Source organism: Patagioenas fasciata, chromosome 13 (genome assembly GCF_037038585.1).
Source record: "Patagioenas fasciata isolate bPatFas1 chromosome 13, bPatFas1.hap1, whole genome shotgun sequence".
Taxonomy (NCBI): Eukaryota; Metazoa; Chordata; class Aves; order Columbiformes; family Columbidae; genus Patagioenas; species Patagioenas fasciata.
In genome coordinates this window covers 12,055,800-12,177,695 of record NC_092532.1, presented here as the reverse complement: position 1 = coordinate 12,177,695, position 121,896 = coordinate 12,055,800, and the positions used below count along the sequence as shown (strand labels likewise).

At 38.4% G+C, this 121,896-nt stretch overlaps 1 long non-coding RNA gene across 2 annotated transcripts; it reads right to left on the bottom strand.

Moving 5' to 3' along the window:
- Window positions 1-407: 407 nt before the first annotated feature.
- Window positions 408-72,441, bottom strand: LOC139829055 (uncharacterized). Of its 2 annotated transcripts, none has more exons than XR_011741275.1 (6): window positions 72,316-72,441; window positions 22,054-22,126; window positions 14,047-14,151; window positions 9,272-9,391; window positions 4,932-5,170; window positions 408-3,177 (listed from the first exon to the last, which is right to left on the bottom strand). It is a non-coding gene; the product is annotated as an uncharacterized lncRNA (long non-coding RNA). The 2 variants fall into 2 exon arrangements; XR_011741274.1 differs by having other exon boundaries at window positions 408-1,554.
- Between the last annotated feature and the right edge of the window lie 49,455 nt (window positions 72,442-121,896).

Below are 121,896 nucleotides of genomic sequence, written 5' to 3'. Positions count from 1 at the left end.
TTTTTAGTTGGCTGTCATCATTTACAAAACTTGTGGGCTGCAGTACTTTTTCCACAATCTTAATTTCTGCTCCTCAGCACTGTGTAGTTTGTTCTTTAGCAAATGAGCAACAATTACCTGAAGTGAATGAAAACGTGTGCTGTACACAACTCTGTCTGCTGGGTTTGAGTGGATGCAGCCCAAGGCTCACTTAATTCAGTTCATTCTTTCTTCAGTTTTAAACAAAAGCCCTCTTGCTATTGCAGCTTTTCTTCATCTCTTGTCCTGCTTAGGCTAAACAAGAGAGGGAAGCAGTATGTGCATTTAAATGCCATTATTTAGTGAAGGTGTAAATCAAAACAAAGACAGATTCACAGATGTAATGCATTTATTGTTCAAATCAAAGTATTAATATATGTGTGTATATCGATAAATATAAGCAGCTAAGGTGATGAGTTTCATTATCCCCCTCCACAAAATAATAGGTTATTTTTATAATTAGTTATTAAAGAGTGAATAGTCATTAAAAGCTCAGTTCACTGAGAAAAAAATAGTACAATGCAATTAAACTGCACTACAGACTAATTAATATGGGAATTGGGGCAATTCAAATACCTTTAAAGAGACAGAAGAGGGGACAGTAGGCAGCACAGACCTGTACCAGTCATCTTCATTAGCCTAGCAAATGAATTTTCTGCTACTTTAGGGTTTTACTGAGTGTTCTATTTTTTGGTTTTAGTTTCAAAGGAAATCTGGTGAGTGAAATGTTTTCTAATGTGGGTCTTCACAAAGTCTGGAAAAACACTCTTTAAAAAAAAAAAAGATAATAGATTCATATATTATTTACCCCCATAACACAGTCAACTCTCACTTCCTTTCTGTAGAGACTTTGGGCACTTTGCATCTTTCCTTTAGGCAAATAAATTCGAAATACCATTAGACTTAAGAATATAAAATTCTCAGCCTGCTTAGCTCTTCAGTCATGTATCATGTTTTCCCTATGGGAGATCCTTGTTAGTTTGTTCTTCCCAAGGGCCTCTGTGTCATGAACCGTTCTTGCAAGTTGTCCAGTTTCTTATGAGGCAGGCATTTACCAGTTATAAACTAGACTTCCATGAAAAACATTTTGCTGCCTTTCTTATACTAGAGATGAAGGAAGGGTATCAAATCTCTAAGGAAACACCACTGAAGGAGCCTGTTAGCCTCCTTTTTTTCTTTTCTTTTTTTTCAAAGTGTTCAATCCAAAACTTAACCTGTCTAGAAATAGGATTTCAAATGAGTCAAAAGTGTGAAAACTTGACACTCACTTTTGATAATACAAGCATTACACAAACAGTTAAGTAACAGAAGGCCCAGTTGCAGAGATTTGCTAGAAAGTTGTTCATACCCAAACCCAGGATGGGTTTCAGACTAAAAGCCAGAGAAAATTTTGATGATATCATTGGTGCTTATGAGCTGTTTCCCTGGAGTCTGAGTCTTGTCTTACACATTTGGGTGGGAATTTCACCAGCCAGCGTACTCCAATTTCTGCCCTTTGGAGGTCAGCCTTTCATTTCATAACACGATGTTACTATTCTGGTCAGACATAAAGCATGGGTTAAAGACATTTTGAGGATCTGATATTTGACTGACCAAAGATTTTGGGAGTCTAGTTGGCTGACTATCGCTTTACACCTTCTATGCATTTATACAACTGGTGCATATATACCAAAGTATTAGAGTATAAATCAGATTAGCTTCGATTTACTAATATTTTCATCCCAGTTTGGAGAGTTGTAAATTACTCTGCAGGATGACAAACACTGATCTGACTGTTCGATCATCGTGTTATATAGCTGTGTTATTGAACCAAAAGTCATTCACTTCAGAGCAAAACTCATTCATTAGAGACAGATGTCACTAGTCTACCACAATGCGCTTCTTTCGAGCCCTCCATTCTATTTCATTATTTCTCTGTTAACAAAAAAATAAAAATCTCCATTTGTTTATGGATGTAAGAGATTAAAGGACTTTTTTTTTTTAAGTCAATGTTGTGTAGCACTGATGGAGTCTGGTAACAGTCGAATCCTGGCTCAGACTTCTGTTCTGTTTTCCTGCTTAACATTTTGCTTGCCTGGCCATGCCAAAGTCTCCTGGACATTTTTGAACTCTGTGAATAGTTGCAAATATTGCAACGTCCAAGTGTGAAATGAACCGCATGGAAACTCCTGGGAACCTGTTAACCTCAAGTTCACAGGAAATAACAGGTACCTGTTAATTAGGGAACATGTTCTTAAATTGACACTCAATTATCACTGTGTATTTTAGAATCACTTTTACACCTTATCCAAGAACTACCACGAGCCTTGAAAGCCTGTTTACTAATTTAAAACTAGTCTTCACAGCCCAAGACAAAAATGAAAATATGAAGAACTGGAGTATACAAATAACTTGGCATTTTAAAAGAATTCTAGAAAAACCTCGACTATTTGATGAAATTCTGGTTTAGTTAAATGTGAATTGAGATGACACTTTTATATAAACCAGGTGCTTAATCTTAATAATTGCCTCTAAAGTATTATAATCATGTAAGAAAGATAACCTTAAAAAAAAAAAAAAAAGAAAATAAAGAAAAAAGAAATTAGGCTGAACAAAGAAAATGCTAACCAGTACTCCAGAAAACCTTTCTTGCAGGAGTGGAATACCTTACACATTTAATAATTATAGTCAACATTTTTAGACTGGGAAGTTAAATCTTAATGTCTAAAAGTATATTAGAAGTGTTACATGTTTTAAACCACTATCTGCATTATAAATAAACCTGTATTATCAGTAGCCTACTATAAAATTCAGAGACATCTATACTCATTTATTTGCCCAAGAATGATGTGCAGCCCTAAAAAAAAACCAAAATCCCAGTTCTTACTTATATATGGGAACTCTGAAGGAACACATTTTCTGGGTTGCATTAATACGGAACAACTCTCTTTCCCGCTCTGGAGAAGCTTAACGTGCCTATCGTGGCCACTTTAGGTTCACCTTCACAACATGTGCGCAGCCCTGCAGTCCCCTGCAAGGCAGCGTATTTGCCCATAAGAAGCTGTTCTTACAGAGGAGAAGGAATCTGCTGAAATTCAGTGGCCTCTCCATCCTGCTGCCACATGGACAGACCCAAGTCTGTGAGTGAGCGACTCCCAGGAGACCAGCAGAGCACTGTGCCTGTGGACAAGTCTGAACTGCTTATAACGTCTGAGTAAATCAATCAGCCAGAGAGTGGTTCATTCATTATAGTCCATGGGTCTGTCACTTCTGCAAGTCTTATCCAGCTACAGTTTAGTGTTTTTCTTTCTGTCCACTTGATAGCTTTGTCACCCAAACTCAGCTGGCTTTTTCAGAGCTCATTTATACTTTTTATAGTTCCTCCACCCTAAGCCAAACTGTCTTTGAATAATGGTTGATGATTAATATCCTATTAACCATGAGCTTACTCCTGACTATTTAACTACTTTGACATAGCATGGTGTATTTTCATTTTATGATCATACTAGACAAATTTAACTTCTGACTTGTATCTAGAAGCTTCAATATTGACTTGTCTTTCTAGACACAAGGAGCTCTACTTAATCTTAAGTCCTATCATTCACATGCTTCAGGACAGAGACACAAAATTGTTTCAAGTAACAAGCATTCCTAAAGATGGGCAGGTGAGAGAGATCATTTGCTACCACATGACTGAGTGAACAATGTTGAATACCTGATAGCTAAATTATTGTCTCTTGTATGCTACACAGAATAATCTTTGTCTGAAAATATTTTCCGCTTTTATAGAGATTGCTCAAATAACAACTGAGTGGTATGCATACACACACCATATATAAATGTATATACACCATATATGTATGATTTATTCCAAGTTAAGCTTCTAAGAAAAAAGCAGAAAAGCCAGATAATAGGTCCAGGTAATTTCCCTCATAAACAGGCAGGTAAGATTATAAATATATGCTGTTCTTTATCACGCCCCAAAATATTATTGAAAATAACATCTGGGTTGTTACTCAGGGTGTTTTCTCCTATCCCAGCAAAAACCTGTACTAGTGTATTAACAATGCAAGAAATGTTGAAACTGCACTTCAAATAAAGTCTTTCCTTCATCACAGCTCGGAACAGTCGCTAACAGGGAGCTCCTATGGCTATCGAACACTGGGATAATCTGGAAGAATTCTCCTCTGCTAATGTTAGGCCTTCGGCACAGGTATTGCATGTACAAATGTACATGTTCACGTATGAGAGAGAAGAAATCTGTTTTCCTTTGCTTCTGAGAGGAAGACACTTTAATAAATACTGCTTCACCTCTGTCAACTTATACTTACCCACAGGTAACAGTGAATGTTTGCAAATGCCACATTCTGTATAACATGAGAAATTCTGGCTTACAGATATAATAAACCAGGAATAGTTTTTAGGACATGATTTTCACCTTTTAAGAGACGTAAGGGGTTGTATTTGGGAGTGCAATTAGTCCTACAACAAAGACATCTTTCATTCAATAACGACTATCAAGGTATTATTTGGAATTTACAAGATAAAAATATATAGTGCTTGGCCTCTAGAGTTGCATTCATCAGGGACTTTTATTCCGCTGGGCACAGGAAAGATCTAGAAACACATATACCAACAGACTGCACATTTTGCCTGATAAATTCCTCTTTGATTTTTCTTTCCCTAATCTTCTTGGACTTCCCCCTCTCCCCTCGCAAGTGATGCTCTGATAATTTTTTTCTGCTTTCTTGTTAGCATTTTGGAACCATATTCCCTCCTGAATCTGCATTCAAGCAAGTCACACTGACACCAACACCAGATTTATGAGGGGAAAATGTGTTCACGTTACTGCTAATTACCATTAGTTGCCATTGTTTCCAGTGTTAAATAATTTGCATTATCATCCCTGCCTTGCTTCATGCTTGATCTCTTACCTCTGTTACTCATCCTCTTGTTAACTTCCATCTCCACCACATTTCTGGGTTATGTCTTTGATGGACCAGGTGATTATTTTTCAGTCAATGATCCAATTTACACATAAAATATCTCCAAAATCATTCACAATTGCCTTCATTTCAAATAGCTTAATCTGTCAATTCTGGTTAGTGTTTTCTAATGGAGCATCTCATTTTCTCCTTTCTTCTCACTTCTTTGCAGTCACACCAGTTGTAACCTAACAATAAACGAGATAGATTGATTAAATGGTTGAGTTATGCATGAAACAGCTCCAACTAGGAAAACATTTAATGGTGGTTAAATATTATACTGTTGTATATACTACCCAAAAAACGAGTATGACTAACACAGCAGTCAGAGCCCTTTGAAAATGCCTTTCCGGGCAAAATTGTGCCCGTTTACTGACATGTTTCCTAATGCCGCTTTTAATTACACCTATCTGATTACTGCTTTTACAAGGATTCCAGGTTGAGCACATAAATTCTTGAGGATATTATCTGCTGTAGGTGTATAAATGTCCTGTATAATCGTAGGGAGGAAAGGTCTGTAGTGAAACTTAATAGTTTTTATTACACCATGTGACATAATTGGGAAAACGGACAAGCTTTTGAACACATAGGAACTTTGTTAGGTATCAGTGAAGAAAGATTTCATAGTATGTCCAAAAGAACGACCATTTCTTACTCACCTGTGTCAGCTGGTCAGATAATACTATAAACCTTTCCTGTCTCATATCCTTCTACTTTTGAAACCATTATAAACCTTTCCTGCCTCGTAACCTTATATTTTTGAAACCGTTATAAAACTTTCCCGCCTCACGTCCTTCTATGTTTGAAACCATTGCTACATCTGAAGCATAACCAATGCAGAAAAGTAGATATCTGACAAACAGACTTCACTTGGGTTGTGTCTGTTTATGTCAAACTCAAAAGGAACTAAAGGAATTTAAACAGCTTCTACTCATGTATCATCTTGCCCTGGAAAATCTTCAATTCTTTTCTGCAGAATAGAACAGCTCTGGCAAGTGATGTTTCCCCCAAAATTGCCATAAATTGGTGATGAAGGCACACCGTTGCGAAATGCGAGACACCAGGTGCTTATATACTGCCAGAAACAGAAAGAAATGCAGTGTTTATTTTCTCCCTTTGAAGGACCCTGCCCTTCATCCACTGGGCATCTTTTATACTGTTTTTCTACAGGTAGGCTCTGAGGACATCTGCAATTCAGCTCTTGCTCAGCCTTGCCAAGAACGAAGGCCTTTCAGATGTGTCTTAAAAACAACCAAATAAAATAACCTGTGGGTACTTGAGGAATTTTACCCTAGAAAGAGGTGGAAGCTACAGGCTGAGAAGTAACTGTCTTTACTGCAAGTTTGGAATCAGGTGTATAATTAGCATGAAAATTTGACATCACTTTCCACAGATCTGCACAAGATCACAGAAAATTATCCTCTATGGAACTCTCCTTCTAAGTGCAAGTGGTATTGAGTTTGAGGTATGAATTATCAAGAATAAGCTCATTATCTTTTACTTGCTATTTCTCACAGTAATGCTGCCACCATCCTTCCTTGTGCATTTCACCGAGTCTAGAATTTTGATTTGCATTTATTTGATCAGTTGAAGTGGTTGAACCATGGATAAAGAAGAGAACTTAATGTGAGAAATCTGGGGAGGAGGAACCAAGGTCCAAGATAAATTCCACTTTGCAAATTCACATGCTGATTGAAACTGGGGGAAAAGGCCATATTCTTATTCTCAAGGGTTCAATTGGGAACAAGATTGGGGTGCAGGTAGAATTTAATTACTATGTGGCTTTAAATGGTTATTGCTTGAAAGGCTGGTGCCAGAATCACAGTTAGGTTCCTACTTTACATTAAAAAGAAAAAAAAGCCGAACAAAAACCACCACCAAAAAAACCAAACCACACGCAAAAAAAAGAAACAACACACAAAGGATTACAGTAATTTCTGTAAAGTGCGTACATTTAGTAGCAAAAAGCTTTTGTTGTACATAGTTACTATAATTTAGTCTGTGTCATTACTTGAATGTAGCCATCGCAGCTGTTTTTGCTGTGGCCTTGGCTTTTCTCATTTAAATACCTTTGTTGGAAATTTCATTTGTCAGGGTAAAAATAGAATATTTGCAAAATACACAGTATTCTGATCAAACTGATAACAAAGCCAAAGCTTTCCAAGTTCCAATCATACTCAGCATTTGTGTTTTAAGTGTAGAAACATAATGAAATAATTCTATAACATAAAGCTTGACGAAAGTGGCAATTAAAAAGGAATCGATCTGATACATCCTGTTCTTCAAATTACCATGCTCTGTAAAATGTATATCTCCATTCCCAATGCTAAAGCTTTCATTTCCCATCTTGATTAGGCAAATATTGAAAACAATAATCATTTTTCACTAAAGTGAGCCTTTAATATGGAGTAGAAAGAGTGCACTATGGATATTACATTTTCCACAGAAGACTGGCTTTCACATTAGTGTTTGCTATTAGCGTATTTCATGTCACTCCATCATACTGTCTTTCACTCAAATCCTACATTTGTTGGAGCAGATGGAAAGTTAGTTTAAATTAATTGAAAGCATGCTGTGCACAGCTTGTGGTACCAAGAACACACGAAGAAGAAAAGGAGATACATCAATTTCCTTTCAAACATACCTATAACTGTGAGAAGAGATCTCTTAAGAAACCATCGAGATATTATGCTGCTTTTTTTCTTTTTTTTCTTTTTTCTTTTTTTTTTTTTTTTACTTGCGAAAGCTATATCGCTTTGATTTTAACAAGAGGAGGAGGTAGTGAAATCGGCTGGATACACATCATTTGAAAAATAAATTCTGCCTGGGATGGATCATAAGAAAATGACACAGACAAAGCCAGTACTTACTGCTTTGTTTCTGTGGTCTTATCTACAGTTCTTAGAAATATTGACAAGTCTGAAGGCTAATTACCTCCTCACCTAATTAATACTGCTTCCTGTATCTGGATTCTCAGCTTTTCTTCTGTCATGACTGAAAAGACAATTGTCTTCTCTGTTCTGGGAACCGACAGTCAAAAATACAATTAATGCCTACATTGTTTGATTACCTGAAACTGACATGCACAAACTCAGTACCTTTACAGTTAAAACCAGCTTCAAAACTATCACAGTATAAATAGTTTAATGAACAGTGGCTTTTTGATGAAGCAAAAATGGGAAGTTTTATTAATTTATTAATTCTGTCCTTTAAAAAAAATATAAAAAAATTTAAAAAATACTCCAAGTATTTGTTTCACAGTGGTGTAAAAGCAAGAGTGGGAAGGAGCAGGAATCGGGAGGGGAAATGTTCAAAGATGGATGGTATCTGTTTGACATTGTGTTCTGCTAAGAAGGCTCCAGTGGGGCAGATGGGAGGAAGGTTTGTATTTAAATGTCTGGCCCAGGCCAAGGTGAGACCCTCTGGCACAAACAGGAGTTGTTACTTCTCGTAACACAACTGAACGTGCAGAAATCAATGAGGAAAAAACAGATTCTGGAGTACAAGGGTGGGAAAATCAGGCAGAAAACAAGAAATCTGCAACATGTCGGTTGGTCTTGATAGGGAGCAGATGCAGAGTCAAGCCTTAGAAGTGATGGAAAGAAAGAGCCATGTCCCAAAGGGACTGAAAGTAAAACTTGCTGCAAATAAGAAATGTGCTGAAATTTGCTGGACTGAGAAAGACCTCAAGGGTCCTGCACGAAAATAGCAGAAAGGTGAGAGATCTGTCATTTTAATCTGTCTTGCTGAGTTTTCTCTGTTTCAAGTATTGCTCTGTTCTGGTTTGCATTCAGATAAAAGCTGGCTTTTCAGGTTTAGATCCCTTTCGCTAACCTTGGTGTCTCTTTCTCTTTGGTGTCTCAACACTGGCCACAGTTTTCTTTGCTTCTCAAGAAAGGTCAAAAGGGAAGAAGAGAGGGGAAAACATTTTTTGCATTTGCTTTTTCTGTCTTGAAGAATTCCAGTGTTGAAGTGGACCAAAATTAATACATTTTGGTTGTAGAAAAGTCAAAAATTTCTCTGGAAAAGTTCAAAGAAACCAAATGTATCCCATATTTTTGCCCAAATTAGTAAGGTTATTTTACATTTACCTTTGGGGAAAACGTTATTTTATATTAAGGCATTTTTCCCTCTCCATTCTGACTCTAACTGTTGAACCTGGGTTGTTGAGGGCCTTATTTCTTTAGTCAGTGAACACATTTGACCATCTCTACTGCTTGCAGATCAAACACAACTCTGGCAACTACAAGTGAAAAAGATAAAATAGTGTAAACCTTTCCCAATCCTACCTGTCTGGCTTCATCTTCCTTCTTTCCAGAGAGTCTTCAGACATGGTAGCTGAGTCTGTCTTCCTTTTTCATGATCTGGTGACATCACATAACCTCCCCAAATGTTTACTTCTTGTATCCCTGAAATTCAAGTGTAAGACTTTACAACTGGTTTTGCCTCATTTACTTTAGTTCTTCCACAACTCTCTCTATACCTACACTTGCTCTTCCCAAGACTTTTATTTAAATTCTTTCATTATTTTTATCCACTTTCAATTTTGTCCTTTAAACTGTGGTGCCTGCAGAATTATCTTTTCACTTTTTTCAACATCGAACAGATTTTTTTTGTGGCCACCGGAGACACCATTTCTTCCTCTGCTCTTAAAAGGCCTCATCCCAACCTGTATCACAAGTCTTTCCTTGTCCTATTTAATTCACAGCAAAATAATCCTTCTTCCTGCATGCCAGGCTCCTTGATTCATAAGCAAGTTGCATAAGCAGAGTGCGAGGAAAAATTTGGCTCTGAGATTATAACTTGTCTTGAGCACATGACAGGTGTCCTAATTCATATTAAGAAAGCTCTTTGGAAATTCAGAGGATTGTGCAGGTAATCATTGTTTGATTAATAATTTACGATACCAACAGGACAGAAATGAAAATGTGAGAATGACAATCTCAAAGCAGCTGTATGCCTGTCAAATATGTAAATTTTTTACCATTCCTCCTCTGTTGGGACATCGCTTAACCCCATACTAAGTTGCCTTTCTAGAACATAACCCCTACAACATTCATGAATAATTAGATAGTCATAAAGAAACAAGGAACGAGTGAGAATTAACTTCCCACCTCCTAGCGTCACTTGAAGATTAATTTGCCTGGAAACTAATTAGCTGATGCACAAAACCACAAATGAAATTTAAAATAAAATAAAATAAAAACCCCAAACCTTTAACCAGAATTTTCCATTTCTGAATCTACACAAGCTTAGTGCCTCTGAAAAAAGCTACAAGATTAAATCCCCAAAGCATTTTTTTCTTCTAAAGAGTAAATGAAACCATGATGCAGCTAGGATTAAATCCTTCAGCCCTTTCACTGACATCTGCAAGAAAAGTAAACGTTGTTACACGAAACTGCTTTCTGAAGATAAAAGTATGATCTAGTTTTGAGATGACAGGGGCTGAGATGGCTGCAGGCATGTGGAGCCGTGTCACTGGGTTTGCCACTTCGTGTCAGCCACAGTTTCACAGCAACCAAGTCATTAGTTAGTGCCAGTTATTGAGAAAAATAAACAAAATCAGCAGTTATAGTGCAGAGCCAATGACGTCATTAGCACCTCAGTTTGGAGGCAATTCTTTCCCCACCAGGGAAGAGAAAATGAGGCAATTGGGAAGTTCCCTGCATAGGATTTTTTCCTAGGGCTATGAGCAGTGCTGGGCACAGGTGCCAAATTTGATGAAAGTTGAAAGGAAAAAGAGGATGAGTAGAATCCAACACAATAATTAGGAGAATAAGAGTTTTATGGCTGGCTGAGGGTTTTAATAATAATTGGGGGGTAAGCCAAGACTAACAATCTGAGATAGACTCTAGTTGAGCAGTGGTGAATGATTCTGACATGTCTCACATCTCACCCAGGACACTCAGAGCTCAGCTGAAGGTTCAGAATCTGCTTCCCAGTACAGGAGCCACTTAAAGGAATCAAAGAGAACGCAGGCCCTTTACAAGTTCAGGGATGTGTAAAAAAAACTTGGACATTTCAATTTTTTTCAATGAACTCTTCCATATCAGCCTCATAAAATTATACAAAACACTCTAAAGCAGGCAAGTCAACTGTACGAAAATATTATGGTGACGTTGAGTATTAACTGGGAATATTTTTTTTTTCCAGAGGAAGAGTGAGATACATTTTCATCCAAGGTTTTAAATATAAATTCATCATAAGATCACCGCCAGATCTTTTTATAAGAAAATCCCTGTAATATCACTCCTGTATTGATGCAAATAACTAATGTCAACTACCCACGAAAAAGGAAATTCTGTCTTTCCTTGAACAGTTCAAGAATACAAGGAATCCAGGGCTTCCCTGTGCAGTGTTTGTCTAATGGTTAAAAATCCTTATTTTACTCCTAATTTCTCTATGTTTAACTAGCAGTTAGTTCATGTTATCTCTTTTGTTAGCAAAAGCATGTTTTCATACCTGCTGTGCTTTTCCCCTACTGAAATATTTCTACATGGTAACTGAATTTGTTGTCAGTCATCTTTACATGCTACTTATCAACTTTATTTCTCTCCAGTCCTCAAAAATCATTTTAGGGCCTCTTTGTTCTGCTGTCTCTAAAATTGCCATAAACCTAAAGAAACAACACAGACAGCAGAACTAAACTGGGTTCTTCGGTATTAATCTCAACAATGCTGAATTCCAGGGAAAATCCAGCTCCATCAAAGGTAGAAATGCCCACTTTTAATTTTACAACAAAAATATGTGTCTATGGAAATATGACTTTATTGTGGTCAAGTGCAGCCAAGCCTTGAAATTCAACAAAATTGAGAGTATGGAAAACCTATGAGCAAACAAGCTTGGTATTAGTATTTTATATGTTCGCTGTTGGTTTTATTTTTCCTCTGGAGTTATTAGGAGAACATTTAATGTGTTTAATTGCCTTTTGGTGAAATGTTAACAGCTAGAAACACAGGGAGGGAACCACCATTTTGCAGCCAGTTGGCAGCTGACAATTCACCAACAGTGCATGGAGTGAAATTTTGGAACCGCTATTCTGTACAACTGCTGCAATGTATTAGCTCCATAGTCATATGAGGTCTTTTCAGCAGAGGAGAGGCTATTGATGAAATTCAACATCACAACTATGGTAAGGTGAATGAGGTAGATTCATAAATGCTTCTACCTCATCCAAAGAGATCTGAGGTTTCAAGTCTTGTAAAATTTTGCAGTTGCCAGGGTAACAGGTTTGCATTTCTAATTGCTCCTGAGAACCCGGGAGATGGTACAATATGCAATCCTCTTCCACTGCCTCCATAAACCATCTACTTCTACATACATATGACTGTGAAATCAGTGGTACTTCATGCCATATATAGTAAGAATTTTCACATTAAATGTCCCTGAGTAAAGTCAAGAGCAAATATTCAGTTAGGTTGTCCTTCTCTGTTTTGATGCCAGCTCTGCACAAATGATTCACCTTTCCCTTAAAAAAAAAAAAAAACTCCAGAAGTTTAGCATGTATTCCCTGGTGTGTGGGGGGTTCAAACATTATGAGCTTTGTCTGCATATTATGTTAATTGAATCTACCTCATCTTTATGAAATGTACCACGCACATCCACAGATAGGTGCAATTAGCAATTTAAAATTTGCTTTTTAAAAAGAGGAAAATATAACAACATAAAGGAGGAAAGACTGCTGTGAAACTGTTACTAATGAAACAAAGGTGAGACAACTAGAACAGGAAAATATCATACAACTATATTTACCTACTTCTTTGAAGGCAGTTACCTTCCCATTTTTCCTCAGGAAAATTACAGCAAGTTACTATCAATGAGTTTGTTACATCTGAACAAGCTGAAAAATTTTCTCTTTTTTGCAGATGAAGGTTTTTTTCTCTTTTTAATTTTTTAAATTGTTTGTTTTCCTACTCCTACATATCATTGAATTCCTGCAAACGTAGTGCATTCTTGAGGACTTTAACAAATATTCTCCATAGACATTTTCTCTCTTTGAACCTCACAATTATGTTCCTTTAAACAGGCAGCTGAGAATTACAAAAATCATCATAAACAAAGGATCATATTAAAAAAAAAATCATCTCACTTTTTTTCTGTCAGCCTAAAAAAGTACAAATAATAAAAAGCAGACGACTGTCAGAGCAATGGGCACTTCAGCATGTTGGTATTAACTAAATTTCATCTTCAAGCTGAAAAGTAAAGGGTACAAACCATGAGGTCCTATGAATTACCTCTAGCCATTTTGGAAGCGGAAAATAACAACAGGTGATTGAGCATCCAGTCAAAATTTCTTGAAGCCTATAAGAGCTCACTCATAAATTACCTACAAAACAAAACTTCACAGCAAAACATAGTAGCTAATAGTTTGAGTATTTAAAGTACCTAATCAGACTAAGGTCTGTCTTTGGACCTGCCACCTCTAACTAACTTATGTATTAAACATTATTCTAGTTTTGTTATTAAATAGTAGCTTTTTTTCTTAAAAAAAATCTCAAGCAATTCATGCACAGAGGGAGGGAGAGGGGAAATAAAATTGTTTAATATATTATTCATTAGAAATTATTCTAGCAGCTTTATATTCAGCCTAGTAGCATCTTTGCTTCAGGCAGAGTTAACCTTCACCATGTCTTTCCAAATTAGGTGTGATAGAATAACTTTTCTAATATTTTCAATACAGTCTTGTACAGTAAATGCAAACAAAAATGGTGCAGTGCTGCACAAGGAACTATATAAAAAGTCAACATAAGGAAACAAGACTCAAGCACTTATCTTCCAGGAACAGAGACTAATCTTTGAAGGAATTAGCTCAGGCCATTGCTGTCAGGGTGCTCTGCTGCTGAGTTACATCAGTAACAATAACTCACTTTTTAATGGCTGGAAACCTACATTGTAATTCTGCACTAAAGTCTATCCTAAAATTTATTAAGGAAGTTTCAGTATGTTGGAGCTATATATCTGGATGAGATCTCATCTTCATTAGATCTCAGGAGGTATAGCTGCAGGAGAGCATGGACGCTAAACCCTCAGAGCTCTGGTAGACTCACTACACATGTTTGCTTACCTTACCCAGGGTCCTGGTCCTGCCACACATGTTGGTGTTTAATTTCAGACCTCAGATGCTCAGTGCATGTGTTCAGGCCTTACAGGAATAAGGTCTATCCCACCCCTGTTAAAAGACAGTTCATGTTTACAAATAAACGTTTAAAAAAACTAAACCAAACCAAAACCACTTCTCTTTACTGAGGTGCTCAGAAAAGGATCACAAACCCTAAGTACTTCCAGGTGAGACGGTGCAAGCTTATTGAAAAGAGACGGTACATGTTTGCAGAAGCAGGAGACATCAAAGGACTCAGGAAGGCTCTTCTAGTTGTTACATTCAAAAACCTGCTATGGGCAAAAAAGGAAAACCACAAAAATGCAATAATTTATTGCTACTCCAATTGAAACCAAGCAAAAGACGTTACTAGCCCAGTTAAAATGTTACCTGCACAACAATACAAGTTATTTGATTAAAGGAGAAAGGAGGATGCAATTAAAATCATAACACGTAGAGCATGCTATTTCACATCTGTCCCTGCTGTTCGAGGTTTCTGCCCCTCGGGAGTCACCAGCCATACATGCCTCGGGGAGAGTTTTGTGTTGAGGTGTGATCTTAGCACCCCACAATCCTGCCAGGAGATCAGTGTCAGTGCTGCCTCACCTCTGGGTTATGATAATTTTGATTTTGTTGCCTGTCAACATTTTTCCCGCCTGACAATCAGCAATTTTACATTATATTTCAATTTTTCATTATGCTTCAATTTTTCATGCACTGGAGGTGCTTGCTACGCTTTTACCACGTGTATCACCCAACATTACCAGATATGCTGAAGATACATATTAAATCACAGAATTCAATGGAACAAGACCAAGTAACTACAAGGATGAAGGTTAACTAAACAAGACCCATCATTAAGCAATAAACATGTAACCTTTATTTTTTGCTACTAGACTTCAATCACACAACTGCTCTGCAGCTAAGGCAAGTGAGAGGAGTCAACAAAATTCCTTGGGCTCAAATGAAGCAACATGGCATACAGTCTGTCACTACTGGTGGTAACACCATATATAACAGGCTACAAGGATTCACAGGGTGGTACTACCAGCCTCTTTGGTTCAATTTGTCTGTCTATATCTTAGACTACAAGGCCCAGGGTCCCCCTCCCTGGCTGCCCTGTGCATGGATTTGGCCTCAGCAACAGGCCTGTAAAAGACTGAAGGTCGGGGGCGTCTGCCACTACAGACTCTGACCGACAACAGCAAACCGCAGTTTGCAAATGGCCTAGCCCACCTAATTTTCCATAGTCTCTGATTCTAGGCATGCTAATGACAAAACATTCCTTCCAATTTTAATAATGCTATTTTGACATTCATACCTGACTTGGGTAGAGGAAGCCTGAGGATAACTTTATCACAAAGCAACAGATGGCAGTTAGTGATGGAGATCAGACTCTGGGTTCAGGGTGAATAAAATGTGGTGTTTCCTAACAGTGATTAATGAGGTAAAATGCATCTAATTTGCAGATGCTGCAAACAGAGTGGCTAACATCCTAGCCTGACAGAGGGTAAGCACCACCGCAAGCAGCCTGGTCTCTACCTCCAACCATAGTATCTAGAGGGATTAAGAGGATGATTTACTTATTTCTGCATTTAGTCTGATAACTTGCTATGCATGTCCACTGCAGTTACAGAGTTTACTCATGTTGGTACATGCATTAGTCTGCTTTAGTTTATTGAAGGATGTATAACTGCGGGCAGAAATGGTATTTTCAGCATCTACCTGCCAGCACTTAAACACTTAAGCCACAGAATCTCACGACTTGCTCAACATGTTAGCACTGCTTTCCAGTGAACATGGATAATCAGAGAGCTGTTGTTAGAAGCTTTTCTATGCCTCTATTCCCTTTCATAAGAGTATCTGAGAGGCATTCAGCCCAGCTTAACTTCAGACAACCAAAAACCAAGAATCAAATCTAAGCTAATTATCTAGCCTTCCTTTGCAGTCAGTGTGAGTCACTTCATATAATTTATTTTAGAAGAGGACAAACTACCCTTTTGAGTGGCCAATTTCCTTCTGTTGACTATGTTAGACCTGCTGCCCAGCTTATTGATGGCTATAGTAGAATTATTTCCAGAAGAATTACACCTACCACTGCAAAATGTTAGATCATTGCTCTCTGCATCCCTTACCACCTGCTGCAGCACAGGAAATCTCTTTTGCATTGTATATATACTTTGTGGACAGACTTCTATGTATCATTTAAGCTCTCATGTTAATGTTGGCAACCAAGTACTATACACTTAATGATACTAATCAGAATATTTTCTGCCTAACTGGGAATCACAAGTGAACCAGACCCCAATTCTGCTGCTGTAAATATTGGCTGCCCTGACACTCAGCCGGTGGGGAAGATAGAAAGGCAGGAAAAACTGAGCTTTATCACAGCCAAACTATACCCAATTACAGACCAAGTACCAAAATAATCATAGCTAAGCACAATTCAAGACATGGAACTAACAAACATCAATGCCGTAAAACTAGATTGAAAAACATCTGAAATATATGTAGCTCTTGAGTTCCTTGAATATCTTGAGAGGCCTCATGACAGTTACATCACCTAATCTCATCTATCCAACAATATGTTTGCCATCAAACCCCCTCACTGGTCTGTTTGTCTCTTTCGTGGGGGTAAAGAAAAAAAAAAAATCACTAAGTTTTACTGCTTTTTTATCAAAGAGTAGTGCAATCTCTTATGTTTGGGTGAGATTATCAGGCAGATGATGCTTTTTGAAAGACTCATTTTTCAGAATAGCATTCTGGGGTAAAGTTTCTCTGGTGTCTTCCTAAAGCAGCAAAGGGTTACCTCAAGCAGGGCTGAGCCCAGAGTTTATCTATCACAGCCCACTGAATAACCTTGTTGGGCCCTGCACTAACAGCAGTTTGGATAATCCACACCAATAGCTCACACATGGAAAACTGTCCCCCACCAGATTTATTTTTATTACATCACTGTGTACAATTTTGGTGGAAAAGCATCCTCTTTCCATTATTAAGCATTTATGCATATTTACAGATGTATATTTTTAAAAAAGATAACAGCTGTGTCCTGTGTTTACTTTCTTGAAAGCTTCCAGACAAAATTCTCTGTGCCAATCTTTCTGGTTTGAAACTGGAGATGGCCAAGAAACGCCCCCTGCTCCAAAGCCTTGCTCAGTCTCTCAGTACCAATGCCTGCAGTTGGTGATGATACGGAGCTCATATGCTCCAGTTTCTTCAGAACTCACAATTATTTTGCTATCAGAGGGTTCCAAAGCTGGAGAACTGATGTCTTCATTTTATTCATCTGTTTTTTGCAAGATCAATACTGCTTTTGCTCCTCTCAATATGATACGATGCAACTGTTAAATACATTTAAAAACCTGCAATGTTTCTTTGAATCCTCTTCCAGAAGCTGTGTTTTCTGTATGTTTATCCTGATTTCTTTAGAGGATACTTGTTATGCATGACTGATTAATAGGCCCCAAGCTATACTCAACCTGCTACCCACAGTAAATTGTTCTTTCTGTTGTCTGTGTCATTTTCTTTAAAATATCAAGCTGTTTTATAATTAACGAGTCCTTTGAAGGTCTTGTTTCAGTAAACAATCATTTCTTCCACTGTGTGAAGTTCTTTGCTAATAAACAATTTAACAGCATATATTATTTTTCTTGTCTCCAGAACTAACCTTTTATGAAAGACCCACAAAGGCAAAACTTGCTATGTGATCCTGACAATTTGTACAGATTCAAAACTTCAGCATGAGTTGAGTAGCTCAGTGTTAGATCTGTTCTTAATCTGCATATTGTGTGAGTTATAGAAGATTAATTGCTCACAGTAGTGTTTAGATGCTTTCATATGTCACTCAGAAGATGGCTGAAGAGTTACTTATCTCCAGCAGCTTTATCCTTAATTACCTTTCTCTCTGATAATTCCAAATTTGAGATTCAATGCACAGTGAAAATCTCCTGTATTAATTAGAGATTGTAACTTTGTTATACAATGTGTTTTCTACGATAAATGGCTTTTCTTTGAATACCGAATATTTTGTGAAAATAGCAATATCTTTGATAGTTTTGCAATTCTGTCAGAAACTTTTTCCAGATTTTCAACATTGCAGAATATAGTACAGTAACACTGGGGCTTATTCATGACTACATGTGTATTTTATTTCGGTCACTGAGAGCACTGATTATAACTTCATTTTTCTATAAAAAAAGGGGAATTAAGGGGCTTTTTGTTACATTTTAAATGCACTTTTATTAAAGTGTCAGCTTAAAATAATCAAAAATAACAAAAAAATTGTGCAAAATTAGGAAATCAGATCAATTTCAAATCCTACAACAGTGTCCATCAAACAGTTTTTTAATCACTGTTTTAATGAGCTATATTTTGGCACCAAGTTTAAATTTTAAATATTTGATTATAAGAGTTCTTTGATTTTGTTGAGTTTGAATACCAGGATGTCTTGTCTTTTTTTTATTTTTAGATGCTACTTTCAGGACTAGTTTAGACAAATTCTTTAGCTGATATAGGATGTCATAGTTCTTCTGAATTACTGGAGGTATAGCAATTTATGTTAGATACAAATTCGCCCCAAAGACATCATTTTTTTTTCACATTTACGAGTTTTCGTTAAGAAAAACATACTAGATATTGCAATCCTCACATCAGTATTTTTTCAAATTACTTTGGATACTTACCTGTCTTCATCTATCACTGCCACATGCTTCGTGTATTTTCTAGCAGTGACTATACCCTTTGTTGATGTAATTCCGTTATAAAATTTGGCACTTGCTACATTTTGACTTTCTTCTATTACATTAAGCACCTACAAATCTGTGGCCTACTTCAATGTAAACATACACATGACAAATAATTGAATTCCAGGTATATGTTTTCCAGATTCAAAGAGATAACACAGAACTATGTTTATATTACTCAGTGTTCAAAAATATCCTTCTAAGACCACACATGAACGCTCCATCACCTGCAAAATTATTTTGTTCAGTTCATCCTCCTCTGCCTTCACAACTCTGATTTCTACGGTGATGTGCCGGATTTTCATTCACCCAGCATCCTTCAGTTTGTTATAGTTAGATAGACAGGTGGTTTTTATAAACTGTCGATTCCACTTCAGACTTGCCTGTTAGCAATGCCTGTGGAGCATCCTCATCCCTCATATCAGGATTCACTACTTTAAAGAACCCTGCCATCCCTGGTTCAAGTTCCTAATAAAGTAAAAACGTTCCCACAAACAGCCTGAAGGCTTTCTGCAATGTCTTTGAGATGAGAATTAAGAGGGTGATGAGAATTAATTTGCCCAAAGCCCCCTGATAATGTTGCCTAGTGACACAGGTACTGTGCAGAGCATAACCGTGTAAAAAAGCTGAATGGGTCTTGATGCTGCCAAATCCTGCCCCTGCTCCAGATTTCAGTTACTTTATTTTATTCTCCCATCATTCCAAACTCATTACATGGATATGAAGATAAATTTGCACCTAATTTCCTTAAAAGCTTATCCACTCAGTTCTCTGGCCTTTTTTATTACAGCTTCTTTTTGTTGAAAATACAGTAGCCTTTTCATAAATTCCCTAGTCTATAACCAGCATCTGAAAGCATATGCAATACTATAGTATACTCATCTCTGATCATCTGGTATATATTTTAGCACCTGTTTAACACATCCAATAGGACAATGGGGTTTTGTTTTCTCCCTGCCAGGAGTTTCATACTGATATTCCTCCTCTCCATACCTTCAATGACACCCAGTTTTTCACTGCATTCCTGTGTAACATGTACCTCTTTTTTTTTTTTTGTGAACCAGATCACATTAGAGTTTTTATCCACTTTCTGTCTCCACCAGAAGATGCTACAGCAGTTGCCCCCAAGGGTACCAGTTGCTCCAGCTACATGAAAGTCCTTGTTACTCTCCCATTATTCAGTAACCAGACCTCATTCCTTCAGGTATTTTTGCCTTTACAGCCATAACCTCACAATTCATATCTGTGCCCATAGTGTGACATTCTGTCATCAATCCTTAATCATTTCCTTTTTGATGTGCAGGTTGGTTCCCTGCCTTGTTTTTCACCAGAGGGATTTAGTAGAATTCGACATGTACAAAGAAGGGCACTGAGTACAGAGGTGCAGATCATCATCTGTGCTGATAACGATCAAGAAAGGTGGGGCTTCTCAGTTTAGTGATACAGGATGTCTGACAGTACACAGAAATGCAGATGGTTCAGAGAAGCTCAATGGAAATCAGTTGCTCCTTCTGGAACCTCAAGAAGCAGAGAGAACCCAAGCAACCAAGCTGCTCAGGCCAGAAATGTCACCTTGCCCTGGACAGCAGGTCCCCACCACTGGGGACGGGCCACTTACTGTGTGGCTGTGCAGGCAGAGCACAGCTTTGAGGAGACACCATGGTCCTTCAGCCCAGCAGCACCTCCAGCCTCTCCCTTTGGCCTGGCCAGGTGACACCCTGCCACCTTCACACTGTTTACTTCACATTCCTGCTCTCCCTAGAAAGGAACAGCTCTACTCACAAACTCCAGCACAAATCCACAGTGGGAAGATGATGCTTGAGGTTTCATCTCTGCGACTTGTGACCTGCACTCAACTCTGCTCAGTGTCCTATTCCACCCACCATACAACAGCCTATTCCTAAACACACAGACTTTTGCCACGACATCTTCCCTGCCTGTGCTCATCCCAGATCAACCACCTTTCCTGAAAACCCACCATAACCACTCTTGATCTTTCAGTGGGGTTCATCCCTGCCAGCCACAAAAAGGCACGTTATTAGCATGATAAAAATGTCCCTGCAAATAAGCCAGAAGCATCATGCAAATGCAAGAGCCGAGTTCAGGCGATGTGGGCCTCCCAAAGCTGTTTGAGCATCTCTTGTTAGAAGACGTATGATGCATATTTCAAAAGTGAATTTGGGCTAATGCTACTAGATGGTCCTCTACACTGCTTACAGTAAAACCATGTGTGATGTGTAAGCAGAACAGAAACACTTGGCATAACTAAATTAACCCCTTCTGCATTCAAACAAAAATCAATAGGATACCATGGATGAGAGACTAAGTGGGTAATTTCTGTACATTACTCTTCTCTTCCAAAACCTTTTGAAGGTTATTCCCCTCCACCCCCCGCCTTTTTTTTTTAAATAGGCATTTCTGAAGATACACAGCATAGTCACTCTAAGCCTCAGTGAGCAAGTGGCCTTTAACTGACAAATGTAGTGTACTGTAAGTGACAAAAAGAAAAATAGCAAAGATCTAAGAATCCTTCATAACTATTAAAAAAACCCAATCAACCAAGAGAAAAAAAAGAAAACCAAACATCAGCAGCTATGTTTTAGAAGACTGTCTACTGCACCTACATGAAACAGTTTGGAAAACAGAAAGCAGCTTTTTACTTCACCTTGCTTAGAAAATGGGTCATTAAACAAAAAAGAAAAATCAAACCAAACCCCATCCAAATCAATAGTTTAGTGTTCTTACTGTAAGAACAAAGCACAATTTCAGTGGTCAATTCACTAGAATGTATTTGAGTTGCAAATACACCAGTTACAGAATGAGTTTATTTCTCTGAAGCATGGAGAGCCAAATCCCTTATCACAGAGTGTTATATCACATAAGAGATGAGGACTTAAAAGTGTCTGTGCTCTGATGCTGAGTTCGTTGGCAGCCGTCTTCCAACCAGAACATTAGAGGAGATCTGTAACAACATCCTGCCAAAGAAGGGTTGCACCAGCTGTCCAGTGCTAAGCTGCACTGAATTTGTCTTTCAGTGACTAAACTACAATTCAGGAAGACTGGGATCCCATGTGTGGTCACTGCCATGAGCTACAGCCAGTATCCCAAGTAAAATCTATTCCTACATCAGTTAGTGTCTTAGCACTGTCATAAGCAACTATTAATTTTAGTATCTGTATATACATATTTATTTATAAAATACACATATATACAGGCATATGCATCATACCTTGATGTTCTGGCAGAAGGAATTCCCAATGTTAGTATTTTTTAGCAACTTCATGCAGTAAAACTTCCTTTTTCTGTTTAAGACAAAAAAAGAGGGAGAGACAGTAAGACTATAAACTAAAAATGACCTAAAAACATACCAGTGATTTAAATCAAAAGATCCACTTCTTATTACTCTTTGACACTTTAGGTCTTTTTTCTTTTGCACCCCTCTCCCTTTTATTTTTCACCTTTGTTCTCAGTTTCTTTGTTCTCTTTTAATTATAATCCTGCAAAGCCTGGGCATCTCTGTCTATTCTGCTCCAGTCATTCCTTGAATACTAACTAAGCGAGGAGAGGAAGCAGTTTTTCCATATGCTCTCAAATGCTAATATCAGAAGTGCTGAATCAAATGCCAGTCATGCCACAGCAGTCACTCTGAGCCAAAATAGGATGATTAACTCAGATCCCATAAGCAGACTCGCTTTCAAAGAAGAGGGAAGGCCACAGAAGAATAAGAAGGGCAAATACCATACCTAACTCCACAAAGAAGTGAAGAGGAAGATACAGACAACTGCAGATGAGCTAGTTTAACTTCAGTGCCCAGAAAAATACTAGAACAAATTATTAGAGAATTAATTTATCAGTGACAAAAAAATGGCTGGCATTTTTCAAGAATCTATCCTGTCAAACTTGTCTGGTTTCCACCTCCGGCAAGGTAACTTGCCGAGTGGATAAAGCAGTATATGTCATATGTCTTAAATTTAGTAAGGCTTCTGATCAATAATTCCTGCACAGCAGCATAGATTATTGAACGGGTTGTTGAAGGGTTTATGCTGCAGATTCTGCTTGATGTGTTCCTGGACGTGCCGCTGTCTGGCATTCCAGGTGCCACCTTCACTGGGCTGATCTTCAGCAGGTGCCTACAGGTAGAGAAAGCTCCTCAGGGAAGAGAGCTGCAGGGGGATTACATTACAATCACTGCATGCAGCTCTTCTGGGGCCAGGGACAGCCCAGCTGTGTGTTCCCATCCAGCATCCTGGTACTGTAAGGAGGGAGGACATGAGCTGAATAAACCCGCTCCAAGAGCTCTCATATGTTAAGTGGGCCAGAAAGGGCTTGTCTGGGCATAAGCTGTAAAAACTATGCAGAGTTAGAAAGGTACCTAAGAAGCACTTTGGAAAAAAAGGTTATCAGTAAGCTAATAACAGAGAAAAATACTCCAAAGTTTATAAAATCTGTTAAAAAGACAAATGCAAATAGCTTCATTTTGGAAGGAAAATTCAAACACGCAAATTCAACATTAGGAGAAGTTGAGTAAGTGGGATAAATTCAGGAAAGGATGACGGGGTCACAAACAGAACAATTCCATATTGTGTTGTAGTTTTCAATTCTCAGGTCAATGTTCCGATGGGATCTGGAACCACGTTCTTTACCTGCACACCCCCAGTCCTCCAGCCCGGGATCACAACTTCTATTTATGGATCATTTACTAACGAAAATGTAACTGCAGGCTGCCAGGATGCCGTCACAGATGAACAGTAGTTTGGAGAATCTGGAGTTTTGGACTTTCTTTTCTGAAGGAGCGATAATGGGGAATTCAGCACTTTAGCCCTCAGTTGTCCCTATTTAATGAAACACTTCTCCCATAATCCCAGGAAAAAGGTGTTTTTCTTCTGTGATGAGTGAAATATCTATTATAGAGGCTATGGGGGGATTGATTAAAAATTAATAAATGCTTGGTTAGGTATACCATGTTGAAAATTATGCCACAAGAACAACCTCAGTGCTTCATCATCAGGTTTCAACTGTTGTTTTATAGTTGATTATAAACTATTCGAGGCAGGGACCAATTAATCATCTGATGTCCCTATGTCTATCACTGTGGAACACTGCCCATGACTAGCACATTAAGTTGTTACTCCAATACAAACAACAAAATAACTATAATAATTTGTCTACCAAAATGCTCTCAGCTATTAGAGAGAAAAGCTGATACAATACAACACTGATGAAACTAAATGAGGTATTTCTGTAATCACCTTGCTTCTATAACTCTTACAGATTAAGCTCACTACTCCATATTTAATTCCCAACATTGAAAGGAAAAACTAAGATCCCTAATATTGATGTCATTGTAACAAAACAAATCGCTCACTCAATCTTATTAAAGTTCTTCAGACTGTGCCCAAAGTTAAACTGAGTAGGGCTGTTGTGCTGAGAGAGGAATTTGACCTGCAGCACGGGATGATGCCAGCACATTTATACATTCATTTCCAGAGTGGAGCAGGTTTTGTGATTTGTAAGCTTTTTATTCCCCATAAAGATGCAACTTAATGTGCCTCTGTAATGCTTTTCACTTAACATATACTGAGATAGCTTGGAGTGTATCTAAAATATTACCTAATCATTTCCAAGTTCTTATTCCACTCCCTCCTCTTGGCATTTAGCAAATGGTATTTTTGTTCATGTAAGTCACATTCTTCCCAACTACTGAGTCTTTTTACAAAACTCAAATGAATCTTATACAAAAATCAGATTCTTAGTATGAATATGTCCAATTTGATTGAAATTTTTTATCACTTTAGGCTGATATGGCAAGCCACTGAAATACAACTGAAATGTCAATTGAAATGTATGGTAAAGTGATTAGGAAGAAACTTTTAGCATTTGGTACAGATTAATATGTTAATTACAGCACGTACTTTTGAAAAAGATGAAGTATCACCAGAGTAAATTTATTTTTAACCAGCTTTATCCCTCACACTTCATAAATTAACCAGCAGAATACATAATGGAGAAGAATTCAGACACTGAGATTGCTAGAAATTATGCAAAACTCCAAAGCATACAAGGTTGCAATACAGATAATGTTTTTGCTTTAAAATAAGCACTTCATCAAAGAGAATTATGCTTCCTCTGAAATATCTATTTTTATAGACTACTTGCAGGTATCTCTAAAATACTTTGCCACAATGGCAATGCCAAAACTGGTCGATATTTTAAACTCTGATTTTGTCATGTAACATATTTAAGAAGAGTAAATGTTGACGCTAAGCATAACAATGCAAACATCCATCTGACATTAAAAAATTGCTGTGAGAAATTGCTGCACTTGTAAAAATAACAAAAGCCTACAATGTAACGCAATGCTGAATCTTTAAACAGAACAGTGCTTGTCGTGAGATGTTGATGGCTGCGTGAATTCTCATTCATTCTGGAATTTGTATCTATATGCAAGTTGAAAAAAAACCTTCAGAAACAAAGTCTGAAACAATAGCCATAATGAGGACTGGGAGTTTTGCCATGGGTTTCAGAAAAAGTGTGAGCTATTTACAGAAAGTTATATGGATTCAATGGCCACTAAAGCCAGCAGAAGTTTTTCCCTTCATTTCAGTGGGTTTGGAGATAGGCTCTTGCAGAACACGGGATGGGAACCATTTGCAGCCCAAAGCCTGATCCTCTTCAAAAGCCCAGATTTTGCATATCTCTGTATAGTTTGTCTACAGCACCATCAAAACACAATCTTGATGCTGACATTCTCCTTGGGATAAACCAGTAGAGATATAGGTGTATGGGGATATAGCAGAAGATTTGGCGAGGAGGTTAGTTAAATGTAAATACGCTCAAGTGACTTGCACCTGTCTGTAGAAAAAGCACACACATCACACTAATTGTCTTACTGACCTTGTGTGCTTGATGAGTAGAACCTCTGTGTTAGATAACACAGGCCTGTGAGAAACTCTGGGCACCTTATCACTGTGTCTGAGATTCCTGCTCTGTTGTGAGAAAGAGTGGGAGGCTGCGCCTGCCTGAAGCCTTGAAATACAGGCAAGCTCAGCAGGCCCAGCGATCTTCCAGCAGGGCTGAACTGACCAGCGCCTGCATCCCTGCTTGTGTCACCTCTGCCTGGGAGCTCAGGTGTGGCTTCGGAGATCCCCCAGTAGAGAGGTAACTAAAATAAAACTTGCTCTTTGCAAATGCATCCGTGGCCTCTAGCTCTTCTTGCGATGTGCCTGCGTATGTGCACACAATAGGAAATACCAACCACTGTGTAATTTATAGAGCAACTAACGTAATTTACATTAAACCTGATGTTGTATGGTGTTTGGTTAACTCATGTTCTGGGCAACTTTCCAAATATTTTGAGTATGACAAATAATTTCCTTCTGGTATAAGTCATTATTTTTATAATTAAAAAAAAAAAAAAGTGAAATGCTAAAGTACAGGTCCACCTGTCAAGAAAAATCCTATCTCGATTGATATGTATGAGCATTCCAGTTAACAAAATAACAGCAAATTCCAAATTCAATCCTGTGATTGCAATTGCTCTAGTAAAGAATGATGCCTCTACCATTTTGAGGACTTAGAAGACTGTTTGTAACCTTTTTGTGGAAAGCCCTGTACTAGACTCCCTGTAAAAGATTAATTCTACTTTGTTTTGGGAACAAACCTATAATCAAAACTTACAGGTTTGATATCTGAAGAAATGCCAAGATGATGAGACCAGGCAGGAATATAATTTTACTCCTGTTCAGGGATCTGTTCCCCAGCAAAACACCAGAGCAATCAAAATCAGTAATCTAAGATACCAGCAGGCCATCCCTCTCTCTCAATAAGGCCTTCCTTATGTGAAGGGTGTATATTGTCAGTAATTTTTTTAAATTCTGTTGACTGTTTGTTAGACCTCTGGTCTGAATTAGGATCCCTTTGCCCTCTGTGTTGTTTTTGAACATATAACAACATGTCACAAATTAACAAAACAGAAGAATTTTTCTCCATTTTGCAAAATAAGGAGAAAAGAAAGCCCGAGAGAAATTCTGCCTCACCTTGGCTGTTTCTGTTAAAGATGTAGGAAGATGTCTCATGTTGGTGATAAATTCATGTTATTGTGATCACAATTCAAGAGGTGCAATTACAATTCATTAGAGCATTGCTAGACCATCATGAAAGAGAGATGACATCTGGCTTAATATTCATTAAATTAACAGGAAAGAGTCTCAGAAACTTTAAAAACTTTGGTTCAGGCTTACAGGAGTCCTACCAATGGCACTCCCTTTGGTACATCTCCCTATTGCTTCACTTTTCTTCAAATAGCCAATTTGTAACACGCTGCTCTCACAAATGATCTATATCCTCATTGGACCTCTGCAAGGCTGACAAGCAAATCTGTTCTTGGCCGCTTCAGCTGCAGCCTCTGGGGTTTCAAATTGCTGAATAACTCTCAACATATCTGGAAAACCATTGAAGATCAATCCCCTTAGCTTATTGCAAGCGTATCAGGAGGTATTCATTCTTAAAGTCTATAAACCTAATGGTTTTCTCAGACATCCAGGTAGTCTCTACTGTGCCTGTAGGAATTGAGACGTATGTTGGTCATTCCCAACAGTTGGCCCTTTCATAAAGTGTTATGAGAAAATCCAAGTCTCTCTGTGTGGAACTAAGTGAGGCCAGGCAGGTTGTTAAGAAGTAGGACTGCCAAATGCAGTTGGAAGAGAAACTGTTATATCTTCATTAAAACATATTTTCAGCTTTCATTTCCAACTCAGTCATGTGTTCAAGGAGCCTTTGACTGATTCTTAACTTCCACTGAAAGCAGGCAAAACTAACAAACAACTTCCATGAGTTGCTTATATCCTCATAGATTTTTAATTGAAATGCAACTCCCACGGCACCTCATTAGTTCATCGAATGTTGTATTAGTTTAATTTACTGAACGGTTTTTTTTTACACCTGCCTCACAAATTTACCCCATTAAGCATGTGTAGATTATCAGATAACTGCTCAATTAAACTAAACTATTCTTCAAATTGAGTATTTCATTATATTAACAAGGTAAAAAGCTACTTCCATGTATTAGCAAACAAGGCTTGTTTCACTAGAACATATTTCCACATTAAATTGTGGCACTGAGGTGCTTCAGCCTGTTAAAGTCAATAGAAAACACTCCAATCAGCTCCAATAGCCTTTGGATAAATTTTTAAATTAGGTGACGTTTCTTTAAGGTTATGTCTCTAAGAGAAGCTTATTGAAGAATAGATTTGCATTAACTTGGTAACCTTTGTCTTTGCCTGGTTTCCTATACCCAAAGCTCCTTAGATGCACTCAAAATTCAAAGTACAACTTATCAAAACTGAAGAGTTTTGCCCTTTTTCATTCCTTGGGTTTTTTTTGAAACTTGGCCTCACTTTGTAGACTTTAATGAACCTTTTGGTTCAAAGGCAAACTCAGGCTGACTCATACATTACACACTTCAGCTGGAATATCTCAAAGTGCGCTATTCTTGGCAACAAGGAAAGCTCATTTTCCTGCAGAAAAGTGGGAAAGTGGTAGGGAGTACAATTTAAATTATGGTAGATTTTTTTTTTAATTCTCTGATGGTTAAACTCTGTCATCCTCATTCACACTGAACAGTGGCTTAATTTGAACTTAGCCAAGTGATTCAACAGGGAAGCATTTGCAAGTAAAATATTATTCTATACAATTACTGTATTGCAGCAAGTTCAAGAAGCCTCATCATAAACAGCTCCCCACTACACTAATTTCAGTCCTACAGAGTTTTAGAAAAAGACAATAGCTGAACAAAGAGATTAGATGTTTGCATTGTCATTGCACAACACACAAGCCCACTCTGCTCCTCTTCTGTGTTAAACTAAGCTCACTCGCCTTGACAACAATTCCATCAGATATCATGTCGTTATCTTACAGCTGAGTTGAAGCAAAAGCAGACAGTGCTGTTCAGCGTGATGTGCAGCCATCTCTGCACATCAGATGTTGACTTTCTGTAGAGACTGGGAGGACATCTGTCCTTGTGAGCATCATTTCCTCAGTGCTGCCTCAATCCTGGTTGGGCTGTAAGGCTGGACTATATTTAATCACCACTTAATAGTACATCTGAAACCCTGCACCCTCCTTATGCAACTCTTACTTAAGCTGATGTGGTTTAATCAGCTGCCTTATTTTAAAAGGCACTTCTCTAAATCACTGCGAAAATTTTGTGTAGCCTGCTACAGTTTCATGAAGTACCACACAGCAATTACGAAACAGGAACATCCTCTTCACTGATTACCCTATATAATTCAGCTCTTCCAGGGAATGTAAGATACAAGGAAATATAGTAACCCACCCTTGCTGTAGTTTCATTTAACTTCTCAACAAAGCAAACCTGCACTCCAGTCTTTTAATTTTCAGATACTCTTGTTCTACCCAACACAAACCATAGTTGTGTAGAAACAGAAATAAAATGGCTAGTGAGTTCACTCTAAAGAAACAAATCTTTGATAAAGCAAACAAGAAATCAGTATTGCAATTAAATATTAAATCTGAAAAGACACAAAATATACATAAGACCTTCATCCAGCATCATACACTGAGTCTGACTAGTTCTTAGGAAAAACCAAAAGAGAATTCACTCGTCTGTAGAAAGGACCCTTGAGCTGCCACTCCCACTGCTGCAGCGCTTTCTGTCACACTATTTGTTCCTGTTGCCAGGTGACCAGCATCACCAGCCAGCTTACAGCAACAGATCTCAGATCTTCTCGATTCAACAGTTTTGCTGGATTGCTGAAAATTACTTACTAGAAGTACCATGTAAATTAAATATCTCAAAACAAGTTTGCCAGTAAAATGAAAGAGAAACTGTAAAGTACTGTACTACTGTAGTTAACTAAATAGAAAAAGGCTTGAATAGCTCTTGCTACCTTTCCTTTGGTGAAACAAAAAAATTTCCAGAATATTATCAACAGATAGTGTCTAGTTAAAGATAAGGAGGCTACCGGCATGGACAAAATTAGCAGGAATTGTCTCCCAAAAGACAGGCTGATTAAATAGCTCTCCATCAAGGGACAGCAATGTAGAATTTTATCCACCTACCAGCAGGCCTCTGAATGGGCATAACTAGTTAGTGGGTTTACATAATTGAACACAGTAATGTGCTACTTACAAAAAAGCCTCTCTTCTGCACTAACCGAACAAAACCTACAAAGAACTTCTTCATTCAAGCATCACGACTAGATTCTCTCCTTGACTGAATCCTTACACATCTTGTCCACAGATCTGCAACAATTCAAGTGCCTTTGAGGTTACATACGTGGCAGCTTGAGGAGCTGTCCCCGAGGTAACTGCATCCCCAAACCTCTGTGGCTGAATACATTTGTTTAATGTACTGCAAGTCCAAAATTATTACACAGTCATTGTAGTTTCTCTTAGCCTCTGAATCTAAAGAATCTAAATTAGAATTTATATTCCTGGCAGTCAATTTCAGTCCGAGTTGACAGAGGACGTGTTGCAGTGCTCAAAATAATAAAAAAAAAAAATAAAATATACAGTCATTGCGAGTGAGCTAGTCGAAAATCCCTAACTGAATTTTTGAGGGTAGCATTGTTGTAACTTCTACAAAAATCCCTGTTCCGACTGCTAAAAAACAAAGATGAAAAAAGAGTTTCAGCAATGCTAAAATGCAATTGTTACTCTGTCTGTCCATGTTACCATTCTTCACCTTAGCCTTCCTCTCTATTAATCTACCTCTTCTAATCATTTTTACACTGCAAAGTCTCCAATTACGCTTATCATGTATTTGTCCAGAACACAACAGCGTGAAGGCCAGATCTGTGTGTCTTCTTCTAGTAATGCAATGCAGACAATAGAAGTGAAAAGGAAGAGAATTTAATCAGGAGTGACTGCAGTACAGAACTAGTGACATAGCAACATCTCCCTCTGTACAAAAGTTACTGAAAGTACCACAGATAACATAGAAACCACCAGTGAATATTATTGCTGGAGATATTTTTTGTATATAAAGAGAATAACACCAAGGTTTTACCCTTGCCATTCAAATAAAGATATGTTTTAACCCTGATAATATTAAGCATTGATTCAGTCACAGCTCTGATGCAAGCTTGTAAGTTTTTTTGGTTTTTGTTTGGTTTTTTTGTTTGTTTGTTTGGTTGGGGTTTTTTTGTGTGTGTGTTTTTTTGTGTGTGTGTTTTCTTTTTTTTTTTTACTTAAAAAAAAAAGCTTTACTTAAAAAAAAAAAAAGCTTCTTTTAAAAAATGCAAGATATTATTGCAGGTCACCAAAGAGAATAACATATTGAAATTCATGTACCCAAAATATATTCAAATAGTGATAGAAAAGCATTAACATAGAATCCTCCTAAGTCAAGTCATTCTTTTTTACCTTGAAATGACATTTTTTCTTTGAACCCTGATTATTCCCACTGACTTAGTCAGTGGGTCTTGTGGGAAAAAAGGATGAAGCCATGGTCAAGAGCCCTTCAGATTTAGAAAGAATAAAAACAGAAGAACTAGAATGTATCATTTTAAAGCTAAAGATACTTGACAGTCAAACAGCCCTTTCTTCGCAAAAAGAAACTGAGAGTTTTAAACTGATGACAACCAAGAAGAGCTTGAAAACTTACTCCCCTTGCTGCAGTTCAGCTGGCATCACAAGAATTACAGGACAGAGGGAACCAGGTCCCAGTTTCTACAGCTCAAAGGAAGAATGACCTTGATTTCACTGCAGTCAAACCTAGACACGAATGTGCAAGCAGCTTCTTGCTTTCTTTTCAAAGTAACCGTAATACATGGATTTTGATGAAATCTAGGAGTTTATCCATTAAGCGCTTCCTTCAGTATTCACTCACATAGCTCCTATATTATTTCTGTGCTCTAATATCTGTTATGTTTTAGGGATTTGGGTCCCAAAATGCATTTTGCAGCCTACAGTGCAAAGGCTGCCTCTAGAATCAGGTCCCCGACAAGCAAGGCCACAGAAATTCCCAAATGCAAAGCCAGATCAGTTTCATATTTACACATAATTAATGTCTTTTACAGTTCTAGGGTTGTTTGGAGTTTCACCACACATAATATAATCTGTTAACTGCTAATTCATGGGGGGAAGGGTGTTTGGTTTATGATTGTTTGTTTTTCTTAAAGCAAAACGTTTGAGCTTTAGCATGAAGTTTTTAAGGTTAATGGATCCCAGCAAAGTATTTTTCAAAACATTTAAGAAAACAAGCTGTTCTAAAGGTTTTGGGGATGTCAGTGTCCCAAAATCTCCATTTGCATGCACTTGCTTTAAAATACTCTCACAGCCTGTGGCTCCTCAACTTGGATCACTGTTTTCCTTTTTCCTTAACTATCTAACTTCGCTAACCTGAAGCCTAATATTAAATTTAAACAACTATTTTGGAATTCAGTGAACAGAAAAGCCTTGAAAGACAAATGCTACTTTCAAATGTTTACAGTTTCTTTGGAGAATATTTTCTCCCACTGTCTCAAGAATGTGCATGTGTCCAACTCCCACAGAAAAATATTGCACGAGGTTCAGTATCTTCATGATGAGACAAAGATATTTATGTACTTTCTTAAAAGGATGTTCCTTTGTAACTCTTAAAGACTTTTACTACCTAGTCAATTCCTCTACACACCACCAGGAAAAAGGGTGGTGGCAAAGAGCAAAAAGTCAGAATCAGCACAAAAAAGTCAGCTGTGTAAGACTAGGAATTTCACAGAGAATTGATGGGAAGAAACAGAAAGCAACTAAATTAACAACACATTTATATTACAGTATGTTGTAAGAATGCTAGCTAGGATTTGTTTTTTGTTCCACCTAAATTTATAGAGACAGCAGGAGAAAATCACAGTCTCTGCTCTGGTCTGCGTTGAGTTATAGAACTGGACCTAAAAGATGAAAAGTCTTGCAACCAGAAGGAAGAATGGACATTTTATTGCTGTTACTGAGACATAAAAGGCAATGCCTGTTCACCTCTCTACATACTTTTCTATCATCTCTTCCCAGCTGGAGTCAGAAAATGAAGGGCCACGTTTCTTGGAGACCAAACATTTCTGTCCATTTTAGTTCTTTCTAGTGTGCCACTCATCTTTACCACCGAGGCCTTTCCAGAAGCACATCTGGCCCAAAGCAGGTAATAGTGAAAATCTCATAAGAAAGCTGGGAGCTTCTTACAAGTTTTCCAGCCCAGTCTGGCACATGCAAGAGTTTCTGATAATCATCAAAACAGTCGGGTGCTTTCTGAAGCTTATCTGAGCCAAACAGAACCTCAGGCCCTTCTGAGGTTTGCCCTGCATTGGTTTGAATAGGCTTCAGACAGTCATTGTATTGGATTTTGAAAGTGATTTTATTTGTTGTGCTCACAGCAGTAGCCAACAGAGTAAGGAGGCTGCACTTCTGTGCCATATCACCCATGCTCATATGTTTGCTTTTTCAGACTCTGCTGTTTGATCCTCCACAATGGATTCTATACAGATACAAAAATTACATATGACACTGGGGAATATATTCAAATGAAACAGAGGCTACTAGCAAAATTATTAAAAGAGTACCAGGGATGAGATTTCTCCACTAAAGGCTAAATAATGTTAATTTCCTAGAAACTAGTCCAACCTTTATACTCGGTGGCTCAGCACTGCAGGCAGCACATCTGTTTGCTGCGTGAAGGACCCGGGTTTGGGAAGGACTTGGCATTTTTCCTTGTGTGGTCAGCAGGGTGTCTAGAAACTGATGCTTCGCTTGATGCGGCAAACTACAGGGTTCCAAGAATAATGATGTCTAAAACATTATCCAGAGAATAAACAAATAAATTTAGCCCTTCTTCCCCCTTATGAAAAAGCCTAATTTGTTTAATTTAGGGTGGCTTTTTTATTATTTATATATTTTAGCCTGGCATCTTATCCAGGGAATAAGAAATACGAGTGTGTGTACAACTTTGTCTCTCTTCCACCAAACAGCTTTTAAACCTGTCCATCAAGTTTCAATCAAATTTGAGGGGGGAAAGGTCTTAAAGACACAAAATTCCCGCAAGCTTTATGAAAACAGATAGCGCACAGAGAAGAGAGGGGTTATATAGGTTATCCACTGAGAAAAACGTTGCACTGTGAGTCGCACCTTTATTGGACAATAGGTCATTCCCTCTTAAGCCTTTCCTCACCTCCAATGAGCTAAAAACCTTGACAGTGCCATTTAAAGCACCCCAAGAATTTGCTCCAAGGGGGCTCTGATTCAACCTTTAAAGAAAGAAAGAAAAAAAAAGTCTTCTAGATCAACGAACCATAAACCCAAATGGAGGGAAAAGCAGGCTTCATTAACTTCTCTACCCACAGGGCTACATATTAAAGTTATTTGGACCAAACTTTTTTTCAAACAGCAATTTGAGCAATAAAGTGTGAAACGTTGACTTTTCAGCCCCTGCCAACTCATCACTTCCCAGAGTTTCTCATTCTTGCTTCTTGTCTATTTACTGAAAACAGCATTGAAGTGACTGTGCCAATGGATTGAGAAGTGAATGAACTCCCGTTTCTCAAAGGATGGTATCTTGGACAAAGTTTTAATCTTATGAACCTTCACTACACACCTGCAAGTCACCAATCCCTCACAAGCTCTCTTAGACACTTATATATTGCCCAGAAAAGTTCAGATCGATCTTTCATTATGTCTGTTCTGTCCTACAGCTACACTCTTGCTCCATCTCAAGGTATAAATATTGAAAAATTTACATAAAAGTATAAGTTCAACAGAAAGAGGATGAGTTGTGCTGTGACAGCTAGTAGTATGCAGCTGGCAGCAGCCACCAGTAACCAGCAACGTGTGGCATGACTAGATGTTGCTCGTAGCTCTGGACCTTGGGCATTCTGGCTATATGTTGTAGCTTACGCTATAGGCATAGGTAAGGCTGATAGGATTCAGCCTAACTGGTAACCTGCCCTCTTTCTCCTGTATTCCTGCTTGAATCCAGCCCTCTTTCTTTCCTGCCTTGTACAAAAACAACCCCCTAGTCACACTAAGGAAATATTTGGTATTTCTTGGAGCAAACTACTCTGTGCCATATAGCCAGAAAGCAGCAGAGCAGCATCAGACCTGCTAATTTTAGCTGGCAAGCTAAAAAATGCTTTTTTGGCATGCCTGTCCTCATTCTTAAATCAGACCTTCTAAAGGAATAATTAGAATATGGCCTTGGTGTCCAAGAAGCAGTGCACGAACTGACGCAAAGGCTGGCTGGCTATTTTGAAACTCCTCTGAGCTGCCTTGAGCACAGAGACCTCAATCAACAAGCTTTCTCTTGAAAATGAACCAAATAATACTGCAGTGATACAGCAGCCTCTCTTCAGTTTTTATCAGCCAAAATAAATGAGAGGTAGAGGAGTTACATCATGGTGAATAAAAATGGATATTGCTTTTTTTTTTATCCTTGTTCTTCATTCATGTGGGAGGCTGGAGCCAAAGTTCAGAGGACAAAGCTACAATCCCTTATACTCTTTAGGGAATGCAGTTGGAAGAATAAATATAACAGAGAATATGTATTCCCAGTCTGGAGCTGGTGTGGGTTCAGCTCTGTCTGCTCAGCAGGGTGGCTGCTAATGCTTGGATAGGAGCACTTATCGGCTGAAGGAAACCAATTGTCACAGTTACTGACCCTCACTTAAGCAAGATGGCGCAAAATCCAGCCCTCACTCCATTTGAGCTCTGTCCTCCTCTAGTTGAGAGATGGGTTGTCAGCATAAACGGCTGTGTACATCTTGAGAGGAAGTTCATAGTACAAGAGCCCAGAAGGCTAAGAAGCAGCAGGCTAGATGAAGCTCAGCACCCAACCAGCAGGTCAATGCTACCCACCACCCCATTCCAGAGCTACATTGGATCACATGGAAGGATTGGATATTGAAAACTTGAGGTGGGATGTGATGGGACAGGAACTGAGTAGCAGTTTGCTTGAGAAGTCTGTCTGCATAAGTATGCATAGCACACTATATATACTGACATCCCCAGCATCTTCTATTGAGAAGTGGTTACAAGGACAGTGGTGATCGTATCTCTAAAAAGCACAGGACTTATCAGCTCTCAGTGTAGTAATTGCTATTGCTCCTCCACATATCAGGTTGTGGTCACCACTTACACCAGAAGTGCATGAAATGGAAACCAGGATGTAACAGGCTCTGCAGTTCACTATCCACTCCCAAAGACCAGACAATGAAAAATAATTTTATTTTTACACTACTCTGATGCCCAGTTCTCTAGCATGGCACATGCATTAATCTAGCAAGAAGCTGATAGGAAATTTGTACACTGGTGCATGAAATGGAAATGAAACAAGGCTGAAATTAATCCAGCAAAACAGGAGTCAACTCAAGGGCTTGTCGGATACATGTGAAGATGGATTTAGTGCCTTGACTCATAGAGAAACACAGATCACATGTAATTAAAATCCACACAAGTGAGTTTATGCCTTTCAACCCCCAAAGTATCAGTGTCACTAGATTCTTCACCTCTCTGAAGAGAACAAAAGGTTCACTTTGACTATGACGTACCTGGAGCTGTGGCTGTTGTGTTGTAAAGCTTGTATAACATCAACTGCTATAAAGCACATAATTGCTTTTAAAGGTATTTAGTTTGGGTATTTTTATATGACAGTATAAGCACAACCATGTTCAGCTTCTCTTTGTTATTGTCACCGAGAACACTAAGATTAGAGATCATAAGTAGATGAAAGGAATTTGTAAAGTCTTGGCAGAAGTTTTTGATACCCTGTAAGGACCCGCTAGGTAACTGTTTCTGGCTGTACAGGGAACAAAAATTGCTTTTCAGGACTGAAATGGGCCCTTCAGCAGAGAGGCCCTGGAGAAGAGTCCAAGCGGTACTCCTAGCAGCAGTTAATAGCAGGTGCTATATACAAATGGAGCTCTCAGAAGAGTTTGTTGGCATGAAAGAAAAGTTCACTTCAGACTGATACTCAACCATTTATTTGTTGTGCTTTTAAAATTCCATCACTTTGATTTTCATAATGTATTAAGTGTGCTTTGACTTTTCACCTCTACTTCATTTGCTCTGGTTTTGGGTACCTGAACAGTCAGGGTTATCAAAAGTGGCTTTAGAAAGGGTCACATTCAGAAACAAAATTACAAAAAGTTTTGGAGAATGATAGGCTTTACCACCTCTATGCCATCACCACACAGCAATTTATCCATCTTCCTGTCTTATCGTAGCTCCTGAAATACATGAAGCACAGCCTAGAATTGCATTTTAGCAGCAGGTTAGAATAATAGATGCTTCAAGGAACAGTGACATTCCTGATGCGTGATGTGCTGTGCACCACAGGGAGTTGAAATCTCACTTTGTATGCCTTATAGCAAGCCATAAATTCCTAGGTTTATGTGCTGATGTAAAAACCTGTTTAACAAATCCATTGGAGCAGACTGCCTGGATCAATGTTATGACAGGCACATAGAATCCCAATAGCACTCCTACAAGAAAATATCAAAACGTCTTGATTCAGAGGTATATTTTAATTTAATATGTTCATGAGAACATGTATTAGAATGAAGGAATTTCTGTTTCCATCTCCAGTGAGTCAGTATTGTTGTAGCCACAAAGAAGCTGAACATACACTGTTTCCATTACAGCTGCCCTGAACATAGTTTGTGGGCAGCTAGTGACATGTAACAGGACTTTCCTCAAAATCATAATGTTCTATATAATGTTATTTCTTGTGTTGCCAGATAACAGCATATTTAAGAGTGGAATTCATCACTGTTCTTGGATGCTTAGAGATACAAGAAGGAAATATAGATAAAATATATTAATAGTTTTGAGAAACAACTAAGCAGGAATCATCCTGAATCATAACTAAATAGTGCACTAGAATTTTACCAAACATACAAAGAAATAGTAGAAAAATAATCTCATTATGGTGAATACAAATATATGCATCACTGCATGCACCAAAGAGGGTCTTTGACATAAAGGTCCTCAGAAACACCGAGAAAATAGGAGGAACATACACATAACAACAGCTGTACATACTGAAAACGTACATTATTGTATCACTTGGTGGAGGAAATTCTTAAAATGTAGTTAGCAACAGCCCAAGTATTCAGGTCTCAGACCATAAATTTCACAACTGCTTTGTGTGCATAAACTTTAACTGACAGTTGATAATCTAAAGCACTCAGAGATACTACAAAAATCATCTTTAAGTTATTCAGAGGAAACGTACATAGTATTAACTATTAATCACTCAACAACCAGCCCACAGAAACATGTTGCTTACAGAAGAACAAAAACTACTCAGATTAACTCAGTATTACAGTGGTTGCAGAAAAGTGATGGTAGTTGCAGGACAGTCCCAAACATACGCAGACCATCTGTGAATTAAATACATGTGCCTTTTTGCAGTTACTGCAATGAAAAACTAATGATCTTTATCTGAGTGCTCAACATTTCTCAGCTTAGACAAATCTTGAAAGCCCCGGTTTTATGGTGGATTTAGCTCTCAGGAAAGAGGCCTAGAGAGAACTTTCATCTTCATTGCAAATCCTACAAAGATGTGACCTTACCATTTATAGAGCCACGGAGCACATTAGAAGAACTACCATTCCTGCAGAAGAGGCTATGAATGCGTAATGGAACAAGCTTCACGAGGGTTAGAGTGCATGAGGTAAGAGTATTTCCTCAGAATAAATCATCTTGACCAAAAGCAATCCGAAGTTAAAAGGCACGACTTTTCTCAACCACGTGAAAGTCAGGTAGGTTTTTCTGCCTGAGAGAGCGCGCACATTATTCGAACAACTTTCAGATGTATTGCATTTACTACTAGGAGATTATCCATCTATGCAAGCAGTTCCTTGTTTCAGACGTCATTTGGTTCACCACATAAAACATTAAGTGAGGCCAAGACTCAACACAGAAATTAATGTACAATCCAGAGATAATTGTGTGCTGACGGCTTGCAATGAAATCTGCTGCTAATAGAGAAATTGGTATTGTCAATGAAACAAAATGCTCTCCCCAACAACATTTAACTGTTCTCCCCAACACCAACCAAGCTTGGCCTTTGCCTGACAAGAATTAAAGTCTTAAATTAATTGTCACAACATTAATCCAACTCTTTGCTCAATTACACTGTTGCTTGAATCATTAGGGTTCTGATGGACTGGAAAACTACACTGTGCAAGCCCAAAATTTCCCAACTGCAGGTTCTCAAACAGCCCAACAGGAGAGGAAAGAAAAAAAAGACATAAAAGGATTATGTATTGCAGTAATATAAGGCATTGCAGTTGGGAGGCTTTTAGCCAGCAGATCCTCTTCAGAAACAAGGACAGACAGTTACAATACACCAATTTCTCTCCTGCTTTGCTGTCTTCAGGTACAGGAGGCAAATCCACTTCTACAATCCGCTTAAACATTTCTGCCAATCGACCAAACAGAACAGCCAACTTCCACTGCTTTTATTTTGTGCTAATGTATTCTCATTTCCTTTGCAAAGCAATTTATTCAGCATGAACAATTTGTAATAATATACAGTACATGTTCTGTGCTACATAAGCCTTTTCATATATAATTAATATTTTATTAAATTTTTAACATTAAATTACTTCTCTTATGAAATAAAATATTCTATTTTCCAGTCCATGGATGCAAATCTACATATAAATAATGTAAGCAATGTTAAAATATAAACAGATATCAGTTTACTACAAAATAAATTACTTACTTCCCTAGAGAATGCTTAATCTCAATTATTGCTCATGGAAAGCACACACCACTGACAAGAAAGCCAAGAACAGTCTCCTTTCCAAACAGCCAAACTACCACCAACATATTTTGATAATTAAACTGCACTATATACTCAGTAACTTCACCCCAGTGCTATGCCTAGGAATAGAGAATTCTCAAAGCTAGTCAGTTTCTTATTTAAACTTCTTCTAGGTTGTCCAAAACAAAGACAGGCACCTTAGTAAGCCTCCAAGTGAATGTTGCATATCTTGTACTTTTAGCCATTCTCAGAGCTTACAAACATCACACTTTGTTTGACACCCAATTTCTCAACTGCAAGATTTCACAGGCTCCTGTAACATGATTGCAGATGATTCAAAACTCAAAAATGGGCAGGATAAGCTCAGACTGAGCTGACAGCTACTGCATTCACTTCTCCACATAGGCTGGTAGAAGCATCAGACAATTTTTGGACACCTACCTTACAGGAAAATCACTCTCAAAAAAGGGATATGTGGTTCTATGCCTTCCTTACCCCAATGGGATTGAATCCCGCAGGCCTACAGCCTGGAAGAGTTCTGGAACCATTTGACTAAACAGGTTGTTTTCATCTTCTTTTATGTGCTAGAAATGCAGAAAGTGGTGCAAAATCTGATCAGTATTTTGGCAGAGTGTCTCACACACCCAAACATAAAAAACGCTCTGACACTGTAGCATTCTGTCCAGCTGGCCAACCGAGGTTGAGGGCAACTCCAACCAAGGCACGGCCCAGATCTCCTGGTACAATAGGTGCTCCACAGCTCCACAGCTTATTGCAGAAGTGATAAGACAACTTAACACTTCAGGGTTGTGGTGGAATGAATCTGGCCTGACAGATTCTTATGGCATTGGTTGCTTTATAGTACATGCTCAATAGGATAGAAAAAGAGAGTGTTGCCTGTCACCAAAAGAGAAAATTAGTGCAAATTCAGAACAAGTGCCAGGTCTAGGATGACTGCACACAGATGTTACCAGAGTAAACTTGAGGAAAATATGACAAAGGCTGAACAATCAGCCATCTCCCATTGGGTGAAAATATTCTGAGTAGCTGGTTGAGTGGGAACATGTGCAAAATGAATGAATTGTGCATGGACCCCAGATGCATGAGAACATCTGTGATGATGATGCTGGCAATGAGAACAGCTTACATATTCATGCAATCATTATCATTCTTGCTTCTGTGCATTTTCTTGTAGAAGAGCTACAACTCTCATATCTAGAGTCAACAGCTCCAAGATCATCTGGATAGCCAATTAACAGCAGCATCCGCAGCTTTGTTCAGAACAAAATAAATTGCAACACAAGTAGTCAACATACTTAGCAATTCCAGCACCGCCACTTCACAAACCTCTTGGCGGCCACCTTAGCTACCATTTGTAATCATATTTCATTCACACTACAGTAGAAAACATTGGCCTTTAGAAGCTCCATAAGCTGTCACTATCTACATTTCTCCAAGGGTAAGACTTTGTATATTGGCTTAGCATGTTGTACAAGGTCATTTGTACTCACGTTCCAAGCTCCTCTGTGCTTCCAGAGTAGTGTTAAAGCTGTCTATGCATAAGCAAAGCAAAGTCTTTATCTTTGCAGTGGCAGCAAGTCAACTGAATTAGACTGAGAGTAAGTATCTACAGGAGGCTGGAGACATTCAGTGCTACACAAGCTCAGGCCCCTTAGCTATGAGCTCCAGGGAATGGGCATCATGCCCTAATGGCCATTTAAACCTGCACCACATATCAGTGCAACCAGTTAGAAAAAGAACAACAAACCACTATGTGATATGGAGAAATGGCAGATCATTAAAACAATTGTGGAGCTTGCCCAAAAATAAACTCATCATCTCTCATATTCTAATTATAGATGTAGTTATTGCTTCTCTAAAGTTTCTTGCCTTCTGCTGCTTACTAGGACTTGTGCAGGTTGTTTAGAGCAGTGTTATTTGAGTGAGATAACAGAATTAACTCCATTCTTACTGTGTGTGCCTCTGCTACGTTTGCACTTTCTAATGTAAGCTGACAGATGGTAATGAAGGTGGGGAGGGTTTCTGTCTCCACCAGGTTGAAAAAACATACCACATCACCAGCTTTTCTATGATACATATGTCCTACAAGTATCCCCCAGCCACTGCTGTCCTGTGCTGTCTCTGACCAGCATCATAGTAACTGCTTCATCTTTCACACACTCCTGTGCTCTGAAAATTATCTTATGAACTTCCGACCAGTGAGCTCAACAGTGCCGCAGCAGCTACTGCACCTCCTAAATTAACCTTTATTTGCTCTGGCCATAACATTTTGACATATGTAACACAAAGAGGCAGCCAAGGGGACATGCTAACAAACTGGAAAGGAAATTAAGAACTAAATGTAACCTTTCAGAGAGTAAATAATCTATATAAAAGCAGAGGTATGATCCTGTCTGATATAGAAGAATGAGTTACTAAACAAAATCTGTGATGGAGAACTGAATGCAGATTTACTAATTTTTCTTTTTAATAACCTTTTTTCCTCCAAAACTCAATAATTGAAAACATGTGTTATGCAATTGTTTCCTTTTCCTTAAAACTAATCTATGAGAATACATAGTCACTGTATATATGAAAACGTGCATAAAAGTTTGATTTGTTATGCTGGGGTATAAACTGGAGTATAAGTAAAACCACATCAGGTAGATAATACAGGCATTAATGCAACATAAGTTGATTTATGTAGTTCAGACTTTTCTATATTTGACATCACTACAGCCAGATCAAAACAGAAGTGTAGCACAACCAGCCATTCTCTGGCCTTTCCTTTCTGTAATGCCTCAGACAGTTTGAAGGTACCTGAGCAGCCACACGCTGATACCACTGTCCATCAGACTAACCACTGTGCCTGTATGATGTGTTGTTTATTCTCTTATATTCAGGCTACAAACTTTTGAGGCCAGAGATCTTTGCTCACAACCCCCACCTGCCCCAGCCACTGCATGAGTGAAGTTCCTAATTTGCTCACAAAACAACTATATTGTCATTCTAGTAGCTTGAAGAGCCCTAATTTTAAAAGCTTCATTTAAACAAGGGACACCTTTACAGTAATTCCTGCAATATAAACCTAGACATTGTTAAGTGACACCTTAAAATATTTCCCTGAATATTGTAAATCCATTACTAATATTGTGAATTGCTTAATACTGATGCTTTTCTGCCTACAAAACCAGTACTGTAATATCTGTTTATGCCTGGGTTCCTGCAGGAAGTTTTTCCTCTTCTAACATAAAGGTTGTTCTTTTATTTTTTGTCATCAGGACCTTAGTTAATGGAACTGTTGCATACCTAAACACAGAGGATATCCAACCTCAAAATGGTAAAGGAGCAGCACTGCGGGACCCCTTCCTACACTATCAGCTTTATCAGTACCCATGTTGTATAGCTGAATTTTGCCAGGTGCTAGATCATAATTCCTGGGATCTATTGCTGCCTAAGAAAAAATTCACATTGTGTCAAGGTGCAGGCAGACCTGACAAATTGGAGGCTCCAAAGGCTTTTTTACCCCCACTTGTTCATTTCCTTGCTCCTGCACCTTGACGCAGAGAGAGCTCCAAGCTGCCCTCATTGGCATGAGCAAACAATATTGTCCAGGAGCCGCGCCGTTAGCTGGTGCGGTCTGTGCTGATCCTCAGGCAGGCACCATTCTCTTCAGGTACTTTCTCATGTCAGTGGGTTATGTATGGGGAAAGAGTATAGCTTAGTAAACATTAGTGTGTTGGGATTCAAAATAAACAGACTCTATACGTAACACTGCCACCTCTCTCCCAGTGGCTTCGGGAAAGTCACTTGGCTTCTTAGTGTTTCTCCTTAAGTGGTGAGAGTGAGGCCAGATCCACTGATGGAAAAACATGAAGAATTATTTGGTTTGGCACCAAATTCTAATGTCTGTGTTCTGTTGGACTAATGTCATCTGTGCATGTGCACAGAAAGGAGAAAGAAAAAAGCACCAAAGCAAACATGCAATGCCTGATCAAACTAAGCTGCTCCTAATTTGTTCCAATACATCTCTCAAGCTATAGCTTGTCAGAGTCACCTGAATAATCCTGGTATAATTCCGATCCATATTTCTACCTGAAAAAATTGAAAATCTTTAGCATGCAATTAATATAGCTGGCAATGACACAGCACATCCATCTGCCCTCTTGCACCAGACAAGGTTTAATAACCAATACGCCCAATGGGCTCAGATAATTTAGAGCCCATATTTGTTCTCAGGAGTGGCTTTTTCTGGCTAAAGGTTTCACCACTTACTCATAAATTTAAAGACTGAACAGGTAGGGGAGGGAGGGGGTGCCCAGAAGAAGAGGTTTGTGGGAGAAATTCTGTGTATGTGGGTGACAGTTCATAAAGAGAGCTTCTCATAAAGAGAAGTTGCTTTTGTGCAGTCATTTTGATAACTCCTTAATCACCGTGGTTTAATGAGATAAAGGCAGCAGGTGAAGGGGAAATCCATCATGTCAGTTCAAGTACCTGGCTCTCTTCCTGCTGTGAACATTTAACATGACACAGGAGCCTAAAACTCCCCTTTTGCAGCTGCAGCTCAGAGAAGGGATTTTGTAGTCTTCCAAGAACGTTTGATTTCCCTGAAGGAACCTCTTTATGCGATCAAAAGTCATCCTTCACTTTCCAAGGAAGAAAAAAAAAGTGCTGTTCAAAAAAGTGCAAACAACGTGCCTGGATTTCAATGTAACCTTTTTCATTTTAAAATTAGCCAAGACAGATCATTTTATCCTGTGGAAGTTTTTGTTGCATGTGTCACTGCAGACTGGTGTTTGATGCAGTGCTCAGTTTTTAATTCACACTTAACAAACATTAGCTAATAAAAATCAAAGTCCCTAGTGATACTTGTGGTCTCTCAGATATTACTATTTTTATTATGTTGTTCTGTTTTATCCCACAGAATCTCCAAACAAACGATCAAATTGCTTCCTGGAGATGGATGAGTAGCCAACATTCATAGATCCTATGATCCTTTCTGAAATCACAGGTACACCATTACTCATGCAGGTAAAGCACATTGCTCATGAGTTGGAGGGTTCCAGGCCCACAGCAAGCAAGGGAATAAAGCGATAACTTATTTTACAGCAGGTCACAGAAATGACTGGGCTGTTTCAGCAAACATACTTGTGTAAGCCAGAAATGCTGCCACATTCCTGGTGTGACCACAGCAAAAGCCGCTGCTTTCCTTCGCAGAAGGATGTTGCTTGGTTGTTTCTGTTCACACTGGAGTTCAAGAAGCTTATTCCATGTGAAAAGCTTCCTCTCAGGATGATATTTGAACAGTTACAGCTTGTACCTTTTGCCAGCACCAAATTCCTTCCCAGCGAACGTGGATCTGGACACAGTCTTTGCCATTGGGAAAGTGTGTTCTTGGAGATCGTGTCCACACAGACAAAAATCTTCAGCCAGTTCACACCACCTGCCCCTTCTGTCAGTGTCTCAATTCTTCATTTATTCTTTCTATATTGGATTGCCCCAAAAATAATTTTCTGTGATCCAAGACGCAGAAAAGGTATAATTTTATTATTTTTTTTTTTTTGAAGTGAATAGTTACCTTCCCCTTTGTCCTGTCACGTAGGATGATAGCAGCGTGACAAACATAAATCACAACATGACCAGATCTTTCCACCACTCAGGGAAACAAAATTAAATTTTGGGTTTCACAGTTTTCACCATCTAATAATTCTTAACCTGTTCTGTTACTAATAAACCTTTGAAAAACTGGTACATATTTATAAGAACAGAGAGATAAATATCATGACAGTTGAATTATAATTTTAGGACTACTGCTATAGAAAAAAAAAAAATCACTTTCAGAATGATGTTCTGCAAAACAAAAATTGGAGAAATGGCACACCAATTTCCTTTTACATCTTGAAAAACTCAGGAATCTGACAGTGTGTTTTTCCTTTCTTCTTCCCCAGCTCCCTCTTTCTTCTTCTAACTGCCTATAAATCCCTAGTATCATGAGTGACTGACACTGGTTGAATGGATATAATTCAGCTTAAGAAGCTGTTAGAAGTGTAACTTGAATCATCTGACCAGCAGCTTCCCTCACTTGGAACAAACATTGTGATTTTTCAGAGGCAAAAATCTTTATTGTTCTATCTCAACCATTCAAAAGCAAACATTCCTCCATTCAAAGTCAAATTTCCAAAGCCATTCTAACTGCAGAAATTGTCACCCTTTTCCTGGGTTAAATTTGTATTGTTTCTCATTTTTTTCTCTTTTGACACTAGCAGAAAAATTCAGCTTCCTTCTCTTTATATGCAAAACTCCACAAACAATATCTCTAAAACCAATTAGAAGTCAGACTCGTCATTTTCAATCCAGTAACAGAAAAAGAAAGCAAGTAAGCAACACCACAGAGTAACGATGCTTATTTAAACAGTGATGACTTCTTTTTGTGGAGAGAGGTTGAAGTGCCATTTAGCATACATATGCTCGCTTGCCTTTATTTTGCACGGAATTGGTTTTAAAATAGATAAAGCCTCTTGGGTTCTCAGAAAAGAATTATTCTCTTTCTTCCCCCCTTCACATAAATCGCAGCCAGGTCGGTATTGTTTTTCTGTGAAGTTCTGCTTGAAAACAACAATCCTTTCTATCTTGCCTGCTCTTGAGACCACCTTTCTCCTCCTTTTATGTATTTCTCAAAATTATTGGTCCCTTACACAATCTTTCACCTTTATGCCCCTTCACAAATTGATTCCAGGCTTTCTAAAAACCTTTCTGGCTCCCGTTTCAAAGATTCAGATCAACAGAAAGGTACTGAGACAGGATATCTCTTTATTCAACTTTCCACCATTGTGAATTATGGCAGAAATATAAGCATCCCTAATTCCCTTCTCCTCTACATAAACTCCAGTCTTCATCAGTGTCTGAGTTCACACCTGTATTTTGGTCATTCCTCTCCTCCTCACCCCAAAGACTTTCAGGAGAAACTGTAAGGTAGCGCTGTCTTCCAAACAAACTATAACCATCCCATGAGCCACCTGTCTCCCAGAGATTATTACAGTCAAAAACAATCCCCAGCGAGAAATAAAAATGTCACTTTACTTTAGAACCTTCTTTCTTGAGTGGTTTTATGGAAGATGGCTCTATACTGGATAATATTAAGCTCAAAACTTCCCCACAGGGCATGGTCTCCTGATGTCAGTGCTGCATGGACACCAATACAACACTTACCAGAAGCAATATGAACAGGCCATGAATACTGGAGGGTCTTGCATTGTTTAAAACACGTGTAAGATGATGAAATTTCCTTCTAGCTTCTATTTTCCCTCATTTTGTCTGCTTAGAGATATCAGGGTTTAAAGTTTTTGGCTTCTGCTTCTTATCAGAAGTGCACATTTGCTGTTGATAGCTTTTACTAAAAAGTTATTATTAGGCAACTTTTCACTTTTATCTCTTATCACTTTCCACCCCAGAAAACCTTATCACTTCTTTCACTAAGTGTATGATAATTGGAGCTTTGCAATTACAGGTACAACACACACAGATTTAATGGACCAATCTGACAAGCTAAAAGAATTCTAGTTCCCTTATCTATTGAGCATTTTAATAGTGCTGCTTCATAATTAGCCTGTAGTTATAGTTACCAAAGCAATTGTCAATGACTATAACCATAAATAACGCAGATCTGTCAGAGCTATCCTGATCTTACACTGGATCAGGACCTTTTCAGAGGAATGAGTAAATTCACTACAGGGTTTGAGTTGGAGCCAAACATCTCCTGAGGTGTGAAAATAAGAGCTGGTTAAATAAACAACTCCCAAGAAAGACCAGTGAGAAAAATCAGATGCCTATTTCCAGTGACTTTCAAGTAATAGATCAGGAAGGTACCACAAAGACACATACACCTTTCAATGACTGCATCCAGGGAAATCTGCTGAGAAATCGATAACCTGGTTAAGTGTCTTTTGTTGCCCAACCTAGAGACATAGGATCCTTTGAGAATATATGACAGATTCTGGCCTATTCCAAATGAAAATTCATAAATATTAAAACACAGCTTAAGTAGCTGTGGCTTTCTAGACACTGAACCAAACAGTTCTCTCCTGACCAACACTGGAGACATTTGAAAGAAGTCAGGTTTTTTATGTATCATTTTGTACACCCATTTGTGCCTGAAGCCCAATGCCATGGTTTAAGTCTCTACATACGAGTTCTCATAAGAGCCTGGGAAATGTCATTGTGTTTTATGATAGAGGTAGCTGTTGGTTAGCAAAGATTAGAAAGGTAACATAAGAAACAATGGGAAAAGAAACCACAAGGAAACATTGAGGTGTTTATCCTACCCTTTGAAGTTTGACTTAATGGTGTAAAAAAAAAAAAAAAAAAAAAGCAGCAATTCCTTCTTGGTATATAAGAAACATTTGTTCTGTTGTCCTTAAAGATTTAAACCTACAATCAATTACAAATAAAGACAGGACACACTTTTTTTTCATCCTTCACAAGACATTTTTGTTCTCAAAGGGGATGAATCAGTAGAATTAGGCTGTAAAATATTAGTAAAAACTGTAAACTCAGGACAGGTGAACAAATGGGCAGTTCTTTATATATAGTTGCATATTCCATTTTTTAAGTTTCTCCTTTTTTTTTTTTATGCCTGTGAAAATATTATTTCAAGAAAGTAAAAGCAGTTCAATGAACAGAAGTTAACAACCAAGGGGAAAAAAAGAACACAAGAGGTGAGGAGGTGGAAAACTTAACACTATAGGTACATGTGTACGTGTCCTAATCAAACATTCTCAAGAAGCTTGATTTAATAAACCATGGGCTGACAGGCAGAGTTTCTGTTTCCATGGGGCAGAATAGCAATTAGCTCTAATTGGTTCAAGTCCCAGTTTGCAGCCCTCTGGGGAAAAAAAAAAAAAAAAAAGAAAAAAGTGCCAGCTTCTGATTCAATACTAAGTGAACTAATGTGTTTCCTTGGAGCGGACAATATCTCAGGTAAGGCAAGTGATGGGGCACCTCACAAACTTGCAGGATTAGAAGCATTCTTCACAAGCCTCAATTGTTGGCACAAAAGCAGAAATATTTTGCTAACAATGCAGAATCCAGATGCCACAGTCACAGATTTATTTGGCCAACACTTCTTACTCAAGGGCAGTCAGACGCATACTTCACCTGACCAGATACTGCCCTTGCCCCATCCTTGGGTTCATTTCTCTGAAGTGGGTGCTGTAAGAGGATCATGCATCTCCCAGGTAAACCTTTAGCCTTCTTCCTGTTCTTCAACCTTTGCAAATTACCCAATTCTAATCACGACCTCACTGAATACATTCAACTATACACAATTATTTGGATATTACTTATGTGAATAATTTCCAAGTGATTTCAATTGCAAATGCTACAGGATGTGTAACTTGTTCCATAGCACAGGCAGTGAACTTTAACCAGACCGCCACAAACTTTGGTATAATTTGTTACTGCTTCTGCTGTACTGTCAAATACAATATCCAAATCAGAAACCAGAAACACAATCATGTCATTCAAACCCAGCACTTCATCTCAAGTACTGAACGCAGCCCCTGCCATCCTACACTGAGAGTAAAGATTTGAAAATTCAGTCTAAAAATGTCATCTCTCTCATATGAGAAAAACTTCCTATTTGTACACAGATTATCAAAAAGATTCCCCTCCATTGCTATGAAAGTAGAGATAGTGAATCCTGACCATTTTTTTTTCTTCAGCATTTTCTTAAAAGAAGGCCAGTTCTAAACAGAGGGCAGTGGGGGGGAGTGAAGCTGTGCTAAAATACAGAAAAATGCCAGGTTTTTGAGCATTCTAGCTTTGAAAATATTTTTCCAAATACTTTTTTTTTTTTTTTCCCCCGTTTTAAATAAGAGTGCAAAGAAAAGCTTGTCAACCAGCTTCATGCAGACATTCATGGCAGGGACCTTGTGCACTTGGCTTGCAGTCCCTACAAGGCTGAATATTTAGCAAGATTTGCCACTAGTTTTTGCTTCCTGTACAAAGACCAGCAAGAACTTTCCAAAAACATACAACACACTGCTCAGCTCTGCAATCTGATTCAACTTCCTAGTAAGATTTTGTTGCCTCCGTACCTACACAGAACCTTGCCCACTATTTTTCTGTATCTACTTTACTGCCTACTTCTATCAGAGGAATTTTCTGGCAAAACTGGGAAGTCACATACTTTTCAATATTTTTTTCTGAAGACGAAATGTCCAGTGATCAGCAGCAATAGCAGGTATTAGTTCTTTCTACCTTACTGCTCTAAAAAACGCAGTTTTGTCCTTATTTACTTCATAAAATTTGGGCAGATCTGGGTGTTTGAAACACAAAGATTTAAAAAGTCAAGCACTGAATGTACACTTAAATCACACAAAACTAAACAAGCAAATTAATGCATGCCAGTCTAAATTTGTAATTCTCAAGCAATAAGAATCTCTCTTCAACTTCAATGAAAATTTGCTTGCATACGGCTTATGAAACCGTGCATAGAAGAGTATAATTAACACCAACTGAGAATCTACAGAGTGATTGAAATCCTGACTAAATACTGAATCATCCATTTGTCCCTCTGCTGCAAAGACTATTCTCCTCAATGAAATCTTTTTCCATCTAGGATTGCAGACTTGAAAGTCTTAGATTTTGCATATGGAAATCAAATTTTTTAATCATTGAAGCTTTAGACTTCAGTAAAGAAACAGAAATTTCCTGTGAACATCCTTACCTTCTAATGTTACAGATATTTAATGAACACGAGTTTAAGGATGGCATGAAAAGAATAAACCTTTCTGTTCATATTACATGTATACATTATTTGCATTTCTGTGTAGCTTTGGGCCAGTTAGAGTCTATCCAGACACAAAAGAAAAAGATGGCCCATGCCAAGAATCCAGCACATGAGAAAACAGATGAATTTAAACAGATTAACAGAAATTGAACAGATTGAACAGAAATAAACAGCAAGACCGTGCTAAATACACATCATATGCCAATAGCCTGTCTCCACAGCAGCAAACCACTCAGGAGTTTTGAAATCATTGTAACAAAAGAGTTTAAGAAAATAATTTTTTTTAAAAGAAGAATTGCAAAGAGAACCAGGATGTGGCTTTGCTGTGAGCATGGAAATATTTTCCAATGGTGAGGGAGATGAAGGAGAAGCACAAAGGTGTTTGCTCATAATATTTAACAGCGGGGATATAGGAGCTGGCATCTGCAGCTGATCAAGTATGGGAGCTGACTTCAGATACCAGCCTGGAGATAAGGCTTGAGGTAAAGAGGGGCTGCAAACAGCCTTAAAACTGAGCCGAAGAGATTTGATGTGATAAAGAAACAGGCAAACAAGGAATGTAAAGAGAGCAGTGACATGGTCCAAGGGGCAGATAAGGAAAAAGATCTTTGCAAAAGAATGGATTCAAGCACGAGCACCAAGGGAAAAAGAAAATGACGGTGCTGCAGCTTCTATACAAACCTCCCTGAGAGCGTTAGCTGCAATGGTGGATAAGAAAGGCTGTGTATTCCAGAGACATTATAGAGAAAGAATGTGAGCATTCAAGCTAAGTATAAATATAAGAATTTATGAAAAACATGGAGAAAAAAAAAAGCCATACAACTTTTTTTTTTTTTTAAACCAGCACAATAAGTTTCTCTTACAATTTACACAATCTTTCTCTCCCTTTTCCATCAAGTTATAGTTAAATCTGAATCTGTAACTGTTGCCTTTGGACAGAGTATTGTGTTCACACAAATGAAATTTCTTAAAGTTGTCTTTTCATTTCAGTTTGAAGAATAATTTTGCCTACAGCACAAGTGAGGCACAACAAACTCTAGGGAAAGAAGAACATGAGCAGATAAAAATAGTTTTTTCTGTCTGATGAATATTTCTTTACTGCATTCATCAAGGAAGAAAGAAGCTAGTAGCTATGTTTGCATTCATCTCCAAAGGAGATTCCTATTTGAAAAATGAGAAATTCCTTATTGATGTTAAGTAGGTAGTAAGCAATGTTGCCACACACGAAATAGTAGCCCATGTGCACCAGAGAGAAGGGAGAAGATTTTATTAACATAATTCAGACAACCCAGCCAAGTCATCTGCTGGGCACCTGGCCACCAATGGCATGGCAAGGACACCACCTTGTGCTCCTGGGGCTTCGGTTTTCCAATCCCCCCATGCTCTCTCTCACAGCTGCAAAAGAAACAGCAACAGCAAGGCTTGGCAAGGATTCTTCTGACATCGAAGTTCTGCATCACCCTTTGGCAGAATAAAGCAAGGACAAGAAAGCAACTTACAGATGTTGCTGTATGTAGTGCTTCGGTAGTACCGTGTTCCCCCTGCAGCCACTAATTATTACTGTGATGAGAATGCAAAGACGGTTTTTCCAGGGGAAGTGTTAAAATCATTAGTATGGTTTATCCACATGAAGCCATGTATAGCAAGACTTCCTCCAATGACCACCTCTCCAGGGAAAGAGCTTCCATAGGCTTCGCTCAAATCACCTTTGTCATGCAAGAGGTATTTTTTGTAAAACAAGCACCAACAAAACACAGACAAAGCACTCCAGGGCCTCTGCTGCAGTTGGCATCTCAATGAAGCCAAAACCAAAGCATAAAAATAAGTAAATAAAAAGCTAGAATTCAGCTGGAAAAAAAATGATAGAAATATTTCATGGAATCATAGAATGATTTGGGTTGGACCTTAGGGATCATCTAGTTCCAATTCCCCTGACATGGGCAGGGACACCTTCCACTAGACCAGATTGCTCAAAGTCCTGTTCAATCTGGCCTTGAACACTTCCAGGATGGAGCATCCACAATCCAAAAATAGTCTGTTCCAGCATCTCACTACCCTAATGTCCTTATATCTAATCTAAATCTACTCTCTTTTGGTTTAAAGCCATTATCCCTTGTCCTATTGCAACAGGCCCTGCTAATAAGACACTCTCTAGCTTTCTTGTAGGTCCCCCTTTAGGTGCTTGAGGCTGCTATAAGGTCTCCCCAGAGCCTTCTCTTCTTCAGGCTGAACAACCCCAACTCTCTCAGCATGTCCTTCCAGCCCTCTGATCACCTTTGTGTCCCTTCTCTGGACTTGCTCCAACAGGTCCATGTCCCTCTTACGTTGGAGACCCCAGATCTGGCCTCAACACTCCAGGTGAGTTCTCACAAAAGTGGAGTAGATGGGCAGAATCACCTCCCACAACCTGCTCGTCATGCTTCTTTTGATGTGGTTTAGGCTACCATTGGTTTTATATTTCAATTCCCCAGAAAAAACACATTCTCCATGTTGTCTGCTAAACAAATTCATACTTGAAGGAACACTAGGTAACTTCACAATTGTTTCCAGGCATGGTAGAGTTTAAAAGGAGTTTTAAAAGCCTTTCAAGGACTGGAAAATTATTTTTTCCTCCATGCAAAAATTTCCTTTTAAAATGGATTTGCACAGAAGAGGGGAAAGCAAGGTCAGGAGAAAGGCTTATTTCTGCTTTCTTCCTCTTCAGTTCTACACAAAGGAAACAAAAGGATGCAACTTGCAGGATATTAATAACAGACCAGAGCAAAGGCTAGCATGGTCCTTGCAGGAATCTTTCAAGCAGGTCTATGTATAAACACCACTGACAGTCATCAAGCCAATATTGAATGTTAGACATGAAGAAAAACAAACACACACACACTCTGAAAAAAGCAACTGAGTAATTGAATTGTATGTTGCTTAAACTGACAACAGGACGAAAGAAAATTTGGGGAGATGTCTCTTGCCTCTTACTGTATTATTTTAATTTCAGGGCTGCACAAATCCCAAATAGCTTCATCAGAATGATTTGGCATAAACATGACATTACAACTAAATGCAGCAAAGCATAGTCTAGATACCAGGCCAGAACACTCTGCAGGCCCTACCAAAAGCAGCATACACTCAGCATCTGGTGACCAGGCTGCAATATTTTATTGGTACACCATACAAGTTACCTTCTCCACTCTTCTGGTCTGTTCCTAGTACCATCACCCATGCTTCCAGTGTCCTTTTGTGTTCCTTTGTGTTGACAAGGATGATGGTAGCGTTAACCTTTTACAAGAAGTAAAGAAATTGTCTTGCTAAAAAATGCCTTAGCTGGTTTTGTCTCCTTCTGCCCTTTCTTCGTGATTTATGATTTCAGACATGGTTCATGCTGTGAGGGTTCAAGAGCCCATACACACACATACTGTTCTTTTCAGCTGCACCATCCTACTTGCTCAAATCTTCCTTTAACATCAAGTGAAGTTTGAAGATTATATTTAAGTAAACTTGTACAATGTCTGACAGAACTTTGAAAAGACTTGCAAAACACTCTAGTTATTTCTAGAAAAGATTTGTTTTTTCTTTGTATTCATTGGTTATTATTATTTTCAGAAATCCAAGATTCATGGGAAGCCTACACATTTTCAGTGCTACTAAAATTCAAAGAAGGGAAAAAAAAACCCCAAACACTCATTATCTTGAAATAAAGCAGGAAATGTAATTAAAGACTTCAATTACAATTGGCATTTCTGATTCTGTTGCTGTAGGAGGCCATTTTACCCAAACTGGCAAAGCAAGACTCCCTAGAGAGAGGTTCTGAACTACATTTAAGACCATTTATTAATCATGTCTTCATCATCATAACCCAAAAGCTCTATTTACACTCAGTATTTGGTGATTAAATGTTACACATTAAGGGCTGAATATTCAAAAGGATCTTGTTCAGACAATTTGTGAATGCGCAACCTTCTACATGTTTTGTTGCACTGAGTGCATGGAATGGCTTGTATGCATTCACATTTGAATGTTATTGCTGACAGGATTTAACCCTTCTTTCTGCACATTGGAAAGTCCATTGGAGCTTTATTTGCAAAATTACAAATTGGTTAATGTAATGCAGAACCTGACATTTATGTGTACAAAAACCATCACGCACATCTGCAGAGAATCCATTTTCAAACTTAACTTCAGGCTCTTACTAGCCAACTTTTATGTTTTTACTGAAAAGACTGAAACATGATTTAAATTTTCTTCATTTGGGGATATGACACTGACAGAGAATAAGTGACTTCTTTCTCAGTACTAGAGTCACAATGGATAAAAGACTGAGGAAACTACTGTGCTACACAAGCAGGTTTTGTACAGAATAAAGCTTAGATGTTACTGATACCCAGAATAAGTATGTATGCCATGAGGTCTTGTGCCTATGTGTATCTATCACTCTCAGGTACTGACACACTATCACAATGGAAGCTGTGTAAGTACTTCACAACCTTTATGTAGTTAACTTCACTTCTCTGTCAACTCGCTATTATCCAGGCCAGCAAGGGAGGGAATGGTTGGGGCAAAGAGTTCGACAAAGGGAAAACACCGACAATGCAAAAATTTGAGTATAAAGACATGCAGGGAGGACATAGTGACTAAAAGGGAGAAGATAAAGACCAGTATCACTGCTGAGTCTGGCAAAGTGTGACTCGCACATCACCAGTGATTTGAGCATCTAAGTTCCTGTGGCAAATAACACGGGGCACATAGGAGGTTGTATTACTTCCCAAGGAAAACTGCCTCCTAAAGAGCCAGTCTTTGCAGTTAATCCACAGCCTGACATCCAAGAGATGATGCTATGCTCAGTTTACAGGGCAAGTTCTGAAGTGCAGAGCAATAGGGAATCTGCCCAACATCATACAGGTCTGTAGCAAAATACAAAGTGAAATCAGGAGCCCAGAGTCTTGGGCTTCTCCACTGCAGAACTATTGCTCCTTAAAACACTGAGTGGATTCACTCCAAGCTTTCTTCACTGATCTTAAGACTATAGGAGAAACTCTTTCAGCCCTCTACCTACGCATGGCTCAAGAACCTTCAGACACCTTGTGCAACATGCACTGCACTTCTGCTGGAGCTTTAACACACCCTTCAGAAAGTCATCCACTCTGAAATATGTCTGGTTTTATCTACTTCCAACCCCAGTCACTGGATCTCATAATAACTTTTCCAGCAAAGATTCACACACTGTCTACTGCCAGATGTCTCTTCCTAAATGAAAGACTGAACATTAGAACTAGAGTTTCAGAGTCCAAGTCATTCACAGAGCTCTTTTCTGAACCTTTAATATTTCCACACAGTTAATTCTTGAAAAGCAGTACCTCTTGCTATAATCTACCTCTATATTTTCACTATTCAACAACATCCTAGTTACTGATGGGAGCACAACCTGTTGTTTTGCAAAGCTTTGCATTGCAGCAAAATTGGGTGCAGCCTTCTCACATGGCCAGACCACATTCATATACTGATGCCAATTAGTATTTAACAAATGTCACCTGCACAACACAATGATGCTCTCAGTGACAACTTCTATAACGCAACAAGTTGTAATTAGTAGATCAGGACAGTTTTTACTGAAGATATATTGCTAATAAGCGCAAGAAACATTCCTACTGGAACCTAATAACCTGTGTGTGGACAGTATTAATTCACAAAGCCGCCATGATCTTATGACTCAAGTACCAAAAAGCCACAAAACAGGCATCTTTACATAGCAAGTTCTTTGTTTTACCACTTTTGGCTTTCAGCAGTTCAACATTTATAATGAAAAACTGCCCATTTTTTTTTCCTGGTGGAAACATAGTAATGTCAGTTGCTTTCATTTTGGTTTACTACTCAGCTTTGAGAGTTTAAAAACAAAAAAAAATCCAACAAAAAAATTGTATTTAATTTTCTTTTCTGCCTATTGTTCTCCTAATTAACCATCTACTGCTGCTAACAAATGAATCAGGGGAGAAATGCAAGCACTTGGAGTTCTCTCCCCTTAGAGAACTTGTGACAAGTAAACAACATATCACAAAAGGCTGTTGACAGCAAATAAAACAGAGCCACGATTTGACATAGCAGAATTAATCACAGGGAATGCTGTACAAAATTTTTCAGCCTCATATGAACTATCTCCTTTGTAAAACTCAATTCTTAAGTCAATGGGAGTTGCTAGCCGACATTTTTATGCAGGTACTCCATGTGATAACAACAGGAAAGTTAAAAGGAAGTTTATGATCATGTTAAAACAGGCAGAGAGCAATCAGTAAAAAGCCACCAGTCCCCAGTTCATCCCAGTTCCTTTCCAGCTGTTCCCTCCCCTTTCTATGTCTCATGCCAACTACACTTCCATAACCCACATGAACATTTCCATCCTAGAGAAACACACTTTGCTGCACTATAGCTCATCATGCTGGTTTCCTGTGTATCTAATGTTTCATTAACCCTGGAATTTGAACACAAAGAGCCCAAATTTTATTATCTGAACAGAAGTTTCCAGGAACTTTAAGCTGGTAGTTCTTGACTATTAAACTCCTAAACTTGTATATGAGATTCATCATGGTCAGACCCTAACTTCCCTAGGTAAAACTTTAGTGGGTTCTGAAGTGCACATTAACAGCAATAGCTCTACATTCATCTTTGCCCCAAACTAGCACAAAAAAAAAAAGCCAAAAAAAACCCACAAGACCAAAGCTCACACAGAAGCAGTGGCAAAATCAGCTAACAGAACCATAAGCAATCACATGAAAAAAGTGTGTTACCCTATGCTTGATCTAAAGGATATTCTAATATTCAGGTAAAAAATAATTCTAAAAAGTCCATTCGCATTTGTTTAGAACTGATATAGACTAAATTATCTCAATAGTACCTTTAGGTTTAGCAGTCCAGGAAAACAGTAGCTCCTTAGGTCTTAACTGACATCTGGTGGCAAACTCGACATTATCTGATAAATAAGGCTTTGCAAATTTGAGAAGGTTCGAAAATGAAATGAAGGGTTTGTTTTGAGCTTTTCATGTGGCTTTTTGGTATTATAAGAAAAAGTATTTACATTTCATCCATTTTCTGGTAATTCTGTATCTAGACCTGATCATCAGGCACAATTCCAGTGATGAAGGCTTACTAATAGTGCTAAGTGTGCATGAGTTATCATACCTCAAAACAGGGGTGCAATTTAATTTACAATAGTAACATTTTTAATGTAACTAACCAATTGAGCTTTCCCAATCCATTTATTCCTCAAAATCAGTAATTTGTGTGTTTTATGTGACATAAAATGATAACTCCATATCCACAGCTGATAGATTGGACAACTTTTTTCTTTTTGGATGACTTTAACACCATTACAGGCATGCAAATAATTTGAAGTGAATTTTTCAAGGCTGGCACAGTATTTAAATATGCTTCAGTGTGTCAACCAACTGCCAAAACTTCAGCTGAATCAAGCAGTTCCAGATCATTGGAACTCTAATTATTATAAGCACAAGTGGCTCTTGGAAGAGCAGCGAGCTCTACATGACAGTGTTGCCAAGCACTGCACAGGCAAATGAATTAAACGCCACTTGCTAATTCTGATTACTAGATCATTCACTATTTTCTGATCATTTGGTTTCACAGGAAATTAGTGTCAGTGTTGAATGTTTCCAACATGATAGGTTATTTGTTTTTTTTTAAACCCAACACATTCAAAGCATGTAAAAACATAAGGCTTTTCTCCATTTTTATGCCCATGTGATAATAAGAAACTAAGCTGATGTACTTAAAGAGGCTATTATTTAGTCATGATGCAATAAGCAATTTCTACTGCATATTCCTTGCTTATTACAAATGCAAAGTAGGACATTAGCTGAAAACACCTTTGGTAGTTGTGGTCCCCTCTCTATTAACACCATTCACACTGTGTGACAGGAAAGCAACTGTAACATAAACAGTTCATTCTTTGCCTCCCCACTGTGATTAAATCTTTATTCTAATGTCAGGTGGTTTTGGGCCATGACTGTATGTTCGGTCATGACTTATCTCGCCTGCTAAACTAGAGGTAATTCCCAACACATCAGCAAGATATAAGACAATTTTCAAAGGATCCTAGGATGAAGATGAGTTAGAATTATTATTCCTGAGACATTTTCAACAATTATTTGCAATTTCATTTGAGATGGCATTAGAAATGATGCACATATATCCAGATACATCCAGAGATTTTTTCAACCCGAAATATTATTCAGTAAAAAATTTGTGTTCAGATTTTTAGTTGTGTTTCAGGGGTCATAACTTCATTTAACAAGGATCACTACAAGACTATACAAGTAGCAGATCAAGTTCAGGACAGAATCCACAAAACTAGACTGTCTTCTTCCATTGCAATTAGCCCATCAAAACCACAGAAAATGTCAAGTGGGAAGGGATCCATAAAGCTCATCAAGCTCAATTCCCTGCACCTTGCAGGACCAATTAATGTGGAAATTTAAATCCTGCTTTTCTTTTAGCAGGTAAAGTTCACCACTCTCACACAGTACTGTTTGTGCTCCCTGTTGACAGTGATCACACAGCTACAATGGACTCAATTTTTAAGAGTCTCTTCCAACCAAAATGATTCCATGAAGTTGAAAATCTGAGTTTTGTTTCACTGCTATATTGAAATGTTGCACACCTAGTATTGTGTTACTCTGGATTTATTCTTCAGAAAACTAGTAAAACAATTTTTCCTCTCCCCTGGAATTCTGTTGTTCTCACAAACCTCTCAGTAACTTTTAGTTCTCCAACTGCTATATACAGTGAAGGTCATTAAGTAGATGAAATCAAGTCTATTCTTAAAATAGTTCTGTACTGCAAATTAAGTGTCAAAAATAACACCTTTTCTTGCTTGAGCAGCAGTTCCAGCACAGTATGAGAACTGCAAAGCAAGGTTTTTGAGTAGTTTCTCATTTTGGTCACCCAATCTTGAAGATGTTATAGGACAGGAAGTAAAATTAAAAAATATTTTCCTTTATATTACAGTGTGATTAAATAATCAGACTAAGGGCTCAGCATTCCCTGGGAGACTGAAAACCCTATGTGCTGTGCAGTAAGAAGTGATGCAATTCTACATTCAGGCTTACAGAAAAAGCAATAATTTATAATCCATGTGCGGAACAGACTCAAATAAAAAGCAAATGAATAGCAGAATTAGGAAGCTATCAACTTGTCCTTCCTGCTGATGCAAGGAACTGGCATTCAGACCAACCAGGAGAGCATATTTGTAGGTTATAGAGTATACACCAACTCCTGAATTTTTCTTTGCTGATTATTCATCTCCTTTCCTGTATATTTGCTGCTTAGTTTATTATCTAACACAATTCAAACTCCATGCTGAGGACCCAACTATAAGCAAACCACAATGCACAAAAGCTTTTTAATTTACAGCATCAGCTGTCAAGGAGCTTTCCTTCTTATAGGAAAGCTCCAGTTTCTTGGTATGCTTTTGAAAATAATTATTTGTGTTTGTAAACCACAAGGATCAATACACATTAAAGAATATCATTGAAAAGTAGGACAGCCAGTGGAAAATTGCCAAGCTACATCTACAGAGCAGAAGGCACACACTCAGAATACTACTTCGGGCACAGATGATAAGAAGCCATTTTTCCCAAGTGGCTCCAGCGCACTGGTCTGTAGGTCACTGTACCCACAAATCCACAGGGATGTCAGCAGGAACTGACCAGAGAAGTAGGAAATGTCTCCCAAGCTGTCTTTAACCTTGCTTGCTCAGTGGAAAGCAACACAGGCACAATGACCCAGACTTCTGATTGAGGTTGCTTTTTTGGGCTACCTATCCAAAAGGCACAGTGCTGTGAAATGTCGCTTTTGTGCTCAGCAGGTTGGATGACAGACGGTTGTGCCTCCTGTACAATCACTCCCCCGACTGCAATATAGACACCGCTTTAGTAATTCCCAGGTGTTTCTCAAACAGTCCTGAAGCAGGACAGCAGTGAGAAAATTCTCTATATGGTTTTGAGGCAGAGATGTTGGCAGGAACTACATTTCATCTGCAATAACATGCTTTATTCATGCATCTTTCATTCTGTGCTTGTGTCTTCTGCAACAAAATAGTCTGACATCCACCTGGTGAGAGAGAGCTGGGTACAGTTTCACTACAGTATAATAAAGTTCCACCACGCTAATCCCCCAGGAACGTGGCAATTATCTCCTACCAGACAGGTGTTAAATGCTGCCTTCCAAGAGATTATCCCATCCTCTCTCATTCCCTTCTGCCCTAGCTGTATAAGGGATGACAGAAAACAGAATATGCCACTATCTCAATTGCTAAAAGAGAGTCATTAGCTCCTGATCTATGATAGGGATTCTGGGTAAAGCAAGGATGAGCCAACATCAGACCAGCTCAGTCCCTTACTTACAGCAAGATGAAGAGAGACATGTTTTTCCATGCAAAGGTTTTAAAGTGTTTCATTCTTCTTCTGGGTTATTTTTCTTGCCCTTTATTTCTCCTTCTGTATATCAAAATGGAAAAGGGGAAATGAGGATGGAATGAACACATACACAATGAAGAAAGTTGCAGAAAAATCATTTGTTTCCATTTTTATGAAACGGGTCTTCTCCTGTATAGCTGCTGAGAAGATTTATATAACCCAGGAACTTCTTTCCATTACCAGCAAATGGTAGATACTTTGGAAAAGTGAATAAGAAAATAAGTTAAATCATCCTTCTTCATGTAGCATCCAAACTTCTAACAATCAGTGTTTTAAGTGTCAGCTGGAGCCTGTATTTATTGTCAAAGCCAGGTCCACTTCAAATTAATAATTCAAATGTAACTGAAGTGCTTGGGGTTTTATTTTTAAAAGTCTGAAGAACACAAGTTCTTTCTTTGTCTGTCCTTATCTTTTGTACATTATCAGTATATTGTCTCATACAAGCATGCTTCAGCCATCCATCAAACTAGGAGACTGGAAAGCCTTTCAATGTGTAATCTCCCATTCAGAAATCTATCAAAATTACCAAAATCACACACAGAGTATTCTTATCAATGATTTCTGCAGTAGGGGAGAGATTTGACATGTTCTTCCCGGTCTTCACCTTTTCAGAGTTGACCATAAGCAAATATCTCTACAGCAGAGTTTGTAGAGTCCTAAAAATGAGCAATCAACCAAGAACTTAAAGGAAATCCAAGAAAAACCTATTTTGAAATTCCTTTTCTCCATTTCAGTTACCCACGTTAACAAAGAAACAAGTGAAGATGAAAAATGGAAATTAATCTCTATTAACAGACAGCCCCTGCTTTAGTTTTAGCTTGTGTTTGCCACACAGTCCCAAAAAAGACTATGAGATATTCAGCCTGCAGAGTGCAGTTGAACTTCCTACCAGTATGACTTCATTAATCCCAGTCTTTTGTGGCCAGCCCTTTTAACAGAGTGGCTGTTAGTCAATCCCTAGCACTCAAGAATGATAAAGGAAAGGATTAAGTCAGTAATCTGAAATCTGATTATGTGTAAAAAAAAATCCTTGATGTTAAAAAAAGGTTTCATAAGAAAGAAGATATCAAAATGAATATTTGAGTGCTACCATGCACTCACTTGTCATTAGAATGAGAAAATGTTAGTATCAGGGTAACTGTATGGTTCCTACAAATCTGCATTTGTAATATTTTTGTGACATTAATGTTGACTTTACCTACTCTGTACAGCAGCCTAAAATAGGGAGTAAGAGTGCTGATGCTGCCAATTTGCTGCACTCCAGCTCGGGCACAATATCATCTCCCTACCAAACCGCTGCTTTAATGCCCAGGAAGCCTGCAGCAATCCAGCAGAAAAAATAAACATAAAGGGAGAGGAAAGACAGTATAAATAGATCTAATCAGGTACAAACAACATTAACAGCTCCTTTGGTAGGTTTCTGGTATATCTACCTTTCAAATACTTAGCATCCCTCCACCAAGTCCCTTGGAGTAAGGAAGGCTTCCCCCCAGAAAACCTGCAAGATCCCACATTACTTTCTGCTGTACAGCCCTGAGACTGTTCATCTATCACAGGACCTTGTGCCCAGCTATAAGGGGCTCAAGATGCTCTTTTATCTTCACCCTGTCCTCTCCTCCCACAGAGGAAGGCAGTTCTCCATCCTCCCCACTCTTAATGCTTTGCTTTTACTGTCCAGAAAGGCTCTGACGCAAAGGAACTTATCCAGAAAGTTCCTAACTGAGCCTAGCTACTCCATCCTCTGAACCAAAAACGGGGGACAAGAGAACAGCTATCTACCCATGTCCTTCACGGCCACCACACATAGCCCGCAAGCCACCAGGGGACAGTGCTGAGGGGCTGAACCAGCTGCAACCTCAACAGATCAGGAAACTCAACCAGGGGAGGACAACACAGAGGTAGCTCCAGAGCATCTTCCCTGCCAACCCCAGAGGGCTGGTACAGTGAACTTTAAAGATCCTCTGCCACTGTCAAGATGAAGTTGTCTTACTCACCATCTGGACCTGTCAAAAATAGTGCAGGTTATGCAGCAGCAGTTGTTCTGAGCATTAAAAATTACCACCTGAGGGAAGTTGGAGAACAGAAGACAGACAGAGGTTACCAGCAGACCTACTCTCTCACCTGCGAATACTAAACTGAAGTCATTGGGATTTATAGGGAAGCAAGAGCAAGTTTTGGTTCAGGCCCCAACAAAACTTAAAGAAAGAGAGCAAAGGAAAGATACTCTGGGTTTATGACTCAGGAAGAAAGGTTTCTCTGTGTTCAAAACACATCTCTCTTCTTTCCCTCTATGGAAGCAGCTGTTTATGGGCCAGGTGCATAATCACAGGCTGTGTCTCCTGCAATTCTTACTCCCTTCGCACAGCCCTTACCTGCAGACTGTAACAGGATTTTTTGTAAGCAAGATGCAATGTAAGTCTATCAAATACCCAGCAGTTATCCCATTGCACATCATTTCCCCATGTGATGTCTATGAAATATGTAAAATAAGAGCATCAGCATATTTGTACCCAGTTATATTTAGTAATGTCTTATTTTCTACTAGCTCAGCATTACAATTTCCTTACCTACCTTACATCCTATTCTAGCATTTATCTGCAATTCTTATGCTTGCTTTCCCAACCACATCTTCCCTGGGGATGTGCATTCAATCATAAGTAGATGTTTACCCCTTTTTGACCAGAACCTACTTTTGAATTTGTTGTGGCTATTTTTCCTGGCACTACTTGCTCCTGTTGAAAGGATTCCCCATGGAAACGTCCTACTCACCACTGCTTTACCTCCTAGTGATAGGTAGAATAATTTTATGTCCCTTACCTACTCAAACTTTTTCCTCCTTTTTATGAAACCAGTTCTTGTAAAATTAAAATGTCTTGCCTACAATGAAAAGAGAGGATTGAATTATCACCAATTTCACTCCCTGTCCCCACTGCGTGGACCTTCTGTCACCAAGAGCACAACATTAAGAAGGATATTGAAGTATTCTGTCTTTACCTGTAGCTTTCATCTTTTAGTGATCTGGAATAAATAAGTAACGGTTTTCATGAGAAAAAGATGAGCCCATAGTCAGAGCTCGTACTAGAGGAAAGGACTGAGGCAAGGGAGTGTAGCTGACCTTTAAAATGAGAACTGTGGCCGTGCAAGGTATCAACATGAAAGCATAATCACACTAAATTCCCAGATCTTCAACAAAAGATAGTCCATGGTACAATAAGACCCCACAGACACCTGAACTTTTTTTGGCAGTCAACTGAGATTGGACAGTGCCATGAGACTTGGAAAATCTCTTTCTCTAGAGAAAAAGCAGACCAAAAAAGGACAGACATATACCAAAATGAAGTTGTATTCACATTAAAACTGTAAAGGCTCTGATTCCTCATGTTTCCTTAAAACTGAGAAATTTCAGATAACTACAATGACTCAGTATATAGTTTTCTATATGGACTAAAAAAAACTTAACCAGCAGCAAGTTGACTATTACCTGATATTTTCACCAAAACACATGAAGACATTCATACTAGTTAGACGTTCAGAAACATCTCAGCTTTGGTCACATTGTTTTCCAAACTTTTCCTTACAACCATAACAGCAAGGATTTACTGCTATTTTTAACAATAAATCAGAACTCTGAGAATAACTTTCAAGAAACATCAATACATTCTTTCAAGTGAAGTTGAATCAGTGGCCAAATACTGGTTTAGACCAAATTCCTTTTTAAAAAAAGATTCCTCCTCTGCATCCTTCAGTCACAACTCTCATGCCTCATTTTAGGATACACTGTAAAGTCACAGCTTTGGACTTCCAATTTTACCAGCCTGGTGCAACACTTGCCAAATCTGTCACTGCCACCACTATGACTGAGCCCTTGTACTTTTGACATCCATCTTCAGCTCCTCTAGGACACATAATTTAATATGTAGATTGGGGGTTTTTTATTGCATTACTAAGTGCTGTAGAGCACTGATCCTATAATCAAGCCAGACATTTCTGCAGGTAGCCGGAGAATCAATACAAACTGCTGGAGGGCGGTCAGTGCTACACAGATTTACAAAGGCAATGGACATCCTGCCATGTCCAGCTCTAACCCTTTCCTTCAGATCCTCATCCTCTGCTGTTTGTGAATTTGAGGCATGCTGCTTCTCCCCACATTGCTTCATATGCATCAACTCTTCTGACACCTCTGCAAATTACCTATTGCCTCTCAATTGCCCAGGAACAAGTGTCTTCTATTATTTTTTTCAAAACCATGACAAATAAAAATAATTCAGAGGCTTCATTTTTATGCAAGTAACACAATAACCACTTTTCAGAATGCTTGTTATTTCTTTATGGATTTTTCTCTCCAAGCCAGCAATTACCCCTGCAGCAAGGTAAATACTCTTTTCCTTTCCAGAGGTTTCTGTAACCTGAGCTTGCACTTTGCACATGTTTTATGAATGTTCATACTGAGATTCACTATCCAATCCACTAGCATCTGGATTTTGCAGTTCCCATTTGCATTGAAGTAAGAAAAACAAGTGGTTTGGTACAAACAATTTTGGTTGGACTCCTTATGGGGAAACATTACTGACTGTAACAGAGTGACAGAAAAGGACAAAAACATGGACAGTGAAGAGACCACAGATGATCCAGAAAAGGCTCTGGCTATTTAGGAAAAGGAAATAGCATTTGAATAATGGGACAGCACATACTCTTGTCTCTTACCTTATGGATTAATCACATTTCCTAGAGCATTTCATCTCTCCCCTGCTCTAAAGGGCTGCCCCATTAAAGATTGCACAGCACAAGATGCTGCTGCTGCTCAGCAAGATGCAATCAGGGGCACAGCACCATTGATCCTGTCAGAGGTTCATTTTTATTTCACCACAGAAGGCAGGGGCAGAGGAACATGTACCCATCAACAATATATGCACACAGTTACATGCCACCATGGACACTAATTGGCATCAGCACACGTTTGTTTTTATCACATTTGGATTCAGTGGATCATTTTTATCGAGCTTGCCGTCTACAGATTAAACAAGCACATTGTTCAAGGTTAACTGCTGATCGCTTCCCAAGAGGTACATCTTTGGTAGACACGTAGGAACACAGCAAATACTATTCACGGCAGTGTTTCAGCCATAAAAATAACATCACACGAAACAGCAACTTCTCCTTTTGACAGAAGCACATGTAATGTATAGCAAAAGTAGCCTACAATCTGCTTAGGAGAGAAAAAAAAACCTCACAGGCCTTTGATCATAGCTTTGCTCAATTTTTCCATAATTTCAGTGTGATTACATTAGGAATGGCTGGTATTAAACTATTTTGAGGAAAACCAGGGCGAGAGGGTGAGGGAAGAAGAGGAAAAAAGGGAGGGAAGAACAATTAAACGTCAAGAATGCTGTCAGTGATAAACTGCCTTGTGACATATCCCTGACTCAGTATTATGTCAATCTCTGCTGCTTCTCTCTTAGGAGGACCAAATCCTCTGAAAGTCAACTTCTTCAGTTCAACACAGCCAGAAAAGGCACTCACCAGAGACTAAAAGTATAAAGGTCTCCTTACAACTTATCATCAAATATCATATTAGAAACTGAAAAACTATGTCCTTAGATTGGCAATCTCAGTCCACAAATATTAGATGACATTATGTTATAAAATACGTGGCTAGAATTTAATTTCAGAAACTACCATTCCCTCTGTCTTGCCCACGACAAAGGCCTATCACATATACCCTGAATGTTTTTCAGATCATTACTGGAAACAAAAGGATACAGGATTTTTTTCTGACTTATATTGTATTTAATGACTCACTAATCAAACACTAAATGTAGTGAGCTAAACAGTTGAGAATAGAGCTGGATAGAGTGCAAGTTGCAGCATCAGACACTCAGGAACTGCAGGCAGAAGGACAAGCAGCCACTTCAAACTAAGCAGGAATATTCAACTGTATTAACTTTCATAACAGACTCCTGCTTTTTGCTTCCTCATTTCTAAGGTTTGAAATAACATTGATCATGGAAGCTCGGTTGCATTCCCATCCAGACCATGGAAGGCAGTCACAGGCATCTTATGCCAAACACTGTGTTCACTATTCCAGGGTTGCTGATCAAGCAGGGGAAATTTGGAGAAAGATCTTCCACATAATCCAGTAGTCCCAAAGCACATTCCTCAGTGTCAGACACTAGTATTAAAACTAAGGTGAGGACCTTTACAGATTTCTAAAAGAATAAATGCAGTTTCCTATTCTCAAGGTTATGCCTTCTAAAACCTTGGTCCAAAGTAGAAGTAGTGAACATAGGTCCTTTCAGAAATTCTGACATGTGTTCTGCAAGTACAGGCTCCTATGCAGAATCAAGGAGAAACTATAAAAATAAGGCGTTAAGTTTAAGCAATGACTTACTCAAGGATGGGCAGACGGAACATGATGCTCTATGTGTGCCATATGCAGAGCATATTAAGAGGGATTTTCGACACTGCTATTCCTATTAAAAACTTCAAACATCTGTGACAAGAACTTTTCAGAAATCCCACACTGTGGATGAAATCCTGGCCGCAGCAAAAGGAAAGCTTTGCATTTGTCCTCATAGCTGATCAAGGATTGCATGCTGTCTGCTTATAAAGGAGAAATCCTTCTTTATAAGTCACTTTTAATTTCTTTGTCAGACCTTTAGAGCTTTTAGCGACCTGTATTAGAATATCTTTGAAGTGCAGTTGAATAATTAATTTTACTGCAACTGATTTTACTGAATGAGTTGAATCAAGATCATCCCTACAATTCTGCAGCCTTTGGAGCAGCAACAAGTATCAACCATTTAATTCAACAAGATGTGGAAACAAACACCTATTCAGAATGACCATAGGCCAATTATGGGCACTAGGTACTTGACAGATGCAAGTGAAAGTGTCCAGTGAGGTCTATATTTGAACTACAGAGAAATTACTGTGTCATTCAACAGATAGTAATGTACATTAAACACAGCTACTAAGATCTGCCAAGAACAAATACAGATATATGTATGCATATACACATACACAGGTGCTATTGTCTCTCAAGTAATTCTTTAATACTAATACCTTTAACAGGAAATACTGGTCGTAAAGAAGTCTGAAACAGGATAAGAAAAAACCCTCATATATATCCAGATGTCATTTTAACAACAGCTGATATATTACAATTCTATGCACTTTTTAACTGCAAGTAAAACAGCCATTACACTTGTAACATTTTATGTGCAATGTTATTGGAGAGAAAACAGCTTTGACAATATATATCTGAAATATTGTTGCTCTTATTCACAATTCATGAATGCAGCCTTCCTGCAATATATCAAATCTATAGCCAGGCTTCCATCACGTTACCTTTTAGGCAGCAACTAAGCTGATAGTCTGTGGTTTATAGAACTGAAAACCAAAAAATAACCCCACGGGGCAGGGGAGGTGTGGAATGGGGAGGCAAATTATTTTGTCTGGTGCTGAAAAGAAAAAGGAATTCAATTAAAATTTTCTAGCTCTTGTTCTTGAAGCCTTGAGATCAAGGGATATTGTGAATGGCCTGAACACAGACATTGTCTTAAGCACAAAATCCAGAGAATGTGAATGCATTAATGGCAAAGGATGAAAAATTTAACTGCCCAATTTCCGTTTTGTTCAGTTGTTATTAGTCTTGGTCTGGTCAATGAAAAAGAAAAAAGAAAATCATAGGTATTTAATAGATACCAATAACCAGGGAATACAATCCCACATAGACACACTATGGTAATGCAACTAACTGAAAATGCAAGAAATCATACTGAAAAAGGGTTAATTTAAAAAAAATATGCAATTAACAATTATGTAAACGTAAAATTAAGGTTGAGAAGTGGAAACCAGAGGTACTGTTAAATAATATTAGGTCCTCCAAAACATTATCATGTGAGAGTAAAGGGAACTAATAATGGACTAGTTTACAGGTTTATTTCTGTCTTACTGCTTGAAATCTAGCCCAATGGATTCTTTTTTGTGTCTGTTCAGCAGTAAATGCAAAATGAGTTTGATAGCTGGAATTCCTGCTCCTGAGCAAATAGGCTCCTCTGATTTACTGGAAGACTATAGTCAAGCCTTATCTGTCTTGAGAAGTTGCTACAGCAAATAATTAGAGTTATCTAATCTTTTTGTACATGGTGCATACCTTAACTTTCAGCTTACACCAGCAAGCCATCAGAGCAGGCAGCTGAGCAGACCAGCAGAATGGAAAAGCTTACAGCTGATGGACTCCAAAATACCCTCTCCCCACAAAACAGGGGTTCCTATGAAGGTAAACTGGTAGATGATTCCAGTTTGACCCCTCCTCACATACTTCAGCATAAGTGACACTAACGAGAAAGTACAGCTATGTAATATAAGTTAAACTAAATTTAGTTTAAGTATTTTCTCTCTTTAGTTCAAAGTGTCATTCAGCTGTTTGACTGTACAGTTTATGTCATTTGGCTTCCATATTAAAATTCCCTGGTTTTCCCCACTGCCTAGTTTACCAGGGATTTTTATGCTGGACATTAAAAAAAAGAAAAAAAAAAAAAAAAGCATTGTCTCATACCCTTGCCCATTAGGGTAACTACATTATCTTTTTATTGTGATATCACATCTCTAACTCTAAAAGAGCAACATGAACCTGGATACCTTCAGTGTTTACTCAAAGCATCTCTCTGCACAGGTATATGTATGTATACACACACAAAATGCACATGGAGAATGCCGAAGAAGTGCTTCCCATTTTAATGATAGTTTAATGTATATTTCCTCAGTAAATACAACACTGAGCATAACCTGTGTCAGCACACCACAGAGCTGGAACATTTGAATAGAGACATTGACATCAGCTCCAGAGACAGGGATATTCCGATCTGTGACCTCGGTTCAAATGTGTCTCTATACCATTGATTGCAATTGCCCACCAAAAGCTCACTGTGATTTTCCAAATATATCCAAAGCATAATTCTCATTTGTACCAAAGACTTTATTCCATTCTGCTGGCCATGATATGTGTTCATGACAATAGCACTGCCATGGAAACTTGAAGGAGAAATTAAATTAAATGAAATTCAAATTGACAAATATACATGTACTATTACCTCTAGCTACACACAAGAAAAAGTGCACAAATACCTGAACATATATCCTGTTATCACCAGCAGTTGTGGTCATACTTTCAAAAGAAAGCAAAATAAATTCTGGCTAACCTAAATCAAAGTAGGTAGCAGCAATAACTCTTTAAAAACAACAGGGAAAAAAGTTTCAGAATGTGTGCTCCATAAATAAAGTATACAAGTGGAAGCTGCAAGTGCAGTATTGATCCCAGTTGTAAGTTGAGACATAGAGAACTGCAGAGTTGGCACTCACAGTCTTCTGAATCGACAATAAATCCCTGGTTTGCCCGTATCCAAATTACTATTCTACACCTCTCTACTTGGAAGGAAGTCATTAATAAGGTTGGCTTCCTCACTCAGGAGGTAAAGCTGGAGTTACTCCACAATGCCCTGTGCCCTGGTCTTTATTTACAACTTGTGCAGGACCTTCCACAGACTGATGGGTTAAAAAAAAAAATAAAACTATTTTAAAAATCACCTCTCAGTAAATGCAATGATGTAAAACAGAGCCAAAGAAAAAGTAAAATACCACATCTGTGGTGCAACTGGTTACTGATACTGAAAAAAACAGAAGTTGCAAAACCATGTGGTGAGGGCTTTGGAAACACACAATAAATTTGAGATGGTTTTCCACTGTAGTCAAGCAGAGTTGTTCAAATGCTGCACCGAGGGAACAGAGTTATGGGTGTTTTCCTGTGTATTTTCTAGGTTGCTTTCCTATAAGGGAATTGTGAGGAAGTCTGTCTGCCTTACGAATTCAGCTGGGAAAGGGGCAAATCTAACATTAGATCCTTTAGATATTCTTAAAAACAGTGGCTTGGCTGATGCATATGTGGTACAGTGACAGAATGCCAACTTTTTTTTTTCAGGAAAGCATTTTTTTTAAATGTCTAGGTTGAATACATATTTATTTCTATTCTATTACTGTATCAGAGTCAAATAACCACCTTAGGTGGTTCTGTCATGCATTTATGTTTTGCCACCTCTCTTTGAAACCACTCGTAGATACAGGAGGTGCTGACTTGTAGGTCATATTTTTCAATTCTATAATTGTAAAAGAAAAAAACGTTTAGAAGACTACTTTACAAACCAACTCAGTACAAAGCAAAGTTTTGCAACTTTCCATGGTAGAATTTGTTTTGTATTTATGCAAATTCATTTTTGACATGTTCCTGATGCCCCAGTAAAACACCTACAGATAAATAGGTAGATGAAAGAAACTAAACTGGGAAAAAAATAGACGTACAGAGCAGTCACTAGTAAGAGCACTCAATTCGCACTGTAAATTCTGGCATAGTCAACACCTCCCACAGTAACGTTTACTCTGTCAAAATTTCCACTGAGTCTCCCATATCACCTACCCCCATGGTGGACAGTTTGGTAGTCACCATCAAACCAGATCAGCTCTTCCTCTAATCAAATGTTAGACATGGCTATAGAACAAGTCCATGTCACATGAAAATGCAAGCCCCAGAATTTTTTTATATGATATAATGCTGCAGGGAAGGAAGGATTCACTTTTTTGGAGGTAAATCAGCTACAGGTTGGATTCAAACATCACCAGAAATATGACAGACACCAGAAAATACGTTATCTTGCCTTGATGCAACTCTGATATTCTTGTATAGAAAGGAAATTCAGACCTCCTTCAGCCCAAGCTCTAGTGAAAAGAACAAATTATCCATCAGAATGATTCTTGATGTTCTACGGGATTACAGAGGTAATTTTATAGCACAGAAATTTTGTAAGCACCGCCGTCAATACCAACAGCTCACTGATGGGCAGATATTGCACACAGAGTTTACATATTTAAGGTCAAGAAGTGTTTCATTTTGTTTGTTTGGGGTTTTGTTTGTTTGGGTGGGATTTTTGTGTGGTTTGGTTTGTTTTGCTCACTGCATTATCACAGTCACTTGTTAACCAGCCCACACTGGCTACTCTAAACTAAAGGTCAAAGCATCTTGGATTACACTTTAAAAAAAAAGTTTAATATTAACAACTCTGATTTTATTCTTAGACAAGCTTCATCTTTAAAGGTCTCATAGAAGGTCAGAGTCAGAATCATAGCAAAACTTTTCTCAAAACAATGGCGTTGACCACCCCTTCAGAGGGGTCACCAGAGGTTAAGGACTTCAATATGAATGAGCATTTTCTTCTCCATGTACATTATATTTGTCTCTCTTCCATCCCTCTTCTCTACCACTTCATTCCTCATATTTTAAATTCATTTCTCCAAGGCTTCAGACCATTTTTGGAGAGAGATGTGAGCAGAAGCCAGAAAGTTAAAGGGGGGGAATAGCAACTCGTGATCAAGTGCAAAGATGAGGAGCAGGAGAATGAGCAGGAGATAAAAATTTATACAACTTACTTTACAGAAGTTGGAGAGAAAGCCAACAGAAATCTTTTAGCAAACCAAATGACTCCATATCAGCCTTCATTTGATAAATGTACAGAATAAACAAGATGCGTGCTTTTGCAAGGAATTGCAGGAACCTCACAGCTAACACACAAAATAGAAACACCAAAAATCAGCTGGGCCCAAGTAAATGACTGACTAGTTAGCTTATAGGAAGCACAGTGTGTGAGACAGGAAGGGGAAAGGAGGTCAATCTGAGAAATATTTTAAAGGAATTGAAAAAAAAGTGAAAGATTAAAATAAAGTATTATGTTCTACTGACTTCCTCTAACAGTAACACTGAATGCCTACCAGTCACGTGCTTATTTTTACAAAGCCTAAAAATAAGTCATATGTGAACAATTCACTGAAGAAGCCTTCACCTGAAAGTCTCTGTTCTTGCTCAAAGTCAATAATTCAATTCACCTGCAGGACATACAGCTCATCTTGAGCACACGCGTTAGTTTTCTTTCAGAGACCTAGCACATAGGATCCAGTACAAACAGGGACATCACTAGGTTTGGGCTTCCGCAAACCAAGAGGAAAGCCCACTGAACAGCTGAAGCTTCTTAATATTCACCACCACCTTCCCTTCACTTCAGGCAAAACTAGTAGGGAACCAATGCAAGTCTCTACCTATTGCATCGTTTGCAATACAAACAAAATTCTAATAGTGCAGTTCCAAACCATACAGGACTTTGTATTTTAGAAGCAGCAATTTTTATTTAATCTGACAAAAAAAATTGTGGTCAGTGAAGACAAAGGTGCTACTGAAATGTTTCAACACATACAATGCTCATTCCAGCTCCTGCCTTGGGCAGAGGATTCCCTCAGGAACCAAATCGTAGTTCCCTCCCCAAACAGAAACAACCAAGAGAAAAAAAACATTTTCTCTGTGTGTCAAGAAAGGATTCATTCAGCAGATCACAAGGGAAAACACTACACTGCTGCTAAGCCAGGATTCCAGAGCCTTCTTCAGCAATAAATGCAGAAGAAAAGCGAAAAAACCCTCAATTTTTTACTGCTGAAGTCAAAGTTAGTGACTTTATTTCACCTTTTCCTCATAGAAATATTCTGCATGCATAACTAATGAAGGTAACTTACTTCAGCAGATTCTAAGGTCTTGCAGGCTATTTACAGCTTCGTTGAAGCTGCGGAGCCAGATTCTCAACCAGTATAAGCAAGTAAAACTCCAGTGATCTGTCAGGTGTATCCATCCAGGTCAGTTTAAAAACCCAGTCCTGGAGCCTGCTGTCAGATACCAGGGCAGCTCTTATTCCCACTAATTTCTTGATCACTCAAGTGACTGGAAAACCAAAAAACTAAGGCTTCTAGCAATAGAAGGCAAATAAAAAACAGAATTCAACATACTGAGAAAATTTCTATAAGAAACTTCAGTTCTCCCATATTTTGGAGGAAAGATGAAGCTTAACTTTCTGAAACTTGCTCAGGCATACCAAGGTGCATAAGCACTAATGGAAAATAAATACAGCTAATCCTGCTTCAAACCATTAATGGGATAATGAGATGTCATTAACATGTAAAAAAAATTACAATGCTAACATAGTTTAAGAGTGATTGACACGTGGAAGAAAAATACCTATATATTATTTACTCATTTCATTAAACTGCTTAAAAAGATCTTAAACCTTTAATCCAAATATTTAGTCTCTAGCTTATGAATTATCCATAAGTAACTTCATCTTTTTTACCCCCAAGGAAAAAAAAACTTCAGAAAAAGCTGAGGGAAATGAGGAAAAAAATGCAGATACTTAAAGGGCTAATTGATATTTTGCCCCTCAGTCCCAACTTGAGTTTTCTGATTTTGGTGATCAACTACAGACCTGACAATATGGAAAGGTTCTGACTTAACATTTCACTCACCTCTAAGGGAGAGCTAGGTAAGAAATCCATTCTCCAAACCCCTGCTCCTTCATCTAAGACCTCCAACAGCAGGAAACAGAAGAGTTAAATCCAAGAAGAGCACAGACCTTTCCCAAAGAAAATGTCTCTTTATGAGAAAAATTTCTAGCCAAGCACTTCTCCGAGTTTGCAGCACTTCCACCCTGCTACAACACCTATAACCTCATATCATCTATGCAGCCTATTAACTACCCCAGAAGCATTACCCTTAATACCTTTCAGGTGGCTGATCCATGTGTTTTCTCTTTTCCATTAGGGGAAAATTCTTTTCAGGAGGCCCTGATTAAGGTCTCAAAAGCACTTACAGATACAGACTGTGCTAAAAACCCTTATGAAAGTACTGAAACCATGAGTCAGCAGAGCTGTTGCATATAGGAAGTAATCCACGTAGAAAATTTATATTTAGATAAAATAATGCTCTTATTTTCCTCAGGGGAGGCCGATATTTATGTGCTATATACCTATGAAATACATAAATGTAAAACATTTATGCATAAAACCATCCTGATGGACTTGGAATTAGAATTATTTTAAGAAAGCAGAGTGTAACAAATACCAAGAGAAAAAAAAAAAAACATGGAGGAAACTAGTTATGAGATACATGCACTCATTAAATTAGCACTCCCTTTTTTCATAAATGCAGAAGTCAGCAGTTTTGCGTCATTAAGTTACTCTTTCTTGAATGTACCCATGAGTTCTGATGTGTTGACTCAACACACCAGAGACCCTGCCTGAAGACCTTGCTGCGCTTCAGGGTCTACAGCAGAGATGCCGGAGAAAATCGCTCCCTGCACTTACAGCGAGAAATGATCCTAGTGTGAGTTTCTAGACTGTCTCCAGGGAAGTGGGGTTTTTTCTATCCCAGATATCACTTAAAGAAACCATTTCTACGCACCTCACTAAACTCTCAGCTGGTGCAAGTCAACACAGCTGCTTTCATTTCAGTGTAATGACTATAGCTCACCTGCACCTGAGCTCTTGGTTGGGGTCTGCTGTTGATGGACCCATTTAGTCTGCTTGGGGGATGATTTTATCTCAGGGAATTAAGTACCTAGAAAAAAATTTAGAAGTCTACATATCTGCAAAAATTCTTTAAGGAGGCCTATTCTATTATTAAACATATTAGGACCTGAAATTAACTGAAAAGGAGACTTGCATGAAAGTTAGCTACAGTAAATATTTATTCCTAGATACTTCTGCCTTTATTCCAGATATTGCCTATTAAAATAACAATGCCACCAAAATTTAGTTATTGTTAGCTCAAAGCCCTTTAGGTTCTGTGCCGTGTAACTGAATGGCACAACTCACAGTCTAAGCAACAGGGTGAAAAATTCCATCTCTAAGGCAATTCTACTGGAGCAGTCAGCGGGTACATTTGCACAAAATAAGCAAACCTTCATCCCTGCAGCCCTGAGAGAAGTGCTGCTTTCTCTGCTGCTGCCTGTGTGTTCTTGTTTTCCCTCTTGCTGGTACTAGCGCTCATAAAACAACCACCACCTCAGGGTTGGTTTTCCGCTACGTGGGATCTCCACATAAGTGTATGAGATCTAAGAGGCAGAAAAGGTGCATCAGGAACTCGTAATAGGCCGGTGTTCTTTGGTGGCTGCTGAGCTCTAGATTGGCTTCAGCCTATTGCATTGACTATATTCTCTGCTTGCCTATCCCAAAGTCTGCGCTGCAGCCGCCCAGCAGGCAGAACACCCTGTTTTCTGTGGTTTCCCAATCAGTGTATTATAGCAACCAGATGGTTTTCTCCCTCAGGAATCACCCTTGCACTTCAGCAAAGCAGATTCTCAGGAGGAGCTCACTGTGTTTTCAAGACAGAGATTTCCTTTCCATTTTCATTAGTCTTTCATCTCTCTGAGAGGACAGTGTGGGAAGCACTTAAGTAAATAACTAAACCATGATAGGGAGTGGAACAAGTGACATTTCTGGCTTCTCTTTGCAGTCATCTGTCAAGACTTAGGTTGCAGAGAATTAGAAAGCTTGAAGTAATAGTGGTTCCGTGTTCCTGTAAGACAGAACTTCTCACTGTGACTGGCTCACTGTCAATTTATAACCTGGAGCATGAAGCCTTTTAAATCCTCTGTAATTTTTCAACTGCAAAGGATTTGAGGATCTTATCAGTGAAGAAATAATATTGTTAAGGTTTCTTCTTTGCAAGTGTTTCAGGCTTCATGTTAAATCTGTGAGCTCCTTGTATTAGTTGGGTTTGTCTAATATTTCAACATTTTAAAAGCTGCAAAACAGAAGTTGCAAAGTTTGTGTGCTGCCAGCATTAGGCATCTCCAAGTCACCTGGGTTAGAGCTGGATGTACAGACAGTAATGCAGAAACATTCCTACTATGTGACAGTAATCAGCATAGTTTATTAAAGGATAACAACACTGCATAGCCACAGTATCTAATAAAGGAAACTGTTGTGCAGTTGTGTATTCTGAGTTATGGCCTTGCTGCCTTGTCATTCTGGTAAGTCTGTCACATCTAATATTCCAGCTCCAAAAATAGCCTCTGATTCATGACTTGGGGGTGGAAAGTTTCTTCACCTTGGCCCTGCATTGAGACAACAGTTGTTCACCTCTGTAATCCACTGTACTCATGAGCTCCCTGCTTAAACATGTTACATGAAATGTCACCATTTTTGCTATGAAGAAGTTCTCACATAACACTCTCATTTTCTGTTTAAATCCATCCGATCACAGGTGATGTGCACCAGCGAGTTCCCTCAACCAGCGACACACTATGACGTACACAGAGACCACAAGCTTTCCCCTCGTGGTTGCCTTAAAATCATAATATCAGTGCACATTTCAACTAGCAAGAGAGCTAAGAGGAGCTGTAATGTTGATCCAAGTCATGCAAGTTAGATTAGTTGCTGTGAAATGCTACATATTATTTTTGCAGGGAGTCTTTAATATCTCCAAGCCAACTGCACTGACAAAAAGAATTACTGTGCAGTAACTTACAGCCATGTTTACCACATCACCACCTGACCACATGAATAACAACCTGTGTTGCTGCTATAACCATACCAGTACAGCTGCAAATACATTTTCCTATAGCTAATCAAATAAAATAATGTCCATATCTGTGTGGCTTGAGGAATGAAGCATTTGAAACCTAACCTCGGAAATAAAACCAGTAGCCCACAAATAGGAGAATAAAATGCTAAGCACATCGTCTCAGTCAGGAAAAAAGGTTATTATTAAATGTTTTCATATTTATATATATTTTTAATCTAGGAATAGGTTCAAAGTATCAATCAGAGCTATATTCTGGCTCATCTCCCGGCATTGCTTGCTGCAGTAATTTTATTTGGTATACATGTGGAGAGAAAACACAAAAGGTCTTGGCATTTGAAAGACTGATAAAATTTAATTTGTAAGTTTGTCTGATAAACACTTCAAACATATCAAAATGCAGGAAAAAATATTAAGCTTGACAAACAATATGGTTAAGGTACCGTAAAGGAAACTCTCCCATGCAAATCGAGCCTGTTTGCTCACCAGCGATGGCTTATTCCAGAAAATTCAGGTCTGACCAAGAGCACACAAATGCACTGGGAAGGCTCCAACTCCTTTTAATAGGCTAGGCAGCCAGTTTTCAGGCAACAGACTAAGAAGCTGTTCAAATTATCCTCCTGTATTAGAATCCTTGTTTGTTTATGGTTATTGCTTTATTCAAAGGAGGCGGTGGGGGAGAGATGTAACTGTCTTTTAAAAAGCAGTTTCAAACAAGTGAGTAGTGGGTGTTGCTGTTGTGCTGGTGTTAAATTCTGTAATAAATTGGGGGTGATTTGATTCGACACTCATGATATCTAAGGGAAATGAAAATAAAGTCTGCAGGAAATGTGTCAATTCCTCATACAAATCGAAATAGAGTGATTGTTTCTGTAACAATAATATAGTTTGCCATAAACATTTCTATTGGGAAAGCATTATTGTACTGTGATCACTGCAGCAAATAGCATTAGAAAATATACATATAGCAGTGGAAATTAATTTTATGAACTATGCAGTTAAGGATAGAGAAATGGTAGCTGGGAGGAGGGGTGGGTTGGTGCCTGTACATGAAGCTGTGTGCAGACTGTACAGACAGAGGTTCCAGGTTAAGAAACTTCTAAAAAATCAATGAACAGATTTCTCCGTGGAATCAGAAAGGAAACAGAGGAACAGTGAGAAAAATAAGACATTACCAAAATGCAATCTTTAAGGTATTCCTCCTTCATCTACCTTTTACAGAATAAAGAGAAATACCATTTCTCTTCACTAGTGATTTAGGCTTCCAGCCATTTTTCCTGGTTTGTTCTGCATGTCTGAATAATGGGAAACATAATGAAATATATTAAAAAGAAAGTAAACCAAACAAAACTGTTCAAGCCCTGTAGTTATGGTGTAATTCTTTCATCCTTCAGATTTTCCAGGAGCAACAGCTAGCAAATGCTTTTATATTGCACATTACACACTGATTAAAAAAGTCTTCTGGTCTGTAAAGTGTTTTTTGTTTATTTTAGAAACATGCAGGTATTTTATGCAGAAAACCAATTATATCCTGCTGAATTATGAAAAAAATGGGACCCTGCACAGACAAGACACCAGTTTTCTGAAGGGAAAATGTATCAGCTGTGTGTCACCTGATGCTCACAACATCCAGAAATCTGAAGAGGCTTTTCTATAATCTGGAATACACATGAAGCAGAGGATGGGATGGACAGGATACTGTGTGAATTACTGCAGTCTGCCTCAAAAAAGATAATAAGGGCTTTCTGCATGAGCCATCTCCAATATAAAAATATCTTTGAAAATGAGTATTTTCAAAAGAAGAGCAAGGAAATTCAGATGCACTCAGGCACAGGGGCAGTAGTCAGAAGGATGTGGTCTTCTGGAGATCTCTCGGTGTCTAAGAAAAAGCCATAATCAATACAGGTGAGAAAGCAAAAATGCATCTTAAATTGAGGACAGGCAAAATGTTATTTACTTTCATATTCTGGCATCAGTGCCCCAGCCAACAAATCGGCTGTCCTAAAATGTACTAAGTCCTTACCAAGGAAAAAAGAGAAATCCAACAACATTCCAACCTACAACAAAATGTTCTTTTTAACTCTAGCACTTCAGCTGGGCATCTCAGCAGGATCCAACCACACGGAGAGACACAGTTGTCCTTACTCTTCCCTTCATAAACCTCTTGGTACGAGTTGTTGAGAACGGACGAGCTCATAACATGTTTGCTGTGCCCCTGCAGTTCCTCTGCTTGCCCGCAAATATTAATAAATAGCTTCAGTAAACAGCTGCAGCTTCTCAGGAGCCACTGAATCCATAAGAACTTTGGCCAGCTGAGAAGTTTCATTTCTGTGTTTTAGTGGTGCCATGCTGGTACCTTTTACAGCTGTAGGATTCACTGAAGCATTACAAAAGTTGCATTTAAAGAGGAGAAGACAGATATAGTAATTCTACAATACCACAGAGCACCAGCTGTGGCTGTAACTGCCACCAGGAGCCCACAACCCAACCTCTAGCCCCACTGATCAGAACCAGGGTTTAGAGATTCGTGTAACATACCTTGTGTAACAGAAGTACAAAACCAGCCCAGAATTGGACACCTGAGGCTGCTCTACCAAAGTCTAAATGGATAAATATTGCATTTCCTCTCTAAAAGGAGAGCAAAGGAATCAGAGGTTTCTGTAAAGATGCTGGAACAGTTGTTCCTCAGGCTTCCTGGGTTTCAGAGCCTTCCGTGCCGAACTGCCGGCTGCGTAACTATGTTTAAATGCAGATATCTCTCTTATTTCCAAATTTAATTTTTAATAACATCACATAATAATTCCATTCATCTCTCTTCCCAAAAACTTACTTCCATAGCCATCCATTTTATTTTTGAAGCAACCTGCATTACAGCATTTCATGCTGAAAAAAGTCACTTTTTCTTTTCTGCTTAAAAAAAGCTCCATTATTAGGCTGAGACACAAAATTCATCCAAAAGAAGAAACAAAAAAAAATGTGCCTGTTGCCTCATTCCATTGTATCAATATTTCTTTAAAAATAAAAAGCTTTCCCAAATTATGACCTTCTGCTGCCTCACTCTTAGCTGCTTCATGGCTGAGTTACAGCCTTGAGAGAGAAGAGAAAGGAAAAAAAAAAAACCACAGCCTATTACGGAAAAATTGGTATAACCTCTATTCCAGCAGCACAATCAGTTACTCCAGCTATTATTGTGACTAATAATTGTGTTATTATGAATGAATAGGGGCAAAAGACAGGTGGTGAGAAATGCAAAGAAAACTGTGTACATAAATATCCATCACTATCAGTGGATGACAAAAATAAAATAAATAAAAGGTATATATAATGGGAGACAGATCTCTATTTTAAAGGCTGCTATTAATTCCATTTTAGTTCAGATGGACAAACATTGATTAATACTTATGGCTAATGCAGTTACATGGGTAACTTCAACAGCAGTTGGCCTCATGAAACCCAGGGGAGAGGAAACCATTAGTGCCATCGTGGGTTGGTCATCTGAGAATTTCCTTTCCTTCTTTTCCTTTGAAATGCAACAGAAAATAGTGTACAGCTGGGAAGGATTCCCAGTGACAAATGTTACATTTAGAGCTGTCATGAGCATATACTTTCCAATATCACTCTCCAGTGTGTGCGAAACCTCCTGAAGGCCTCCTTTGTATGCATTAGGTACCGGAGAAAGTTGACCTGGGATGAAAACATCCTGCCTTGAATCTTTTCATGCTTCCAGACATCAAGATATACAGCCAGATTAGGTCAAAGAGCGGAGGCTATAAAGAAAAATCCTGATCTTTTTATCATCCTATAGTGCCTAGAAAATTAATGTATCCACAAATAGTGGAAAGTTTAAAAGCTGCCTAGTAACTTGCTGTAAAATTTTAAATTCTGTCTACTGGATGCCACGCGTACCTGTTCGCTACTTTCAAACAATTCCTATATTCGCAATGCATAAATATGCAAAGAAGTAATATATTTTAACACATGGTGTTTCCATTCCTATTACATCAACAGATACACAGTAAATTCCATCAACCTTCCTTCCAGAAAACAAAACATATATCAACAAAAGGACATTACATAGTCATCCTCCTCCTTATAGCAGTTTTTTTCCAGGATTCCGACTTTCAGAGTTACCTAATCCTCAATAGCTTCAGCTGAGTTCTGAAAACTCAGCTCTTCTGAAAATGAGACACACTAAAGGAGCATCCCTTTGGTTTCAAAACGTTTGTTATAACCCCAAAAGATGTACGGGTTCCACTTAGGTAAGGATACCAAGATGTGGTGTTGCTGTTTGTTGTAAAGGTGCTCTGCCTACTCAATAAACACCTTAAAGAACTGATGAGGTTAAGTTCAATATTTCGCCGAATGTTTGTTACAAGCAAAGTCAGATTGCCTGAATCATTCCACAGTGGCATTCCTTTCTAGAGTCTCTGGGCTTTTTCATATTTCAAGTTGAAAAACAGGCCACATTTCATATCCTCTTACTATCAAGAGAAATTCTGCAGTTGGGTATAAACTGGCAAAAAGACATCCAACAACCATTAGTTTTTTGTTAATTTTTCTTGAATAGACCTCAACCATTCCAGTCTGAATGCTAAAAAAGTATACGTTTGGTGGCTACATTTCCCAGAATATACATTTTATTTTTCAATTCAAAATGATTTTCCAGTTCAAAATGCTGATTAGTTAAGATTTTTATAATTACTTACAGGTAACCTAATGCATAGCAGATAAACTACAATGATTTCAAATGATAATTTCTCAGTTTACCAAAGAAACGCCAAATTTCCTTTGACAACAGGGTCCTTTTAGAAGATAACCAAATTAATTTAATTTCCTACTTTCACTATATCAAACTGTACATTTAGAAATTCATTATTTGAATTTGATTTTTAAAAAAATAGCAGAAAGCCTGGGAAGAAATACAGCTTTCTCCAGATTTAATGACTTTTGGCACACCTTTGAAAAAGGAAGACATATGAGTTTCATATGTACTGGCATTTAGACCTGATCCAAAACCTGTTTAAGTAAATGACTAATTTTAATGGATAAAAGGGGCTATGAAATTTATTCTTTATTACAACGTTATTCTCCAGTTGCCTTGTGTCTCACACTGGTAAAAAGAGAATTTCAATTGCATCTTGTTTCCTCGCAATTGCTGACTACTCCCACAACACTGGTTCAGAATTATCAGTGCATGAGATACAGAAGCTCTGGTGCTTCATAATTTGGTAAAAAGAAAATCTAAATTGTACGGAGACATTTATATCCTGTCTCTGTTCCCTTGCCCTTTCTCTCCTCTCTGTGGGATGTTGCTGTGCTTCCATTCCATTTTTGAGAACTGAAAAGCTCAGACGAAATAAAGGGAAAAACAGAAACCCTGAAGAGAAAACACCTGTGGTCTCTATTTGTGAGCTGTAACCATCACCAGAGAGCGGGGGAAGCATTTCTATGCAATACAGTCCCAAACAATGCAGCTTTCCTCAATTTTCAGATAACATATGTTATCAGAGGATAATCTCATCTGATGTTCTCCTTTTCTTCTCTGATTTTTCTTTTTTTCTTATAGGTCTCTACTTCACAGTAGCATCAGGTTCAGAAACATTACTTATAAGGAGAGAAATCCTGGCTTTTGCTTAGCCTTCCCCAAATAAAAACCAGTAGTGACCCTCTCTTTCTGACCTTCTGATAACAGTGTTGGAAGTGAAACACAGCTCGAGCTGCAGAGGACCGCTGGCCTTTGTCACGTTGCATGCTCCAGTCAAGCCACAGCCAGGCCTGTACACGTCTATGTTCTCACCATGGAGATTTTTCAGCAAACAAGCTGGTTCAGTTAAAAGCAGCCTAAACCCTGCCTCTTTTTTTTCCTACTGAAATACCACTCACGTCACTGCTCTTCCAAACTAATTGTCAGTGTCAGTCACTACCTACAGTCAGGATGAAAAGTGTACTGCGGAATCAATAATAACAGGATCCATGTCGAGTCACAAATGAAAAGCCTCTTACCTCAGAAAAATCAAGGACCAACTCTCTCAGGCTCCTTTCAACTCAGCCAAAGGGAATAATTCAAGGCCCAGGTGTGCAGTGCTGGTGAAGGGAAAGGAAATGTGCTCGTTATATGAAGCAGGTGTTGAATATTGTCATAACTGAAGCCAAGTTAATAACATTCTAATGAGCAGTAATAAAGATTCAAAAGCAATAAAAAAGAAGAAAATAATCTCTCGAGTAATCATGCTGTGCTTAATATACCTGGAGAGCAAAGGGCATTATTGAATGGGGGAGGAGGAGAAGAGTGCAGCAGAGAGAAAGGTGTGAGCAAAGAGTGCTGGATCTCAGCACAGTTTTTCGCTGGGAAACAGGGAAAACTGACACTCTCAAGAAGACTGCAAACTCAAAATTTTGAAAAAGTAGCGGATTTCCTAATACCAGTATACAGCATATTTGTGATCCCCAAAGCCTCCGGTGATAGCTGGCATAAACAAAAATAATTCAATATCCGCTCTGTCTCCTTTGATGTTTTGTTCACAACCAAATAATTCACATAGTCTGAGCCCAAACAAGTATAAACACACATCTTCACAACTGTGTGTCTGAAATATCTCCGGATAATAACCAGGAAAGATGAACAAGGTATGTATGCAGAGGCTTTGTATTGTTACTATCTGCGTACAATCTGAAGTAGGGGTTATTTGGGTAAAACATCTTTTACATTAATTTTCATTCCCAGTCACTTCTGTATATATGCAGGTTTTAAGGGGGAAAGTAAATAAAATAGGAAAGCAAGGCATTACTTGCCTAATTTGTCCAAGTGCTATTCTCAAGTATACATACAACTCAAAACTATACATTCTCACAAAGGACTACAGTGTTTCAGGATTTAAAAATACACATAATCTCAATGTATCTCAGAATTGGACTCTTTTTGTAAATATGAAGACTTACAAAGATCTCTCCACTTGAGAAACGTTTGTGTTTCTTGGTGAAAAAGTGAACTGATGGTTCTGAATGGAATATTCCAACATGAGCCTTTGCCTATTGCCAGCTACATATCGTTTGTGTTTCCCTGCCTCACGTACCTGCCCTGTCTCACTGTTCTGGCACAGGCACATGATGGTCCACACGTCTGTAATTTTGGATGGAAACCCAGACTGTGGTGCACAATAGACTAATCCAGAAGACAAACACCAAAATACATATTTATCTAAAAAAAACCTCCAAATTGTAAAAGCAGAATGCTTAGAAACCAGGTCGTAAAAAATGTTATCTGGACATCAGTGACAGGTTTTAATCTGACATTGTTTTAACCCACAAGGCAAATTCTGTGGCTTGTCTCCCATTTGCACTTCATGAACAAATGTGCAGTTTGTCATTAAAGCAAATGCAAATGTAACGTGTCCACACAGGTCTCCTGTGGGGTCAGAAAACTATCTACTCTTGTGCAGAGGGTAGGGATTTTAAAGAGACCCTGGTGGTATTTCATGGATTTGAGCCAGTTTTGGATCATGACCTATAAGAAAATACGTCTATTCTAAAAGTGGAAGGAAGGGAGGAGCAGAGAGGCTGTTGTTTGCCTTTGTTCATTTTGTAACTCTCATATTTCTACTGCCGTGAACAAATATTCTGACGTCTCAAGCTGGCAGTGAAAAAGAACCATTTTCCCCTGTAAATAAAAATTGGTTCTTCTTTCTTGCTGCAGGAAATTAATTTGATTTGTATGTTGTCTGCACAATTTGAACAGTGTTAAAAAAAGCAGAGCAGTCTGCTTCACTGAACCTGGCATCCATATACCACCTGTTATAAAAGTTACATACTTTTGCAGTAATTAATGCACTTAAAATTTAACATGTATATGTTTCAAACCTTCCTTTCAGCTCTGATTTCTCCAGAGACCTCCTCAATGTGTTGCTGGTAATAACAACAAAGAAACTACTGCACTGATTTAATGCTTTGACTCCTGGCTAGCATATAATATAACAAGACAGCTTTCTTTCTATGCTATATTAGAGTTTTTCATATCAGCTCCCTGCAAAAATCTCTAAGCTTTCTCTGATCAGATTTTCGAAATCTTTCTCAGAAACTTCAGGGAGAAATCAAGGTGTCCAGAACTTCTGGAAATCAAGATATTGTGTTTACCTTGGACTTTCTAGTCTAATTCATCAGGTAAGCAACTGGAACCAACCTCTGCACCAACCCTCATCCTGATCCCTGCACAAAGCCAGCAGTGCAATGTGAGCCTGATGTACCTTCGATCTCAGGGCACCAACCCCAAAGCCCTGGTTACGTGTAATGTCTATTTCCCCATGGAAATGCCCAAATCCCATGCACCATATGAGTTAGAGGGGCAGTTTCAAGTCCCTGTTCCAGCTCCTTTTGCCTTGCTCCTTGACTTTAACTGGAAGGATCTGAAGATAAACTTTAATAAGGATTCTGTGTTCAGTCAACAACTGCTTGGGCAGAGGAGGCGTGAAATTGCATGCACAATTTCTTTATGCTTAGGTCTTTCCCTCCTCTCTGCTCAGTGAACTTTACTCTTACTATTCTAAGTGTCATTATATTGCCATTATCACTAAAGCAAAATACTTTTTCATAACTGAAGAATGATTTAGGAACTAAGTAGCTTGGCATGGTGTCATATTTTATCCTAACACCTTCTAAAGATGCCAATGGACTCCACATACTCATTTTCCAAGAAACTAGACAAAAAGTGACAGCAAAAATGTTTAAAGATAAATGAACCCACTAGAAAAAAAAAAAAACATTAAAATAAAGTGAAGGTAAATGTAATTGTTTTTAAACCCAATGTTTTTGTTAGATAAATTCAACATTGGACAGGCTCTTTAAAAATCAATTTGCACTTGCTTCCTCTATAAAGATTTATCCCAGAGAAAAAAAAAATCTATTAGTATTAAAGTGCTTAAAAACTTGGCAGACTATCTCCAAAGGCATCAATTTCTAGTACTAATTACCACTAATTATTCACTCAGCAGTTGTAAGTTGCATTCAGTCCCTGAGGGTGGAAGAGAGATTTGTCTCTCTCCAGTGTAGCATGTTTCATATATTTGTTTCAAGAGATTTTTACATTCAGACATCAAAATAATGTGAACGTAGAGATTTTCTGAACTTCCCTGTCTGTTACCAGGAGAGGATCAAGATTTCTTTGCATAGTATAAAGAGTCTATATAGTCCCTCAACATCCTGCACCCAGCATGAGGGGATTTATCTACCCCATTTCTCTGTTGTGTGCTAGAGACTGGACGTAACACATTGTTTCAGTGTCTAAGTGGATTAAATGATTACAAATTATTTCATTCTCACAATTTCAATCCAGACCAATTAAATTAGTGTTCCCTAATTTAAAGGTTCGTCTTTCTGACGGGAAATAGAACTGAATTGGACCTTTTATTTTCGCCCTCTCCCCCCCAAAAAAAAAAACAATGATAGTAAATTAATCCCTGTGTTCTGGGAAAATATATGGGTTTAAAATGTCAGAATTTCCCAGCTTGCCTTTTTAAAGGCAAACTTTCATATCTCTGTACTTTTGTCACATAACCAAACAAGGATTAGAGAAAAAAAAATCAGGTTTCCTGATGCAAGCAGGAAAGAAAATGGAGCTGACTAGAAAAGCTGCTGAGAAGAATATTAATGCAGCATGATACCCCCTCTGCCCAAGAAAAAAAAAGATAGATATATGTGAGAGAGAGAAGCAATAAAGGGTCAGTAATAAAAGAAATATATCACTTGTAGAATTGACTAGGCTTTACTTGAGATTTATAATCCATTCAAACTGTAGTAATTTGTGACTCCTGGAGACAGACTGCCTATTAGACATGATATTTTTGTAGGGCACCACCCAGGAATAAAATACATTAAATGTGTGAGCTAACTTGCTCTTCCCTTGCATTATTTTAAATCATAGTATTTGTACCAGAATTTTTTATTTAATGCCATTAACTACCAGTCAACAGATGACAAAAGCAGGCAGGAGGGGTTAAGTGACTTGCTCCAAAATTACAAAGCACGTCAGAAGTAGAATTTGCCTGATCCTTAAGGTTGCTAATTTCTACACTCATCCTGGCACATCAGCTTCCAGAACTTTCCTGGATCTACAGATCTGTGCAGTCCTACTTTGTATATCACCAAACACTCTCTCTCTGAAGAGGCTGATGGCAGCATGGCATGAGTTCTGTTATCCATGGGATGGACAGGACTGTGCTTGGACATCTCCAGGCTTCAAGCAGCATAGAGCATTTTCTACAAACTCTTACACAGCCCTGTGTTGTCAAGGTTGTGATTTCCTGATATAATAAATCAAAGCCTTAGCTGATATAAATTACTGGAGCACCATTGACTGCCCTGGAGCAGAGATGATTTACAACTGCAGAAATTAGATCCACTGGCTATAGCGAAAGTATTTGCAGATTATGGGACCCTTCAGCATGACTAAAGGCACATGTAATACCTGGATATATAAAACAGCAGGTTTATTAGCTTGGACTCAGTGCTATATTAATACATTAACAATGTCTGGTAAGCTTAGACCAAGGTAGAACAAGCCTATGTCTTCTTAGAACTTGCAGAGGTCAAACTTTGGGTAGATGTTTTCTAAGTTTGTCAGAACTCCATTTTAAAGCTCAAATTCACTGCTTATTCTTAGGTCTCATGAGTTATATAGTTAGACTTTAATAAGAAAATTAACAAATAAAATGGGGATGAAAGAGCTGTGAAACTTCACAATTTCTAGTAAATGCTAAAATTTAATTCCTCAATATAAGTCATAGCATCCTGCAGAAATGTAAGTGGTTGCATGAAACCATTGCCTTCATGTGGCATTTGCAAAGGAGGAGTTTAAAGATCTGATACCTGAGTTTAATGCAATTTGGGGTTTGTTTTTTTGTTTTATTTTTTTATCTTAGTCTCTTTACCTCTCAGCTGTTTGACCAAATGTTTTAGAATAATCCTTGTTTCGCTCTTCCCCTTGGCTCAGAGGGAAGGATGTCTTGCCTTGTTAAAGAGTAATTAGGATGTTTTATTAATCATTTTACTAATAGGAAAGAACCATAAGTGACTCTTGAGGGTTTTGAAAGTCCTTATTGAAAAAAAAAAAAAGGTGGGATAATAATCCCCTAGGGATATAAGTTGTTTTTTTTTTTTTTTTTCCTGCATTCTATTATTTAATTAAAGAGTCCTGTACTTTTGTTTCTGGTCAATGTGAATAAATTAAGGTAATTAAATTCAGAGTATTGCAGTAGTTGAACTGACAATTCCACTCTTGCAAACTGAAAGTAGAAATTTGCTAAAAATAGAAATCAGTCATAGGAAGTTGTTCTTCTATTATGTTTGTGGCTTTCCTTAGCAACATTTTAGTTTTCTGTAGGACCTTAATTAGTTTTCTTTGAAAGCCAGATTTCTGCACATTTTGCCTGCCCAACAAATACAGCTTGCAGGGAGTTAATTCTTTTAAAATAACTTTTCTTTATTTCTTTTTTAAATAGATGTTTCTTACACAATCTCGTCTCCCTCTCTATTGAGCAATCTAAAGGATTTAATAAAGGACCAAACTTATAAAAGTAGGTAAATTGCATACAATCCCTAAGGACTTGGATGACAAAGATACAATTTAACTTGGTGTTTAGGGCTGTGGGGAGTTTCTCCAAAACAGCAGAACTGTAGAAAATAATTTGAAAGTACCATAACAAATGCAATTTAGACGATACTGACATGACACGCAATTAAATAAAGCTTCTTGAGTACCCAATTAAAATCTACCATAATTTTTGGCAGGAGTTGTGCGAGATCGAATATTTGGGATCTGCAGATTCCTGGCTGTTTCTATATTAGAAGGTTAAGAAAGAGCTCAGGAAAAGACCTTGCTGCTTTGCCACAGCCTGTTAGTCCAGCTGCGGTTCAGTCATAAAGTGCGTGCGTTGCTCCACGGTTGGTGCAAACAGTGGGGATGTCAGATGAGTCTGGACTTGAAAATAGGTTCAGAATTGGCCTATTTGAAACAAATAATGTTGATACACACACAGATGCATGCAATGATGAGAAAACTGAGAAAACCAAACTACTGTAAATGTCCGATTTCCCCCAAAATAATCATTTTGGTGATTCTCGTGAAACTTTCTCTAGACTGACAGATACTTAATGAAGCTTTCTCTAGACTGACAGATATTTAATGAAGCATGCAAGGGTGCTTGGGAAAAAAAAAAAAAAAGTGAGAAATTCGAGGCACTAAATTCTGCATGAAATCCAGAAAAAGTTTACAGAAAAATTTGATTAATCTGAGTCTGTGTAAAAAAAGTTCTAGTCATCCAAATGGAAACAGGTCACATTCTCAGCAGCTACTGAAATAGATTGAAAAGACATCCATTGACTTAATCAGGCTTTGACATTTGTCCCTAAATCCACAAATAATCCACAGTTAAGTCCAAGTGGCAAAATCAAGAATGGAACCCCCAAAACCTGTTTCATGCTCCATTGGGCTAATAAGTAGATAGCATTGCTTCACATCAGTAACAGCTGGCTTTGGGGAACATTTCTATCGAAATTTGCATAATGAGATAGGTTTACACTTTCAGTGAACACCATTCAGGCTCCATATCCAGAAACAGCCATAAGAATCAGCAGAAATATGTTCTCAAGGTATAACAATGTGCACCTTAAAATACAATGGAGATCTACTTGTGGTCCATACAGTCCTCTTCTCTTGGAAAATCATAATGACTAGTGAGAGTCGATTAAACATTTTTAATTTCCATTGCATATATGGATAAAAATGAAACTCTGCAATTCCTTCAGAACACCTGTGTTTGTACTGAATCTTCAAAGTGCTGCCAAAACAACTACTATCATGTCAGTATATGGAATTAAACTCCTCTGTGACACTCATCAAATTTTAGCAATGGACTGAGTTTGGGAGGGAAAAAAAAAAAAAGCCAAAATCCAAAGAGGATTCATCAACCCACTGCAGGGAAATACTAAACCATGACAGAGGTGTGCATTTCAAGAGAGAGCCCAAGTGCCAATACAAGCAGCATTTTATCTGGATCAGTGATGAACTCTAATGTGTGAAAAAAGGTATTAGTCAGGGCCAGCAAAAGGTAAAAACTGATCTTTAAAATGTCCTTTAGTAAGGCTGACTCCAAACAATTCTCCTTCCCTTTCTTTCTTCATTTTTATTACATTTTATGAACAAATAGCAACAAATGGCTTTTTTCAGTTCTGTGGCAAGTGTAAGAAATTAACCATTTTTTTCGTTGGCCGTAAAATATTTCAAGGGTGTGTATATGGACAGGAAAACAGTATATCCCCAAGGAGAAAAGCATTTTCATAAAGATTTCAGCAAAGAAGACATCAAACACGAACCCAAGGTAAACACGTGTTTATCCATCATAGGGTTTTGCTCGCGCCATGAGCAGACAGAGGACACCACTCAACATTGCCAACCTCCTGCTCGTTGGAGATTGGGCAGCTGCTGGTGCTGGCAGCAAACATATGAGAATGAGAACTGGTTATTTGGCTTATCTGAGCTCATCCATATTAATACCTTGTTTCCACAGAGCAAAATTTAGGTGCTTCTTGAAAATGCCCTTGGTGTCATCACCTCCTAAACCTTGCCAGGTAGTTCGCTCCAAACATTTATTACTTTCAGACAGAAAAGATGCTCCCTTGTGTCCTTATTTCAATTTAAATTCCATTTGTGCTCTTTTGTCAGATTTTCTGCATTGAGTTATGAATAATGCTGACATTAGCTCTACCATTATAGAGTTTGAGCTCTTTAATTAGATTCCCTTATTCAAGTTTTTTTTCTGAGGTTAAGGTTTTAAACTTAGTCTTCATAACTCATTCTTTTAAAGCTGAAAGCAACTATGTCAATGCTTTACTCTCATGTTCCTCTGTTTTCAAGTGCCATCATATCCTGTCCCATGCATTGACTGGAACCGACTGCTTTGATTGAGGGCTGGCCACCCGCTGTGCAATGACAGTCATGCATACTGCAGAATTTCCCCATGATTCAGCCAAGTATTTCATCTGCCCTTTTATTTGTCTCACTTTGGATATGCATACTACAATATATCCTCATTTCTGCATGCCTAAAAGCCAGCTCTGATCTCAGGACACCCTGTTCTATTGCTCTCACAATCCACAATGATTTTACATCATGCAGAATTTGAAATCTTCTTGCTTTCCCCATCACTTCTGTTTCTCCTATACATAAAAAGCCACCTTAAAAATCCTCACTGATGGTGCAAGGAAAGGGAAGTGCCAGGAACCATCACAGTGCTTTTGGGTCTTTTAAATTAGTTAGAACCAGCTGCAGTCTAAGAAATGCCAGTAAAAATTCCACTTATGTACATATCATCAAGTACTCCTAAGGAGTCTTGTGAAGGACCCAATTACAAGTTCACCTTTAAAATACACAAGTCCTACTGCTGCCATCTGGCAGAGAAACTAGGGGTAGGTATTGAAGTACTAAGGGCTAAGAAAAACAGAGTCATATCTGAAGGGCAACTCTCCATTTCTGAATTCTCAGCTTTACCTACTTGAAAATAGTGCATCCGTGAAAATACAAGTCTCATTTGCTGTATCTGCTGTCTCAGTACCAAGTATGAATTCGTTGTTGTCATTGCTTCTGTCTTTTTACCTGGTTGTGAATTTTTGAAGCTCAGAGAACAAATCATTCTTGTCATAGGAAGCTTTCTCAAGGACACCTTAAGACGTAGACAGTAAGACACATTCATGTCTCAATGTGCTGGGAGTAATGCATGAAAATTTCTTTTTATGGAGAATATAACTGAGTAATTTCACTGGTCTGTCCATGAGCTCTGGTAGGCAAGACGTTCCTCTACACTATTAACCCCCCAGTGGTTTATATCTTGGTAAGTGATGCTAAGACAAGATAATGTCCAGCCTGTAAAAGATTTGATGAAAATTATTCTAAATGGTGGGTAGGAAGAACAAAATCCTTAGGCTATTTTCTAACTTTAAAAAATATTTGGGAGGGGGAGAGGGAGATGGTTAAACTATACTACCCATTGTTTTTTACTATCAAAATCGCTGAAGAGACATGGATTCAGTATGTAGGAAAGACAGTATCCCAAAAATCAAATTGCAGTATATTGTCTATTTCAAAGCAACTTCTCAAGTGGAAATTAATCTTCCATTTCTATCAAAAGGTTCCCTGACAGTTTGAGAGAAGGGAAAAACACAGTGTAAAATTATATCCTAAATCCCCCCAAACAGACATTAACAATAATGATAAGGGAGAAGCCCCAACTTTCTGGCAGAACCAAGGCAGCTGAAAGGGTGGGACATCAGCCCGTCTGTGACTGCTGCCTCCAGGATGGATGTTCAAAGTGGTAACACAAACCAGAACAGTCCCTTCGGCAGCTTGAAAAGCAGGGTGGAAAACCAGAGTCCATCTGTGTCCAGAAGCCTCAACATGTAAATCCATTTGTATTCATTTTAACTATATCCTGCTTCTTAGCTGCCAGGACATGTCAAGAAAGGAAATAAATCCATCAAGGAGGAGAAAAAGCCAGGGTGTGATTTCTTTCTAAGGAAAGAGATGAGAGGCTACATTTTCTTTTTGTGACAGTGAATGGACCTGTAGTGACATCTCCAGAATTGTAGTCCCCTGCAAAACAGCTGATTTTGGCCCTTCATATATAAATAGAGCCAAATAATCAGGTGTTACCTCTCTTCAGTACAAGGCATTTATTTGGAGGAACATTCTGGGGAACAATTATGAACAGATTAAACGGAAACAGCCTGAGCTGTATCAGTGGTGTTAAATAGGTAAATTACTGCAGAGGAGCTGGGTGTTTATGTCCCCTCAGCATCCAAGAAACCCTGTCCTTATGTGTTGATTAAATGAACAGAAGCACATGGGTTTGCTCCTTGCAATGCATCCTGGAAGACACAATGTGAGAGTGTGTATTTGAGTTTCACATTCTCACAAAGATTGAGAGGGATGTATCTGTGATATTTAGCCAGGACTTAAAACAACCTTTAGATACAGTGGAAAGGACAAAAATTCCCAAGATATGAAAGAGAATAATATTGAAATTGTAGCAGCTCAGGAAGCTACTTGAGGTTGCTGTGCTGAGAGCAAACCAGCTATTGCAAAGCCACAAGATACGTATGTAGGGGGATGAGTTCTTTACATTGCTACTCTGTCTCACTTAGAAATTTTTTCTCTTTTCAGAAGTTTGTGATTCTAGGCTCTCTTCTAATCAGACCTAACTCCAGAATTTGAAAAGCCCTTTTGGTGTTTTTGGTACGTTTGCTTGTAGGACAAGAGGGAATGAGATTCAAGGCAGAGCCCATCCCTTCATGATAAGTCATGAAATAAAATTTTTTAAATTGTCTCAAGAGATACAACTGGTTTGTTACCAGCAAAACCTTCCTTCCTGTCACAAGCTCCTTAGCATAAGTGAATAAAAATACATGCAAATCTGTCAGAGCTGACTTGCCCCAGAAGGCACATGGCTCAACCCTCAGCCGCAGGCATGTACCATGCGAACCCCAGCCTGGGGCCATTCTGGAACCTTCTGTCTGTCTCTAATTAGCACAGCACAGGTAGCTCATTCACAGCTTCTCTAATCAACCAGTTATGCACATAGTCCTTGTGTATCCAGGCACATCATATTTGAAAGTATAATTGCCACAGCAAGACAACACAAACTAGAGACATTAACCAATCTTATTTTTTCACATCCCCCTTCCAGTCGAGAATCTGAATAATTTAGTATGGGTTGGCAGCTCTTGATTACATTTTTGCACCTTTTAAAATTGTCTAAATGAAATTTTAAGTAATTAAAGCAGCAAGTGAAATTGACACATCTTTGTGTTCTGCTTGCGTAGAAAAGAACATAGACAGCGTCAGTTTTTAGTCAAGTCAAATTCTCCAGCATTTTTCTGCTGGAGCAGTGAAATGCCTGACACTGCTTCTGGCTACAAGAAGCAAGGCTACTGATGGGAGTGAGGACTGTAGGGCTCAGCCAACACAAAAAGAGAATAATAATAATTTAAAAAATCATGACAAGTTGGCTGTGTGTCAGTTTACTTGGTTGCAGGGTATAGCAACAGCACTCAGCCTAATGAAGGATGAATTTCAGGGGAAGAGAGGATCCACTTGGCAGGAGCATCTATATATTATGGGTTATTCAGACCTGAATCTATCCAGGGAACTGAGGAAAAGTGTAATTCCTGTAACTGGCATAGCCTTAAAAAGGTCCATGCAAAATGTCGTTCAATGGGAGAAATTCCTGGTACATCTCATCAACAAGCTGCACCCAACCTTGTTATTGTAGCTCCTCATTTTGGCAGTAAATTTATTAGCAAGGGGGTCTTGTATTCTATCTCTGCAAAGTGGTATGGGAGGAAATGGTATTAGATAAATAAAATCTTAATAATTACTGTTTATAAAAGCTTAGATTGTGTATAAACTAGGCAGATATCTTGGGATACTTAGGTTGGCTGGAAAGATCATTAGACGGTTTTTAAATTGTGGCTTTCCATCTTAATAACAAGAAGCAGATTTCCTTGTGGTATTTCTGCTTTTAGAAAACACATTACTAAAAAGTTAATCTGACACTTTTTTTACTTTTTTTTTTCCCTTATATGGGAGACCCATTAAATAGGATGACAAAAGATCTTGCTTTCAGTGTAGAGATGAACTTCACCTTTCAGCTTCAAAACCCAGGGAATACAGAGAAAGTTGCAAGTGCTAAGCAGCTCCCAAAAATAGGTCCATTGCCCTTCACAGAAGGAGGAAATAGAAGATTGTAAGGGAATGAATACTTGCATGAACTCTGAGCAGTTTAAAACCTGTTCTTTCGGATTCACCTCAGACTCCAGGAAGAGTCTGGTTTGTATTTTTATCTTCTTCACCAGGTCACACATCCATACTACACAGTCTTGGGGATTTCTGCCATCTAAATTGTCCTTCTGCATAAAAGGGAAATGCATAATGTGATCAATATTTTTTATTTTGTTAGAAATTGAACTGATCAACTACAAACAAATCATTTCTATGTGACAGGACAAAAGCAAATGAGAAAAATATTGTCTTCTACCCATTATGTCTAAAATTTTCAGGTTTTACATGAATTAATGAAAATGGAGGGAAGAATCACTTACGACTACTAAATGAACTTGAGGAATACCTAGTAGGCCATGTCCTTGCTATTACTTATTGATTAACAACGGGAGAATTTTGAATACAGGCTGAAAAATATTGTTATGTAAAACACATGGAATCAATGTCTCCTACAACTGCAACATGAAACTAAATTGTGGATAGAAGAAAGCCTGGATAATTTCAGATTGCAAAAGAATTATATTGTCAATACACCCCAAGACATGCACAAGATGCTATTGAAAAATAAATGCTAGAATCTGGACATAACTAAAAAAGTACAAAGAAATGCATAAGGACTGGATTTCATCTTGTTTTACTGAGGTCTCAACTCTTCACACAGTGATTGATACTTGGTGTCAATATAGCCTTGCAAATTGCAGCTTCTTTATTATTTGCCTTCTTAGGGCACCTTTCATTGCATGTTTTCAAGGACCATTATTGAAATTAGACTGCATAGCTATGCCTCTGCTGTAAGGCACTTAAGAACTTCTTTTTCAAAAATTATTTTTTTCTTGTTTCTCATTACTATAATCAGGTTTGGGGCTTCTTTTTAAAAGAGGGCATGTGTTTTATTAACAAGAAAGTATTCAGCAAAAATTAGTATGTTTTGCTAACATGCTTTTTAAAAATAATGATAATAATAATAATAATTTTCAAAGAAATCCCAACAGCCACCAAAGAAAACAATCCTAAAAAGCTGTGTGAGAGAAGCTTTTCAAACAGCCCGAAGAGTTATTATGATTAAGCACTACATTAAGTCCTTCAAAATATGAATTACACACAGGATGTTAAACCTGGAAATCTAACTTAGTTACTACCTTTTTCTTATATAGAACGAATGAAAAGAAACACAGAGAATCACAGAAGAAATGAATCCATCAGAAACTGAAGCGTGGCAGCATGAAGTGCTGACATTTCAACTCAATTTTCCAAATAAAAAGAATGTTTAGAGAAGGAAAGAATTTTGGAGTGAGCGTTGAAGGAAAAGAGGCATTCATTACAAACGCCATCATGTGATGCCAGATCTGGTTAAGTACACCATGTCACTCTCTCTGTACTTAGGTGTTATTCAGTTTAAATTGAGCTGAGTTATGACAGCCATGAGTGGAATTTTTTATAAAGTGCCACGGAAATTTTATCAGCCTCCAGAAGACCCTCACTCATCTACCTAAAAAGCATCACAGCAGACTAATATAATACATGCAGAGGCTGGACAAGGCTGTGATGATCTCAAGAACCACACTTGACTGTTCCTGAAGAATACCTAACACATCTTGTTGAACCACAACAGAATCTGGTGGACAAAGTTGTTCACTAACTCTGAATTTCAAAATGAACACTTTTTTTTTTCCAAAGCACAATCATTCCAGCCTAACGAACTACCTTCAGAGTTCCTGGACCAAGGCATTTTTAAATTTCTGACTTCCAAGAAGGCTTGATGCAAGTACCTCAGCACCATGAGGTGCATCCCATCGCTTGCTCCCATTCCTGCTCTGCACATGGTTGTGTCTACCACAGGCTCTGGTTTTTAAAATCAGACCTTGCAGCTTGACTCATAAAGCACTGATGTGTCAGAAAAATGGGACAGAGATCACACGAGGCTGATTAATTTGTAATTCCATTGGCTGCATCCCTCCCCTCCCAAATATGTAGATTGTAGAGAGTCGCTCCATGCAGAATGTGATTACAAGCTAGAGGGGAAAGCAGAGCCTGCATGGATGATGCTCACTCACCACAAGGAAAAAAAGCAATGGCTGGTACAAGTGATGGTCCTGTGTGTTTTTGTGTGTTTTGCTTGCTTGGCTCTGGCAGAGTGTTCCTGTATGCATTGCCTTTTGCCATTTTCTGGGAAGTGTTGCAGCATGACATCGTTACAAATATACCATTATAGCTGCTGAATATGAGGTGGTTCATTCCCACAAAATAGTGAGCATCATTAAGCTAACTTCCAAGTATTCCACAGCTCCCCAAAGAGACCAGCACATCACACAGACCTTCTTCAAAGGACCCCCCCAGGAGACACACTCAGGAGTCTCCCCCATGACAGATATTGCTGCAAACAGCAGCTGCTTTGCGTCTCCCTGTATTATCTTAGAGTGAGTAAAAGTGAAAGCTATGAATCATTCTGCTATCATGAATCCAGGGATAATGAAACAAGGAATAATTAAGGTGCCAGAAGTACCATTTGGCACATATAAATTATAAGTAATTTTTGAACACTGGTTTTCGCAGCTCCATAAAACTTCTATTCTTCCCCAGTGAAATTAGGCCAGTATCGCAGCACAGAAACTGTGTAACAAATTCTCAAAACAATTATATTCTACCCATGTTTCTGTTTTGACTTGGGAGCAGCAAGGTTTCTGATGGAAGAATGCAGTTGCTTATATGTGTTTACAGACGGCTGTCTATTTGAGTGACAGACATATGTGCTGGAGCAGTGTTAAGTGCTATCACTTTGGTTTATGGAGCAGTTGCTTTGGGAAGATTCAATTTTAATGTTAAATAAATGAGATCAAACTAAAAATAAGTAGGACAATGAGAAAATAAACATTGATTGCTTTTCAATTCTAGACCAATAGTAAAGCTTGAAAATATTGTCATGTAGATTGGGGTGTAAAGAAGACTTTAATAACAGGATCATATTCAAGCTTAGGAAGAAATGCAGCTTGTTATCAGTGGAACTGTGAGTATTTGCTTATCAGTTTGCTCAAATGAGATTACTATTGCACCTGGCATGTCTGTCTTCTACAACATCTTGTCACCTGAAGGGTGACCATCCAATATGGGGCATTTTTTGACCCAGTGGTGCAAATCCTACAGTTGATGGAGGTAAAATGATGTATGAAATAAGTGTATGTCCAGAAATATTAAAAAAACACTATGCCAGGAAACACATAAAATACATGAATATTTTTGTTTGCATGGGGTGGGCTGTGATCTTTTGTCTTTTTTTCCAGTCAAAAGTGATTCACAACTGTCCTCAAATCCAGAAAAAAAAAAAAAGATCTGCAACTTGTAATGTTTTGCAGAGGGAATATACAGGAACAAAAGCAATTAGGTGTCACTGCAAGCAGCTTTTTCTTCTTATTAAATGTATCCAGGGAAAACCAGGAAAAGAACTCTATGCTTTTCAAAGGAGATTTTTTTTCTCCTTTCTTTTGTTCCTGTGGCTTCTCTTTTAAATTCCCAGTGCCCAGCTGACTTCAGGTCAAACGGTACGTATATACTGAAATTAGCATACCCAAAAAGTCCTTCTAAACCAAGTGTTGTGGAATTTTACAAGCAGGAAGCCGGAGAGACAGAAAGGTTCTTTCAGCAAAACAAATTCTTATATTTGCATTTTAGTTGGTCAGGGAAAAAGGAAAGAAAGCAAAACCCACAAGTGCAAGCAGGGTTCAACAGCAAGTGACTGGTTTTCTACCTACATTCAATTTTTATAAGTTTTCTACATTGTAGTGAAAGAAAGATGGAAGTGCTCTCTAGATTACTAAATACTTTCCAAGAAAATGTTCAACAGTGTCTATCAGAATAACCAAGATCAGAAAGAATGGATATCTTTCAAGAGTTCAATGCATAGAGGCTCAGGAAGTACCTGCACTTCTCAAGGAAACCACTGAAAAATTTTGAAAATGTGTAAAAGTGCAGATATTGAGCTAGTGTTCAGGAAGACCAAGTCAAATGGCTCAGCAAAGGCTTGTTATCTTTATGAAAAATCTGAAAGGAACTCATCTGACAAAGGATTAAAAGGGACTATGAGTCACCATGGCTCTATGGAAGAAACTTTTTGACAGATTAACCTAATTTCATATCCTGGTAAAATTATAAGTGCGGTTTATCCAAGAAAAACACTTAAATTCCTACCACTGTCATGTTAGAGTCTTGTAATGCACAATATTCTGTTTAAATTTGATATTTCACCTTCTTAAGATAAACATTTAGTGGATTAATAACCAGCCATCTGGCAGATTTTACAAACGTATTTTCAGGGAAAGTTGTTGTGGAAAAATAAAATTTTAGTGCATCACTGCCTACTAGAATTCAGTCCTTTCATCAGTGACGCAGAATTTAATATAAAACCACAAGTGAGAAAATTGGTGGCTCCTGTAGCTGTTGCTTAAGGGAAAAATTGGTGAGAAACCTGAACAGAACTGCTTGGTAAATTGGGGGAATTCAAGTGAAGGACACTTAGACACAGTCAAATGCAACTGGGCATAGCTAAACACAAGGAATGCTGCCCACACCTATCAAACAAAGGATTTATAGCCTGGAAAGAAATTACTCTGAAAAGATTTGCAGCTCAGAGTGGATATGGAGGTGAAAGGATGAGTTTCCAGGATGATGCTGTGCCAGAAAGAACTAATGAAATCTTTATATAAACAGAGGCAATGTGAGTAGAAACAGAAATGTGATTTTTATCTCCTCACTGAACAATCAAGAGTCCAATAGAGAAATTCTTGCATTCAAATAGATGTTGTACAATAAGGTGCTTAAGAGCTCACTCCATTTAGCTTATCATAAAAAAGAAAAAAAGGTGTCTTGAGGACAAAAAAGAAGATAAAAATGCCATGTCCTGTAATTTTTTAATCTGGTGGAGCAAAAGACAGGAAGATAAGAGAATGGAATAGAGGCGCAAAAAATTAAAATATATTTTTTTCAGCTTCAGTCTGGATGTGTCTTTACAGAATATATTTCAGTAAAACACTCCTAAGCCAAAGCAGCATGGGAGAAATCCATGATCTTTCATACCAGAGATGGAAGATTTGCATCAGTATGGGCCAGGTGCAGTCATGGGTCAGATCTGACCTGCAAGGTCTTTTTCATCCAGCCAACCATCTTTTTTCCAAAGGTTGAAAACACAGGTTCCTTTTGGTACTGTACACTGCTCTAGCAGCCAAAAACTCTGTGGTTATACCTGAATATTTTGGTTGCATCTTGTTCTTCAATAGATCAGTTAAGAAACAGAAGAAAGACAATCATCCTACACTAGGATTGGCACTTGTTTTCTTGATATTATACTGTGCCCTCTTCAAATGGGTTAAAAACAAGTAAATTTTCCTCATGACTTTTTGTGGTATGTCAGTGTCCTAGGCTGTTACCTTCCACATGCTTTTAAAATATCTGCAATATCTGTGTTTGAAAGTGGAGGTATGTAACAAGTGTGATGGTTTAGTGCCATCATGCCATATTGTTCCAACAAAAAACTTCTAAATGAAAACACCTGTTTTGACATAAACATAAAATGTTTTCTCTTATTTTTTTCACTTTTAGACCATATCTAAGGTCTTCTGCAACCTTCCTCTCTCAGAAAAGTCTTGTTTTCCTATTAAAGATTTTCTTGTCTGCTATAATAAGCTGACTTCTACTCCTTTTGCTGTGTTAAATGTTAACTGTTCTCAGATGCTCTCTTTATAGCAGAGTGGCAGAGCTAAAGTTAGGAGACACAAGAGGAGTTCTTCCTGCAAAGGCTATTCCAGTCTTGCTCTTAGACACTTGAGTCCAACGGGAGACTCTCAGGTCCCATTCATTCCTTTCTTTCAGCTTGCTTCCTTCAAAAGGGAGACAACACAATAGATTTTCTGTTTGTACCAACGAATAAGGGAAGTAGAACATCCAAAAATGAGATCAGGGCTGAATGAGATTTACCTTTGTCATTTGGGGAAAATGCAAAGTATTTAAAAATTTATTTATACATGTTTTTTACAGAAGTTTAAGAAAATATGTAGGTTTGCTTGTACCATGTTGTGACTAATCCACTCGTCTGCAATTGACCTTACCCTGCAGCTTGGAATAAAGGCACTAGATTCCGTGTTGCATTTGAAACCAGTTTATTTTCTGGTCCTTATTGACAAAGTTATTATTTTAAAAGACTTGAGTATTTAAGGGGAATAACATCTGCTGACAAGGAGATGGGCCTTTTAAAATTAGGGTCATTGGATGAACCGATATGAATAGACTGATCACAGCTACTGATGCACAAAAGAGAAAGTAAAGGTGTTCAACAATTCTACTGGAAAGGATTGCTCACTCTAAGAAGTACAGTCCATTTCTATAAGGCTGAAAATTTGATTCTAGAGTGCTGCCAGCCAGATAATGAGGTCAGGGAAAAGGATGTAGGTGCATGAGGACTTCAGTGTATAGGACTGCATTGTACTGCAGCCAGTACAATGGAATATGTTGGAAGACTGTTTTCTTATTGAGTGGCATTGCAGAAAGGAAATGCATTTTACATTACAGCATTTTAACCCATCTTAGAAATGTATTTTTTCCTATTTATGTAACTCTTGTATGAGCTTATTCCCAAAAACAATTGGATTAGACCCACAGTGCCGTGCCACAGAGCAGGTGAGCAGGAGGTGAGTGCTCTTAGGTCTTGTGAGGGTGCTCCCAACCAAGAATGAACGCGTGAGGATGGCCTTTATTTCAAGGACTGCGTTGGGAACGGAGGGCAATCAATTTAGATCAAAGTGTCTCTTACTGAAAGTAACTTGTGAAGAAACATGATCCTCAGCTGTTGCTGAGAAAAAGACACTGCAGCACAGGAGGTGGTGGGTAAAGGTGGCTTTAAGTCATCTTTGAAATTCCCTGACCGATGGCTGGGTTTAAATCTGTGTGCACCCTGCTGGCTGCATGTTACCTGGAGCCCATCTGGGCTGAAGGAGAGGTCTGACCACCATAGTCCTCTGAACCACAGTCCTGTTTCTCTAAGTCACAATTAGTGTCGAAAGCGGCAAACATTCACTGAAGTATCTCACTGGAGAGAACCCCTTCTGAGTTGGATTTCCCCTCCAATCACAATCCAACTCGTGTCTAGAGGGAGAGGGTAAAAATGAGCTATTCTACAGCAGCCACACAACACAAATTGATCGCAACACTATAGAATCAGATCTAAGGAGTCAGCTTGGTTCCTTATTAGTAATGTCTCAGCATATTATCACACATATTCAACACCCTTGCACTGAGAAAATCTCTCCAGAAAGAATTAATCCTTTTGCTACTAACACAGAGACTGGGAGACAGAGACAAGATAGAGGGAAAGTGAGGGAGCAAGAGAAAATGTCTTGGTACAGAAAACTCAAGCTACAATGGTGAGTTATTTCACCTCTCTCTTTCTGCTGAATTGTACATGAACAACTCATAAGTTTCTGACATTATTTCAGTCCCAATAAATTTACTTGAATAGGTATTGGCTGGGTGCTCATTTAGAAATATTCAGTATTAAGAATATAAATTGTTTCAGCTGCATACATAGAATTTGTTGTATATTTGTGTTTCCCAAAATCTAACATTTAGATCAAGGTTTCTGGAATGAACACTGACAGATACAAATGCACCTTCTGTTAAAATTACTCTTAGGTTGACTATTTTGTCTAAAATTGCTTGGTGGAAGATTCATACGAAATGAAGTCTGAAAAAGGACTGAACTCAATCTTGATGAAAGTTCTTTTCAGAACTGAAATAAGTATTTAAGAGGGATGGTGGGAGTGAAAAATGAAAAGTATTCTACCAGCCTTCAGTCCAGTACGTAGTCAGGCATCAAAATCATGCCATTCTCCTCATTGTTCTTGATCCGAAACCCAAAACACCCACTGAGAAGATACATATTTTGTTCTGTAGCTGCACTTCACTGATTAATTCTAATTAATATCCTGAATTGCATTTATGGGGAAAAGACAGTGGTTCTGTGCTCGTCACATTTCATAAATGGCTACAATTACTGGTATGAGAGTATCACATTGAGAGGAAATGCTGACCTGGAATCTATGGATATCTACCACAAGGGTTTTTTTACCTAAGCACTGTAAAATACAAGATTCTCACTTTTGCTTACAGGGAGAACTACTACAGGCTGCTCATCACAACTCCAAGCTCTTTCTGCTCTTCATCTTTTTGCAGCAAGTCCTTCTATTGTTTCCAAGTCCTCTAGAAGGTGATGTTCAGAAAAGCAGGTACTTAATTACCCAGTCATTCCACAGATGATTCACTTGGGATTCACTTCAGTATCTGTAAGTCCTGATTGTCCTTACTCCAGTGGCTGCTATTATAATGAGTCAATGATACCACGGTTACTACAAAGGCTTACTTACAACTAAGACTGGTGCCTGACTTACAACTTACGAGGACTTTTATTAGAATAACACGGGCCACTTGTGTGCTGAATATTGTGTGAATATTTCATTCCCTCCCTGAACCAAACCTTCAGGATGCTACAGTTCTTCCCCCTGCATTAAATAGTAAATCACAGTATTTTATAATCCATCATAAATGTATGCTACTACCCAAAATCACTGCTCATTCCAATCACTGTGTCTCTCCTACAAGCTAATACTAAATCTGTGTATCCATTGATGAAGTAATCAGCTCATTCTGTTTGACTTTTCTTCCTAAGTAGAAAAAATATGAAAACTTATTTTCCAATTTTAAACTTCATTTTAGTCCAATAAACAGAAATAAGTAATGTATCAAAAAACTCAGAATATAATAAGCAGCACTGAAGGCCATAATTTAATATATGTTCTTGACATCTTGGTTCATACATGATAGGTGATGAAGAAAAAGGAGAATTAATAGAACATGTATAATTTATTTGTATGTGAGTGATGTATGCATGATCTCACATTAACTCTCATCTAAGAAGCCATGATATAAAGTCCATATGAAATATATATAAAAGAGTGAACATATGTCTTTAGTGAAAGTACAATGAAATATTGTATGGATTATAAATGGACTGGAGCTAGAAAATAAGCTCCTGCTGAGGTTGATTGCTCAAGTCATGCCGATTATGCAGGGAGCTTGTCATCCCTCCAAAGAATCAAAGTAGACTATTTCTGGCTTCTAATAATCTGCTCATTACAGTCTCACCGGTGAACATTCTTTCACAAAAAGTGAATGAAGCATCACTGAGAACCATAACAGAGATAATCTGGAGGGTACTCCAGAAGAGTGGGTAATACAATTTTGTTTTACCTTTTGGGGCACAACTGTCAGCTGTACTGGCAGCCAAATATCCAGAAACTACCAATTAAAATGAAGGTGGATGTTCCCCCAGTGCATCTGCTTTGATGGGGCTGCAAATATAGATGAGCTGAAATTTAGATGGCACTGGACTGCATTCATGACAAGGACTGACTAGTGGAAGAAGGAGATCCAAGACTGAGGTTGATAACAAAATAAGTTTCAAATTTTATATTTTCATTATTTTTTTGCCCTTCAGTGAGCAATAATAATAAGAAAAGCCCCCCAGATACAGCTGAGTTCCAAGTAACTGTGTTCCTTAGCAATTCAAAAAGAGATGAATTGCTGGATTTGCTGAATGGTGGACAAGTGATTATTTTATGCTTCCTGTTGATACAATTGTTTCAGCCTACACAACACGAAAAGCATACAGACAAATTGTTTGAAGAGACATAACTGTATTTCTGGAATAGTCTTGAGATGCCTATAAAAGTTAAAGAAAAAAAGAAAAAGGAAGAAGCAAAAGAGATTATTAACAAAACCAAACTCTTATAAAGCCAACCTAAAAGCCCTTGAAGTGAATATCTAAGAGATCTGAACATCTCAGGCCCAGAGAAAAGGGAGGACACAATCATCTGCACCATACAGTCATTGTAGACCAACCCTGAATGTTATGCAGAGAGCTGGTTCTCTCATGTCAGAAGGAATATATCAGAAGTGGAAAAATTCAGAAAATGGAAACTAGGCCGTGCAATAACTGTCCATAAAAGCAATAATAGAGAAAATTGGGACTATCCAACCTAGGAAAATAATCAGTTGGTGGGATTTGACAGAAATGTACAAAATTTTGAAAGGAAGGAGAAGGAATAACTGTTCAGCGTCTCATTCATGCAAGAGTGGGGGCATCAAGTGAAGAAAGGGGGAGAAGTTCTGACACCAGGAAACTGCTAGCAAGGTATTTCAGGTTGAATAGGCAGGATTAGGTATGAACACAGGAAGAAGAATACCACAAGAATATGTCAACAGTGCATTTTCACAACCTAATCTAACACATCCACTTGGTGCTATGCTCTACTGAGCAAACATACAGCTCAGGGTACCACTCTGCACTGTAATAGCAGTATAAAAACAAGATAATTACTAAAATCATGTGGAAAATCATGTGCATAGGGTTAGTTTTGTCAGTTAATTTACATTCAGATTGAGACCCCAGTGATGACCTGGACGTCTCATAACTACCCCAAGGAACTTGGGCAGCTCAACTTCATCACACTTCTTCAGACTAAACTTGTAACAGCAGTATAAGATTTGTTATTAAATCTGTTAGGCAAAAGCACATGAACTTAGTCAGGTATTTAAAACACTGTTTGCTTCATGCAAATGGGGATGCCACTCAGGGCCACAAGCAATTCTGGGAGCTCCAAAGACCCTACTGCTTAAAATGCTGACCTAATACAACCATTTTGTATACAAACTTAATTAGAAGTCTACTAATTAGACAGCTTCTTTGTAAAGTAAATATGCATGGATTATCATATGAGGTTTAAAGAAAAATTAAAATCAAGTTTATTTAAATGGATTGCAAAAAAACAGAGCAATGGAGATGGCAACTTAACATGTACATGATGTGTCAATATTTGCTCTGCACAATTGTTTCTCTGAAGATTAGGAGGGCTGAATATACGGACATGGTAGATAATTCGAGTTGAATCACAGTCCAGAACATATTTTTTATTAGGAGGAGCTGAAGTAATAGACTTTGATTAGCCATTCAATTAGTAGCCAGTACATGAACTCCAATTACTCATCCAGTATTTTCAATGAAAACTTTCAGACCAAGAATGAATAAAGCTTTTCAATAGTTTAATCTTCCCCAAATCACTTCAATTAATCTGAGGATCTGTAAAACTGGTGTGAGCCTACATGGCAGATTTCCACCCACACCCCTCAATTTAATTCCTTTCCTTTCTCCAGAGGCAGCTCTTCTTTCCCCCTCCTTCTGCACCCTAACCCACTTCTCACAGAAAGATCTTCCAGCAAAGGGAAGATTCTCCTATTGAATTTCCCTTTAGCCTGTAGAAACATTAAGCTGTTACCAGAGGTGCTTCAGGTACAATGCAATAATATTTGCACATGTTCGTAAATACTTGTTTTCATACCAAACATTTTGTCTCTATATAGTGTTTCCCTGCTATCCCCCAAGTCTCTCTTTAGTTGCTTATTTCATCCAATTGTCATTCCACCTGATGCAAGCAACATTAAAACTCCCTTTTCAGGGATGGGTTTAAAGCACCATTGGACTCTAATGAGGCAGAAGCACATGCTTAACTGCTTTGCTGAATTGGGGCCAAGAAAACTAAGTGACTTGCTCACATATCTCTGTAAGCCAATTGATTTTGGCTCTTTTATCATCGTAGGTTAACACTGAGCTGAGAATAGCTCAAGGCATCCTCAGTGGGAAGGCTCTGCTTAGGGAAGTCCTGTCTTGAAGGCAGTGAACATTCACTCTGAAAATCCTTCTCTGAGTCATCTTCTCAATGATTATTCAACTCTCTCTGCTTCCAGGGTTTGATATTTAGAAGATCTGCAGCTAAGCCTCATGATCCACATTTTCCATTATTAATTGTTGGATATTACTTTAACTAGGCACTTTGTAAATTGGCTGAATAAGGAAAAGGTATTTCCACCTACAGCCACCCGCAGCTGCAATGCTTTATTTGCTAGATTTTGTATCAATATACTGAGAAGTTGTACTAGCAACACAATCTTGAGTGTGCCTGTGTTACAGCCTGCAGAACCATGTACAGACAGAGGAGCTGGCTGTAAACAAGCTACAAGCTACTGGAAGGAAAATTGCAATGGCAATAGAGTGATCACAGAGGTGAGCTTACTCCATTCCTCAGGTGCACAAACCAATGAGTTCCGTGAGGCACACAGGTATCTCATTAAAAGAGAACTCAAGATAAAAACAAAAGTGGAGATACTTATGTAGTAAATTAAAGTGGTGGTACTTATAACAATAATAAAAATACTATTAATTGTTAAGTCTGCTCGACTGGTATGCAAATCAGCACTGCAACACATGGAAATTTTATGTAACATAAAACCAATCCATTTGATTTAATGTAACTTAGAGTGGCAGGAATAGGAAGGGAGGAAAGAAACAAGCAAAATACGTATTTGGTTAATGCCGTTGCAGTACCATACTGAGATCAATTCAAGGTGAATTCCAGGGAGCCATAGACATTGAAAAAATATTTGTATGTTCCTCATTAAGTAATTACTATGCTTTACCACTTGGAAAACTCCAGTGAAATACAGACAAGAGTCTTTTTATGACCAAACTGCATCCAAACTGCTTCATGCAAATAAGCCCCGTAAAAGTAGATTCATTCAACGCATGCAAATCCAAACTGCTAGATCCAGAACTAGGCTCATCTTGCATAAAATTAGGTCATTCTCTCCAATAGATGAAGGAATCTACAATGGTCGACACTTTTCAGAACAAATGACATGCTTTTCAAATTGGCTTCATTAGCCTTTCCTGCATGCAAGTAAAATGCAATTTAATTTCTTAAAGGGACTTCTCTCAGCTGTAAAATTCATAGGACTTGGTTTATGGAACAATATTTTCTTCTGACTTCTGATTTAAAAGTATAAGCTTAATAATCCATAAGGCTATGAACAACCTTTGTGTTCAGTACAGAAAGCTTTTCAGTTAGCTGGAGTGAGCAGTCTGGTTTAGACACTTCCAGTCCATTAAACTAATTGAATAAGCAAAAATTCATTCTTCCAGAATAACTAGTTGCTCCAGGAAGTGATGCTGGCAATTAAGTAAGTGACACTCTTTCTTCTGAAGCAAGTGTCCCAGCAAGGAGTTCTGCGAAACTACACGTATCTCCTTAGAACAAATCATTAAATGGAGGCTCAGGCAACTTCACAGAAGTACTGTGTACACCCCGTTCTTTAATCACTTCCCACGCGCATGTGCCCTATGAACTTCTCTCTGACCAAAGAACGGTGTAAGTCTGTATATTTCAACATTATTGGGCAGGGATGACAGATGGGCTGTCATCCATCTCCACACACAGCAATGGCTGATGCTGTTTATCTGGGAGTGTTTCTCATCTCCAGAAAGGCAGCCGAGGATATTTAAAGTAGGGATATGAGAAAGCTAAAGTGATTTAGCTGGATGAGCTTGAATTTAACAGGATTACTTCTTATTTTTATTTGAAAGCTATAATGTGATCCTGCTTTCTTTTTTTCCCCAGAAAGGTCATCATGGTAACAGCAGAATTATCTGCATTCTATAGAATTCCTGCAGCAATATTATTGCACAGACTCACAGCAGTGTGGCATATTAAAGTGGTTTCACCATCCATCATATGTAACTGTCTGCTACACACTCAAGCCTCTGGAAGATTTCAAAAAACTGAACTACATTTTCCAGCTCCTTGCAAATGAAGAGCACACGGAGTTCAAGCTAATCCTAAAACCAGCTACCACACACAAAAGAGGTTTAGATGAAGAAGAAATATCTGAGACAAGAGTGATTAAAATATAATAGAAATAAAACTGCTGTAATTTCTACTTTTTCCCCCCACAGAGAGGGAGGCTGGGTTTCAAAGCACAGTGTTACAATTATCGTTAGTAGAGCTGAATTGCTGTAGCATCACTTCCTAATGAGAGATTAGCAGTCAAGGGTGTCTACTTATGTAAAAAAAATTGACTTGGTGACACAAATCCTAGATGACAGACAAATCATGATATACTCAAGGACCCTCAGTTGACACTGGAGAAGGAAGACCATGCAGTACATGGCAGAACCTGAAAGAAGGAGTCAGCGACTTCTACCAAAAATAGCCACTACCTTTCAGAGTAATCCAAGGAAAAAACATTTTTGCTCTATGCAGGAGACAGAAAGCCAATAAGTTGCTTTGTACTGAACAGAAGCATATGTTTCTGAATATCGAAGTACCTTTTTACACAGCATGTGCAAGATAGAGTGATTAATTTGCTCTTACTCTATGGGTAACAGCCTCAAGTTACATTTTGCAGGCTGTTCAGGGATCACTAACAGTGAAGGCTGCGCACCAACAGGGCCTGGTAACACCATCGTGGTAATGCCATTCAGCCTCTGGAAACACCTTTTTTACATCCTGCCCTTTGAGCCAGGTTTTCTGAGTATTGCTCAACTTTTTTAAGTACAATTTTTTTCAGCTGTTGTTCTCAATACAACATCTGTGCTCATAGAACAGACACAAAAAGATAAAAATCCTGGCCTTCTGGTTACTCAGTGACTTAGTTTTTAGGGGAGTTATGTTGAGCTCAAACTTTGGAAAACTTGAGGAACGTGTTGGATGGAGCATGCTGAATAGATATCACTGCTTGTTAGACTAGATTCCTTCAAAAACCACAATAAATCCAATTCAAAGCTAGCAGCACAGCTGTCCTTTCTTCTTCTGGGTATAAGTTTTGAAACGCATGAGTTTCCCAAAAGAAAGCTCAGACCTTTGTCAGCTCCTTCAGGCCATGTGAAAAGCAGCTTCAGTCACTCTTTTACAGCCTGATTGGTGCAGTAATAACTTAATTTGGCTGATTCTATAATTAAGAAGATACTTAGACCTGTCAGCAACAACACAGCCAGTTTGTTCTAAGTTTAAGCTGCGTGACAAGGAAGATAGCAATCTTCAGGCTTCTGAGGATAATACATTAATATAATAGTTAATGCCCTGATGTAATTTTTTCCCAATTTTATTTTCCCCTTCTCCTTTCTTCTCTTTCCTTTTTTTTCACTATCCAGACAAAATTGCATTAGAAATAGCTCTTATCATTTTAATAGTCTTTAAATTAGGCTGGCACAGCCTTAAATAAAGAGATATTTTATGGAAGAAAAAAAGAAAATAGAGAAACTGTTTGTAAAACATAACTCTTGTGCCCAAAGGGACATATCATTTTCATATTTTAAATCTGAATGCATTTTAGTTATTTTGTGTTTTTGCAGCAATCAGTTCACATTATGAGAATAGGGTAGTATAATTATGGAAATTAAGTACAGATTTCAGTTGAATGAACTCATCAGATGGAATTACAGCCTTTCTAGATTGGTCGTCTGGCTTTATGTCAGATGATTTGCATAAAACATTTAGCTTAATGAGAAGTAAACAACAAGACTGTGGAATGTATTAACCCAAGGGGGTCTGAGCTGACATGTAAGAAATATTAAGGTTGTAGGGTTGTGGTTTTTTTTTTTTTTATTTTATTTTAAAGACAAAAAGGAAGCCTTGAAAGCAGATTAGGGACATAAAGGTAATTGTGGCTTGGATCGTAATTCTTCACGAGCGGTATTTTTCACCACCTACAGTAATACACTATAAAGTAATTTTTCAGGTTTATTTACTTTCAGTTGCCTGTAAGCAAAATCTGACATAATCTAGTTACCCTGTCAGATACTGTTCATGGCTGCAAACGTGTCTTTGTGTTCAGTAGTTGAATTTTCTTCTGGTCAGTGATCTGGAACTTGCTCAAATTACATTCCGGGATATCTAGTCATTTATCCATAATCTCTAGAGGGTCTGATTTTCATTGGGAAACACAAAACCAAACCATACTTTTGCATCTTTAATCATTAAACTCAGAAACGCTGCCATCCTAAAAGCATATTGATAGCAAGTCTACATAGCGCACAGAATATTAAAGGGCTCTTTCTTTCTGTTCCCATGGCAGCATCTACTTCTGGGCAGGGATTCTCCAGAAGGCCTAAGCAAAGTACGTGAGTGGTGCTTTGAAATCACGACTCTTCCTGTTAAGATTTTCAGGCTCTGCCAGTGGGCTGTCTCCCAGCCTGGTACAGCTTGGCATTTCCCTAATACTATTAATTCTGTGCTTCGTCTCATTGTAGATCATCTTTTGATGTGTCTCCCTCTTATTCTAGAATCTGAACGTGGCCGTTTACCATAACCTGGTGGTGTACTTGCACTAAGGGCACTTTGTTCTCTGCCTACAGCACCATGGGCTGTGAAGTGGAAAGACTGTAGAAGGAAGCAGAATTCCTTTTCTAGTATTTAAGAGACTTGGGACTTAATTAAGCCTTCAACACTGTACCTCCAACAAGAGTAAGAATGTGGACAGATGATCACAAGAGACCAAGTTAGTGCGTCTTAAGACATAACCACTCATTAGCTGAAAATTACCACCCACAGCAGATGGGCAGCATTGCTTGTGAATGCAATTACTTCTGATCATCTGGCCATACCTGCAGAGCCTCTTCAAACTCCAGTCCCTCTGACTGCAAACAAGGCGCTTGATTACTGAAAAGAAATGCCCCCATTTAAGAATGTACCATTCGCCATCCTCACACAGGGAAAAATAAAAGTCTGCAAAGACAAATTAGTCCCTGTTGTTCTATCTTTCATTTAACCCACACATGTGAACATTTCAGGGAGCAACCCAGATCAGCCAGTGAAGCAGTGGTTAGAAATGCCATGGCAAGTGTTTTCATTAATGCAGTTCTGACTTAGAGGAATGAAATCAACTGCAGTGTTTAGTGTTTTTTTGTATTCTCTGAAGAAAATCACCATATGAGACTGTCTGAGTAGAAGGGTATGAATAATCTTTCATCTAGAAGGCAAGGCTTCTTTTACCCCTACCTAGGAAGGAACAGTACTGGGAGAGATTGCCTTTTGCCAGTTCATGATTGCTAGAGACAACATACAGAGAAGCAAGTTACCAATTCATTGAGTTGAAGAACAGCATGCCACATGTTGTGCTTAGATTTCAAAATAAAAAATTGTGTGGCAGTAGGAAATGTAAAAAGCCACTCTGCTTTCACTGCCACATGTTCTTTCTACTGCTGAGCTCTCCTTAATGAAAAATTGGTCCAGGCTCAAAGCAGAGCAAGAGATGAGAATGAAATGGTGGTGCAGAAAACTACTGACCCTTGTGTCTAGTTGAATACAGAAGCAGCATAGGTAGGGGGTTTCTTACAAGAATGTGTCTGACTCTATGAGCTTATGACTGGCTGCATTTAGGGAAACAAAGTGAAATGAGGACATTTCAGTGTGCTGGATGAATGTGCAAATCTGAAGATAAAAGATGAGCTGAAGCAAATTAAAGGCTGACGGTTCAGTGGCCACAGAGCCAGTGTGAGGAGAACAGGATTGCTGTTCATTTCAGAAACATGTTATATAAAAAGACTTTGGGACCTGTCCTGTAGCAATTAAAATCAGTGGGAATTTTGCTTGCTATAATAGCTGATGCGGTGCTCCAATCTGAAGCCAGACCATGTGCCACCACCACAAACACCCTGGAAACTCTCTCATCCTTCTAGCTGCTCTGGTGAATATCATCCAGGAAGAAATCAGTATCAAACCTGCAAAGGTCTCATTGGAAAAGACTGAGGAACACCCTATTTGTTTTTAAAATGGGCCCTCGGGTCATTCTAAGATTCAGGGGCATCCCAGCCGCCTCAGACACTCCGGTAACATCCTGCTCACAATAAGCAATTGGCACCTTCTGTCCTATGGGGAATTTCCTCTCAGGAAAATGATTCTCTTACACAGTCTCACTACAGAAAGCACTTCAGGATGGTTGGGGTGAAGAAGGCTACAGGAGACTCTGAGATTGGTATATTTTAAAGATATGAAGAAAGCAAGTGTCCTTCCTCTGCTACCAGAGGTAATGAAAATTATGTGCATTTCATACAGCTAGAATAAATCAGCAGCAAAGACCAGCCCCTTTTCATTTGTAATTCAACTGAATGATTGTTTCTTTCTCTTTGCCTTGCTTTATGCTCTGTTGTATGAGGCCCTCAGCTCAATCCTCAACTAAACAAAGTAATATTTCATGCTTAATAAATACATTCTACCCATTGATCACAAAATGCTTTCCAAAGGTAAATGAACATTCAAGACATGGAGAAAGACTATATCCCATTATTGAAGATTAGAAAACAAGGCTGACTCAGAATACAGGTACCTAAGTACAAAGTATACTCATATTCCCTCTCCTGTCACAGAATCACAGAATGTTAGGGATTGGAAACCTGTCCTTTAGGATCATCCTCCCAGGGGTAATACAGATTTCACTCAAAATTTCCCCGAATACCCCAAACTTATATTTTATAGCATATGGTGCGGAATCATCTTTTTTTAAGAGGAATGGATTTCTTGCTCCTAGTTCAGGCTGAACAACTTACACATGTGATTACAAACACAGCATTCAGCAAAATTTTTAACTCGGTGAAACCTGGCAACAAGACAGCCTCTGCCTTGTAGAAAAAGTGATGATACTGCTCATCACTTGATTTGTAGTAGCTTATTCCTTTGAGATACATTATGTCCCTGCTCCCTGTAAGCTTCTAACACCATCCTTACCTAGAATTTGGGGAAATCTTGTGGTCTCCCCTAGTCATTTCCCAGAACAGTTATATCCTGGGGACTGGGAAAGGATCTGAAACAGGAGATTTCAGAGGAGGAAAGACTGTCACAAAGTGAATACTACCCTCCAACTGTCCTCTTGAAGCTGGACCTGTGTAGAGAGGAATTCAAGATTCATTAAGCCAGAAATGGGAGCACTAGAAAACATAGCCTGATGATTACAGAATTCAGCTGGAATAGTTTGGGAATGTAAATTAAAGATTGTGAACAATGGTCAAGTTGTTTACCGCATGTGGCTGCAAGTCACTTGTCCTATAAATCAGTGTTAAAGCTCCTGATGCCTATACTAGTGCCTTATCCATCTATGTTCCATAGACCCCTCTTTTATCAGCTACAACTTTTTATCAATTCTACAGCAAACCACATTGTAGAGGGGAGGCAAATTCCTTGTCTTTTTGGAACCAAGAAAACAATAAGAAAGTTGCAAACTTTCAGAACCATGGGAAGGAAAACTATAACAAAACCTGAATCCCTTCAGACCATTCCCTCCTGGTCTGCTCAGGGAACATTTAGTGATAACTACATTTTGATACCATGTCCTCTGTTTGAAGTACATATTCACAGAAATATTTGCTGTTCATTCCAGAACGTTCCCCCTGTTTTAGATTATGCCTTTTGTGACATAAACTGCTAAACCACTCAGAAAACAAAGTCTTATCATCACAATTTTGTGTTTGATGTTGTCTGAGGGTGTAGAAGGAAAACTGTGGGTGGAATTGCGAGTGTTAGTTGTATTTCAACAGCTGTTAAAATGTACGAAAATAATAGTTAGGTTTGAAGAGGCATTGCCACTCCCATACATCAAGCAAAATTAATTTCAGAATGACTTCTTTACATTCCAGAGGAAGAAGAAGGAAACGTCTTTTTGCATGTAACTTCTTCCTCAACATTTTCTTCCCCAGGGGTTTTCCCTATGGAGCAGCTCAGCCGCAGAGATTGCTTCTAACTTGCTACTTTTCATCAGAGAGTAACTCCGTCCTCCCTAACAGCAACCACTGTGCTGCAGTTTACACATCACAGGTGATGGGGACTGAGAATCCAGGCCCAGTCTGTTTTAAAGTGTGACATTCGGGGCACTTCCCTATCATTTAAGTCATGCTGAATTTTTAATTCTCTCCTTATAGAAATCCTTCCTGCCCACACATTTCTGTTTCTGTATTTATTTATTGATCTATGTGGGGGTGGCAGGGAGGGGCGGGGATACGGTGTGCTAAAAGCACACTTATCTGAGCAGAGAATGTGTGGTGTGGGCGTATTTGTGAATTAACTCCTGTTTGAGGTTTCTTAACAATTCGATGAGATTTGTAAAAATGTTGAAAAAGACCTGTTGATTGCAACCGTTTGTAATTACTAGTTGTTGAATGGGAGCATGCAGTAGGTATTTATTGAATTATGCTCTGAATGTGAATAGTATACTGCTGCTTCTTAACTGCCTATACTGATAGGTGGCTGACAATGGGGCTTCTCATCTCATCCCACCTCCTCAGGAAAAAATAAATACATTTTCCTTTTCTTTTCTTTTTCTTTTTTCTGTTTAACAGTATGCTGATATTTTGTCGGCTAGAGCACATATTTTTTGAAATATTACTTCAAAACCAGCGTTGCTTAGTAAAGTTTAAGAGAAGTGGGGAAAGATCAAGAAATTACAGAGAAAAAATTACTCAAAAGCAGATATTATGAATAATTTCAGTGCTTCATGAAGTGCCCATGGAGGCCACCGATACTTTCTGAGAACTTAAAGGAATTTTGCAACAAGTTCTTATATGTTTTGCTTTGTTTTGTTTTCTCCAAAACATGGTCAAATTTTCTGCCAATGTTAAGCAACGAAGCTTCACTGAAATCTCTGGAAATGTACCAGCTTGTGTCAAAAGCATATGTCATCTATAGTATTTCTACAGAAAAACCAAATTCAAGCAAAATGTGTCTATATGAAGGTTCCTGACCCATGTCACAAAAGAAATTTTATAGTGATCATACTCATCCATCTGTGCACACAAACACTGCTCACAAGTCTTAGAGGGGCAAAATTCTTCATATCCTTGTTTCCATTCCATAATAAATATCAGAAATATAAAGATGTATTTATTACACCTGCAGACATTCGCACTAGTTGAAAAGGAGCTGCAGCAGAGGGCACCTTAGGACACGGTTTAGAGATAGTGACAAATCTCCTGATTTAATGCATTACCACATCCCACATGTGGCTGTAGCAGTTTTATATCTTTGACAATAAAGGAGACATGAAACCTAATTGAGTCCAATTTAGAAGGGCTGTAGAACAAGCCAGATACAGTGGAAATTCTGTATTTTATAGTAGTATTGTAGCAATTTTTAACAGTAGCTGAAACTCATTTCCACACTTCTGACGCAGCCAGGGCTCCCAAATATAATTAAATTGGTATTCATCATTCAGCAATAAAGAGTACCATAGCACTGTGAAACAAAATTTCTTCAGGGCGTCTTAGCCCTTCTGTTTCAATTTCCTGAAGGCCAAGACAGCTGAAAGAAGATAAGCAAACATCCCTCCAGAAATGGGAAATAGGAATGTATTTCTGAGAAAGACTGGACAAGCAGTAGCATAGCAATGAAAACATGGAAGTGTTTACATATACTTCAGAGGCATGCTGTCAATTTCAGGAGATGGGGACTCTGCATACAGATGGATAAACTAATTTTCTTTTGATAAGCTAATCCAATTCCTGCTGAAATACAGGCAAAGAACTGTAGTTTTGGGTATATGAATTTCATAATGTCCCATGTGATCTATTCCCACTTGCATCAAGCAAACTACAGCACCATGAGGCCACAATAACCATAACAATATTTCCATATCATATATGGGAAAGTTTAAGTTACAAACATCTCTGAGGGCCAGGAGCACAACAGTCACTTCTCTTACACCTTTAACTCACTAAACTAATCACACATTCGTTCTTCTAAAAGAATTGTTGCAATAACTAATCCCTAGCAGTCTTAGAGTCCAGAAACAGATAAAGCTGACAAGGCAGTCAACTTGTTTTCACAATCATTGTCATCCTTTAAAGAAAAAAAACAAAACAAAACAAAACAAAACACTGCATTTCCTCAAGTAGAACTCTCTCATTGCAGGCAGGAGTTCTTTCTCAATGGCTTTGTATTGCTGCAGTTTCTTCAGCCCGGTCTCTGAACTTCAATAATGCTGAAGACAGTGCTAATAAATGCCATGTGTGCAGCATTGTTATCTGCACTGCACCAAGTCTGCATGCATTAGCAAAGCAGAACTTTTAATCATTTATGGAAATGTATGATGTAGCTCTTCATGGCATATTAGTGAAGTATTGATTGCTGTTTCAGACTTGTGTTTGTGCATTCTGTGCTAATGAAATTTGTACCAGAGACCGAATTGGACAGTAATGCCAATATACATATGTATAAACAAGGGTTATTTTGCAATGGTTCAGTCTCCACAATTATTTTAAGTAGTTTTATGGGAATAAAAGCAGTAAGCAGTAAGCTAGTTAAACCACCCTTTAATGACCAATGAAAACAACTCAGATTTTCTGTTTTAAATGCTCACTTCACAACATAAGCATCAGCCAAGCAGCCTTTCCCAAATCTTTTGCATAGTCAATGTGTTTTGGCTCAAAATGAATGCACAAAGAGTGGCTCTTGAGACACAGGCAAAGGCATCTGTTATGCAGCATTTTGCATTCAAAGCCACCTGTGGGTTCACAGATATTGCAAGGTGTTCACACATCGGAATGGACGCTTTGTGGGATTTTCTGAAGTTTTATCTAAATAAATTCATTCTGTCAAGTACATTTGATGGGGTTTCCAACCAAACGATAACATGATTTTTCTGAGTCCCTGTGAACTCGACTGCCTCAATGTATGTTTTTCACCTATCTGCTTTGATTTGCATCTTTGTCATTTTTTTCCCTCTTGCTCCAGCCAGGCTTTCTTATTTTGCTGATTCCCTTGCTGTTGCACAGCCTTTACCTTCCATGCTCACCTCTGGACTGGACCAGAATTCATGCGGAGGGGACTCTCAGCTGATGTTGCCTTCGAAGTCTGTATTGCCTCTTCAGTGTTGCTCAGAAACCAATAATGAGACTAAAAAGCCAATACTTCGGCACAGCAGCTGACACTATAGTCACCTTTCACCAGATTTAATCACAGTATTCAAAGAGTTATAAGACTTCTGAAAATCTGGCTTTAAGAGCTGAATTCAGTAACTACCCTTAGGTTTCAAAAAAATAATAACAGTAGTAAAAAAGCCCAAGACTTCTGGGGTGGGGCAGGGAGTGGGAATTATAAAGTAATGTCAAAGGGAGTAGTTTCATTGCCCTTTGAAGATGTTTCAAGTTTTTAAAATGTTTAGATTCTTGAATGCAACAAAAGGGAGGCAGGGCAGGTTGTTTTGGTATGTGAATATGCTTATGAACTAAGTACATACAAATAAGGCTTTGTGTTCTGTCAGTACTGTCACCTCCCGCCCTCACAATCAGAGGAATCCTGACGGATGGATGAAGCAGGCAAGGGAGTGCTCTGATTGCTGTTTTGTTTCCTTTTGTGACTTGGCTAAAACCCTAATGAAATTCTACCTCGCTTTTGACACATTCTTCCTGTCAAAACTAGCAAATATATTCCCATGAAAAGCTTTTCTTTCAACAGGACTACGTTTTTCTCACAGCAAAATTCCAGCAGGTTCTACTGACTAGATACAAGAAATAAATTTTCTACACTGAGGGTGGTGAGAGCCTGGCCCAGGTTGGCCAGAGAGGTGGTGGATGAACCATCCCTGGAGACATCCCAGGCCAGGCTGGACGGGGCTCTGAGCAACCTGAGCTGGTGAAGATGTCCCTGCTCATGGCAGGGGTGGCACTGGGGGAGCTTTGAAGGTCCTTTCCAACCCAAACTATTCTGTGATTCTAAGAAAATGTGGGTAACAATGGTGTCAGAGACAAGAAGATGAGTGAGTATAGAGGAGCTTGGTCTGCCTTGCAATTTAAGCTTTGTATCCTTTACAAAAAGTACTTCAAGACCTCATTTAAAGGTCTTTGCATTCCATAAAGAGACCACAGTGTTTTAATGAACTTTGAGTCATATTCTGGTGCTGACGTTGGACTACAAACATTACCAACTGCAATCCTGTTTCCTCACTAACGAGGTACAGCCTGGTGACAAAGCTCACCCATCCTGCCAGCCAGCATGTCCCATGTCAGTGTAAAGGGCAATTTCCAAGCAGAGCCATTTGGTTTCTGTGCTGACAATATTAACAATGACGCCAAGAACACTTTTCATACAGTGGACACCTCTATGCTTGGAATAGGACAGAGAACATCAGCTCATTTCATTTTGGCTTGCAGACGGCTGCAGGTGGCAAAGCTATTTGCTCGCTTACAGCACAGAATGGACTTCAAGTATGAAGGAAAAGGCTCTATTTTTATTTCACAGCCCCCTCCTGTCACTTCCATATACACTCATTTAGGATTTAGTAACAACCAGGTGTAAAATGAAATATGTTCCTTCAGGAAAAAAATAAACAACAACAAACAAAACAAAACAAAGTGACCTTATACAATTCTGTAAATATTGTCAGGCCACAGGAATCAGAGCACTGCATTGTGTGGTATGGCTACAATTTGTCACAGCACAGTTATCAAAGGCACTGCACTAAATTTAGCAGAGCCATCTTTAGAGAAGCAGGGATGCTCCACACTGAAATCAAACACTAAAAGCACAGACAGGATCTGAGTTCTGGTTCAGACTCATATGTGAGTCCACAAAGGGCAGCTAAAACCTTTCCTGTGATGGATTGGTTTGGTTATCAAGTTGTATTTCTTTAAAAAACAACTCAGGTGAAGTATGGGGGGCAGGAGGGAATGGACACAATTGGATTCTGATGGGTGGCTGAGAATGCTTTGGGGGTTTTGAGGCTGGTAGGCAGGAGATTTGCAGCACAACCAAGAAGCTGTGGCTCACGATAAGAATGTGAAGAGCAGATAAACAGGCCCAGAGGAAAAAAAATACATTTCTAGAGCCATGGGGAGCTGAGTTTGCTGCAATTCAGAAACTCACTGAATGAAGCAAACATAAGCTTGGAGGCAAGAACCCATCTCCTTGGGCACCATGGACAAAGGGGGTGTTCTATTTTTGAAAATGGGATGAACTACATTTAACTACACATGAGTTTGAGAAAACAGTAATTTGCAAAGCACTTTCAGATCTTCAGAAAGAAAAAGCTATGTCTTAGAGAGGAAGAAAAAACAGCAAATGAAATCGAGTGGTAGGAATAAAAAAACCCACAACATTCCTGTACAGTTATTTTCTATGAATGGTCTCTAGACAATATTAAAAATATGTTAGTAAAAATAAAAATGCTTTTCTCAGCCCCATGCTTCATCTCAACCAACAACCAAACAGGCCTTTTAGTTTATGACACACAGAGCAGAACAAGACAAGCAGAAGAGATGTAACAGAAACTAATTTTTGTCAATAAAGGAGGCAAATATGAATGGCAAGACTCCCACTAGGATGGACACAGTTCTACCTATCAACAATTAGCCAACCTTGCCTATGAAGCCTCCACAGTCAAAGAGCGTTTACTCCCCACTGTAGCATGCAGGGGGATGCAAATGGAACAAAAAGCCTTTGGAGAGGTCTCTGCAGTAAGAACCATGGAAGTGAAAGGAAGCAAAAAGAACAGGCAGAGAGAATTAAGCATGTTCCATCTTAGCTTTGGTGGGCATAGAAGCAGCTGTAAAGAAAGACTAAAGGATGCAAAGTGACAGTGGCAGATGCAGAAATCAAGCATATGCTGAGGGAATCATCACCATAGTGTCACTCAGCAGAGACCGAGGTGTCTGCCTCTCCAAGAACACTGAAGCAGATGCAAAGCCCCTGCCAGCCCTAAGCCAACAACTCTCCACAGTGCCCTTGCAGAGCCCAGGACAAAATCTCACCCCACAAGTGGGATTCTGAAGTGCAGATGCCACTCAGCAGACAAATAACACACCTGCACTGAACTGCAGCCAATTTCTCAGCTCTTCCTCCTTGATTTGCATATGCCAAATAATATGCCCTCTTTTTTTCTGTAAAGCTGCATATCTTTAAGATATCCTAATTTTTAATAGGAGGCATGATTTTTCTTTTCATTTTTATCATATAATTAAACCAAGTTTTCCTAGAAATGTGCCCTTATCAATAGAAAAATACATAATTTTCTATAGCAGCTGCTATGAAATATTTTAAAAATCATTGTTTTTAATCCCTATGATTATGTAATCTTAATTAATTATATTTTTAACTACTTTTCTCCTGCCTTATAAAACACAAAACTCTACTGTTTATCTTGTTATATCTAAATTAGCAGCATCCCCGAGCAGGTGCTATATTTGGAAGACAACATATTGTAAGCAATTAGAGAATTGTATGTAAATACATAATTTGTCTGAGGAAAAGAAAGCTCTTTGGTGTGATTAAGTATCATTTAAAAATTTTGTGTTAAAAAAAGGTAAACAAATTCCAAACTGGATGAGGCAGGATTGGAAAACACACTTCTCTGAAGTGTGAGCCCAAGGAGCACATTGAGTGTCTCTTTGTGATCAGCTGGTGAAAGTTCAGGGCTGAGTGCACCATCTCATTTTGCAATCTTCGTTCCCTGGGGACTTTGCTCTTTGAGGAACTGATTAATTAGAATGTGGTTACTTCTCCACAAGCTGCTCCTTAATAAGAGTACGTATCTGTGGCACACACATGCACACACATACTCTGGGGATACTCCCTGGGTCGGGATGGAGGCGGCTGTGATAGGAACCATGAACAGACAGGGAATGCACCAGAAAGGTGGACAGATGTTCTGATTTTTGGCTGAAAGTCTACAGATGTTAAAACTGAGCCCATGTAGAGATATGTTTTACAGCAGATTTTCCCTAGAGTTTTGTCCTCTCATAGGATTAAAAACACCCTCAACTTCATAATGTCCAGAAGGGCAAGATCCACAGCCTTTCAGACGGCTGCAAACACCCAATACCCACTCACGGGTTTACATCTTGACTTACAGACCCAGTGTAAAACTCTGCAGGAAATTCATGAAG